The sequence below is a fragment of the Patiria miniata genome, unplaced genomic scaffold, assembly GCF_015706575.1.
Source record: "Patiria miniata isolate m_02_andy unplaced genomic scaffold, ASM1570657v1 HiC_scaffold_11, whole genome shotgun sequence".
Classification (NCBI taxonomy): Eukaryota; Metazoa; Echinodermata; class Asteroidea; order Valvatida; family Asterinidae; genus Patiria; species Patiria miniata.
Window position 1 is genome coordinate 624,261 of NW_024037049.1, and position 123,622 is coordinate 747,882.

Sequence of the window (123,622 nt, forward strand, 5' to 3'; positions counted from 1 at the left end):
ATCAACAACATAAACATCAAAGATCAATATCAAAAATTAACATCAACATTCAACAACATCATCATCATCAACAATTAACATCAACATCAACAATCAGCATCAACTAATCATCAATAAACATCAACATCAACAATCAACAATCAAAATCAACAATTAACAATTAACATCAACAACGATCAACAATCAACATCAATAACCAACATAAACAATCATCATCAGAAACATCATCCTCAATCGACATCAATAATCAACATCAACAATCAACGTCAACAATCAACAATCAACAATCAACATCAACAATCAACAATCAACAATCAACATCAACAATCAACAACAACAATCAACAATGCGAAAAAGCCCTATGTTCTGTTGATTGAACAGACATAAACCTCTAGTTTTTTTTTTTTTTTCTTTTTCCGCTTTCCCCATAGGTTTTGTACACGTTTTTATTCTACAAGCCACTTTGGCAATTATTTTAAATCCGATCAACTTTAAACTCAGCATAGTTATTAATCATCATCTGAGGATGTGTGCCGAAACTTTTCGTCATGCTGACGTCATCACGTGATTAATTATGGAATTTTGAATATTTAATTTTTCCCATAGACTTTGTACACAGAATTTTTTTTTTAAATGTCAATTTTCAGAGGGCATTTTCGACTCTTTGCCAGTATTTCTTTTACACCAATCTTTGTCCAAGCAAAGACCCTAATTCAAACAACGTTGTGTAATGATGACATCATGATGACGTCATCCGGTGTTTATTTATAGGCAATTGAATAGTAACACTTTTAATATTTAAAAATGCATAAGAAATCAACCGTACGCGTCCGCAGCATTCTGTTGCCGGCAAGTGGTAGAGTAGGTTCAGGTCTTTATTTCATTCAGTGTGCGTGAAATCACGTGACCCTTGCTTCCGGTCGAAAAAGGCCAAAACCGGAAGTGGCTTATTATTTAAAAGTGGTAATAGATATGAACTTGCTTTCAACGGTGTTAGTCTCTTGGCTGATAGTATTCTTCAAATCATTTACTGATGACGTCATGCAATCTTCGAGCGCCCTCTAGCGACAGGTTGAAAATTTTTTAAAATGTATTTTGAATAGATGTCTGTGGCGAAGTTTGTCGGAATCGCCTAAATATTGGTGTATATGATGACCTTGACCCACTTAAGACTTGTGCGAAGTTTAAGGTGTATGACGTCATCAGACCGGAAGTTATAATGAAAAGACCCTTTTTCCTTAGAAAATTCCTGAAAAATCAACCATGGCAGTTTTAATATTAGTTTTACTTTAATTGTCTATTGAAGGGTAGGTCTAAAACATTTGAAAGCTCCGAGGCAATAAGCAAACTCGGACATGCCCTGCGCACGCTTAAAACTTCGGGTTGACAATACCTCTGCTTTGAAACATGCACAGGACGTCCACAATGTACAGTACATGTACATGTACATGCACGTACGTTTTACATATCGTATGTCAGTCAGCCCGCGCACAGCGCACGTGTTGCTTAGGTCAACTCCTGTCCACAGTGACCGTTTTAGCCGATTTCCGGCTAACTGTGACAGATTTTATGTTCATGCATAGTCAGGGACGTATTATTGATAAAAACAAATCATAATGCGGAAAAGCCCTATCTTCTGTTGCAAACAGACATAGATTTCTACTTTTTGTCTATGGCTCCAACAGATAATCAATATTGGGAACAGCTCTGTGGTTGTTCACAACCACAATTTCTAGTTTTTTTTTTTTTAGCTGTTTCGGTGTACACGCCGAAACAGCTCTTGTTTGTGTTATTTTTTTTAGCTGTTTCGGTGTACACACCGAAACAGCTCTTGTTTCTGTTATTTTTTTTTTTCTCTTTTGTTTTTCAGACTTTTTTCTCATAGGATAACACGTGTTTTCGTTCTACAAGTCACTTTTGGCTTTTTTTCAAATCTGATCGACTTCAAACCTGGCACACACATAGACCACCATCTGAAGATGTGCGCCGAAACTTTTCGTCATGCTGACGTCATCACGTGATTTATTATAGATTTTTGAATATTTAATTTTTCCCATAGACTTTGTACACAGAAATTTTTTTAAAAATGTCAATTTTCAGAGGGCATTTTCGACACTTTGCCAGTAATTCATTTACACCAATCTTTGTCCAAGCAATGACCCTAATTCAAACAACATTGTGTAATGATGACGTCATGATGACGTCATCTGGTGTTTATTTATGGGCAATTTAATTGTGACACTTTTAATATTTAAAAATGCATAAGAAATCAACCGTACGCGTCCGCAGCATTCTGTTGCCGGCAAGTGGTAGAGTAGGTTGAGGTCTTTATTTCATTCAGTGTGCGTAAAATCACGTGACCCTTGCTTCCGGTCGAAAGAGGCCCAAACCGGAAGTGGCTTATTATTTAAAAGTGGTAATAGATATGAACTTGCTTTTAACGGTGTTAGTCCCTTGGCTGATAGTATTCTTCAAATCATCTACCGATGACGTCATGCAATCTTCGAGCGCCCTCTAGCGACAGGTTGAATATTTTCAAAAATGTATTTTGAACAGATGTCTGTGGCGAAGTTTGTCGGAATCGCCTAAAAATTGGTGTACATGATGACCTTGACCCACTTAAGACGTGTGCAAAGTTTAAGGTGTATGACGTCATCGGACCGGAAGTTAAAATGAAAAGACCCTTTTTCCTTAAAAAATTCCTGAAAAATCAACCATGGCAGTTTTTATATTAGTTTTTACTTTAATTGTCTATTTAAGGGTAGGTCTAAAATATTTCAAAGCTTCAAGGCAATAAGCAAACTCGGACATGCCCTGCGCACGCTTAAAACTTCACGTTGACAATTACTCTGCTTTAAAACATGCACAGTCCACAATATACATGTACATGCACCTACGTTGTACATATCGTATGTCAGTCAGCCCGCGCGCAGCGCACGTGTAGCTGAGGTCAATCCTGTCCACAGTGACCGTTTTAGCCGATTTCCGGCTAACTTTGACAGATTTCATGTTCATGCATAGTCAGGGACGTAGGATAGACACTTTTTGTATAGAATACGCATGTACATGTTCATTCGACCTGGATGAAACTCCTTTACGGCAGTCATTAATAAAACGGTCGAAACAGCTCAGTGTTTGTCCACAAACACATTTCTAGTTTTTCCCTTTTTTTTTTTTTCCACTTTTTTTCTCATAGGATAACACGTGTTTTCGTTCTACAAGTCACTTTTTGCCTTTTTCCAAATCTGATCGACTTCAAACCTGGCACACAGTTAGACTATCATCTGAAGATGTGTGCCGAAACTTTTCGTCATCATGACGTCATCACGTGTCACGTGACGTCATCCTAAAAGAGCATACTTCAAGGCGCTATATCTACAGAACCGGAAGTCCGATTTGGTTCAAACTTGGTATGCAAGTATTCCGGGACGTGTTATAGACGAAAATTGCAGTGACGTCATGATGACGTCATCGTGTGATTTTATTTAAATTATTCAATTTTTGGACCTTTTACTCATATCTCATAAACGGAATGCGGTAAATTCGAAATTCTTTTTGTAACAGGTTTGTTAGGTCATAGATAGATGCACAAAATTTCGTAAGATGTGTGACGTCATCGTGACGTCATCAAAAACGTGATTTTTTGATTCACATATAAGGGTATGTCCGATCTTTATGAAACTTGGTGGGTAGGTGGGTATAGATAACAGCATTCGAAATCTGAAGTGACGTCATCATGACGTCATCATCTGATTTTTTATGAATTTTTCAAATTTTAATACTTTCATCAAATTTTGCAAAAATTATATAAAATACGTTCCGATCAACTTCAAACCTGGCACACACTTAAGGAACCATCTGAAGATGTATGCCAAATCATGACGTCATCATGACGTCATCACGTGTCACGTGACGTCATCCTAAAGGTGCATACTTTAAGGCCCTATATCTACAGAACCGGAGGTCCAATTGGGTTCAAACTTGGTATGCAAGTATTCCGGGACGTGTTATAGACAAAAATTGCAGTGACGTCACGATGACGTCATCATGTGATTTTATATAAATTATGCAATTTTTGGATTTTTTACTCAAATCTCATCAATGGAACATGGTAAATTCAAAATTCTTTTTGTAACATGTTTGTTAGGTGAAAGATAGATTCACAAAATTTCATAAAATGTGTGTCGTCATCATGACGTCATCAAAAACGTGTTTTGTGATTCACATATAAGGGTATGTCCGATCGTTATGAAACTTGGTGGGTAGGTAGGTATAGATAAAAGCATTTAAAATCTGAAGTGACGTCATCATGACGTCATCGTCTGATTTTTTATGAATTTTTCAAATTTTAATACTTTCTTCATTAACAAAACGGTCGAAACAGCTCAGTGTTTGTCCACAAACACATTTCTAGTTTCTTTTTCCGCTTTCCCCCATAGGTTTTGTACACGTTTTTATTCTACAAGCCACTTTGGCAATTATTTTAAATCTGATCAACTTTAAACTCAGCATAGTTATTAACCATCATATGAGGATGTGTGCCGAAACTTTTCGTCATGCTGACGTCATCACGTGATTTATTATAGAATTTTGAATATTTAATTTTTCCCATAGACTTTGTACACCGAAATTATAAAAAAAAATGTCAAATTTCAGAGGGCATTTTCTATTCTTTGCCAGTAATTCATTTACACCAATCTTTGTCTAAGCAAAGACCCTTATTCAAACAACATTGTGTAATGATGACGTCATGATGACGTCATCCGGTGCTTATTTATAGGCAATTAAATTGTGACACTTTTAATATTTAAAAATGCATAAGAAATCAACCGTACGCGTACGCAGCATTCTGTTGCCGGCAAGTGGTAGAGTAGGTTGAGGTCTTTATTTCATTCAGTGTGCGTGAAATCACATGACCCTTGCTTCCGGTCGAAAAAGGCCAAAACCGGAAGTGGCTTATTATTTGAAAGTGGTAAAAGATATGAACTTGCTTTTAACGGTGTTAGTCTCTTGGCTGATAGTATTCTTCAAATCATCTACCGATGACGTCATGCAATCTTCGATCGCCCTCTAGCGACAGGTTGAAAATTTGCAAAAATGTATTTTGAATAGATGTCTGTGGCGAAGTTTGTCGGAATTGCCTAAATATTGGTGTATATGATGACCTTGACCCACTTAAGAGGTGTGCGAAGTTTTAGGTGTATGACGTCATCAGACCGGAAGTTATAATGAAAAGACCCTTTTTCCTTAGAAAATTCCTGAAAAATCAACCATGGCAGTTTTTATATTAGTTTTTACTTTAATTGTCCATTGAAGGGTAGGTCTAAAACAGTTCAAAGCTTCGAGGCAATAAGCAAACTCGGACATGCCCTGCGCACGCTTAAAACTGCAGGTTGACAATACCTCTGCTTGAAAACATGCATAGGACATCCACAATGTACATGTACATGTACATGCACGTACGTTGTTCATATCGTATGTCAGTCAGCCCGCGCGCAGCGCACGTGTTGCTGAGGTCAAATCCTGTCCACAGTGACCGTTTTAGCCGATTTCCGGCTAGCTTTGACAGATTTTATGTTCATGCATAGTCAGGGACGTATTATTGATAAAAACAAATCATAATGCGGAAAAGCCCTATCTTCAATTGCAAACAGACATAGATCTCTACTTACATGTCTATATCTCGTACAAACAGACCTGTTCCCAAAAAATATATTTTCAATTTTATGTTTTCAGAACCCAACCAGCTTCTCTTCGGAAAATGTGTCCCGAACAAGACCATCACCGATTCATATTATAATTTCAATTTAATAGTAAAATTTGTTTAGAACAAATCATTGAATCATTTTGTACTGTGCAATAGACAATCAAAAACATGTTGGGAACAGCACTGTGGTTGTTCACTCACAACCACATAGTTCTAGTTTCTTTCTTCTTTCTGTCGCCTAAACCCCATAGACTTTGTGCACGTTTTTTCTACATGCCACTTTTGGCATTAATCTTTGTCATACATCATTCAAAGTTTGCATAAGCATAGTCCCTATAGCAAAGATGTGTCCCGAAGATTGACGTCATGGTGATGTCATCGACTAATTTATTATAGATTTTTGAATATTTAATTTTTCCCATAGACTTTGTACACAGAAATTATAAAAAAAATGTCGCTTTTCAAAGGGCATTTTCGACTCTTTGCCAGTAATTCATTTACACCACTCTTTGTCCAGGCAAAGACCCTTATTCAAACAACATTGTGGAATGATGACGTCATGATGACATCATCCTGTATTTATTGATAGGCAATTAAATTGTGACACTTTTAATATTTAAAAATGCATAAGAAATCAACCGTACGCGTCCGCAGCATTCTGTTGCCGGCAAGTGGTAGAGTAGCTTAAGGTCTTTATTTCATTCAGTGTGCGTGAAATCACGTGACCCTTGCTTCCGGTCGAAAAAGGCCAAAACCGGAAGTGGCTTCTTATTTGAAAGTGGTAATAGATATGAACTTGCTTTCAACGGTGTTAGTCTCTTGGTTGATAGTATTCTTCAAATCATCTACCGATGACGTCATGCAATCTTCGAGCGCCCTCTAGCGACAGGTTGAAAATTTTCAAAAATGTATTTTGAATAGATGTCTGTGGCGAAGTTTGTTGGAATCGCCTAAATATTGGCGTATATGATGACCTTGACCCCTTTAACACGTGTGCGAAGTTGTAGGCATATGACGTCATCAAACCGGAAGTAATAATAAAAAGACCCTTTTTCCTTTGAAAATTCCTGAAAAATCAACCATAGCAGTTTTTAAATTAGTTTTTACTTTAATTGTCGATTTAAGGGTAGGTCTAAAACATTTGAAAGCTTCGAGGCAATAAGCAAACTCTGACATGCCCTGCGCGCGCTTAAAACTTCAGGTTGACAATATTTCTGCTTTAAAACATATGTTTTTTTTTGGGGTTTTTTTGGCTTCTTCTTTTTGTCGCCTAAACCCCATAGACTTTGTGCACGTTTTTTCTCAACGCCACTTTTGGCATTAATCTTTGTCATACATCGTTCAAAGTTAGCATAAGCATAGTCCCTATAGCAAAGATGTGTCCCAAAGATTGACGTCATGGTGACGTCATCGACTAATATATTATAGATTTTTGAATATTTAATTTTTCCCATAGACTTTGTACACAGAAATTTAAAAAAAATTGTCGATTTGCAAAGGGCATTTTTGACTCTTTGCCAGTAATTCGTTTACACCAATCTTTGTCCAAGCAAAGACCCTAATTTAAACAACATTGTGTAATGATGACGTCATGATGACGTCATCAGGTGTGTATTGATAGGCAATTAAATTGTGACACTTTTAATATTCAAAAATGCATAAGAAATCAACCGTACGCGTCCGCAGCATTTTGTTGCCGGCAAGTGGTAGAATAGGTTGAGGTCTTTATTTCATTCAGTGTGCGTGAAATCACGTGACCCTTGCTTCCGGTCGAAAAAGGCCAAAACCGGAAGTGGCTTATCATTTGAAAGTGGTAATAGATATAAACTTGCTTTTAACGGTATTAGTCTCTTGGCCAATAGTATTCGTTAAATCATCTACCGATGACGTCATGCAATCTTCGAGCGCCCTCTAGCGACAGGTTGAAAATTAGCAAAAATGTATTTTGAATAGATGTCTGTGGCGAAGTTTGTCGTAATCGCCTAAATATTGGTGTATATAATGACCTTGACCCACTTAAGACGTGTGCGAAGTTTTAGGCAAATGACGTCATCAGACCGGAAGTTATAATAAAAAGACCCTTTTTCATTTGAATATTCCTGAAAAATCAACCATGGCAGTTTTTATATTTGTTTTTACTTTAATTGTCGATTGAAGAGTAGGTCTAAAACATTTCAAAGTTTGGAGGCGATAAGCAAACTCGAACATGCCCTGCGCACGCTTAAAACTTCACGTTGACAATACCTCTGCTTCAAAACATGCACAGGACAGGACGTCCACAATGTACATGTACATGTACATGCACGTACGTTGTACATAGGCACATACATCGTATGTCAGTCAGCCTGCAGCGCACGTGTTGCTAAGGTCAAATCCTGTCCACAGTGACCGTTTTAGCCGATTTTCGGCTAACTTTGACAGATTTTATGTTCATGCATGCGCATAGACAGGGACGTATTATAGCACTCTTGGCATTAATCTTTTTCAGATATCATTGAAAGTTGGCATAAGCATAGTCCCTATAGCCAAGATGTGTCTCGAAGAGTGACGTCATGGTGACGCCATCAAGTTATTTATTATGGATTTATGAATAATTAATTTTTCTCATAGACTTTGTACACAGCTTTCTAAACAAGTCTTTCCCTATACAACACTGATATATCTTACTGAGTAGTTCTGAACTTCGGCCGAGAATTACTATGAGAAGGAAAATGAAATCATATTTTTTTACGTTTGCCATTTGATTGAAAATATTCCTAAGAGTCAGAATATCAAGTAATATTTTATAAAAATGTTTCAGTTTAAAGGCAAATCACGTATTTAAAGGTGCAGTTTTTCTGCTGTGGGATTTTTAACCCATTGACTTTGTACACGTTTTCAAGACACCATTTTTATAACTTGGCGATCTGGAATCGTCATCAAAGTTACAGCCAAGGAAGACCCTCATACAAGAATTATGCCAAGACTATGACGTCACGATGACGTCATCACCTAATTTTTTTATTGATTTTTGAAAATGAACGTACATATTGTGAAGTCTTATATCTACAGAAATGTAAGTCCGATTGGGTTGAAACTTGGTATGTGGCTATACCAGGATGTGTTATAGATGAAAAATGAGGTGACGTCATGATGACGTCATCCTGAGATTTTATATGAATATTTATTTGTTTGGACCTTTTAGCCATATCTCCCGAACGCAACATGCAAAATGCAAAATTCTTTTTTTGCATTTGGTCTGTTATGTAGTAGCTATTCGCACAAAACTTGAAAAATGTGTGACGTCATCATGACGTCATCAAAATGCGATTTTGCAAAACTCATATAAGGAAAGGTCCAATTGTCATGAAACTTGGTGGGTAGGTAGTAAATCAGTATGCAAAGTTCGAAGTGACGTCACGATGACGTCATCAACAAATTTAAAAATATTTGTCGATTTTCAAAGTGCGTTTTCGACTCTTTGCCAGTAATTTATATAGATCACTCTTTGTCCAAGCAAAGACCTTGTGCACACGCACATACATCGTATTGCCGAGGCCAAATCCTGTCCACAGTGACCGTTTTAGCCGATTTTCGGCTAACTTTGACAGATTTTAAGTTCATGCATATTCAGGGCATATTATTGATTAAAAAAAATCATAATGCGGAAAAGCCCTATGTTCTGTTGCAAACAGACATAGACCTCTAGTTTTCCTTCTTTTTGTCGCCTAAACCTCATAGACTTTGTGCATGTTTTTTCTGGCCTCCACTTTTGGCATTAATCTTTGTCATACATCGTTCAAAGTTTGCATAAGCATAGTCCCTATAGCAAAGATGTGTCCCGAAGATTGACGTCATGGTGACGTCATCGACTAATTTATTATAGATTTTTGAATATTTAATTTTTCCCATAGACTTTGTACACAGAAATTAAAAGAAAAATTGTCGATTTTCAAAGGGCATTTTTGACTCTTTGCCAGTAATTCATTTACACCAATCTTTGTCCAAGCAAAGATCCTTATTCAAACAACATTGTGTAATGATGACGTCATGATGACGTCATCTTTTAATATTTAAAAATGCATAAGAAATCAACCGTACGCGTCCGCAGCATTCTGTTGCCGGCAAGTGGTAGAGTAGGTTGAGGTCTTTATTTCATTCAGTGTGCGTGAAATCACGTGACCCTTGCTTCCGGTCGAAAAAGGCCAAAACCGGAAGTGGATAATTATTTGAAAATGGTAATAGATATGAACTTGCTTTCAAAGGTGTTAGTCTTTTGGCTAAAAGTATTTATTAAATCATATACCAATGACGTCATGCAATCTTCGAGCGCCCTCTAGCGACAGGTTGAAAATTTGCAAAAATGTATTTGGAATAGATGTCTGTGGCGAAGTTTGTCGGAATCGCCTAAATATTGGTGTATATCATGACCTTGACCCACTTAAGACGTGTGCAAAGTTTTAGGCGAATGACGTCATCAGACCGGAAGTTATAATAAAAAGACCCTTTTCATTTGAAAATTCCTGAAAAATCAACCATGGCAGTTTTTATGTTAATTTTTACTTTAATTGTCGATTTAATGGTAGGTCGAAAACATTTCAAAGCTTCGAGGCAATAAGCAAACTTGGACATGCCCTGCGCACACTTAAAACTTCAGGTTGACAATACCTCTGCTTTAAAACATGCACAGAACGTCTATATGTACATACACGTACGTTACGCACATACATCGTATGTCAGTCAGCCTGCAGAGCACGTGTTGCCGAGGTCAAATCCTGTCCACATCACAGTGACCGTTTTAGCCGATTTTCGGCTAACTTTGACAGATTTTATGTTCATGCGTGCGCATAGTCAGGGATGTATAATAAAAAATCATAATGCCGAAAAGCCCTATGTTACGTATTTAAAGGTGCAGTTTTTCTGCAGTGGGATTTTCCACAAGTCTTTTCCTATACACAGTGGCGTAGCCACCGGGGGGGGCGTGGGGGGGGGCGACCGCCCCCCCCATGAAACCTTGTCGCCCCCCAGTCGCCCCCCCCCCCCCCCCCCACTGAGATTTTGAGTTTTTAAAAAAATTATCATTGATCTACATGACGCCATGGCCCTATTATGTACTACAATGTATCTTTTGCTTAGAAAATATTGGTTAAAGTGGTCAGAAATTGCCTCAGATAGCACCACAGAGCATTTAGAATCCAAAAAATTTCGGGGCTCTTAAACGGGCCCCGAACCCCACGCCTATAGCTCAGAATTCTGGTAGCTGATTCAATGACTCCAACCTCGAAAACAATGTTCACAAAATTTTCTTATGCCTTTAGCTGAGAAAACCACGAAACCATGTTTAAATTATTATCTTTTGTGCTAAGATAATTATTGGTTAAAGTGGTAAGAAATTGCCTCAGATCACACCACAGAGCATCGAAAATCCAATTTTTTTCGGGGCCCTTAAGCGGGCCCCGAACCCCACGCCAATAGCTCAGAATACCAATAGCTGATTCAATGTCTCCAACCTCGAAAACGATGTTCAAATAATTATCTTTTGCCAAGAAAATATTAGTTAAAGCAAGGAGGAAAGTCGTAAGAAATTGCTTCAAATCACACCACAGAACATCTAGAATCCAATTTTTTTCGGGGCCCTTAAGCGGGCCCCGAACCCCACGCCGAACCCCTTCGCGCTTCGCGCTCGCATCAGTTATGATCAAGGTATGTCCCCCCCCCACTTTTGAGAAGCGATTGACGCCCCTGCTTGACGCCCCCCCATGAAATGTTCAAGCACCCCCCCCCACTGAAAAATTCCTGGCTACGCCACTGCCTATACAACACTGATATCTTACTGAGTAGTTCTGAACTTCAGCCGAGAATTACTATGAGAAGGAAAGAGAAATCGTATTTTTATCGCGCTGTCATTCGATTGAACATATTCCTAAGGGTCAGAATATCAAGTAATATTTCATAAAAATGTTTCAGTTCAAAAGGCAAATTACAAATTTAAAGGTGCAATTTTTTGCAGTGGGATTTTCTTTAGCCCCTTAACTTTGTACACGTGTTAGCCCATTGACTTTGTACACGTTTTCAAGCCACCATTTCTATAACTTGGCGATCTGGAATCGTCATCAATGTTACAACCAAGGAAGACCCTCATACAAAAATTATGCCAAGACTATGACGTCATGATGACGTCATCACCTAATTTTTTTAATTTATTTTTGAAAATTTACTTGCATATTATAAAGTCCTATATCTACAGAACTGTAAGTCTGATTGGGTTGAAACTTGGTATGTGGCTAGACTGGGATGTGTTATAGGTAAAAAAAAAATTAGGTGACACCATGATGACGTCATCCGGAGATTTTATATGAATATTCGAAGTTTTTGACCTTTTAGCCATATCTCATGAACGTAACATGCAAAATTCAAAATTCTTTGTGTATTTGGTCTGTTAGGTAAAAGGTATTTGCACAAAATTTAGAAAAAAAATATCTGACATCATTATGACGTCATAAAAATGCGATTTTTAAAAATACATATAGGGAAAGGTCTGGCTGTCATGAAACTTAGTGGGTAGGTAAATAATGGTACTAGTATACAAAGTTTAAAGTGACGTCACGATGACGTCATCGTTTGGTTTTTATAATTTTTAGATATTTATAATTTTATTCTGCTTCCACAAATTGCACACTTTCTTTCATCGGATTGATATTAACTTGGTTCAAACCAAAATAACAATGACAAAATGTGCATTGAGAAGGGTCTTAAGGATGACGTCATTGCAGGGCAAGTGACATCATTTGATAAAATTATACTTAAGGAATTATTCTAAGCGTTTTGAACAACTTTTAAATGCATGAAGCACTCTGAAAAGTGACTGCAGAAGGACAAACGAAACTAGAGGTCTATGTCTGTTTGCAACAGAACATAGGGCTTTTCCGCATTATGATTTTTTTTAATCAATAATATTCCCTGAATATGCATGAACATAAAATCTGTCAACGTTAGCCGAAACATCGGCTAAAACGGTCAATGTGGACAGGATTCGACCTCGGCAATACGATGTATGTGCGTGTGTACAAGGTCTTTGCTTGGACAAAGAGTGATCTAAATAAATTACTGGCAAAGAGTCGAAACGCACTTTGAAAATCGACAATTTTTTTTTAAATTTTTGATGACGTCATCGTGACGTCACTTCGAACTTTGCATACTAGTATGATTAACTACCTACCCACCAAGTTTTATGACAATTGGACCTTTCCTTATATGAGTTTTGAAAAATTGCATTTTGATGACGTCATGATGACGTCACACAGTTTTCAAGTTTTGTGCGAATAGCTATTACATAACAGACCAAATGCAAAAAAGAATTTTGCATTTTGCATGTTGCGTTCGGGAGATATGGCTAAAATATACAAAAAAATAAATATTCATATAAAATCTCAGGATGACGTCATCATGACGTTACCTCATTTTTAATCTATAACACATCCTGGTATAGCCACATACCAAGTTTCAACCCAATCGGACTTACATTTCTGTAGATATAAGACTTCACAATATGTACGTAAATTTTCAAAAATCAATACAAAAAATAGGTGATGACGTCATCGTGACGTCATGGTCTTGGCATAATTTTTGTATGAGGGTCTTCCTTGGCTGTTACTTTGATGACGATTCCAGAACGCCAAGTGATGGCTTGAAAACGTATACAAAGTCAATGGGTTAAAATCCCACAGCAGAGAAACTGCACCTTTAAATACGTAATTTGCCTTTAAACTGAAACCTTTTTATAAAATATTACTTGATATTCTGACTCTTGGGAATATTTTCAATCAAATGGCAAACGTTAAAAAATACGATTTCTTTTTCATTCTCATAGTAATTCTCGGCCGAAGTTCAGAACTACTTAATAAGATATATCAGTGTTGTATAGGGAAAGACTCGTGGAGAAAGCTGTGTACAAAGTCTATGAGAAAAATTAATTATTCATAAATCCATAATAAATCACTTGATGACATCACCATGACGACACTCCTTGGGACACATCTTGGCTATAGGGACTATGCTTATGCCAACTTTCAATGATATCTGACAAAGATTAATGCCAAGGTGCTATAATACGTCTCTGTCTATGCGCATGCATGAACATAAAATCTGTCAAAGTTAGCCGAAAATCGGCTAAAACGGTCAATGTGGACAGGATTTGACCTCGGCAACACGTGCGCTGCAGGCTGACTGACATACAATGTATGTGCCTATGTACAACGTACGTGCATGTACATGTACATTGTGGACGTCCTGCCTTAGCATGTTTTGAAGCAGAGGTATTGTCAACGAGAAGTTTTAAGCGTGCGCAGGGTATGTTCGAGTTCGCTTATCGCCTCGAAACTTTGAATTTTTTTAGACCTACCCTTAAATCGACAATTAAAGTAAAAACTAACATAAAAACTGCCACGGTTGATTTTTCAGGAATTTTCAAAATGAAAAAGGCTCTTTTTATTATAACTTCCGGTCTGATGACGTCATTCGCCTAAAACTTAGCACATGTTGTAAGTGGGTCAAGGTCATTATATACACCATTATTTAGGCGTTTCCGACAACCTTCGCCACAGACATCTATTCAAAATACATTTTTGCAAATTTTCAACCTGTCGCTAGAGGGCGCTCGAATATTGCATGACGTCATTGGTAGATGATTTGAAGAATACTTTTAGCCAAGACACTAACACCGTTAAAAACAAGTTCATATCTATTACCATTTTCAAATAATAAGCCACTTCCGGTTTTGGCCTTTTTCGACCGGAAGCAAGGGTCACGTGATTTCACGCACACTGAATGAAATAAAGACCTCAACCTACTCTACCATTTGCCGGCAACAGAATGCTGCGGACGCGTACGGTTGATTTCTTATGCATTTTTAAATATTAAAAGTGTCACAATTTAACTGCCTATAAATACACACCGGATGACGTCATCATGACGTCATCATTACACAAAGTTGTTTGAATAAGGGTCTTTGCTTGGACAAAGATTGGTGTAAATAAATTACTGGCAAAGTCAAAAATGCCCTTTGAAAATCGATAATTTTTTTTTAATTTCTGTGTACAAAGTCTATGGGAAAAATTAAATATTCAAAAATCTATAATAAATTAGTCAATGACGTCACCATGACGTCAATCTTCGGGACACATCTTTGCTATAGGGACTATGCTTATGCAAACTTTGAATGATGTCTGACAAAGATTAATGCCAAAAGTGGCACTGAGAAAAAACGTGCACAAAGTCTATGGGGTTTTGGCGACAAAAAGAAGAAGGAAAAAAAAAAAAAATGAGAACAAAAACAAAGGCTTTTCCGCACTATGCGGAAAAGCCAACAAATATTTGTAAAATGCGAAAAAGCCCTGTGCTCTGTTTGCAAACAGACATACAGCTCTAGTTTTTCTTTTTAGCTGTTTCGGTGAAAAACAGCTCTTGTTTTCGTTAAGATTTTTGGCTTTTTTGCAATTTTGCGAAAAAGCCTTTCTTTCTGTTCTCATTTTTTTTTTTTCATCTTCATCTTCTCTCTTCTTTCTTCTTTTTGTCGCCTAAACCCCATAGACTTTGTGCACGTTTTTTCTGGCCTCCACTTTTGGCATTAATCTTTGTCATACATCATTCTAAGTTTGCATAAGCATAGTCCCTATAGCAAAGATGTGTCCCGAAGATTGACGTCATGGTGACGTCATCGACTAATTTATTATAGATTTTTGAATATTTAATTTTTCCCATAGACTTTGTACACAGAAATTTAGAAAAAATTGTCGATATTCAAAGGGCATTTTTGACTCTTTGCCAGTAATTCATTGCACCAATCTTTGTCCAAGCAAAGACCCTAATTCAAACAACATTGTGTAATGATGACGTCATGATGACGTCATCAGGTGTGTATTGATAGGCAAATAAATTGTGACACTCTTAATATTTAAAAATGCATAAGAAATCAACCGTACGCATCCGCAGCATTAACGGTGATAGTCACTTGGCTGATAGTATTCTTCGAATCATCTACCGATGACGTCATGCAATCTTCGAGCGCCCTCTAGTGACAGGTTGAAAATTTTCAAAAATGTATTTTGAATAGATGTCTGTGGCGAAGTTTGTCGGAATCGCCTAAATATTGGTGAATATGATGACCTTGTCCCCCTTAAGACGTGCGCGAAGTTTTGGGCGTATGACGTCATCAGACCGGAAGTTATAATGAAAAGAACCTTTTTCCTTTGAAAATCCCTGAAAAATCAACCATGGCAGTTTTTATATTAGTTTTTACTCAATATGTCAGTCAGCCCGCAGCGCACGTGTTGCTGAGGTCAAATCCTGTCCTCAGTGACCGTTAAACCGATTTTCGGCTAACTTTGACAGATTTTATGTTCATGCATAGTCAGGGACGTGTTATTGATAAAAAAAAAAATCATAATGCGGAAAAGCCCTATGTTCTGTTGCAAACAGACATAGATCTCTAGTTTTTTTCTTCTTCGTCTTCTTTTTGTCGCCTAAATGCCATAGACTTTGTACACATTTTTTTCTCAGTGCCACTTTTGGCATTAATCTTTGTCATACATCATTCAAAGTTACCACAGGCATAGCCCCTATAGCAAAGTTGTGTCCCAAAAAGTGATGTCATGGTGACGTCATCATGGGTCACGTGACGTCATTTTAAATGTGCATATTGTAAAGTGCTATATCTACAGAACTGTAAGTCTGATTGGGTTGAAACTTGGTATGTAGGTAGACCGGGATGTATTATAGATGAAAATTGAAGTGACGTCATGATGATGTCATCATGTGATTTTAAATTTATTTTTTGATTTTTGGACCTTTAGGCCATATCTCACAAACGCAACATGCAAAATTCAAAATTCTTTTCGTATTAGGTAACAGGTATATGCACAAACTTTTGAAAAATGTGTGACGCCATCCTGCCGTCATGAAAAATGTGATGTTTTAAAACACATGTAAGGGAAAGTTTGATCACCATGAAACTTGGTGGATAGCTAGATAATGGTACTAGTATGCAAATTCCAAAAAGACGTCAACATGACATCATCGGTTGATTTTTTAATGATTTTTTTTATATTTCCAATTTAAAGTGCATATTGAAAAGTCTAGAGAACTGTAAGTCCGATTGGGTTGAAACTTGTATGTATAGACTGGGATGAGTTAAAGGTGAAATTGAAGTGACGTCAACATGACGTTATCGTGTGATTTTATATGATTTTTTAAATTTTTGGACCTTTAAGGCATATCTCACGAACGCAGCATGCTAAATTTTTCTCGTATTATGTTTGTTAGGTAATAGGTATATGCACAAAATTTTGAAAAATGTGTGACGTCATCATAATGTCATCATGTCATGACGTCATCAAAAAAAAAAAACATGCAATTTTAAAAACACATATAAGGGAATGTTTGATCGCCATGAAACTTGGTGGATAGCTAGATAATGGTACTAGTATGCAAAATCCGAAAAGACGTCACCATGACGTCATTGGTTGATTTTTTTATGATTTTTTTTTCATATTTATAATTGCATTCTGCTTCCAAAATTTAACACTTTTTTTATTGGATTGACTTCAACCTCAGTACAAACCAAGACCACAATGCAAAAAATGAGCATTGACAAGTGTAATCAAGATGATGCCATCGTAGGGCATGTGGTGCTATCATAAAGATGCATTTTTTAAAGTCTCATATTGAGAAAACTATCAGTCCGAATGGGTCAAAATTGCGTACCAAGGTAGTCCTACACGTCAGATTAATATGGATTTATTTCTTTTGGAAGGATATATCTCACAGACGCTACATGCTAAATTTAAAAATTATTGTACCGTATTCTTGGAAACGTTGTACATGCATAGTCTGGGATGTGTTTTTGATAAAAAAAAAAATAGTGCGGAAAAGCCCTATGTTCTGTTGCAAACAGACATAGATCTCTAGTTGTGTTTGTTTTAATGTTGCTGGATATCGCAGACTTCCGGTCTGACCCGGCAATTGTTTTGAGGTGTTCTTTCAATCTGGTACCCTGTTTCTTCGATGCAGTCCGCGTCTAATGTAAATGTTGGGTCATTCCGTGTCAAATCACCCCAAAATAATTAAAATTTAAACTCCACCCCCTTCAAATCAATTCATATTTAATTTATAGGGTAATTAAGGCTGAAAAATCTGAAATTTTAAGTTATAGCGCCATCGGACAGACGCTTTTCGCGCTACTGCCCGCCATTTTTTGGCAATTTCGGTCAAAATGGGCATGGCCACCAAGTTCCAAATGACCATATTTCCATAACCTGTGGGCCAATATGTTCATCTTTGTTTCTTTTGAAAGCTTACATCATAAGAAATCCAAGTTTACCATTATTTTTCATATTGGAGTAATTCATATTGGAGTAATATTGAAGTATGAACCTTTTGACCTTTACTTTGACCTTGAATTTGACCTTGTGGATCACCCGACCTTGAGACGAACTTGGATGAAAATTATACCCCACCAAGTTTTCTACAAAATATCCAAAAATAGGGATATCACATTTTGCAACACACATGCCAACTTTGACATGGGCTAGAAACCAAACTAAAATTATTATACCCCCAATTTTTTGATATTTTGTAGAAAACATGGTGGGGTATATTTTCATCGAAGTTCGTCTCAAGGTCACGTGATGCACAAGGTCAAAGTAAAGGTCAAAGTAAAGGTCAAAAGGTCATCATACTTCAAATTACTCCGACAAGAAAAGTAAGGGTAAATTTGAATTCCTTATGATGTTACCTTTCCTAAGCAACTTAGCCTTGGTCAAGGCGCTAGTTGTTATTCATCCAGCTGAAGCCGCGGTAAACGATATCTTTGCTAGCGCTATGCATGCAGTCATATGTCTATGCATGCAGTGCATTAAAAATACAGCGCGAACAGCGACCTCACGCGGCCACTATTTTTATGCAAATCAGTTGGACCCAATCTAGTGCCTTGGTTCAATCATCCATGTGAGGTTTTGGGGGTGGTGCTCATTATGTTAATAGCCTTAGCTGACCTTAAATGTCGTTTTCTTATTGGTCGATCGTTGTGTGGAAACTTGCATAGTGAAACGTGGCACCGTACATAATCCATACACGTACACGTTGTGTGTCTCTGCCCACGGCACCAATGCACAAAAACTGTGGTTCCTGTCACGTCCGCAAAAGGCGAATTTCTGCAAATAATTTGATGACGTCCGGATTTACCAAGGTGTGATTGGACACTCCACATATTTGCACCGCCTACACTTATCTGTATTCGCATACGAGGTCGTGCGCTAGAAATCCAGCGCAAAATAAAGAAAAACATAAGCTTTTGCCGACGATTGAACCAAGGCGCTAGATTTGGTCCAACTAATTTGCATAGAAATGGTGGCCACGTGAGGTCGCTGTTCACGCTGTATTTTTAATGCACCGCATGCATAGCGCTAGCGCTAGCGAGGATATCGTTTACCGCGCTACGGCGCGGCCGGGATGAATAACCATTAGCCCCTTGACCAAGGCTATAAGCAACTAAGAACAACAAATTTGGCTCACATGTTATGGAGATGTGGTCATTTGAAAATTGGTGGCCACGCCCATATTGACCAAAATTGCCAAAAAATGGAGGGCGGTAGCACGAAAACCGTTTGTCTGATGGCGCTAAAACTTAAAATTTCAGCTTTTTCAGCCTAAATTAACCCCTCAGACTAAATATAAGCAAATTTAATGGGGGTGGGGTTTAACTCATTGGGTGATTTGACACGGAATGACCCTGTTGTAGATAACACTGCACTTGTTGGCATCAATTCGGTCTTTGGGATGTACATTTTGTACATCATTTTGGATGTTGCCGAATGGTGCGATGGGGTTTGAAAGCATGTCTGAACCTTATATTGCACACACGAAGAACTGCAATAATTGGAATTAGATCTACATGACTGCAATAAACCTGTTTTGCGTAGAATATACTTTGATAAGGAAATTAATTGATAAAAAAGTATGCTCATTTTTATGTTTTACTCAAAGGAAATATTTTTTTAAAAAAGTAAAAGGGAGTTAATTTCAGGATACACATACTGTACGTCTACTGCAACAATCATGAATTTTACTAATACAGATGATATAACTTCTGATGTCCAAGACCCTTCAACAATAGCTGATTTTGAACATGAAGATGATGAAGAGCCACCCGTTAATCCTCTACGATGGTTCGGAATCTTGGTTCCCTCAACACTGAGACAATGCCAATCAGATTTCATAAACGGTAAAACAGTTTTGATTATCTGTTTGATGTAAGCAAATGTGAGACAAATCCTCAATGGAGCATTAAAGTATGTGTCCCCGAGTGTCCCATATTTGGGTATATTTTTGGGTTTTCTCATTTGTTAAAAAGTATATTTTGGCAATTCTACTTACATGTATCCTTACTTTAATAACTTTTTCTAAAGCACATAAAGTTGCAGGCCAGTAAATCGGTCCGAAATTGCCTGCGCCGGCCAAATCACGATTTGCATGCCCTCAAAATCTTCAGTATTTGAGCATGCTGTGGGCCATGAACTTGAGGGTTTGTAAAAAATGTGGATGGAAGCCATGCACAGGACTGTGAACTTGTAGTTCCGTTCAATTTGGATGAAATTGGGTCCCTTAAAGCGCTCTATTTTGCAATGGAGTGTAGGCATCGTTTTTCAACATGGCGATGGGCTTCAGGACTATTTTCAGGGGTGATCATCTTCAAATGGAAATTTCTCCTAAAAGTCATCAGTTAACCCCCCCAAAATTGAAAAGAAAATGAAAGATGATGCAACAAGCTTTAATTTGATGTGTGTCTCGAACGCCTTGGAGAGTTGTGAGCATTTTCCCCGAATTTCTGAAGTGTGAGCATTTACCATTGGGGTCTATGGAAGTTTATTTACTGGTCTGCAACCATAAGTGACTGAATAATTTGAGGACAAAGTAACGATCCAAAATAGAGTTGTTGGCTATTCGTAACAGTTACCGACTTCCAACAGTTGGGTGAAACATTACGTAATCCTCCTTTTAATGATGGCATTCAAATGGCGCGTGATTTCTATTGTGACATTGAAGTGGTGATCATTACGGCGGATCGGCCTTTTAAACAGCAACCCCAGCAATCCTGTGGGTCACTCGGCTTGGAAAACCTTGTCAAAAAAGGGAGTATGGTTAGTTGGAGGATTAAAGTTCTTCAATCCTTTAATTATTTTCATAAGCGGTCATGCCTGTATGAGGCATTCAGCCTTCTTTTTTTCACCACTAAATTTCCGATGTGAACTGATAGCAATACACTATGTTTTAATTTAAAAAAATATAAATGTGAGTAAAATGATACCTTGTTTTCTGTTTTTGAAGTGTGAAAAGTGATCAATAAACAGCCCAGAATGATTTTTTTATATGGGTTTTGATACAAAATATGTAGGCCTACACAATATAGCACGGAAACGCACTCCAGTCAAAGTAAAAATAGATCAGTGTGTTCAAGTAAATCATTGAAAACAATCTCTTCCTTGTCTCGGTTCATAAAATGTTCCGAACAGAGCACTGGGTGAAATCTGATACAGCCCATGATGTAACAGTGGCACGCTTACCTCAAACATGACAATAGCAAATCACACAGAGCCGATACTGGGCCATATAAATGGGAGCAAAACGAGTTGTACCATGTAGTATTTGTGACTAATTGCTAATCATTGAGCTCAAAGCAAATATATATGGATGACGCGGCTATACTGGCCTTGCTTTACAAGACAGCAGACGTATCAAATTATCTCTCTCGCGCGTGTGAAGATAATTTTGGGGACATTTACAGTGCTCTGTTCATTTTATGAACTGAAACAAGGAAGAGATGTTTTTAATGATTAACTTTGAACACCTGCGTCTATTGTTTACTTTGACTGGAGTTACCCGTGCAGATTTTCTCACAATATTTGATGATTCAAGGGAAGTTATAATCATATTCAATTTAATAATCTCAATTTAAAACGGCGCCACCACCAGCAGCAGTGACACCGTGCAATGGAAGTTCTGTTCAACGTGCAATAGAACTTCCATGCATTGTGCGCTGCGCGCCACACACGCTCCATTTGTGGGACCAATAATTCAATGACGTGATCAACCATCCACCAATCAGATGACAGGGATTTATTCAGGTGTTGTATAAAAGAATCTATCTGCCAAGTTTGGTGGTTTGGTCACAATTCCGACCATATGCCACCTGACAATTAACTTCTGATTTCTAAGTTCATTTACATGTACCTTGAAAATTTGATGATAGAAATAAGATTTCTTTAATGTTCTTTTACATGTCAGGAACTGAAGATACAAATGTGAAATGTGGGATTAAAGCACCAAATTTTGTACAATGAAAACACTAAAAAATGGTACAATGTATGTGCCTCTCGCAAGTAGTTGTACCACCGTATCAATCGACACCGGGCCGAGCTCATAACCAGCACTGAGCCCTGGTTTCCACACAGCACCAGAGAGGCCATCAAGGTAGCAGACCAGTAAATAAACTTCCATAGACCCCAATGGTAAATGCTCCCACTTCAAAAATTCGGGAAAAATACTCACAACTCTCCAAGGTGTTCGAGACACACATCAAATTAAAGCTTATTTCATCATCTTTCATTTTCTTTTCAATTTTCGGGGGGTCAACTGATGACTTTGAGGAGAAATTTCCATCTGAAGATGATCACCCCTGAAAATAGTCCTGAAGCCCATCGCCATTTTGAAAAACGATGCCTACACTCCATTGCAAAGTAGAGCGCTTTTAGGGTCCAAGTTACATCAAAATTACACAGAACTGCAAGCTCCCAGTCCTGTGCACGGTTTCCACCCATATTTTTTACAAACCCTCAAGTTCATGGCCCAAAGCATGCTCAAATACCGAAGATTTTGAGGGCATGCAAATCGTGATTTGGCCGGCGCAGGCAATTTCGGACCGATTTACTGGTCTGCACCCTATAAAGAAGCGAGGTTTTGAAAAATTTCTCCAAACCACTTGTACGGCACGAGGAAGGATGGATGACTCGTATTTCATCAAAAAATTGCGAGAAAAAAATCTCTGACTGCGATTTCTGGCCTGAAAACAAGCCCTCTGTTTGCGGCTACCTTACTGTAGGGCGCCCCCAATGGGCGTTAATTGAGTTTTTGCTCCTTCCGACCCCAAATTACCCCCCCCCCCCCTTGTTCGCTCGAATTGCTGTGATCGGAGGACGGTCCATCGGCCCTATGCAGATTTTGGGCGCATTTGTTGCGGAACCGCCATTGGTGACCCCTTTTGAAACGCTGCTCCCCCCCCCCCAGGTTCCGCCCCCCTGAAAAAAAAACACTCCGCAAACATTTGACAACAAACGATGGAAGGCGCCATTTTGAAACTATAGGTAGCAGACCAGTAAATAAACTTCCATAGACCCCAATGGTAAATGCTCCCACTTCAAAAATTCGGGAAAAATACTCACAACTCTCCAAGGTGTTCGAGACACACATCAAATTAAAGCTTATTTCATCATCTTTCATTTTCTTTTCAATTTTCGGGGGGTCAACTGATGACTTTGAGGAGAAATTTCCATCTGAAGATGATCACCCCTGAAAATAGTCCTGAAGCCCATCGCCATTTTGAAAAACGATGCCTACACTCCATTGCAAAGTAGAGCGCTTTTAGGGTCCAAGTTACATCAAAATTACACAGAACTGCAAGCTCCCAGTCCTGTGCACGGTTTCCACCAATATTTTTTACAAACCCTCAAGTTCATGGCCCACAGCATGCTCAAATACCGAAGATTTTGAGGGCATGCAAATCGTGATTTGGCCGGCGCAGGCAATTTCGGACCGATTTACTGGTCTGCACCCTATCAAACTCTTCAAACAAGACATGGTACCCCAGGTTTTCAGTTCTTCCATTAGCGAAATCTTGCACCCCATCCTCTCTAGGCAGTCCAATTAGTCTCCTATACCCAATGACAACTTGGTTCCCCCATCCTAATCAGCCTGTGGGTCTCCTATACCCTTGGCAACCTCCCTCCTCACTCCTTTCCACCTCTGATCATTTCACATCCCCTGCCCCAGCCTGGTTTCCACAATTGCATCCCTCACACCTTCACGTTTCACCGCTTCTAGTTCTATTGCATAACCACCCTTCACTGTTGGAATCCCTCAGTCTCCTGATGATGGGCAGAGCATACCATCCGAAATGTTCAGTTTCCCCGGTTCTTGTCAGTGCCTCACAAACTCACAAAAGAGATTTGTTAAATGGTGCAACCATAAACTTTATATGTAAAACTGTAAGTAGCCAGTATTTTCAGTCCCTGACATGTTAAAGCTGGAGTCCATCATTTGCAGCTATCCAAAAAGTGACTGGCGTAATTATTGTTGAAAAACATACTTGGTTGAAAGATAGTAAGAAGACTAAACTCCCTGTGAAATTTTTCTCTCTGGCAAGCTGTCATTTTGAAGAAATCAACGAAAGAAGGCCTTTCCAACGGTGCGTCTCAAGAAGCACCATTGGAAATTTCCATTAGTAGTTCGTTTTTTTTATTCGGCGAAGCGCGCGCAAGCGTTGACACAACGCACACGCAGTTGCTATAATTCGTTGGATCAGTGCGCGACATTGCGTAGCTGCAATCGGCTCAGTGAGAACGTGTCTCGGACACTGAATTCAGGCCCAATTCAAAACATGATTCAGCAACTTTTGATTTGAAATCGAGATTCTAGAATGTTGTTGTTCTCAAAATGAACAGCTGAAGCTGAGCTGAAACTTCATCAGGCTAATTGTTCATGACCCTTGTTTAGATTTAGAGCACTTTTGTTGCTTCAAACGAACAAAATGCACAAATTACAAATGATGGACTATATCTTTAAAGAATGTGCCACTGTGGGTCAGGCAGTCAAAAAATGACCAATTAGACTACGACTGTTGGTCAGGTGACTTTACAACTGGCCTGATCTGTTATAGCAGTCCTACTTGATGACATGCCATGTGAAAATGTATACAAATCAGTGGTTCCCAAGGATCAGGGTATGGTTTTGTCACTGTAAAAGTGGCTGCATATACACTTTTCTGTAAAATAATTTCTGCTTTGCAGATCAGACACCAAGTACCTTGACCTGCTAATATTTTCCCCCTATATCCAAAACCAAAATCAAACTTGAAAATGCATGTTGGCCTACATATCCTCATTCAGAAAGTCAACAAAACCAACAGGGACAAGTGGTGTGTTCTGAAGTAGGAATTGCATGTTAGTTTGATCTGACAAAAGTAAGATTACCCTAGCTAATAAACACTCTCAGCGGCATTGTACTTATACTATACAGGGTGGTTAAAAAAAAAAACACCCACTTTTGACAGCGATTTCCACCTACTTAATGAACTTATTTTAATTATTTGTTCACATAGTAGTAAAGTATAGGCTTTTAATCATGCAGGGTGAAAAAAGCTTAGTAAAAGTCGCAAAAATACTGATATTATGCTAATTTGAATACAAGTCACCAAAATCAGTCTTGTCCACGGGTTATTTTATGTAAATTTAACGTTTTCGTAGTTCATAAAACTTAAAAAACCTTCTTACCAAAAAATATTTTGCCCTGGTAACTTTTATTGAAGCTGTCCAATTATTCATGTCAGTGTTAAGATCATCTCCTCAATGAGCTGTCGACTTAAGTTCATTGTTGCATAACATTACACATAACAATCAAATGTCATGCCCTTTCAAATGAAGCTCCAATGGCTGAGCTCAGTCAAGCGAAGGCAATGTATACCTCCATGGACAAACAGGTTTCGCACATGAAATGTTCAAATTAGCATAGCTCATCGACAAAATAAGCAAATGCAATGATTTTTTCATCACAATTGCTTAAAAGCCAGTACTTTAATAGCTACTAATCAACAGTTAAAAATGATTTTTAGAAATAGGTGAAAATTGCTGTCAAGAGTAGGTGGCCTTTTTTTCTTAACCACCCTGTATGTGGCATGCATGTCTGTCCGTACATGTTTATGTCCGTGTTTACTTAGATTTATCAAAACTTCCAATGACCGATTCAAAAACTTTTGTCAGTTACCATTGACAAACTTTATCCAAGAAAAGTTATCCTTGGGTTAGAGTATAATTAGTATTAAAGTTTGTAAATATTGATATTTCCCAACAGCCATTCAAGAATGTGCACATCTTGCAAGTCTGGAGAAGCAACTTCCTGTTATTAGAGACCAGTACATCAGTTTACAGAAGAAAATGAAACAAGAGGTTTTATCTTGTGACATTAATGAAATGGTGAGCAACTAGGTTTTTCGGTTGCTTGGATTTGTCAAGCTGCTTTTTTTCCCCCACAAGGGCATATTTGAAGAGATTCTTGGCACTGATCCGTTCTATTATTTACATAAACCGAAGATAAGGCCCAATGAAAAAGCAAGAGGACAAAATTAGATGAGACGATTATGAACAAGTTTACCAAAAGGACAGTCTTCTTTATTTCTTTCTTTTTTTTACTTCAAGCGAATTTGAATCCTTGATCCTGATTGGTCAATCTGTGGCAACAACATTGTCGCACATTGTATTGTGCTATTCCTACTGCATGCACACTTGAATAGGATAATTGATGCAAGTTATGTCCAGTGTACAGGTTCCATTTTAACTATGCATTCAAGTTTGCTTGAAGATAAAATTGTTACCCCACTTGCACTCGTGTTCCACGGAAACTGTTGTGTGTCTGTGTTCCTTAGGCCTTGGGCCTTGCGGCACATTGGACACAGACACACTACATTCCTCTGTGTTCCACTCATGCGTGTGGGATAACTAATAGTGTAGGTTTTCAAAGGCAGACCAATGACACAATTTTAATGTTAAGAGTCCAAATCTAAATCTCTTACATTTGCTCTTTGATCCCCCCCCCCACCATTTGGCAGACTTCATTCAAGTGTAGATCCAAAATCACAAGGTTGGAGCACCAACCTTTGGATTGAACTATATCCCAGGATAAAGATTTTGCGAGAATTATGTTATCAACATGGGTTCACTTTTTTGTAACGACCATTGAAATGGGTTTTTCTTTTTTGTTATTGCCTTTTTTGCTTTGGGAATGCCTTTTAAATGATGGTCTTTGTTTTTTTATGGTAAAACAATCAAAAACAGAAAAGTAACATCAGGTCAAGAGAATTTACTTTAGTCATAGTTCTATCTTAAACGTAATCCTATGCCCACATATATTTTTTGTCTCAATAGTCTTTATACACATCTTGAGTTTTGGGATAAAATAGTTGGGATAAAAAGGCAATTGTGGCATAAACAAAAATACATGCTAGAGTAATGGTCAGACCTGGGCTGGACTCTCAGCTAGTAGTCTGGGAGCCCAGCAAGGTTAATAATGATAACTTTGAAGACAAAACAAATTCATATCTTAATTAAATTAAGTGAAGTGAAAAGGATTACGTGCTGAAATAGGTTATTCCACATAAGAGCAATATACTTTGTATACAATTTACAATATTTGATCAAACTCCAATCTAGAAGTCTGCAATTAAGTGCAAATGCTAAATTTAGAAGGTCACCAAGGATTTTTAACACCAATAATTAGAATGTCAAGTACAACCTTAGTTGAGCTATTTGTGGATTAAACAGTTTCCAGACCAATGCCTGATGTTAAATACTAGGTAGATCAAAAAAAAAATGAATGGGGAATTTGTTTTAATGCACAATAAAGAAAGTTTACAAGTTACAATATGTGTTACTTATCATTATTTCTTATCAAAATTTATTGGAAAGGAAAATTACCAATAATTTTTTTTCTTCAAAATTAACAGGACACATATTTGTCCTATCATGTAATCTCCAAGATGTAGTAGTCCACCAACCAGTTATGTAGTGCTTGATTCTCAGCCTTGGCCCGAAGGCTTGATTTTAGGGCCTTGAGGGCAAAAGCCTTGGCCTTGTGGATAAATGTCTTGCCATTTTTTAGTCAAGGCTAAAAAAACTACAATAATAAATTGGAAAGAAATTTTACCAAACCCCAATGCAAATTGTATCTTTGATGAAATACGAGTTTATATGACTTGTGGAAAAATAATATAGCACGGTGACATTAATAATAATAATAATAATAACGGAAATTTATACCGCGCCATTATCCGCCATAAATGACGCTCATGGCGCAAACAAAAATTATATCAAATCAGAAATAACAAAACAATTAAATTTAACTAAACAAGAATATTCTGAGTGGTCTGAAACAAATAGGTCTTTAGGGCAACTTTAAATTCAGAAAGCGATGAGATATTGCGAATGGCGAGGGGTAGTTTGTTCCAAAGATGAGGACCTGCATGAGAAAATGATCGATCACCCCAAGATTTGTGAGTGTGAGGGACAACCAGCAAAGAAGCATCAGAAGATCTCAATCGCCTGGATGGGTTGTTTGGAGTTAATAGGTCTATGTTGTATTCAGGAGCTGAATCATGAAGGCAATGAAAAACAAGCAGTAACAGTTTGTACTTAATCCGGTCAGCAACAGGGAGCCAATGCAGAGACTGCAAAATCGGGGTGATATGGGTTCTAGAGGGTGTCAGGGTCACAATTCGAGCGGCAGAATTTTGGAGTCTTTGTAGGCGAGCAAGTTGGTTACGGGGTAGCTGATACAACAGGGAATTACAAAAATCCAACCTAGATGAAATGAGGGCGTGAACAAGTTTCTCTGTTGCTGAGCGGGTTAGATACTTCCGAATTAAACCCAAGTTACGAAGTTGAAATCTGACAGATTTACATGTGTTAGAAACATGATGAGACATTGACATAAGTGAGTCAAAGGTGACTCCCAGATTTCGACAGGTCGCCGACAACTTAACAGGTGAATTTTGGATGTTGATACCATGGACATTGATCTTAGCAAGTTGTGACTTTGACCCAAACATAATAAGTTCAGATTTATCAGTGTTGAGTTTGAGAGAGTTAGAACTCATCCATACACTGACATCATTGATGCATGATTCAAGTTTCTGGAGAGTCAGCAAGGCGTCATCTTGATTTGGTGCAAATGACACAAAGAGTTGAACATCATCAGCATAGCAGTGGTAACTGATATTATGAGATTCCAAGACATGTTTCAGACCACTGAGATAGATGGTAAACAACAATGGCCCGCCGACAGATCCCTGGGGAACTCCATGTTTCAGTTCAACTATATCGGATCTGGCGTTACCAATACATACCAGCTGATGACGATCACCCAAGTATGACTTGAACCAAGCAAGAGCACGATCACAAATACCAAAAGATGACATAATGTTTGCAAGTATGTCGTGGTTGACCGTATCAAACGCTGCGGACAAGTCCAGTAGAACGACTGCTGTAAGTCTGCCGACATCCATTTCTGACAAAATGTGGTTAGATAAATTAACTAACAGGGTCTCGACGCTATGATTGGCACGGTATGCAGATTGACGATTATCATACAAATTGATAGATTGTAAATAATCAGTCAGTCTAGAGAAGACAACCCGCTCTAGGACCTTAGACAAGTACGGTAAGTTTGACACGGGGCGGTAGTTCTGAAGCGACTCTGGATCAAGTCCTGGCCTCTTCAGCAATGGACGAACATGGGCGATCTTTAATGCTGCTGGAATATCCCCATCCTTGAGACTCAAGTTGACAATCTTTGCGATCATTGATGAGAAAGCTGGTGCGCAGTCTTTGAGTAGTTTTGTAGGAACAGGATCAAGTTCACATGATTTGACGGGACTTTTACGGATGAGTGTTTCGATTTCTTTAGGTGTTGTAGGCTCAATTGAATTCATGACTGCAGATGTCTGAACTGGTAGTGGAGTAGATGAATCCGGGGTGAAACCAGCGCATATGATATGGTGTCGATCTTGCTAATGAAGAATTGACTGAAAAACTGTGCCAGTGTTTTATCACAGCCATGGGAGGGAAGAGCGGTTGTCTGCTTTCGATTCAGGAGTTTATTGGTGACACTGAAGAGTCGTTGATTTCCAAAAAATCATTCAACTTTGATGACCCACCCCCATCCCCCTAAAAACCTTGCCTTCAAGTTGTAAACACGAGCAAATTTGATTCAGATTCAGATTTAGTCAGACTTATTCAGATTCATGAAACAGACAATCTACTAATATATGACACTGAGGATTCCTTTTGCAAAAAAAACCAATGTTATGCCTCAAGCTTCGCTGTAACTGGTACAATAATATGGAAAATTTGCATGTACAGTTCAAAACCGTGACTTCTCTAACCTCATTTAAATCTGAACTATGTAAAACGTTCAGTCAGTAATATTTCTGCAAATAATTAGATTATTGTGTGAGTATTTTTTCGCTGTCTTTTCTGATTATAAAAATCCAAGTATGTAGCTTATCTATGGATTTAACAAACTTGGTTGCCAAAATAATAAGAAGCCGGATGGGAATTTCCCCGTGTTTTCTCTCAAAAGTTTTTTTTTGCTAGTTTTTCGCCCCTCCTGTAATCAGTGAATATAATTATAGCAATATATAAAGTTCTTGCTGCTACAAGATAGATCCAAATTCTTTGTGTACACCGCACTCACACATGGTGTTTGTTGGTTTGGAAAAGCCTCACTTCTTCATGGTGCTTTTGGTGCAAGCCCCTCCAGAGCGGAGGCGATTTAAGCACCTTCAGGTCTTCCATCCTGCAATGGATCCTGTAGGTAAGGCTTCTGCAGGCTTGATGGGCTTCTCAGGTGTTGGTGAGACGACACAAGCCTTTCCTGCCATTGTTGCATCCTCGATGGTTCGATTGGCTGGTCCAGAGTTGAATGCAAGAAGCTATTTCTTGATTTAAGTTGGCAAAGTGCTGGTTGGTGATCATACAGCATGTAGCTTGGATTCCAGACCTGTCAGAAGCGCCCTGCTCTAATGGCCTCCATCCCGATATCGGGGGGGGGGGGGGATGCTGGCCAGCAAGTAGAGTGAGTTGATGTAAGTGAGCTTGAGGCAGCCGGTGGTGATGTGGCAGCTTTCAACGAGGGCAGGATCAAGGCCGCTTTGTGTGTGTTGATATCGTCCCCAGACAGGACAGGCATACTCGGCAGCTGAGTTGGAAAGGGCCAAGGCAGTCCATATCAGCACTTGTGGTGATGCTGCCCACTGTGATGATGTCTATTTTCGGAGGATTTTGGTGTGGGTTGACCCTTTGGCTTTGGCCTTTAGGGCTCCTTGAAAGTCAGACTGTGGTCGAGTGTCACACCAGGGTAGACGGGCTACTGGCAGTATTTGAGACTCTAGCTGACCCAGGAGGCACTGGGTCTTAATAGCAGGGTTTGCCTTCAGGTGGTTCATAGTGTAGCACTGCTGTAACATGGTCAATGTCTTCTCTATTGCGGTAAAGCATGTGTGTTGATATGCTATACACAGGTCGTCCGCATGAAGCGCTTTGCTGTTGGTAGTTTGTATAGATGCTGTACAGGAGAGGTGCAAGCACACTCCCTTGGGGGAGACCGTTCCATTAAAGACGTACTCTACTCTTCTTGCCATTGAATTCTACAAAGAAACAAGGGTTCTTCAGTAGAACACCAATAAACTGGGTAAGGGTTACGTCTGCCATCATATCCAGGATCTTCTGAAGGAGTCGGCAATGGTTAACAGTGTCATAAGCAGCTGTAAGATCAACAAAGACAGTGCTGGTGATCTTTTTTTTCTGGTGGAAGCTGTCCTCAGTGTACTGAGTGAGGTTTAGAAGATGTCCAGTTGAAGATTTTTTGGGACGGAAGCCTGCCTGCATGCTCCTCTATCAGTTGTTCCTCAATGAAGGGGGCAAGACGGTTGAGGAGGAGACGTTCCAGCAACTAAAATGAGTGGCTTAGAAGGGATTTGGGACGATAACTTTTGGCCTGCAGTGTGTCTTTCCCCGGTTTTAGGGGGCGATGACCTTCAACTTTTGTAAAAGTAATTTTTGGGGTCATGTCAGGAGCGTCCGTATTCTTCTTTATACACGCGGCCCTGGATAGGCTATATTAGCTGAACCAATCCTGACACCAACACAAGCATCTATTAACATCGTAGCAACCATGCCAAGGAGACGTGACACTAGATGTTGCTACCAACGCAGGACCTTTCTAGAGCCAGCGTTGACAGTGGTATCAGCAAACGTCAAGGGCTTTTCAACTGCTAAACAACATGATCTAGCAGAGCTGTGTAGCAATCTTCAATGTGATGTCCTCTGCTTGCAAGAGACTCACAGAGGAAGCGATAACCCACACCCAGTCATACCAGGCATGGTCCTTGCCATCAAACGACCACATCGGCAATATGGCAGTGCTATCTTCACTCAAGCAGGCTCTATAGTAAAAGCTACTACCAAATCAGATGCCAATGACATCGAAGTATTGTCAGTCGAGTTGAGTAGTGTTGTAGTGACATCGGTCTACAAACCTCCATCAGTAGACTTCAACTTCCCTCAACCAGTTCCCTTTGCACACAAACCACAGATTATCATTGGTGATTTCAATAGTCACAGCACCCAGTAGGGCTACAAGGATACCAACAGAGATGCCCGCTGGAGACAGGGGTATAATCCTGATTTAGCAGTTGTGAGTGACACCATTAGTGATCTTTGCAAGAAAATTGTGCTGAACCCAGTTTCACAAAGCCAGCATCGTCCCATTGGTATCCAAGTTAAGGCGGCCATTACACCAAACAAAGTGCCTTTTAAGAGACGATTTAACTACAAGAAGGCAGACTGGAAGGGTTTCACAGATGAGCTGGAACGGAAGGTGAAGACAATACCACCTGAAGCAACAAACTACAACAGCTTTGCAGAGTTGGTTAAGAAGAGTGCCCGCTGACACATTCCACGAGGCTGCAGAGTAGAATACATTCCAGGCCTGTCAGATGAAATTGCTGAAGAGTACCAAGAGTATGCAGCCATGTTTGAAGCTGACCATTTTTCCGAGTAAACATCAACCAAAGGAAAAAGTGTAATGGAACATATCGCTCAGGAGCGCCGCAAGACCTGGCATGCCCTCATTGAATCAACTGATATGTCAAAGAACAGTAAGAAAGCATGGTCAACCATTGGCAAGCTACGAGGAGATCCAAAGGCAGCGCCTTTCCAGCCCAAAGTTACTGCAAACCAGGTTGCCCACCAATTGCTTTTGAATGGCAGAAGTGACAGGAAAACCCCAAAGAGAACCAAACTCAATCGCAAGAAGTACAGCGAAGACCCAGGATTCACAAGACCTTTTACCCTGGAGGAGCTGGAAGAAGGTATCTCAAAGCTGAAGCCAGGCAAAGCAATAGGCTTAGACAACATCGCAACAGAGCAGATTAAGCACTTTGGCCCCGAAGCTAAGAAATGGCTTCTTGGACTCTACAACAACTGCATGACAACTCACAAACTTCCCAACATCTGGAAAAAGGCCCAGGTCCAAGCACTCTTGAAGCCAGGGAAAGACCCATCGGTTTCCAAGAACTACCAACCCATTTCACTTCTGAGCCATACTTACAAGCTCTTTGAACGCCTCATCCTCAACAGACTTGGTCCTGCAATAGATGAACACCTCATCCCAGAACAAGCTGGATTCCGCCCAGGGAAGTCAACAACCAGCCAAGTACTCAACCTCACTCAGCACATCGAGAATGGTTTTGAGGAAGGTTTGGTAACTGGCGTCGTGTTCGTCGACCTCTCCGCAGCTTATGACACAGTCAACCACAGGTGCCTCCTCCATAAGATCTTGGATATCACCAAGGACATCCGCCTGACTGAGCTGATTGAAAGCATGCTGGAGAATAGGTTCTTCTTTGTGGAACTAGGTGATTAGAGGAGCAGATGGCGAAGATTAAGGAATGGCCTCCCACAGGGGAGTGTTCTTGCTCCGCTTCTTTTTAACATCTATACTAGTGACCAACCAAGTACTGATGGTACTCGTCGCTTCATCTATGCAGATGATTTGGGCATAAGTGCACAACATGCTGACTTTGAGGTTGTGGAAGAACAACTTTCGAAAGCCTTGGAAGAGTTAACACCCTACTACCAAGCAAATCACCTTCGTGCCAATCCATCGAAGACACAGGTGTGCGCCTTCCATTTACGCAACCGAGAAGCAAAGAGGCAACTACAGGTGGTCAGGCACATCCCTTGAGAACTGTGATCATCCAGTGTACCTTGGAGTCACCTTGGATCGCACCCTCTCCTTCAAAAACCACGTGGAGAAGACAAAGAGCAAGGTGTGCTCAAGAAACAACATCCTGAGCAAACTCATTGGCACTACCTGGGGAACCAGACCACAGACAATAAGATCAACTGCCCTAGCACTCTGCTACTCTGCTGCAGAATATGCATGCCCTGTGTGGGAAAGGTCAACACATGCAAAGAAGATTGATACTGCTCTAAACGCCTGTTGCCGCCAGATTACTCGATGTCTCCGAGCAACACCTACAGACAGCCTACACATACTGGCAGGCATAGCTCCCCCTGATATCAGACGTCAGGTAGCAAGCATGAAGCAGCGTAGTCGCCAAACTGAAGATGTACGTCATCCTGTCTTCAACCAGACTCCAGCAGCTAACCGCCTGAAGTCAAGGAAGAGCTTCCTGAGAAGCGTCGATCCTCTTGTAACATCTCCAGCTAGCACAAGAGTTGCCTTGTGGGAGGAAAGAATACCAAACCGCCCAGCAACAACATCCTTGGCACTGAAGCCTCAGGAAGAGCTCCCACCTGGAGCTGACACCAAGTGGACTGAGTGGAAGTGCCTCAACCGCCTCAGTGAATATGAATTCCTCTTTCAAATGATGTGTGATCCAGAAATATTTGTCATTGTGTACTCGATATGCTTTCAATTTAACGTTTGAAAACGGTCCTTTTGCTGCGTATTTACCACACGTTTAATTGTAACAAACCAAATGAGCGCTATGTTCCGTTATGAAATGGATTGGATTTTTTTTCCAAAATGTTCCGCGGTAGCTCCAACAGCGCCCTCTATTTCCGCACCTCCTCAATTTTTTTTACCAAAGAGCACCAAGGAATGGGAAATTGCACCAAGGCAAATGATTGAAAGCACCAAGGCAAATTATGGAGGAAACCAATGTACATGAGGACACCAAAAAAGCAAAATAGTACCCCACCTTGTCTGTACAATCCAAGCTTGAAGAAAAAAGAAAACAAAGCAAAAAAAAAAAAAAAAGCCGCGTGGCCGCGTCAATTCCGGAACTTTGGTCTGACCAGAGACCAAATATTTTTTTTGTTGGCCTTAGAGTCACAACTACCGTCACAAATCTGCTGCCTTATTTCTTATAAATTCTCAAAAGCACTCCTGCCGGATCCTGTTTGGAAAAAAAAAAATGACCAGGAGATGGCTCCTTGGCTTACAATCTGTTAAGAGATGTCAGCAGCATCATTCCAGTGCTAAGACCCTGAAATGGTCATTGATTTGTATGATGTACTTGATTTCACTTTAAATTTTGGAGTGAAAACATTAGGTTTAATCCACAGAAAGAATGCTCCATTTTCCATTTTGCCTTTTATAATGGCGACCTTCATATACATGTAGAAGGATTGACTGATGTCAGTCGGGGATGAATTAGTCATGAAAATCAACATAATAATTCGCAAAGAAACAATGATTGATATGGCATGCCCACAAAAGTATTAGATAGTCAATAACTGCATTTTCTCTTCACAAAATTATGTCACCTAGGGGAGAATATGTGATTGGAAAATGACCAGTAACTGGCAAGTAGGCCTATGTAGACCTAGGAGACTATGAGAAAATACCGTAGTTGATGGTCCCCATATATGACATAATGAGTCTGACTGAGTTTTCTGTGGGCGTGTGCATATCAGCCTGCCTCCCTGCCGTCACCTGACCAGGGATCCAGATCCTTACCCCCGTTGCTGTATACACATCAACAACCTAGGAACTACTCACGTAGTGACCATCACATTATTTATTTGGCCAACAAATGAAACAAGTACAAGACAAAGCAAATATTTATCATAAAGTAAACAAAAACTGAAATTTGAAAAGGAACCAATAATGTGAAAAGGAAAGTATGACCAGACAAGACTGGCGTGACTGAAGGATGTGAGAAGGAAGGGAGTTGGACAGTTTTTTCTGTGTAGCCACGATAATAAAATCATTATGCTCCTGCAGGTCTTTGGTATGTGTATGCGTGAACTACATACACCCCGAGGACCGACAGACAAAGGCAGAACAACAGATTCTTTGTTGACCTCGATCGTTCACCTTTTGTTGAAAATGGTCCTCGATCGTACGTTGATGTGCTTTGTCTATGGGAGAGACAAAGGAAAAGACAGTTGTTTGTCTTTGGGCGTTATAAATATAAAACACGAGTGTGTAGTCTGTGTCTGTGTCAAGTTTCATTAGAACACAAGTTTCGGAAAACTACCAAAGTGACGTTTAAATATAACATGTACAAAGTCTATGGAAAAAAAACATAAAAAACAAACAAAAACCTAAACTTATGTCTGTTTATGCATGGTCTAATGTTTGAACTTTTAATAGTATTCATACCGTTTTTACAGCACCCACAAAAATGACGAAAGGAAAAGATACCAGTACAAAGCGTACAGGTATCTGTATGACCTACCAAAGCTATTACAAAACTTTACAATGTAGTGTTTGCAACATATAACATCAAGGTTAAAAATTTCAAAAATCTTTAAAAACCTCCAAATGACTTCATCATGACAATACTTAATTTTTTGTTTGTTTTACATATAACAAGTCATTGCCAATCAACAAAGTTTCAACCATGATGCACCTCTAGTTTGTAGATATACAGGGTGTTTCAAAAAAAAGGAAACCGAGCTATTTTGTTGATTTCTCGGGTATGATTAATTATTTAGGAAAATGGTAACCACCACGTGTTACATAACAATGTTTTCTTTTTCTTGACACCACGAACTCCATTTTACGGTCACGGATGACTGAGCACCAAGTGATGTAACTGACATGCCAGAAATGGCCTTGTACCACATGCACCATAAGACCAATTGACAGTTTTCAGCATGTTGAAAATAACAAAATCCAGGACATACATTATCAAAGTCATTTTTCAATTGCTAAAACATATCAAGGTTAATCACTGTCAACGTTAACCCAACTGTCCTCCAACATGCCCCCCATTCCTTTCAACACAAATCTCTGCCCTGGTTCTCATTGCTGTGAATGCATTCCTGATAACTCTCTCTCTGATAACTGTCAATTGGTCTTATGGTGCATGTGAATCCCGGGACATACCGTTATTTCGTTTTACCGTTTTGCATTTCCTCAAAACAAAAACAGTAAACAAACCATTGACCGTTTTGTCGTTTTACAGTTTTGTAAAACGGTCAAACGGTATCAAGATAAATACGGTTTCTCTGTTTTATAAGTTTAATAAAATTCATTACAGCATAACGATCAATGATTTTTGTTTTACAGTTTTACACAAATAACTTTGAAAAACAGCAAAACGGTCAGTATTGAATACAGACTGTTTTTTTTTATTTCAGTGTCATAGTGAACAGTCCGTGGTGCATTTTGTGGTGCTGGGCAAGGGGGATGGAGGGGGACCATGCTTTACATGAAAAAGTGTTACCTCGGCATAATGCGTGGTGTGATGATTCCTGGCGTGACCCTGACCCCCTTCTCACGCGATTCAGTTGGTGGGGCTTAAGAGTTGCAAGCAAAAATGGCGCTCAGTGGAAAACTTCAAGGGAGGACATTACTTTTTACAATGGATACAGGATGGTAATACGTTTGAAGAAGTTGCAGATATTTGAAGGAAATTGGAGTTCGGCGCGGCTCTTCAATAGCCAGTTCGAAAACTATGTCGTGAGAACGAAATGTGAGGAGGGTAATTTGGGTCCCATCAGGCAATGACTCGATCCCATGAGGACGCATTAACATTCCTAGGTGCATTGCTTAATTGCCGAACCTAAATCAAAAAATGGTCGACATGACTATTGACCGTTTTTCATTGTCATGTTCTTTTAAAACAACACTCTGAAATGAAGCAACTAACCGTTTATCGCTTTCAACAATTAAGAAAAACAACAAAAAGGTCATTGTTTTTTGTGACCTAATACCGTTTGACCGTTTTACAAAACTGTAAAACGAAAAAACGGTCAACGGTGCGTTTACTGTTTTTGTTTTTGAGGAAATGCAAAACGGTAAAACGAAATAACGGTATGTCCCGGGATTCATGTGGTACAAGGCCATTTTTGACATGTCAGTTACATCACTTGGTGCTCAGTCATCCGTGACTGTAAAATAGAGTTTGTGGTGTCAAGAAAAAGAAGACATGGTTATGCAACAGATGGTGGTTACCTAAATAATTAGTCATACCCGAGGAATCAACAAAATGAGCTCTTTCCTTTTTTATGAAACACCCTGTATAGGACAACGAAAAAAATGCACATTTGGGATGTCATGCAACACATGACTTCATTATGCACACTTTCATCATTCTTTGCCTGTGCCAAGTTTGATCATGTCATTGTTCTGAATCTTGAAATTGCCTATCAGAAAAATGCTTTCAATATCTAAGAAAAACAATACATTTCTTAACAAAAACAGTATTTTTTCCGCAACTATACCAAAGACAATCCTGAAATAAAATATGAAATTTTCCACAAACTTTACGCATAGGCCAATTAGAACCCCCAAAAGTTAAATAGAACAGCAAACAAACAAGTTTGGGACTTGGATGGGGCTTTCTTCTCAAACCATTTAGACACTGTAATTTGCAGTGTTTCCAAAAATATCAAAGGCATCTACATCTACACACTTTGTGCACAGAAGATCAGATTTTTTTTGCAGCATTCACACAGAGCAATCAGTTCAAAGAAATGCACGATCAAATTCCAGTTCTCACAATTGTTTGAATACTGTTTCTCCTGAATAGAACAAATAAACTTGTAGTCAGCAGGGTAACTGCAAAAATGGCAGTTAGGCGCCTACCAATCCTTGGCATATCTTCTGAATCAAGGATCAAATCTGCAGGCAGTACCGTCTCGGAGTTGGTTGCCTGAAAGAAACAATGCATTGCAAACATTAAGTTAATATGAACTTACTCTTATTGCTCTTTTCACCATGCAAACCTTCAAATCTTATTACACATTAACCAAATGGCCATTGATATTTGGAAAAGGGGGAGGGGGTGCTAATAACAACCCTAAACCTAAAGTGAAAATTCCCGTTAAAAATCCAGGAACTTTTTTATACCAGAAGCTGTGGGTGACACTGGGATATGGCTCTCCACTCCTCTACAAGTGTCAGCTGTCTGATATTTTTGGGCTGGTTTAATGTTCAATGGGTGACCGTTGACATGTCTGGGTAAATGGAGCCCTCTGTACCAATTGCTCATTCGGATGCACCTACACAATCCTGGCAACATGTGTCCTATCAATGTCCCACTACATTAGAGTGAACTCTGCATGTTGTCTGATGAAGGTCTGATGAAGCTCTGCAGCACTTCTTAGATTTGCGTCCCAACAATTATCCACACACACGTACCCTTCTCCACCTATATAGCCAAACTTCTGCTCAGGCTTAACGACAAACACTGTCTTCAGATGAAGGGGGTTGTTATGGGGAACCTGCATTGGACTATCCTATGCCTGCCTTTTTGTAGCAGAAGAGTGAATGATGACTGACTGCCAAGGTCATAAATCCCTACTGTACATGCTGTACTTTAGGAGGAGATGACTAATTTCATTGATTTTGCCATAATACCACCCGTTCTTTTTTTGTTCGCTGTCTCTGAGTGGTGCCAATGTAGAATTCACCATGTACCATCGGGCTAATACCGCAGTTGCAACCCATCCCTGAAGGGCAGACGGTCCTAAAATTTGGCTGCTATGTTATTGAGCACTGTTATCTTAATTATCTTATGCAGTTTACAGGCATGTAACTTGGAAAAACAAAAAACGAGGAAACTCCAATCTTTATGAGGAGAAATGTATTATAACATGAGGAATGCACTCTAAGGCAGGGAGTGCCATAAGTGCAAAATATAATGGGTGTAGTATTTTGGTGTAAGACACATAGCTTGCCAGTAACTTTTGCGATGTAAGATTCAGTGTTTTATTGTCCAAAGTTGTTGTTGAGTTAGACACTCTCAGATCTGCTGCTACTGAGTCCTCACCTTGATCGTATTGCAGCGGCTTGTGTATCTCAAGGATTCCAAAGGCTATGCTGACTGGAGGCTTGCCTCCTGAAAGGTACAACCATGTCAGACAGGTTTTGGAAGAGATCAGAGGAAAATGAGACTCCTGGTCCTCCAGGTTGGGGGGTGTGTGCAGGGCCAACTCCCCTGCCACGTAAAAAACAAGTTGTTACAGAAACATCAACGAAAGCTGCTATGGAGGCTCCTTGACCATTATGGATGGCATACCACAGAAGTTCACCAACCTCATCAAAAACACCTACGAGGGAATGTCATGCAGAGTTATACACGACAGTCAGCTTACCTAGGGTTTCAAAGTGAAGACGGGAGTTCGCCAAGGCAAGCGAGGAACCATGATGCCTGGTAATCAAAGCCATGAGGAAGTTACTAGTCCAACAGCCCTACTCAGTTCCAAGACAACCAGAACTTTAGGTACATGGAACGTAAGGACTATGTACGAAGCAGGAAAGACCACACAGGTAGCAGCAGAAATGAGGAGGTACAACATCGCCATCCTAGGACTAAGCGAAACCAGGTGGATTGAAGCAGGTACCAAGAGACTTACATATGGAGAAACTCTACTCTATTCGTGACATGAAAGGGACAATGCACCACACACAGAAGGAGTAGGGATCATGCTTACAGAAGAAGCAAACAGGGCCCTCCTGCGATGGGAAGCACATGGACCAAGGATCATCACAGCATCCTTCCGAACAAAGAAGAAGGGTATAGTACTGCAGGTCATTCAGTGCTATGCGCCAACCAATGACAAGGATGAGGAGACCAAGGAGAGGTTCTACCGACAACTCCAGGCCATCATAGACAAGACAAATTGCAAAGACATCACAATACTAATGGGTGACTTTAACGCTTAAGTTGGAGCAGTAAACAGGGGATACGAAGAAGTAATGGGGATACACGGACTGGGCCGGATGAATGACAGTGGAGAGATGTTTGCCAACCTATGTGCAATGAACAACCTGGTAATTGGTGGCACAGTATTCCCACATAAGAGGATACCCAAGGCCACCTGGATGTCACCCGACCATAAGACAGAGAACCAGATTGATCATATCTGCATCTGAAGGTCACTCTTGGATGTGAGAGTGAAGAGAGGAGCAAACGCAGCCTCAGACCACCACCTTGTCACAGCAAGAGTGAAGCTAAAGTTAAAAGTAGGATGGGACACAACCCGGAAGAAAGTTCAAAAGAGACGAAAAAGAAAACAGGCACTGAACAACAGCCGCACAAGAGCAACAAAAGCAGAAGCCCAGAAGCGATACACAGAGGAAAACAAGGAAGTGAAGAAAAGTGTCAGAGCAGACAAGATAGCCTACATCGACACCTTGGCGAGAGAGGCAGAAGAAGTAGCTGCAATAAAGGACATGAGGAAGCTGTAACACCACCAAGAATCTGACTGGGAAATATCAGCAGACCGACTGACCTATCAAGAACAAGGATGGCCAGGTACTGACAGACACAGGGGAGCAGATAAAGAGGTGGGCTGAGCACTTTGAAGAACTCTTGAATCGGCCAGCCCCACAGACCTCAATCGAGATACCACCAGCTGAAACAGCCCTCCAAGTCAACTTGTCACGCCCAAGCAAAAGGGAGATCAAGAAAAAGGGAGATCAAGAAGGCCATCAGCTGCCTGAACAGCGGGAAGGCAGCGGGACCGGATGAAATTCTGGCCGAGGCTATCAAGGCAAACATGGACACATCAACAGAAATGATGCATAGGCTACCGGGCAATATCTGGGAGACTGAGGTACTGAAGTACCCAAGGAATGGAAGGAAGGATACTTGGTGAAGTTACCACAGAAAGGAGACCTACGTGAGTGTAAGAACTACCAAGGGATTATGCTCCTCTCAGTGCCAGGAAAGATACTGAACCGGATCATCTTGGAGAGGCACAAGGAAGCAGTGGACAAACAACTCAGAGACCAACAGGCAGACTTCTGAAGAGATCGTTCATGTACTGACCAGATCCCTACTCTTTGCATCATCGTGGAACAGTCCATAGAATGGAACTCTTCTTTGTTTATCAACTTTATCGACTACGAGAAAGCCTTTGACAGTGTTGACCTAGATGTGCTACGGAGGCTCCTTGACCATTATGGATGGCATACCACAGAAGTTCACCAACCTCATCAAAAACACCTACGAGGGAATGTCATGCAGAGTTATACACGACAGTCAGCTTACCGAGGGTTTCAATGTGAAGACGGGAGTTCGCCAAGGCTGCCTTCTTTCCCATTTCTATTTCTAATCGTGATCGACTGGATCATGACACGTACCAAGGAAGGAAGAAGAAATGGGATACAATGGACACCCTGGGTACAGCTAGACAACCTCAACTTTGCAGACAACCTCGCCCTCCTTTCTCACACACAAAGACAGATGCAGGATAAGTCCAACACCCTAAAAGAAGAATCAGCACCAATTGGGATGGGGATTCACGGCGGCAAGACCAAACTACTGACAGTGAATGCTGCTGGGAACACAGGAATGTACTCTTGGCGGTAAAGCTTTGGAGGAAGTGGACTGCTTCGTCTACCTGGGCAGCATCATCGACAAGCAGGGTGGCACAGATAATGATGTCACTGCAAGAATCGGTAAGGCGCGAACAACATTCCTAATGCTGTCTAAGGTTTGGAGCTCGACAAAGTACTCTACCCCCACCAAGATCCGAATCTTCAACTCAAACGTCAAGTCAGTCTTACCCTATGGCTCAGAGACATGGCAAACCACAAAAAAAGATAATGAAGAAGATCCAAACATTTGCAAACAAATGTCTGCGAAGAATCCTCCACATATACTAGCAGCAACATGTCTCAAACCAGGAACTGTGGAGGAGAGCTCAACAAACCCCAATTGAGGAGGAAATCCTGAAGCGCAAATGGAGGTGGATCGGCCACACTTTAAGGAAGCCGATTTCAAGCATCACCAGACAAGCCTTGACTTGGAATCCACACTGGAAAAGAAATAGAGGAAGACCAAAGAACACCTGGCAGCGAGACACAATGGCTGATGTGCCATTAGGCATCATCAAGGAATTAAGTAAGTAAGAAGATATTTTTTTGGGGGGGGGGGGGTAAGCAATATCTTTTGATGGTTGTTTTGCAATATCTCGTAATGAGCAGTTGGTTCTTCAGAGGGTCGATTTCCAATGAGTCTTGATTTCTGGGATGCCTTGGTTGAATTCCAGTTTCTTTTCTCATCAGTGCATCCTGAGAGGTATATATTGGTGGTTTACGACATACCTGGATCCTGCCTGTATTGGTTGTGTACTACATACCTGGATCCAGGTATGATTCTTGCAAGAATCATACCTGGATCCAGGTATGTAGTACACAACCAATACAGGAATTCCTTTACACGTTGAGGGTATACTTACCATTCCAACCGACTTGGATCAACTGGTCTAAGACACAGTGATGCAAAGTCCCATGGGAGATCATCAGAAATAATGTGACACATGTCGAGACACCACCTTTGTGTTTCTGTTCACAAAATACCATGTCAGAGCTAGTAAAGTCCGATACGATTGCAGAAGATTTTCTCTTGATATATGAAATGACCAATGTTGACTCAGGATTTGTTTCTACAGGGGCAATTTTACTACCACAAGACTGTTAGTAGATCTGGTGCAAGAAACAAACATTTACTTGGTGCAGTATCAACTTCCTGCTTTAACCAGAGCCCAATTTCATTGCTCTGCTAACCACAGAATTCCGCGCTTACGATCACCATTCTGTGCTAACAAGAACAATTCTGTGCTAATCCGGCAACACAATGACGAAGCGCATATTAGCATATTCATTAGCGTCTCTCAGCATGACTTGGAGTGGGTCTCGGTATTGACCCATGGAATCTGGCAAAAAGGGAGATATTTATCAATAAAATCCCCAAAGGGCTGTTTGGGGGTCAAGTATCAAATACCACAGAATACTACCGTAATTTCCTGCGGATAAGGCGCGCGGCGGATAAGGCGCAGGTCCCTAAAATCACCCCAAAAAAATTCAAACGCCAACAGATAAGGCGCACTGCCGCATAAGACGCATGTTTGACCGCACACAGAAGAACACCAGGCGTCACCCGGTGTCGGTACATCGCCACAAAGGGGCCATTGTGTTGCCTTAGAACGATCACACTATTCGGAGGATGAATTATTAAACCGTAACCACATTGGCTGGTCACATGTAGAGCCATGAAGAAAAGACCAATGTAAATTGATACCGACCTTCATCCATTCAGCCAACGCGCGCTGTGCATGCTTGCTTGCGGTTTCCGATCCTTGCCTTCCTTGGCCTTTTGTTAATGCAGTGCGGCCCAATCAGCGGCCAGAAACGATGGTCCACGCGCTGTCTGAAGATATTGCAACACGCACGCTGGATCAGATTCGTAGACTTGCCCAGTCCCTCCGAGCCAGATGTTGCGCCCTCTACCGGTGACTAACGGCCACAAAGAAAAACGTTTGTATGACGGCATTGTTGGAACGAAAGCACGATCACTATTAAAAGGGGGATCAACGCATTGCGGCATTGTTCGAATGAAAGCACGATCATGGGGGATCAACACATCGCGGCATTGTTGGAATGAAAATACGGTCACAATGTCTGGAGAGTTGAGCCTTGGTTGACCGCATTATTGATTGCGGCATTGAAAGAATTCTTCACACAAAGACCGTCACTTTGAACTCAAGCGACACCAGATAAGGCGCACCTGTAGATAAGGCGCAGCGATGTTTTTGTGGTCTAGAAAGTCAGATAAGACGCGTCTTATCCGCAGGAAATTACGGTACATGTGCTGTGCACACTTGTATGGAAAGAAATTCATACTACAGGTTACTCCTCAGTAGTATTTTGTAGGATTGGGGGAGGTTAGGGTTCTTAATAACTCCTGAAGGAGGCTTTTATGCAATTTTTTCCTGCACACCATTATGGATAGGAACCTTATTAATAATCGTGAGGCTTGAAAAGATTGACAGATATTGCAAACACCAGTGTTATAACTTTAAAAAAAGCACGTAGACAGGCCTATTTTTCCAATTTCAACGAAACGTCATGAACATATCATAATGCTTTTTAACACATACTTGGATCATTAAAAGGGAAATAAACCATGAAAGTTGCAAGAAGATACAATCTTCCAAACGGCAGAAATTAATTTTCAAAGATTTCACCCGCCAACATGAACTTGTCTGTGTGCATTTACTTTCATTCCAAATAAAGTGTTACATAACCTATAGAAATTGCCCTTCGCAACCACACAGCTGTAATGGGCCCTTTGAACTATCGAACCTTCGGACAATCGGGCTATCACCAAATAAACATAGGGTTGTGTAGTGTTAAAAATAACAAAGGGAGAATTTTTTAAGTAATTTTATTTTTGGTGTTCAGGCCAATTATCTTTGTTACAATGATTTAAAGGGGCACTAGGTCCTGAAATCCCCGAAAATGTTATGTTTTGGATTGTTTACTTAGCCTATTTCAAACATCTGGTTGAAAGGAAACCAACCTAATGTCTTACTGTTCCCGAGAAAAGACGAAAAAAACCCGCTTGTTTACATCGGACATGACGGAGTACGAATACGTTTTTTTACGTTATATACACGTTATGTGTCTCGGGAACAGCGCTTGGTGACCAATCACCAATGCAAAAAAATTGTGGTTTCTTCAAGGTCGAATTATGGGGTCGCAAAAGTGGACCCCAAAATTCGTTCTCGCACGCATAATACAGGAATAACACAAAAACGCCTAGTTTTGAAAGGATAGTTGTGTGGATGTTTATATCCTACTTTTAAAAGTTATTTCCGATTATCATCATCTCGTTCAAAGCACGTTTTGTAGCCCAATTGGGCTGTTCCAGGACCTAGTGTCCCTTTAAGTGAACCATGCGGTTTGAACAAACGTCCTGCTGTGTAGTGCAGTGCCCATGAAAGTTTTGATTTATTTTTGCCTTGAAACAATAAAGAGAAACCAATTTTTTGTGACCCCAACATTTGTCCAAACTGCCCTTACTAATAATGGCTATTTGCCATGGCAACTGAATATATTATAGATTGAAAATAGTTATTTTGGTTAATTACTTGCCTAGTCCTTCCATCTCACAAATTGATATTTTGACTGTGGAGACTAATGTCAAGTATTTACATGTACCGGTATGTGAAATGTCTCTGTAATGAATTACATACCAAATCAAACTCAAATTTGATTCACACTGATTCATCCAATCATTATTCCCAACAACATACATTAATGTTCTATGCAAAAATCAGATTTAACATCCACAGGAAATTATGGGTGGACTCTAGTTCCTGCAATTCCTTTGACCTGAAATGGGTAGCATTCCAGAACGATTTCCTCATTCTTGCAATTACGCCAAACAACATTTAGAACTTTTTTTAACAATAGTTCTATTTGGGCTGGTAATTAGTCTGCTTCCTTACATGTTTGTGCTAATTAAAAAAAGCGTTTACAGGTTTCAGGTTCCAGATACACATTTGGCTTCCAGACGCACAATTACAAAATCACAACAATGTCTGCAACTGATGCATGACTAAATTTAGTGACAAATATATGGGAGCCCAGAGAGGCCACATAAAGCTTATACTCGACTGGAACCCCATCTAAAAACACATTAAAATTGTGCAGCAGCAGGATTCCAGTCAAACCAGTGAGTTTGGCGGTTTTGAGACATCATCTTATATTGAAAAAAAAAACTTTTTATTTTTGCCGATGCGCATAGCTACAGTGACGCGCCCAGACCAGAAACCAGAGACTTTTTTTGGTTTAAGGGCAAGAAAAACAAAACCACCACTAACCCTTCCCCCCCCCCCCAAAAAAAAACCAACCAAACAAAACAACTAAATGTTCAACTTGCCTGGTTCAGCTGGCCTTTAAGTTTCCGAAATTCCTCAAAAAGCCTGATGGTCTTATTGAGTCCTTCGTCCGTCTCCGTCATTAATCTCTGTAGATTGACTGGGTCATCTTGTTCATCAAACAATGTTTTGTGGGCCTTCCAGTTATTACCCACATACGTAATACTGCTTCCAATGTAAGCCACGTGCTTGGTTATATTTTTAATCAGAGCCATGGATTCTGAATGGCTGTGAACAAAAATAATAAAAAACTTGCTTTAATTATGAGATGTAGTTTGTCCATTGCCTTTTCCTGAATGGTTAATTTCAAATTTTGTGAAATCATTTTAATTAACTCCAATTCCCAAACAAACAAAAATTAGAGATACATGAATCTAAAAAAAAAAAATTCACTTGTTGGTATCCTGTTCCTAAAGGAGAAAATCGAGCTCACTTTTGCTTCTGCTGTTTCCCTTTTTCAGATTGTTTTACGTAGTCACATGGTTGGGAGAAAGTAATGCTTCAAATGACGCAGATATTTTAAGTCAATGCTCTCCTAGCTTAGGAGTTTTCAATGGCGTTTCCAGGTTTCCAGCATGCAACTTAGTAGTTGAAACAGAAGAGGAAATTGCCAAGCACACAAAACTTTGTACAATATTTTTCAGTATTCTATGACACTATATTTAAAAATTGATAATAATAACAAAATGGTGATTCAGACTTTGTTTGCTACAATGCATGTCCGAAAGTGTTGCAGATCATGATGGCGGCCATGTTTATTGTGTAAAAAAAAGTGTCAGCACTGCACTAGTCTTCAATACAAGCCTGGTTTCTCCGCTGAGTGAGCGCCACTGATGTACTGAACCGTGTTGTACTGCCGTAATGCACTGCGCGCGTTGTACCAATGTTTACGCTATAAACGCAACCTCGTCCCCATATGCCTGATCTCTCCAATTATCTACTGCTGGAACGAGGTGGACTATCGAGACGCGGATGTCAGGTATCGACCTTTATGAAAAATATTCCACGGGGATCCCAGTCCCATAGGACCCATGGGGGTAATCAAGAACACCATGTAAGTTACAATGAACCCCATGGGAACACCATGGGGATTTATGAACACCATGGGAACACCATGGGGATTTTGTGGACACCATGGGAACACCATGGGGATTTTGTGGACACTACGGGAACACAATGGGGATGTTATGGTCACCATGGGAACACCATGAGGATTTTATTGCCACCATGGGGAACACCATGAGGATTTTATTGCCACCATGGGGACACCATGGGGATTTGACTGACGGCATGGGAACACAATGGGGCTATTCTGGACAACATGTATACGCCAGGGGAACCATAATAGACCAACTTGCAGTCCCAAGTCGCGCAAATCTTCATGCGAGTAGGGGCGTGGAGCTGAAACTATTGCACCAGCTGATGCCTTGGCCGTCTGTTGGCGAAAGGGCTTGAATGGTTTTCTAAGGGCAGGGTGAAATGAGGGAGCACCTCTCCTTGCCTTCTTCCCAGAGAACTTGGGCTTGTTAGTAGCTGAAGGCTTCTTCAAGCTCAGTTTGTCCGCTGTTTTGGCTTGAACTTCCAGAATTTCCTGGAATTTGCCACCGAAAAGGTCTTTGCCCATAAGAGGAAGGTCTTGTAACTTCTTCTTAGCGCCTTCGTGTGGTATGTAAAGTGCCTCTATCACGTTAGTCCTACGTGATTTGGCGGACAAGATAGAGATTTTCGTAAGCTGATCTAGAGAAAAACGAAGTATTTCGTCCAGACATCGGAAGGCTGCTGCTAACATATCGGCTGGAATTTGTGAATCCTCCTCACAGGCGCAGACGATATATTCAGATAATAAAAGTAAAAAGGCGCTTGTTTTGAGCCAAATCTAGCCGCCTCATCGACTTTCTTCATTGTATCCTCCATCTTTGCTCTAGTCTTATCGACAAATATTGACTTGGTCGGGGCTTTGCCGCTATCTCCAGTCAATTTGTCTTTGGCCATATCCGGAATAGCAAGAACCTATTTCTCGGTCCTTTTCTGGAAACAGGAAATAGGCTGCCGACCTTTTGTTGAAAGCAGTCCATTTCTTTGAATGGGCGATCCGTTGGATGCAATCAGCGCATAAACGATCCACTGGCATAGCTGGGAAAGCTGGATCTCGAGGTTCCTCCACGCCAGTCCAGCATTTGAAAGAACGACGGGTGGTCTCTGGTTTACTGCTCTCTGGTAGTTGCAGTACCCGAACCATATCTATTTGAACCAGCCTCAGCTGAGTCTCAAATGGCGAAAATTGCCAGGGTCAGTGGCCTCTTCATCCCCAGAACACCCATCTTGCGAGTGAGTGGAAGGGGGGTGAGTACTATCGACATCTATGTCAGGAACATCTTGAACAGAAGTGCCCAAATTCATAGATGGGTGTAAAGTAGCCCCATAAATGTGGCCAATTTACTGGACTACCTTCGTAAACATAGGCGACACAATCCACCATTTACAAAAACATGTCAAACTTTGTTAAATTTTGATTTTCACATTTAGGCTTAATTTGTAGATTGTTTTGCTTAAGAAGCATACTGACCCTCTTTATAGGCCAATTAGAAAGTGATGCCTCTTTCAGATGTCTATTTTTTGTGAAATTTCCAGATTCGTTTGCCCACTTTTGCGTATCAAAATTTCAACGTGAAATTTCATGAAAATTAGACATCCGGAAAAGGCAGCACTTTATGATTAGCCTATGAAGAGGGTGAGTATGCTTCTCAAGAAAAAATCCTACAAATTAAGCCTAAATGTGAAAATCAAAATTTGACAAAGTTCGACATGTTTTTGTACATGGTGGATGTGTGGCCTATGTTTACGGAGGTAGTCCAGTAAATTGGCCACATTTATGGGGCTAGGTGTAAAGAAATTCCACCCTGTGATCTCGGGGGCGCCCAATCACGGACGGAGTAGGTGGATTATCGGAGCTGACACTAATGGCAACCCCAGGATCTGGGGGCCCAGTGTGTTCCCTTCTTATCCCGCCCGAATTCGGCAGGATTACGCCCGGATCCGGCTGAATTAAGCCAGATCCGGCCGGACCACGCCCGGATCCGGCCGGATTAGACCCTGATCTGGGTCCGGAAATGTGGCCGCCGGGAGTGACCTCCCAGTCACCGCTGGGGCCGATCTCCATTGTTGTTGTTTAGTGAGGGCTGCTAGTGAAAGATTGATGTCCTGGAAAGCTTTTAGAAAGATTTCCGTGGATACACCTTTGTTTTTCTTTTGCCGATGCGTTGACTTATGGGTGGAATCCCCTGAAGAAGACGGCGCTGCCTTTGTTTCCTTTTCTTACTTGGGTGACTTGATTCACTTGACTGTGAAAACTCCGATAATATGCTGGGAATTCCAGAGCATTGATCAAAGAATGACGTTGACTGCGAGTCCGTGGTCCAAATTGGGGGAGGAGGCAAGTCAGTCACGGCGAGTCCTGCCCGTTCGAGCAACTAGTGGTCCCTTTTTGGGTCTTACCGTTGAGACCACTGGTGGCCTTTGATGCGGTCTTTTTAACCGCGGGATCCTTACGGCTGGTCGCCTGGGGGCCGCGGTTGTACGGGGAGTTTTATCCCCGGTGCCCTCATGGTGTTCCATACCGTAGGATGTATGTCTGATGCTGGCCAAAACGTGTAACACGGGATGACCGTTACAGACTACAGCGATGTCCCTGCGTGGGGACTCACTGCTATCTCGTCTTTTCGTACTATTGTACTACTGAGATATATGCAGTTGAGAACAGCCAAGGGGAAGGGAACGACCGCTGGTTGATGTACCCCCACTGTACGCGTCTTGCTAGGCGCTAGCTCACTGCGAGCTTAGGGGAAACGAACGGAGAACAGGGAACGGCCGAAACCGCTGTATTCCTCAAAACATTTCGCTAGTCCCCTGAATGGCTGAAAGTCTGACTTCCGGAACAGGGGCCCCACGTGTGGGGCGACTAGCCGACCTTGTGGAGAATAACCGCACTTCTCTCCGCGGATACAATGCACTGTCTCCCCTAAGGCCTTTATGGATTCGTCCATGTATGTAGTCATAAATTAAATGTACTGCTTTTTTTTCTTTTTTTCTTTTTTGAAATTAATAATTATGAAATTATTATTTTTGACAAAGAAATATTATTATTAGATAACTGTAAAACAGAAATAATACTAACTTAGGAAAGCCGACTCGGCTATAAAGGGATTGCACTTGATCCCAAAGGGAGAACCCACGATGCCTACCCGGCACTGGGTTAGCCCCGCAGTGCCGACCTGGCCCGCCACACATGGTGTCTGACAAAGGCTGAAAAACCTGCTACGCCACGAATGAAAGCAAAAAGACTCCAAATGAGAACTACTTACTCAAACCAAACTCTACAGATTCTACACAACTCACTTGGTTGATAAATTCTATAAAACAGAAACTCTTCAAGCGAAAATTGTACAAAAACTCGTCAAAAGGCGAGAGCAAAATTTTTTGCTTCTGCACGATGCCGCGCTAGAAATAAAGAGAAAGTATAATGGCAGATTCATGACGTAACATAATGGGTAGGCCCCGAGAGGGCGCTCGTTGGTTGATTAAATCTTTTAGCGTTTGAGCCTGTCGGCTGAATAAATATGCATATGTAGTAGCTATTTGGGTAAGTGAATGAAGTAGACTAACTCTGTTACTGATTCAATTAAAAAAAGAAACTCAAATTTTGAAATATACTTTCCTCGTGGGCTGTTATAGCTCATACTTATCGACCAAGTCACACTTGTTGCCAGAAAACTAAGCTTTGTTGTGGTCACATGACACAAACTTTCACGAGGAAAAAGCAATGTAATTTATTGTTTATATCTTGAAACACAGTCTATCTAATGCTAGCAAAAGTTTGAATTTCTTTTTGGGGTTGATCAAGTGACCCTTCAGATTCTGAAAAAAGCCAAAATGAACGTTACCCTAAAAAATAATTTGTGTGATGGTGCATTTATGTTTCTTTGAAATTATAACAACTGTAACAACAGTTGCTACTGACAGGCTTCAAACCAATCAGAATTGTTCAACGTCTGAGGAATTAGTGAATGCAAATTTAAAGGCAAATTTGTTTTATTCAAGGACATACATGATCCTTAAAGTGAACTGAACTGATTCCTTTAATGAGTTCAAAGTTGACAACTGGTCTTGTACATTACTCATGTACATGTAGAAATAGGCTTATCTGAAAATTTATGCTGACGTCATACTATAAGGAACACAGTGAGGCTAGGTTTCCTTGATTTTCAAGATGTCGATCCAAGCACAGCACGGTCCCATAGCCATCCGTACAGCACAGGGGTGTTTTCATTTATCTTCATTTAAAAACTTATATTGAGAGAACAAAAAGTTACACTTTCTGTACTACCGGTATGTGTGCATGCCCAACATACGGGACTGTTCAGTCAGCTAAGTTGATACACAAGCAACTTATTGCAGCATAAGTGGAGAGCGCATAAAATACGGAAATACATTATTCACAATGGAAAGCAGTGGCAGTGTGGTGTGGTTGGGTTATATTCTGGGTCCTGCAAAGGGCACTTTTAAACTGCTTGCTGAACCAGAATTGAATCATTGTTTATATTTTAACCTTGCTGAACCAAACTTAAATTTGAGGGTTGACTAAATTTGACATAAATTATTAAACGGTGTCTTTATGTTATATTATTATAAAACATATGTTGATGGAATGTTGAAATATTTAACAACTAGAGAGCAACTGTTATTTGTCAAATATTGAGACATTTTTAAACAAGCTTATCCCAAAACTCAAAGAGCATAATACCTATACTAAATGCACATTAAACATGTTAAACTAAAACAGCACAGATGCACATAAAGAAAAAAAACTGCAAATCATACATTAAATTAAGTTTTTCCCCAAAGGTTGGAGATTATGTTATGCATTACCGACCTGAGAATCCTTTTGCCAGTGGCCTGCACACTTCCTGGTTCCCATTTTCTTTTGTGAATTTCCTGTACAGCATCCATTATCTTTTGTCGCCATCCGTACTTGTTTATGCCTATCTGTTGGTCAAACAACCCCCCAAGAAACAAACAAAAATTACATTATATGCAGGACAACAAACTTGACTTGAAAGGTGACTTTTAACTGCAGCTTACATTATTCCATTAAATTGGAAGGGTTAGTGCACACTGCATAGATTCTTTGCATTCCAGCAATCCTTAAGGCGCTTGCTTCTGTTCCACTGGGATATGCAGCCAAACCGCCCAACTGAACTAAAATTCGCTGAACGTAACACTCTGAACCAAACCAGACCGAACCAAACTGAATTGTTCAGTTTGACTGTCCGGAAACAAGATATTAGCGCCGTGTTTTTTAAAAAGTGCAATCAAAATAATCAAAATTTGCACCTAAAATTATCAAATTTTACTTCTAATTAAAATAAAAATATATTTTAGGCTGACAGTACGACATAAAATGGAAGGAAATTCACGTAGGCCTAATGTACTTGCAATCATTAAAGTGCACGTACAAAGTACAACTGCAACAACCATGGACTGAGCTAGGGTGGATCATGGACTGAGCAACGACATATGGAGATGTGTACACGCCACTGGCACTGCTCAAATGTTACAAATCAAAATTCAATGCTTGGAATAAATACACGTACATGTTAACAGAAACAAGTCAGGTGTGTTTACAAACACAAATGCCCCGCAACTGTGACTGTTCCCATGACTTACCACCACTCTTTTAACATCAACTCATGTACATGTACTTGGGTCACATGGAACGTTTATTGACAGCATCAGTGTTTTCTGTAGGTTTTATATGATTCAATCCCTATGATCTCAGAATAAATACAAGATTTCTATTATTTTAGCCACTGTGACTTTGACCCTTGATATTTCTGTCCAAAATGCAATAGGCTTCTTAGGATTACCAAGAACAATCCACATACCAAATTTGAAGTTCACATGTAAAGTATTTCTCAAGTTATCGCGCTGACAAAATGTCTTTTGTTTTAGCCACTGTGACCTTGACCCTGGACCTTTCAACCCCCAATGCAATAGGCTTCTAATGATTGCCAAAAACAATCCACAAACCAAATTTGAAGTTCACATGTAAAGTATTTCTCAAGTTATCATGCTGACAAAATTTCTTTTGTTGTAGCCACTGTGACCTTGACCCTAAACCTTTCGACCCCCAATGCAATAGGCTTCTTAGGATTGCCACTGTGACCTTGACCCTGGACCTTTCAACCCCCAATACAATAGGCTTCTAAGGATTGCCAAAAACAATCCACAAACCAAATTTGAAGTTCACATGTAAAGTATTTCTCAAGTTATCACGCTGACAAAATTTCTTTTATTTTAGCCACTGTGACCTTGACCCTTGACCTTTCGGCCCCCAATGCAATAGGCTTCTTAGGATTGCCAAGAACAATCCACAAACCAAATTTGAAATTCACATGTAAAGTATTTCTCAAGTTATCGCGCTGACAAGATTTATCCGGACACACACACCCACCCACCCATCCCACCCGCTTACATAGGCATAGAAGTGGGGTACTTCCTTTGTTCTCGTGAACTAAAATTTTGCAACGTCGCACACTTATGTCAAAATGCTCTTATTTTAACCATAGTTAATTTCCTGGACTGAAATTCGGACTCGATATCTCTTTTCTAAAACTCTTCCACTTGCGACACATCAACCCACCTTGGAAATTCCTAGTTTTTGAGTAAAATCCATATCTATTTCGTGAAAAACTTGTGGGGTACCAAAACGGTACCCCGCAAGTCGGTGGGCATTCCTTGTGGGGTACCTCCCATTGTTCCGGTACCCCACAAGGCGAAACTCGTGTAAACTCTAAAAATAACAGCGTTGCTGTTGAAACCCCTCAGCCAGAGTCAGGTTATCATCCGGGAACCATTAACATTTAACTCACCACGGTGACCTTGACCTTTGACCTTTTGACCCCAAAACCAATCCCAACTTGCCTACTCCCAAGGGCAACACCCTACCAAAGTTAGACATAAAAATCTTATTTCTAACTCAAGTTATCATCCGGAAACCATTTACCTTGAATTCACCATGCTGACCTTGACCTTTGACCTTGTGACCCCAAAACCAATCCCAACTTGCCTACTCCCAAGAGTAACCCTCTACAAAAGTTAGACCCCAAAATCTCATTTCTAACTCAATTATCATCCTGTAACCATTTATCTTTAACTCACCATGGTGACCTTGACCTTTGACCTTTTGACCCCAAAACCAATCCCAACTTGCCTAACACCAAGGGCAACCCTCTACCAAAGTTAGACACCAAAATCTCATTTCTAACTCAAGTTATCATCAGGAAACCATTTACCTTTAACTCACCACGGTGACCTTGACCTTTGACCTTTTGACCTCAAAACCAATCCCAACTTGCCTACTCCCAAGGGTAACCCTCTACCAAAGTTAGACACCAAAATCTCATTTCTAACTCAAGTTATCATCCGGAAACCATTTACCTTTAACTCACCATGGTGACCTTGACCTTTGACCTTTTGACCCCAAAACCAATCCCAACTTGCCTACTCCCAAGGGCAACCCTCTACCAAAGTTAGACACCAAAATCTCATTTCTAACTCAAGTTATCATCCGGAAACCATGTACCTTTAACTCACCACGGTGACCTTGACCTTTGACCTTTTGACCTCAAAACCAATCCCAACTTGCCTACTCCCAAGGGCAACCCCCTACCGAAGTTACAACCCCAAACGACATTTTAAACTCAAGTTATCATCCGGAAACCAAGCTACCCGGACGGACGGACGGACGGACGGACGGACATACATCCGGACGGACGGACGCCCTAGGCGATGACAATACCCCTCGAGCCTCTCGGCTGAGGGGTAAAAAGCATGCTAAAACCGAAATGAATATCCCACTTGTTTTTGTTCTACCCTATACCCACAAATAAAACACCCAGCTCTCAAGCAGGCCCTTCTAAAAGCACTGGGATCTGATCAGCGATAATGACTTTCTCCATGCACTCTTTGTGACCAAACCCATCCTGGCATACAAACGACAAAAAAAACACATGAAAGATGGCCTGGTCTGATCAAGGATTAACCCATCTCCACCATCCAACCAAGAAAAAAACTTGAATGATGAGAACGTAACAAACAATGTTTTCAAAAAGATTCATCAGCTCGCAGAGCCTCTCGTCCTCCAATTTGATTCACATCCCATAAAATGTAAAGAATGAGGAACGGCCCTGTTAATGCTGATAGCAAATCCCATCTTCCTCCCCTTTATAAACCCTAATTCACGGCGGAAACCTTCTTGGAATGACTTTGGAATTTTCGAACAAGATATTAGTATCAACAGATTGTTCCCTGAATTTTGCTCGCACAAAACCGGTTCTTCCTTGGTATTTTCTTTACGTGTCCTCAATTAATCGATGATGTTGCAAGTGTGTGTCCTAGATTTACACCATAAAACTACTCACACAGACGTGAATTTCTACACTCTCGAGGAACAATGCTTTGTGTTTCCTTAATATTACACTTTCTTATAGACTAAGCACATAACCGTATGATCGAGGACCATTTTCAACAAAAGACCTAATGCTAGAGGACTGAAAGAATCTTTTGTTCTCCCTTTGGGTGTCTATCCTTGATCATTAAGCCACACAAGAGCACAGTACAAGGCGGAAACAGTATGCCCCTTGATTTCGTCGCGGGGCGTAAAAACTAGAACAGCAGTACCTTTTCCAGATCTTCCTCTGACATCTGTAGGAGGACAGAGAACTTGATTGCTTGCTGATGAAAACAATGGCTGAGGTGACCAAGGTCTAAACCACAGAGAAACAGGTCCAGGTCATCACATCCTTCTCCATAAGCACTGCTGATCTGGTTTGTAGATAAAGAGTTTTCTGGTTGCATTTGAATGGGCCTGCATGATTGGAAGCAAACATTTTGTCAAGGTTAGTGGAAATAAGCTTTTGGTTGAGGCAAAAGAACATTTATGGCAATTAATTCAGTGTATTGTGCTCATTGTTGCTTTCAAACGAATAATTTCAGTACTGTTTTAATATCTGATCCTCAATAGCAAAAGACAAATTTGCTGGCCCCATTACATGCAGAAGTGAACTTTGAATGTATGTATACATTTGGTCTTCACAAAAACAAATTTCATCTGGTTGGATTAAATTTGTACCCTTTTTTTCTCCACATTTTGTGAATGTTTCTGGCAAGCTCTCGGGCAACGCTGCGTACACAGTGTTTATAAAATATGTCGGTGAAGGGCAGGGCCAAATGTTGGATTTGCATCACCCTGATGTAAATTCTAAACCTACTTAATAACATTTTCACATTTTTTAAGTCCCGTGTGTGCAGTAATAGTACACAAAACACTGACTGCTTTGAGTGGTGTAGTAAAACTAGCCTCCCGAGGTGATCCATGAAGCATTCCATTTGTCCCGAGGCCAAGCCGAGGAAAAATAGAATGCTCCATGGCTCACCAAGGGATGCTTGTTTTACTACACCACGAGATCAAGCAGTCAATATTTGTTTTATAACACCTTTCCCACACATTCTGCTTGACTCTAAGCAAAAACTGATTAATTTAATCTAAATATAGGTTTTCCAGGACAATTTTGGAAAATGTGCATTTGAATTTGTAAAACATAAATTCATCCTGGTTTAATTTTTGCAATAACTAGCATTCAATTTCATTTTGCTTCATTCAAATAAATGAATGTGCATAACGTTTCATTTAAAGGATTGCAAGGATTAGGCATTCGGTTTGACGGATGCGTTACCGATTATTACGAATGTGCAATCCAATTCGCAGAAAATGTTTGTTTTATTGCGACATGGGCTAAATTGAACATTCGTTTTCATTTGTTACAATTTAAATTCACATATTCTTTATTCAATTTAATTAAAAATATACAGGCCTATGCAAATCATGATACAACTTTGATTGATTCATTAATTTATCAATGTATTGTAGGCCTAATTGAGCATTAATGCGTTTGTTCTTATAAATATATATACAAAGGCCTATTTCAAATAGGCAAATGAAATGTTAAAAAGATATAAATCTTACCAAAATAAAATCAATCAAAATAATCTTGTAGGCATATTAGGTATTGGGACGGTAAAGGAAACATCATGTGTCATATTACAGGGGATATCTGGGAACTTTTTATTGTTGGTTCCTTGTCTTAATTGTATTTTAATGTCTTTCTGTATTTCTTAAAGTTCTCTCTCATTTATCAGTTCGATTTGCTTGGTGAAATGATGCGATCATGGCACATGCTGAGCGAACAAAGAACGATTGTCTTCAGCTTAGATTTGTATATAGGATTTATTACAATAGTTGGTATGTTTCAAAAGGCTACACCAATTGGTTTAGTTCAATCATCATGAATATTCAAACATTCTATCTTTCAATCAAAAGTTCCTCAAATGTTACTTTTGTGAACACATAAATGAATTCCAATGCTTGACCAGTTAAGTAACACTGCACGGGAAGTCGGCTGCTAAAATGAAATGTCAATATACTAAATTCAGTGCACATTCGGGAAATCATACGCTGATTATTTAAGACTGAATGCCCCTTCATGGAAATAGAATTATCATTTGTTAAACAAAAACAGGGATTTGGAACATTCATTCTATTTCCCACGAAAAAGAATGCTAGTTTTACAAATTCATCTACACATTTTCCAAAATTGTCTGGAAAAACCTATACAATTTAAGTCTATTTCAATTTAAAAGGAAATAAGTTGAAAATTTACTTGCACTTTTCAAGCCACCCCTTAACAAAATGTTTGAACCCAGCTCTGTAGCACTAGCACTTGGGAACAGTATGTGTAATGTGCACACCCATGTATGCATTTGTACACAATACCGGTTCTTATATATAGTACTCTGGTTGCTACGGGTACACATTGGCGGATCCAGGGGGGTGCTACGGGGGCGTGCGCCCCCCCCCCCCCCCCCCGGCAGTGACCAAAATTTTGTAAAATAAGGCCATTTTCCAGGGGCGCCCCCCCCGGCATGAACCTCTCTGAATCCGCCACTGGTACAGTACTTTTGGCTGTGCACAGCGAAATAGCAAAAATAGCAAATGCCATGTGATTTGCTCTTGGCCAATCAAGATACAGAATCTGTGGGTGAACTTTTATAATGGGCCTTAAAGAGGTTGTGGAATTCTAAATGTCAAATTATTGTAGAGTAGACCCATGGTACATCATATAACTATACCTCATACATATTCATGACCGAGAGCCAAACTTTCACTGGTCAATTCACCATCACGTGCCAGATGTTATTCTTGCAGTTTACCAAACGCGCGCGTGAGGATTCACACACAGGCTAAATACGCATGCGTAGTAGGCTGTCGCATGGGTTATCCGTGCGACAGTCTACTACGCATGCGCTTTACAAAGCAATCGAGGAACTGTCGCATGAGAGATGCTTGATTGCACGGTTCGCGTAAATTCATGAAATTATATAGTTGCCGGACTACGGTTTCTCCAAGATTGGCCATAGACAAGTGGTCCAAAAACAGTCTTCCCTACAAGTCACTATTATCATATCTCAGTTATTTCTTGTACGGTATTAAAAATTCTAGCGGCATTGTACTAAGAGTTACCTGAACTTTGAAGTTTTACAAAACATACATGTAGCTCTCCTACATACATTTGAAATATGGTGTGTCACAGTGTGGTCCCATCCGCACCCCGATGGGGCCAAGCTGGGGCAGCCGGGGCCGGCCAGAGAATATGGCTCATCACATGGTAGTCTTAGACTGTTGCGATCGGGTGTCAGTACGGCACCACTATTGTTTTCCTGTACAGTCTTGTAGCAATTCCAAATTCTCTCTTTGAGCAAAGAAGACTGTACGAAAAGTCTTGCCGTACAAAATGTACAGTGCATGAATCAGCCGCTCCGTTTGGTTGAAATCTGCAGACAAACTGGCGCCCAGATGGGAAAATTAGAAATTTATTGCAAAAAAATGTTGTGTGATTACAGCCGGCCACCGACACAACTAACGAGAATGATAGGCTTGCCTTGGCCAAGCCTTGCCTGATGTGTTCACTATCATACGTACGTATCCACAACAAATTTTTTTGAATTTCCAAAACTTTTACCAGCGTCAAAATCTTGTCCCCGCGATGGCGCATTAGTGCGCCCGTGAAATTCCAGTTTTATGTACCGGTAAATTGTCATGTTCAGGATGCTAAAAAAAATAGCGTGCATGAACGATATTATTATAAGATGGAATTTTGCGTCGGGGTGATATAAATCAAATTAGGTTTTGCCCTTCACCGACGTTTAAACACTGTATACTCAGAGGGCTCCGGAAAACGCAACGATTGCCCGCCAATTAGGCAAACTCGAGCTCAATCTCGGGCTCTACAGGTATTGCTGAATCCACAAGACGGCATGCAACAGCACCGCACAAGCGCGGGTCCTTTCAGCTCCAGCCCGGCTATCGGTGAAACGGAACAGCGCCCTCAAGCGGCCGCCATTCCGGCCACTAACGACACAACACGATCGATCAACTCGAGGGTCGCTGGCGCGGCCGACGCAGCACTTTTCGGCAATGTCCCCAATGTCTCCCCCAACCTGGTACGGGACAGAACTCCTCAGCACCCAAGGGACGATCAGGCCAACCCACTTGCATACCAGGAACTTCGTCTAACTTGGAAACAATCTCGCAAGCTTTCCAGCCCAACAACTTCCAGCCCCAGTACAGCCATGACAGCAGTCGCGGAACGGGGTCTGGAACTGCACAAGCGCCCAGCAGTCGATGTTTGGCAACCAGTACAGCCTCTGGTGCCGCCACCGCATGACCGGCAGCTCTGGTCCCTCCACCAGCCCGAACCCATCAGCCAGCCTCCCTCACTTCTGGTGCTCATGGAACCACCTTTTCCGGGCTCTCGACATATGCCAGGTGGCTATTGTGCATTAAACGCTCGGCGTGGAAGGACCGAAGCATACCCAAAAATCTTTGTCTGGTTTTTCTCAACCTCTCTAGGGCCAATGATTTCATGAATTATTTTGAGAATATAATCACCTGCATTTCTACTGAAAACAAACATAGTATTCTTGCTGGAGACCTAAATATTAAACCTTCTAAATTATGAAGATAATACTTCAGTTCAAAATTTCATTGACATTATGTTTTCACACTCTTTTATTCCACTCACGGATAAAGCCACAAGAGTAACCCGAACTTCAGCTACTCTAATTGACAATATTATTCACCAACGTTTTACCCATATTAACAAGCTCTATTATTTTAACTTCGGATATTAGTGACCATTTTCCAATCATCACCTCACTACCAATGGCAAGAATCTCTAATATTACAGTTAAAGGGAATATACAACACTTGCAAACATCGAAAAACAAAACTACCAATTTTTTTACGAAATACCTTACTAGGATGTTGGTAAATGAAAGTCTAAAGCACCCTGTAAAATTATGTCACCAGGTGTGAAGTCATTTTCAAGAAACTGGTATTTTGTATCAATTTCCAACGGTGGTCGGCCGACCACTGTTGGAAAAACCTAACTATTTTTCAGCTATTGCTCCAAATTTACCATTTTTTCCGGCATCTATAAATTGATCCATTTCATCTTTAGTGGAGTCAGGGAACCAGACTACTTAAACATTTTTGTTTTTTTTTGTTTTTTTCCAGCATTTTCGAACACAAAACTTCAAACATGTCAGTGTAACAATATTTGATCTGTTATACTAACCCCTCAAAATAGTTCATTTCTGAAAATTACAGCAAAAGCCAATGATGTACATTCCCTTTAACAAAAATCCAACTGATGATCCTCAAATTATGGCTGACAAATTCAATAATTTTTTTGTAAACATAGGACCAAATCTGGCAAGAAATATTGCCCAATGCAAAAATGCATTCACTGATTACCTCCTTAACCCAAACCCACATTCTTGCTATTTTCATCCAACTACAACAGAAGTTACTAATATTATAAACAAATTACCAAAGCTCTATGCCCCTAAGTATATTCTCTTATCTCTGTACAACACTCTGATTTTGTCTTACATCAATTATGGAATTTTAGCGTGGGGGAACACTTCTCAAATAAACCGATTATTGTTACTACAAAAAAAAGCTCTACGAATTATTAATCATACTAGCTACCTTGCCCATACCGACCCGCTTTTTCTACAAGATAGGATAATGAAAATAAATGATTTATATTATTATCAACTTGGTATTTTTATGTTTCAGGTAACAAAAAATAGTCTTCCAGAATCCATTTCATCGATGTTTTACAGTAACAGAACTTTACAAACCCATTTAACTAGACAGGCCAATGACTTCCATTTGCCTTCAGTAAGGACATCCATTGCAAAGAAAAGTGTTGAATTTGAAGGCCTTATATTTTGGAATTCCCTTGCCAAATCTATTAAGAAATCGCCATCCATTTCTACATTGAAAGTTAAGATCAAACAATTTATTTTCAACAAATATTCATGCTCGTGAGCCGTATTATTATCCCTTGCTGGTAGAAGTTCTTTCTTTTGATTTATTTATTTGTTACTCTGTGATTCTAGTAATGCTTTAAGCCATATTATTAATTTATTTGTTTCTATTTTTCTCGCATTGCACCATGGTCTATTTTGAGCCCTGTACAAAAAATGTGGCTTATCATTATTTTAATTTTCTTTGATATTCTGTTAAATTATCCTCTTGCCATGCAGTTTATTTATTTATGCTTCTACTATTGCTTTAAGCATGCCATTTTTCTTTATTGCCATTTTCTTTAATGCTGTTTACTGTAATAGCATCACTGTCTATTATGAGCCCCGTACACAAAATGTAGTTAATACTCACCTTTCAGTTCACTGTTAAATTCATCGTCTTTGTCATTCAGTTTATTGGCTGTTTCGGCAACCGGCCGAAACAGCCTTTATTTATTTATTTATTTTTTTTGTTCTAACCCTAATCCCATAGACTTTGTACATGTTTTATTGACCACGGCACTTTGGACCTAAAACAAACTTGTATTCTAATGACACTTAACATATGTAAAGACCCCATAGTGAGTTTGTGTCCCGAAGAGTGACATCAAGATTACGTCATCATGGGTCACGTGACGTCATCTTAAATGTGAAAACTTTAAGACCTTATATCTGAAGAACTAAAGTCGGATTGGGTTGAAACTCGGTATGTAGGTGGACCGGGATGTGTTATAGGTAAAAATTGAAGTGGCGTCATCATGACGTCATCGTGTGATTTTATATCAATTTTTGAAGTTTTGGACCTTTAAGCCATATCTCACGAACGCAATATGCTAAATTCAAAATTCTTTTTGTATTATGTTTGTTAGATGACAGGTATATTCACAAAATTGTGAAAATTGTGTGACGTCATCAAAAATGTGATTTTTTAAAACATATATAAGGGAATGTCCAATCGTCATGAAACTTGGTGGGTGGGTAGATAATAGTACTACTACACAAAATCTGAAATGATGTCATGATGACATCATCGGTAGATTTTTTACGATTTTTTTAATATTGCCAATTTTATTCTGCTTACAAAATTTAACACCTTTATTAATCCAACTGTTTTCAAACATGGTACAGACTAAAACCACAATAAAATAATGAGCACTGCCAAGTATTGTTACCATGACATCATCATTAGACATGTGACGTCATCATTAACTTGTATATTTTAAGCCCCTATATCTCATGAACAGTAAATCAGATTGGGTTGAAACTTGGTATGGGGGTAGGCCAGGATGTGTTACAAATAAATATTGAGGTGATGTCATAATGACATCATCTTGTGATTATTTATATATTTTTTTCAAATTTTTAATATTTTGCCGTATTTCACAAACGCAATATGCCAAAATACAATTTCTTTTTCAATTAGGTTTATAACACAAAAGGTAAATGCACACAGTTTTGCACAAAACAGAAAAACATTACCTCAATTAAAAAAAACAATGCGGAAAAACCCTATGTTCTGTTAGAAACAGAAACAGAGCTCTAGTTTTATTTTTATTTTTCAGTCAATTTGCCCAGAGCATTTGTACTTGTTTTTTTTGTCCAAGGCACTTTGGCCACTAAAATCAATCCGATTGCCTTTATACTTGGCACACACTTAGACCAGCATCTGAAGATGTGTGCTGAACATTGACGTAATTGTGACGTCATCATGAGTCACGTGACGTCACATTATATGCAATTTTTCTGTTATGACCATTTTCTAGCAGAATTCGGCTAGATCTGACAGATTGGGCTTTATTTCCAGAACTACAGGTCCGATTGGTTTGAAAGTTGGTATGTACCTAGACCGGGATGTCTTATAGATGAAAATTAACTTGACGTCATAATGATGTCATCACGTGACATATGACATCATATAAAATAAAACATATTTTGAAGGCCAATATCTACAGAACTACAGGTCTGATTGGGTTGAAAGTTGGTATGTACCTAGACTGGGATGTGTTACAGATGAGGTTCATGTGACATCACGTTAAAGATTAATAGATTTAGTCTTTGAAAATCAATATAAAATCAACCGTGAGAAACCTGAACTTGATGTTTGCTGGAATTGATAGAATAATCGAGGGTCTTCATTTTTGATATTAGGTGCACAATCACGTAACTCTTCCTTCCGGTTGAAACCGGAAGTGCCTTTTAATTTAAAACTTGCTTTCAATGATACAGAAAATTAACGGTGATGTCGTAAAATTTTAGAGCACACTCTAGCAGCAGGTTGTTATAGATGATAATAGATGAAATTTTATATGACGTCATCACAACGTCATCACGTGATATGTGACGTCATAATTCAAAGTCCTATTAGAATGTAATCACATATTTATATGCCACCATATAACTACACATGCTTTCTGGATGGAACTTATACTTGAAACTTTACATGTCACAAATGCCACCAAAAAGTTACCGAAACAGCCCTGTGTTTGTCCACAAACATAAATCTAGTTTTTTTAATGCTTCTTTCCAATAATTCACACTCATTGTCCCTGTCATTTACATTCTCGTATTGTCTATGTTTATACGGAGTCTTTTTTGTTGTTATTATGTACCTTGTTAATTGTGTTATTGTTTTTGCTTTTCAGGGGACTCGCACTCGACAAGCTTGCTTTTTGTGGGTCCCCTGCATCTCTTGGTATTAATACTAGTACATTATTTCTTATCTTATTTGTTTTAACATTATAAGATGGTCGTTGAACATTATAAGATGGTCGAAAAATGTCGGCTAAGGGCAAAACCTAATTTGATTGTTTTAACATACCTAATTTATTTTGAAGAATTATATTTATATTTTTGCATTGTACCATGAGGTGGAATAAAGTAAAGTAAAGTAAAGTAAATCATGGCGTTGCGCGGAGTGATTTGCAAACAGTTTCAGTGGAACTACGCTGCATCGGGAGCCCTGTTTATTATGTCACAATTTTACTATGATTTGTTTGCTGCCCCCAACGATGACTTTTACACAAATTGCACGTTCGGGCCTAAACAGGACCTGAAAAACAGCTCTCAAAAGTACCTTTTGTATTCATTCGTGATAGAAACAATAGTTTTTTTTATTCAATCACGATAAGGCTACATTTACCCAGAAAATTATGAAAATGTCTTCAAGCATTCCACAACCTCATCTCCATCAAATCACTTTTGAACATCACATATTTCCACAATGTGCAAGTCATGAATTTTCAGTATCTTGAGGCTGGAGTGGGTTACCGTGTGGCAATGAAGTCTAAGAGTGAGTTTGGTTTGCCAACTGGCATTTATGACTCAATTTGCCGAACATATTTTGTTGAATTATTGATGAATGATAATGTGAGTAAATAACTCAGACCCATATGGGATTTTTTTCACATACAAGTAAATATATGCTGGAAAAGAATGTGGTGTCTAGACGCCACTTCTGTAATTGTTATGTGTACAAAGTCTATTATTTTCAAAGTATTTTCTAACAAAATTTGAAATGTTTCGCAGTCCCAGATTCACGTCTTTTTTAACAGTTTTGCAATGAGTGACCTTCATATATGAAGAAAAAAAAGGGGCAGCATACATTTACATGATTCTTTCCATATGCTGTTTGTTTCACAAGGTCATAGAAACCTTTGAGATATTAATGTGGGGAAACGGCCTTTGACAATACGCCGACTGGTAGCAAGTCTAGGGAGAGCGTTTCACTTTGCCTCCAAAATGTATTACATTTCAGACTCTTCACAGCTCGAACAAATGTAAACATTGGGTTCTTGGGCAGTAAGATTAGTGCTTCGAATTTATTCTTTCAAAGTAATAACTTCGTAGACGATCATGTAAATATCTGCTCAAATAGACTAATATTTCGACTAATATTTAGATTAATACAAATATTCTACAAATTTGTTTTGGGTGTGCTTATAAACTGGGTTATCTTGTGTTGGCATAGGAATAGCGAGACAGACACATAGGCTGTGGAAGAATGCCAAGACGCGCGGTTCTCGCTGGTCTGCAGCCACATGGAAAATATGTGCAGCTGACTGAGCTGAGCATGTCACTGCTGCTGGGCCAATCCCTAGAAAAAAGGGAGAAATTCCTCTGGAGCTCGTGGTGAGTGCCTCTAAAAGTTAGCTAATTTGTTGTAGAACATACAGGGTTGCTTTCGATGACTAAATTAGTTAGATTTTTTGGTGCAAAGATGTCAAATTTGTACGACACTGTCATCGAAGTACTCACTGCAAATAATGCTGTTCATTGAGCATTGTAGCCATTTTTTACATTGAATGTACAGCCATGTGTCTATACTCACTATTTCTTGCCTTGTTTTGTTATTTTGCAGACAACAATAAAAGTACACACCCAGGGATTTTCAGAGGGATTTTTGCAGGGATTATTCAGGGATTAACTTCACTTCACTTCAGGGATATTATTAAGACAGGGACACATCATCAAGGAATAAAAGTAGCCTACAATCACTGCAAATCAGAATCTTCAGTTTGTTTTCTTCAGTTTATTTTCCAAGTTCACCCACGCCGTCCCAAATAACATTGGTGCCGACCCCCCTCTCTGGTTGCGGTGACACGGCATTTCACTACATTGATTTTGCAGCGCTATCAATAGAAAACAGTTGACAATAGTAATGAAGGTACACTGAAAAACTGGCATTTTCCATCAAATGGTCACCACATAAAAACCACTGTTTTCTCTTCGTTCCATTAAAAAAAATTTTATGTACAATCAACATTTCATTTGGCAGTGTAACAATCGTATCGGAATATATCGAAATTCATCACGTGCTTTCTTTTTTGATGCTTCACGTTATCATGATTGGGAACTCTGGTATATTAAATTACCACTACATTCGCATTTGATTGCCAAGTACCGGTATCAACCACTTCATGCCAGTCATAAAAAGAGGGCGGGTCTGGTACGCATACTCATACGGATCCTGGAAACTTTCGATGTCGACGCGACTCTCCCACTCATGGATTATTTGAAGTAGCTTCGGAAGTTGGAACATTGACAATTAATCCCTACGAAATTTACAGGCACATTTTGAATATTTTCATTTAATTTTCGTGATCTTTTGCTAATCCACCAATCTAAATATTTTTACAAGATAATGTCAGTCACTAAAGACTTCATGGATTGCGATCGCACGAATAAAAATCAAACCACACCCCTTGTCATGCTTTTCAACATGATGTGTGCATGCACAAAGATAAAGAGAAACAATTTTTCAGTATTCCTTTTATTTATGACAGTACGATCCTTCAGTCAGCACGTGCTCATCTACAAGGGAATTCCCAAAGATGAGAAACAGCTTGCCTGTCAAACCACATTACGGCTCCACAGTATATGTGCATGCACGATTTGCCCCCGCTTACGCTCGTCTGGTGTTTTGTTCACAACTGTTTTAGGTATGAAATGCTTTTATAGCAATGATTTCTCACCTTGTATGCATGTGGAGCTTTGCATTTAATATTTCCAATATTTAATCCTGGGATTTTTTTTTTTTTTAAATAGCCGACGATTCATTGCCACTTGCCAGTTGTTTTAGAACAAAGTAGGTGCAGGACTGCATTGCTTTTTTTTTTACAAGGACAAAATGATCTGAGACAAACTTTTGAAAGGTGGTTCTGAAAGTTTTCTCTCCACTTTATTTAATGAATTTTCTGAAAACCTGTTCACATTTTTGGGAGCTGCACACTGTTCCTTATCACCATGAAAATTGCTACAATGATAGGAAACCTGATTAGCATAGAAAAATCAAATGTTACATCAAAGAAAGATTGCCATTTTCGTGAGAAAATTACATAGCGGCAGGCCACGTGGACAATAATGCGCGGTGCTGGCTGCTTTTCTATTCCACAAATATTTTGCTCACTTTGTGATATTTAATGCGGTGTGGAGCAGTTAAAGGTTCTCAACAGAGGACCGCTATCAGCTAATATAGTTGTGCTCTCAGTTTGTCTTTGATGCTCTGCATGCTGTTCAAACTGTTGGGGGCCCATTTCGTTAAAGAATGGGGCGTCCTTTGAAGGAGTTTTGGGGAACTGGAATTGGCTACATCAGAGCATCGATTCCTCAAAAAAGTGGAGTCGCGATTCCAGCTCCGATTTTGGATTCTATTCTCATTGATTCTGGTATGGAATCTCTCAAGCCTATTGTAGCTGTACTGCCTCGGACAACTGCACCACCTGCGTCTAAGGGATGACTGGCCGCTTGTCTCGGTGTTTCCCCTGTCGGTGCACTGACGGTCCACGCCTGGATCAGCTCACCTAGGTAGGGTTTCAGTCGGTCGCAGTGGACGACCTTCATCTTGCCCTTCTGTTTCCTTTGGATCCTGTAGATAACGTCTGATAATTTATCCAGGATGAGGTAGGGTCCCTCCCATCTACACTGAAGTTTAGGTGATAGCCCCTTCTTTTTGGCAGGGTTGTGTAACCACACAAAGTTACCGGGCTCCAGTTTGGGTCGTGTTGCTCGTCGATCATAAGTTTTCTTTTGCCTCCTGGCGCTCTGCTTTAAGCAAACTCGGGCCCTGTCATGAGCAGCTCTCATTCGTTTCCGCAGCTCGTTCGCGTAGTCCGTTCCTACTACGTCCTCCGGTTCCCTCTCGCTCGCTGCTACTTCAGAAGACAGATCAATGGGCAGGCGCACCTATCGCCCCAACATAAGCATGTTTGGTGACTCGCCTGTCGACTCCTGCAGCGTCGCTCGATATGCAAATGTTGCGTCCTTTGAAGGAGTTTTGGGGAACTGGAATTGGCTACATCAGAGCATCGATTCCTCAAAAAAGTGGAGTCGCGATTCCAGCTCCGATTTTGGATTCTATTCTCATTGATTCTGGTATGGAATCTCTCAAGCCTATTGTAGCTGTACTGCCTCGGACAACTGCACCACCTGCGTCTAAGGGATGACTGGCCGCTTGTCTCGGTGTTTCCCCTGTCGGTGCACTGACGGTCCACGCCTGGATCAGCTCACCTAGGTAGGGTTTCAGTCGGTCGCAGTGGACGACCTTCATCTTGCCCTTCTGTTTCCTTTGGATCCTGTAGATAACGTCTGATAATTTATCCAGGATGAGGTAGGGTCCCTCCCATCTACACTGAAGTTTAGGTGATAGCCCCTTCTTTTTGGCAGGGTTGTGTAACCACACAAAGTTACCGGTCTCCAGTTTGGGTCGTGTTGCTCGTCGATCATAAGTTTTCTTTTGCCTCCTGGCGCTCTGCTTTAAGCAAACTCGGGCCCTGTCATGAGCAGCTCTCATTCGTTTCCGCAGCTCGTTCGCGTAGTCCGTTCCTACTACGTCCTCCGGTTCCCTCTCGCTCGCTGCTACTTCAGAAGACAGATCAATGGGCAGGCGCACCTATCGCCCCAACATAAGCATGTTTGGTGACTCGCCTGTCGACTCCTGCAGCGTCGCTCGATATGCAAATGTTGCCAGCGGAAGTTTGTCATCCCAATCACGCTGTCGCCTATCAGGTTCTATCATCATGGCGACCATGTTAATCAACGTACGATTGAATCTCTCAATCATTCCGTCGGACTTCGGGTTGTAAGGGCAAGTCCGTGTCTTGTCGATGCCAAGGATGTGACACATTTCTGCAAACACTTCTGATTCGAAGTTACGGCCCTGGTCCGAATGAAGGACTTCTGGCACTCCAAATCGGCATACAAACTCCTTCACAAACTTCTCTGCCACTGTTTCCGCTGTCTGGTCAGGTATAGGGTAAGCTTCCATCCATTTACTAAGGTAGTCACCTATGACTAGGATGTATTTGTTGCCCTTCGCACTTTCTGGTAGGGGGCCCAAAATATCTAGCGCGACACGCTCCATAGGTGCGCCCACTACATGCTGCTGTAGTGGCGCCTTCCTAGCCCTGGCCAGGGATTTTTGCTTCGCGCACACATCGCATCGTCGAATTGTAGACCTAATCTCAGCTGCCATACTGACCCAGATGGTAGGTGAAACGGTCACACTCCTCACTCCTGCTACAGGAACTGTTGTCCCTGGCTTCTCATGTTCTTCTTCACCTACAGGTGTCGTCAGCTTTGGCACTTCTGTCTGTTCATCCAGTCCACACTGATTACATGGGATACGCGACAAACCGTCTGCGTTGCCGTGTGAGCGTCCTGCCCGATGGATAATCGTGAAGTTGTATTCACTAATAACCTGCAGCCAATGCGCCATCTGACCCTGTGGCTCTCGAAAGTTGAGAAGCCAACGTAGAGCTCCGTGATCTGTCCTTACAGTGACCTTATTGCCGTACAGGTACTGTCGGAACTGCTTCAGAAATACGACGACTGCCAGCAACTCACGGCGCATCACACAATAGTTGTGTTCCGCCTTACTAAGCGTTCTACTAGCATAGGCGACCACCATTTCCTTCCCGTCCGTCACCTGTGATAGGACCGCGCCTATGCCCACGCCACTCACGTCGGTGTCTAGTATGTACTCAGCCTCTGGGTCAGGAAACTTCAAAACAGGTGCCTCCTGAAGACTGTTCTTCAAGTCTTGAAATGATTCTTCACATTCACGCGTCCACTCGAACACTCTTCCCTTTTCCGTCAGGTGGTGTAACGGACGAGCCCTATCAGCAAAGCTTCTGATGAATCTGTGGTAATAGGACGCTAGTCCTAAGAAACTCTGCACTTCTCTCATTGTTGTAGGTGTTGGCCAATCCCGTACAGCCTTCACCTTCTCCGGATCTGTCGCAATCCCATCCCCAGACACTACGTGTCCAAGGTACAGAACACGCTGCTCGAACAAGTGACATTTCTTTGGTTTAAGTTTTAGACCTGCCTTCCTGTCTCAAGGCGACTCAACTCCTCTTCAACCGTCTTTGCGTACACAATAACGTCGTCGAGGTAGACGAGTAGCGTCTCCCAATGCAGTCCGGCAAACACCCTCTCTTGATGCCCAAGGGCTGTCCGAAGGTTCAATGGTGCCATTCCGCACCATGTCTTGCACCTGCCGCTGGATTTCTGCCTGTTCAACGGGAGGATATCTCCTTGGTCTCTCCTTTATGGGCCGGGCATCACCTGTAGTAATGCGGTGGCGAACCAAGTCTGTGTGTCCTTTGTCTCCCTCTCCCTTTGAGAAAATGTCCTCATATTGGCACAACAGCTGAGCTATTCTGTTGTGGTGTCTTGGCTCCACGCCTTTCTTGCTTCGCTCGAACAAGTCCTCAAGGTGTTCAGGAACATCGAAGGAGTCTCCCGGCGAAGAAGTTCCCGATTGTACTTCTTGTACGTCGCCTTCACCTACAGGCGTAAACGTCCCTGCCGTCGTCCCTCTCCGCACGACACATTCTCTCTTGCCGGGGTTGTATACTCGAATGGGAAGTGCATCCTCACCCGCCATCACCAGCACCCTTGCCACTATCATGCCTTTATCTGCTATTTCACTCCTCCCTGTAGGCTCAATCACTCCGACTACACCATTCGACTTGTTACCGTACACATATCCTGGAACTAGCGCCTCATGACCAGCTGGCACTCTGGTAGTTTCACCTATGACCACTCTAGCACAGAGTCCACCCCCTCGGTCGTCTGTGCACTTGATGGTTTCCCCATTTAACTTCAGCTCTAACGTCCGAAAGTCTAGATTACCCTGGGTTGGAATCAGGAAATCCATCCCTAATATGTCTTGCATCTGCCCTGTGTTGCCAAAGACTACGTTGATGGAGTTAATGGTTCTGCCGACCTGAATGTCTATGTAGGCGCTACCGAGTGTCTCCATCTTACTCCAATCAGCATTCCGTACTCCTGCGCCTATGGTTGTAAGTCTGGGTCTTGGTCCCTGGAAATGTTGAAATAAAGTTGAGACAACAACACAGTGTGTGTTGCCCCTGTGTCAACAAGAAGTTTTACTTTGACCCCTCTCACAATAGCCTGCACGAATAGACCATTGCCCGCTACATTACTTGTCCTTGTTCAGGTTTCTTTGTCGCCTTCGATTTTCTCGCCTAAATTCTCTCCAGCGCCTTCTGGCCCTGCTGTTCCGCCAGCTTTCCCACGGGCCGCTGGGGCAGCTGCTGGTCATTTCCCGACCTCATTTTCTTCACTGCGCTGGGTTGTTTGCAACTCCTTGCAAAATGTCCTTTTCGTTTGCAACTGAAGCAAACGTCTTCTGGGCTTGGTTTTCGCCTCTGGTTGGCGGCACTCGAACGATCGCTCCTCTCCTGAGGCCGGAGGGTGTCAAGTCGCTGGGTCATCTTCTCCAGCCACTCCCTCACCTCGCGCTGATTTTTCTCAGCCGACTCTTTCATCTCCCGCTTGATTTCTTCCAAGGGGTACTGGGGCATCGCCCTCTACTACTCGGGCGTACTTGGGCCGCTTGCCAGCCCGCTGTTCCTCTATCTTAAGGAACCCTTCAGTGTTTAGTGCAGCTCTGATAGCCTCGTCCAGTGATGATGGTCTTGCTCGAAAGATCTCTTCTCGGATAGCCTGTTCCTCCACCGCATCAGAGAAGTGCCCCCTGGCTAGGTGATCACCCCCCTCCTCTGACAATTCCAGGTAGGCGAGTGAAGCCAACTCCCTTATGCCTGTCCCAATTCCTGCAGCGTCTCTTTAGGCTTTTGTCGCCTATGCCGCAGCTCCGCTAGGTGGTTTTCTGCAAGCTCTCCTGGGCCAAACCGCTTCTCCAACAGCCCAACCAACTCGGAATAAGTTACGTGGCGCCCGCTTGCTGTTAGATTCCCTAATGCCTTGACCGCATCGCCCTGCAGGCTTGCCGCCAAAAACACTCTCGCCTGGCGATCACTCCAATTGTTTGCCAACTTGCAGGGCTCAAAATGCTGCTTGTAATTTTGCCACGGGATCTTCGCGCTGAATCTGTCGGGGATGATGTTCGGAACGTCTGGTAGGAACACCCACTTCACTCTTCACCCCAACTTCTCCTTTGTTTTCGACCTCCATTCCTTGAAGGTCCGGGGAGTTTTCGCCCTCCCTCTGGCTTGCGTCTTTCACAAACTGCAACGGAACTCCACCTTGGGTCCCCGGCTGCCGGCATGCGGTCGAATGACCAGTAGGCGTCAACTCCGTTCGACTGCCCTACTCGCCGCAGCTTGTCAACTCGTCTACCGTCTGCGACGGGACGTCTATCGTAGACACTGGCGTAGGCGCTGGTGCAACGGGATTATAGAATCGCGTTCTGGGTTTGGGGGTAGGCCTTGGTGATGGTACTGGTGTAGGGGTGGCTGTGAATGTGAAAAGTTCACGGCTGCCTGTCCTCTGGCGTCTATCTGTCCTCTGCTGTGCTGCCTCTGACTTGGCCTCACTTTGGCGAAGCTGCAATCTTAAAGCTATAGTCCATCATTTGTAATTAGTGCATTTTGTTCGTTTGAAGCAACAAAAGGGTTCAAAATCTAATGAAGGATACTGAACAACTAACCTGATGAAGTTTCAGCTAAGCTTCAGCTGTACATATCGATAAAAACAGCATTCTAAGATCTCAATTTCAAATCAAAAGTTACTGAATCATGTTTTGAATTGTTTTGAATTGCAGCCATACGCGACGTAGCGCACTGATCCGACGAATTATAACAACCGCGCGCGCGTGTGCGTTGTTCCAATACTTGTGCGCGCTGCGCTGAATAACAAAACGAACTACTAATTTAAATTTTCCTACGGTGCTTCTTAAGAATCACCGTTGGAAATGCCTTCTTTCGTTTAGTTCCCTTACTATCTTTCAACCAAGTTTGTTTTTCAACAATAATTACGCCAGTTACTTTTCGGATGGCTGCAAATGATGGACTATAGCTTTAACAGGCGATTCTGCGCCAGCAGCAACTCCTTGATCTCTGTCAGATCGCGGTTCCCGGCAAAGGATTGTTGTAACTCGTCCTCCACGGATATCTCGTTGGCGGCCATGTCGGTTAATAGTGGTAGTTGTAGATTGTTGGGGTGATGACTCCTAGCTAGGTGATGTCACAGGCGCAGGTGATTTTTAGCAGTGAAGCAACGGCGCCTATCCCACTTCTGACACCAATTTGTAGCGGTACTGCCTCCGACGACTGCCCCGGCGAGTAGCGGCGAACGGCCTAGCCTCTACGGTCGGGTACGCAGATCCGTTTCGGCGGAGATTTACTGCAAGGCCCGCAGCAGACTACCAAAGGATCACCCTTACACGCACTCTCGCTCACACAACCCAAGCGGACTAACCAGGGGGACTGGGGAAGGATGGGGACCTGACACTAGATCTGTGTTTCGGAAGATTATTTATTCGCCTACCCAGGTGCCTCGCCTATCCCTCACCTATACAGGCTACTTAGCTATATTCCAGCTCGTACGATAACAATGACTGAACTATTGATTCGAGAATTATAAGGGTGAATTGACTAATTAACTTGACCCACACAAAGTGTGAGGCTCCCCCACAGTGACTAGATAATGATTGGCATGATTTTGTAGATCAGGGACTCGGCTTGACCCACTTGACCCACACAAAGTGTGAGGCTCCCCCACAGTGACTAGATAATGATTGGCATGATTTTGTAGATCAGGGACTCAGCGGGTCAACGAATACCCACCACACACGCTGGTATAAAGGCTTCTTCTATATACAACCGTCGAAAGAGCACGACGCTTAGCGTACGGCGGCTTTTATAGGGCGGGCACGTAAGCTTGTGCCCCCGTACCCTGTGCGAGAGCACGCGCACATCGCTAGCTACCAGCAAAAACTGAATTGCACCCTCCTTAACGCGATATCCTCATCATTTTAAAAATGCATTGCGCTACACTATCAAACCATTAAAAATGGCTACTGGTTTCTGAGGAAATTGAAAATATTATAAGAATAATCTGCCCAATTTTTAATCTGCTTGTTGTTAAAATTGTCCAAGCAAGATCCCGCTAAGCGTAAATTCATCTTTTACTGGAATGTGTAATTGTGCATTGCTGTTAAGGCCAAAAAAAATAACTAAATTGGTCTCTGGTCAGACCAGAGTTCCGGAATTGATGCGGCGACACGTTTTTTTGTTTTTTTTGGAAGCTTGGATTGTACAGACAAGGTGGGTACTATTTTGCTTTTGTTGTGTCCTTATATACATTGGGGACTTCCATATTTTGCCTTGGTGCCCTCCATCATTTGCCTTGGTGCAATTTCCCCATTCCTTGGTAAAAAAATTTGAGGAGGTGCGGCAATAGAGGGCGCTGCTGTAGCTACCGCGGACAATTTGAAGAAAAAAAAAGGTTGACACACATGATTAAAATCAACGCGCGCACTGACCAGAGACCGACTTATTTTTGGGGGGGGCCTAATCCTGTTCAAATTTATCCTGGTGAAAATAACATCACTTACACACACAACAAAAACCAAAACAACACCCAAACAGTATTGCCAATACAAATACACTGAACCAAATTCTACTTGAAGTACTCACTACATGGAATATTTATAACCTTACCTAGAAGGTTGTGAAAACTGAAGACCTTCCAAAGCATGTCTCACTGGATCTTTCTCGCCAGCTGATATACTGACTGACTTATCTATCAGTTCTGTAAGCTGGAAAAAAAAAATCATCAGAGGAAGGAGATTGATTACATGTTTATGGTGTTGACTTATTTTAGTACATGTATGTGTACATTAACAGTTAATTTTCATCACTTATTGAGGCCAGAAAGTAAAAAAAAAAAAACTTTTACTGACATGTACACAATTTGACATTGTCTGCAATGAGATTGACTCCAAACTGGACGCAAAGTCCACCTAGTAAAGGTGTGCATCGACATGTGATGTAATGATGACATCATCTTGACGTCATCATGTGCCACATAACTTTCTTAATTTTAAAGTGCATTATTTAACGTCCCTCTATCTAAAGAACTACAAGTCCAATTGGGTTGAAAATTTATACATAAACTAGTAAGAGACATGTTATACATGAAAATTGAGGTAACATCACAATGAAATCATCGTGTGATTATTTATGGATTTTTGAATATTTTCATCACATCATCATAGCTCACGAAAAAAATGCTTGATGAAAAATTATTTTTATAATAGGTATGGTATGGTATGTCATACATATGCATAGAGTTAACAAAAACATGAAATGTTATCATGACATGACCAAAAATTAACGATAAATGTATGTACGCGAGGCACACGTGGTGATTTATGCACAAAATTGTCAATCGCTTTGTTATTTCAATTTGTAAAGTTTGCAAGCCACATTGTTCAGTGTTTCCATGAGAACTGTAGCAAAAATGTGTGGATATATTTGAACTTAACGCATGTGACTTGCATTGAACTGTAAAAAAATTCACCCCGTGAAATCAGTAATGGTGTACAAATGCTGAATCCTCCTGGAAAATAGAGGATTTGGTGCTTCCTCACTATCTACCATACAACCCTGTATAATGATATTATGTCAGGCCAAGTATGTAGACGGAATGACCTGCCACCGTGCCTATCTGCAACCATATGCAGGGAAGCAGACTCGCTGGGCCCCCAAACTCGCATCTTTTAACTTGTGATTTTGACATGCATGGCTTCCGTCCTGAAGTTTTTTGAGTGTTACAGGCAAAAGTACATATAAGGGAAGGTTTGATGGTCATGAAACTTAGGTAGGTACATGCTAGATTATCTTACTAATATGCAAAACTAGAATTGACATCACTGTCACATGTTGATTTTAAAGTCTTGTGAATATTTAATTTCCAGACTTATACTGTATAGCGACCCCTACCTGAATGTACATATTGTGTAACTTTTTGTGAAAGGGGAGAGACCCAACCTAAAGTTTTAGTTGTATTACACCGCAACTCCACTTGAATTGGGAAAAGGGAGATCAAGAACTGGCATTTGGTGTGATCGTTATCTTATCGCAACGAAACCGTAAGTCATGTTCCCACTTATGCTTGATCCATCTTTTTGAACGGAAATGTCGAGTCCGAAAGGTCACTTAGTTCGGTATTACGCATGCGCTAGCTTGCTGAGCGCGTGCTCTGAGGAAGTGTTCCATGCTGGGAACACTGGCTAGGACGGGTCAAATTGCAAACATCACTATCAGAATTCACCGACATAAATTATGCAAATAGGTTAAATGGTGAAATCGAACAGCGCCACTCATTATGTGACGTCACATTCCCATGGCAGAAACCAATGCATCGATAAGGGGTTCTCCCGGTTCTGAAGCTTCTCATTGATTAACCCTAACGTACCTGAATCCATCAAAATCCACCCCCCCCCCCCCTGTTTCGGGGGATTTCGGCGGATTCAGGATGCCTCCATATTGCACAAACTGGGGGATTTTGATGGATTCAGGATTGGAAGCCTAGCGGAACTGGCGGATTTTGATTGATTCAGGATACCTCTATTTTGAGCTGTTGTGGGACTTTGATGGATTCAGGATCTCAACAGTTTAACTCTTTTGCAATGTTTGTGGTCAAGTAAATACTGCTGGCACTAGCTCTGCCAAGTCTGTCACATACTGTACAAACGTGCACACATGTACTGGGTGGATGGGCGCTTTTGACTGGGGCTATAAATAGGCCTCAGCATATAAACAATGGATTGTGTTAATAACCCATCCAGACAATGAGTACCGAAGTGTGACGTCATTTAGAACCAGACAGGGTAGTGCAAACAAATGGGGTACGTGCTCGTGTGGGTTTACGGCATAGATATAGAACAAACGACTAGATCGGCAGCACGTCCACGTGCACGGATTTGCATGGAGGGTCACGTGCTGGAGGAAAGATACAAATAAAAACGTGACGAACGCAACGCCGTTTTACGCGCAAAGAGCACCATGTGCATCGCTAATAATTTTGTGTGCGCATCGCGTAAATACTCGGTGTGCATTTCTTGCTTCGCGCACGTTGAGCTAGGTCACGTGCTGGAGGAAAGCTCCATTACTTTACGTTAATTTGTTGCATGTCTACGAGAGACAACCAAAATGGCGGAGATTTATCGCACAGTGAATGGGCGCATGTAGACGCACTGCCGATTTACAGGCTGAAACATGCGCTAATGTCTTTCACACAAATTTTGTGCGCGAGACGTATTCACTTCGGTACTCCATGCTGGGGTCGCCATGCATTGGTGTACCAGTATTTTGATGGATCCTATGCAACAACACACATCACAATTTTCATGCGAGCGTGGTGTCCTGAATCCGTCAAAATCCACCAGAAATTTAGGTGATGGATTTTGAAGACTCTATGGAAAATCATGCTGTAATTTTTTTTTATGCCAACATGGTATCCTGAATCCACCAGAATCCATCAAGACTTTTGCTGGTGGATTCTGGCGGATTCAGGATACCTCCAGTATCTACACTTGGGGATTCTGATGGATTCAGGATACCAGCATTTTTTGCATGACAAAATTGGTGGATTTTGGCGGATTCAGGATACTTTCTAGTAAAAGAGCCCCAGGAGTTAGGGTTTTTAAAAATGGTCACGATGTACTATGACATCATTTTCCAATTTTCTATTGTCAATACTACAGATTTACCATTGAAATGGTCACCTCTAGCTCTATTGAAATCGGTCACCTGTATACCGCGTTATCGGCACTATTCTCATCGCATACTCGTAAGCTTTTCTATGATTCTGTGCCAAAGTGTCGTGTTTTGGTGAGTGCAAGCTTTACACTAACAGAGTTATTTATGGATGGAAAAATAAATAAAATTACACAAATGAAATAGGTTTAGAAATGGACGAATATGCAACTAAAATTGTCAAAGGCCCAGTGTATTAGATATACCATGTGCGCTGCATGCATGCATTGTGCATGCGTGGTGACATATTTTGCAAGCCTGTAGTTCAGCGGTTGTTTATTGCGCATGTTGTGCACATTGGAAACTTTCACACGAGCTACACGCCTAAAAACATATTTCTTCGTTCATGAGCCCGCAAAATGTTAGCGCCTCTCGTGCACTGGGCGGCAGGGGCGGCGGAACCGGGGGGGCTGGGGGGGCAGTTGCCCCCCCAGATTTCCCTAGCTGACAAAAGTGCCCCTCTCACGGTGATTAATGTGCCCCTCCTGATGAAAACAAAAGTGCCCCTCTTGCGGTCATAAATGTGCCCCTCGAGATAAAAACAAAAATGCACCTCAAACGCACACATATGAAAGCATATGATCGCACTGCAAATAAAATTGTCTCCTCCCTTGTCATGCAAAACTGCCTCACAAAAAAACACAAGTACCCCATGTGCATTAACAGGATTGTGAACCTTCTCGAAATGGAAAACTATCCCTCGAAAACACAAATATCCCTCTCGCAATAATAAAATTGTGCCCCTCTCGAGATGGGAAATTGGCCATCAAAAATGATAGTGGTCCTCTAGCGATAACTTCTTGAGATGGAAAACTGCCCCTCGAAAGCACAATTAGCGCCTCGTTGTCAACATTAAAATGTGCCCCCTCTCAAGATAAAAAACTGTTCCCTAAAAAAATAATAGTGCTCTTCACGCGAATAAAATGATCACTGAACTGGCCATCAAAAGCAAAATTGCCCCTCTTGCGAAAAAAAAGGTCTCTTTACATAACTAGTCAAATTCATGTTCCGCACCCAGGAAGATAACCGCCGAGGGGCCGCCGGAGGCCGAAGGATTCTCCACTAGAAAAAATTCTGGATCCTGGTAATGGAAATAAGAAATCCAATTGTTAATTGAATGTAGCGATACGCGGACTTGCTCATGTAGATGCATGCTAATACCTGTTTTATTATATTGTTACACAAAATGCATACATTCACTACGCTACAGCTTTGTGCGTACACATACGCCCATGCATTGACTGACCACCTGCGTTCTATCAATTCTGTAGTAACGCATGGAGTCACAGGGACCCCCCCCCCCCCCCCCCCCCCCCCCCCCCCCCCCCGTCACAACTTTACCCAGTACAGTTGCACGCACACGGTATAGGTGGTCAATTGAGGCTATTGCAATAGTAGGCCTAAACTGTAATGTTTGGAGTAGGGGAATTAAAATTTTATTACTTTTTTTCACGCCAACATTTTAAAAAGTTTACACCAGTGTTGTTAGGTTTGTTCTGGGTAACATGTATCATTGCAATAAGAACGAAAATAGTTTCACAAAACTGTCAAAAAAAATTAGGGTAAAATCTGTTGCCACGCCCCCGTCCCCATCCTACATGTACCTTATCTTCCCTAGAATATGTATATATATTATTTTTCCCCAGTACTTGTGTATTTCAACATGCCTAGAGCAGAGTGCCGCAAGCGGAAACATGATGAGGCATTTAAAGATGCTGCCCGTCAAAATGCCAAGATGACAACATTCTTTCAGACATTATCAAAGCCGTCCACATTCGAATAACCAGACGGTCAGTATGGGTGAATCATCCGAAGGAACAAACATTTTTGATCAAACCTTCAGAATCAGAGGAGAACCAGGGACTCCACCAAGAGCGCAGTCTTCTGCCTCAGCACGACTCGTTGATGACAAGCGTCTCTAATGAAGAAGTAGCTAAACAGCGAGAAATGCCACTTAGTATGATGACGAAGTCCGCAGAAAAGTCAGAAGATGAGTCTAAAGAAGTAGAGAAGATACATGAAGAAAAGCCTGGTTTGGGTGTGCAAGAGGCAGTTGATATAAAGCTGACAGACGAGGTGATCGACGAAGAGATGCTACAAGAGAAAGGCTCGGTGGTTTCACCTGATGTTACAATGCCAACTGCCAATGAAGGCACTCATGGCAACTTCTCGAGAGATGAAGAGCCATTGGATAGTCAAGAGAAGACTTCCCGAGCATGTAACGCCACTTGCTGTAATCAGGGCAGGCCCTATCATCCAACACCGGAAGAGATCAAACTTACTTCTTCAAAGCAAGTCATGAACAAGTATTCAAGAACTTGTCCAACATGCATATTTGTCAAGTATCCGTGGGTCACTTACAGTGTCTCGAGAGGCACAATATTGTGCTACTTCTGTGAACGTGCAAAGACCATGGAACTTCTCAACACCAGCAAGAGTGGTGAAACAGCCTTCTGTTCAGGAGAGTTTTCTAACTGGAAAAAGTGTTATACAAAACTCGAAAAACATTCCAAGTCGCACTTCCATGCCGAATCTGTGGAAGTGGTTCACAGTTTTTGACAACCCAGATGTCGACATCGCGGCTACATTGGATGCAAAGTTTCAAAAATCGCAAGAAAATCGAAAAGTGATGTTGTTGAAACAGCTGAGTAGTTCAAGATTCCTGGCTCGACAAGGACTAGGTATCCAAGGCCACACGGAATTGGAAGGTAATCTTCGACAGGTTCTATTAATGCGAGCAGAGGACGTACCTGAACTACGATAGTGGGTGTCAGATGGGCAATTTCTCTCCCATGATATCATCGATGAACAACTTGAATTAATGGCAAACAAGGTGTTGCGGTCACTTATCGATGACATCAGTAGTTCAAAACTATTCGGTATCATATCTGACGAATCTCGCAATGTGAGTAATAAGGAGCAACTGACTGTCGTCATCAAATGGGTGGACACAGAAACCTTGACCTCCCACGAAAGTTTCGTTGGAATGTATGCCTTGGAGAAGGCAGATGCCGAGGGTGTTACAGCGGCATTGAAGGATGTTCTTCTTCGCTGTAACTTGGACGTTCAGTGTGTGAGATGGCAAGGATATGATGGGGCTGCTACAATGGCTGGCTGTAAAAGCGGTGTGGCTGCCCGACTTCAAGCATTGTGCCCATCTGCACTGTATTTGCATTGTGCGAATCATAGCCTCGACCTAGCCTTACAGTCATGTGCTAAAGATAGCCAATTGATCAGAAACACTTTGAAGTGGGTCCAAGAATTGGCTGTCTTCATACGAAGTTCCCCGAAGAGAATGGGACAATATCAAAATATTGCCCATGACTAGGAATGCAACAAAAACTTACACAAACTCTGTCCTACTCGTTGGACCGTGAGGGCAAAAGCAGTCTCCGCTGTCTTGGGCAACAGGAAGCTTCTTTCCAAGACGCTGCACATGATTGCGAAAGAAGAGAAAAAGGGGGAAGTGCGTGACACTGCCCTTGGACTGGCAGCCACACTGGAGACATACAACTTTTCATTCGGTCTTCACTTGACCAAGAAAATGTTTGGCATCTGTGAGAGAGTTGCTACAGTATTGCAACAACCATTTATTACCGCACAAACCACCATGACTTGCATTAGAGCCCTGCTATCAAGTCTACAGGATATGAGGAATGAATTCTCACAGACCTTTGAACGTGCTAAGGATGGCCTAGATGATGAACCCAGTCTCCCTCGAAAGAAGAAGGTTCCCAGGAGGCTTCAAGATGGGGATGCACCCGAGCATGTGTGCCTCACAGTAGAAGAGCACTACCGGATCCAGTATTTTGATGCAGTGGATCTATGCATGAACTCAGTTCGACATCGCTTTGAACAGAAAGCGTACACGACATAGAGGATACCATCATCAAGGCAGCGAGTGGGACTTTTAACGAGAATAGGGTTAGCGACCACATTAGGGGGCTCTACGGAAGAGACCTTAACATCGATGACTTAGAGGCTGAGTTAAGGCTGCTCCAGGGGCTCATGCATGAGACGACGTCAAGTATTGCCACCGAAGTAGAAAGGTCAGCAATTACGGTAGAGACAGTGACATCTGCTTTCGCTAATCATGGTATAATGGGTACTGCAGCTCCAAACATGAAGAAACTGCTACATATCTACCTCGTGGCGCCGATGACCACGGCGTCCGGCGAACGATCGTTTTCAGTACAGAGGCAGCACAAAACGCACATGCAAAGTAGTTTAGCACAAAAGAAGTACAACAATCTACTGATCTTGCATTGCCACAAAGAGCAAACAGACAAACTGGACATGAAAGCCGTCGCTTCCGACTTCATCACCCGAAATAGGAAGTGGCTTGCCTTCTTTGGCAAATGTTAATAGCCATGCTGATACATTGGTATATTGGGTAAGTTGACAGTGTTCCTAGTGATCATCTAACCGAAAGTACATTGCAATTGTTAGGTAAAGAGTGAAAATGTGTTAAGCATTACGATGTAGTATTCAACCTCATATTTCACTCAGTATCATAATTATTTTTCAGAATGCAAATATATTTGTTCTGAGACTGCTCGCTTCCTGCACTCTGTCGCTGCCTTTTTTTTCTCTTGTGCTCCCTCGCATTATAAAGTAATTTAAAAGCATGCATGTGTGGATGTAAATGTGTTAACGTTGGTGGTAGGGACGTCCCCCAAACACTGACACACACGCACGAAAGGTGCCCCTTTTTCTGAGCAAGTGCCTCTTTTTGGTGTTGCCCCCCCCCCCCCCCCCCCCAGTTTGAAAAGCGTGCCGCCGCCGCTGCTGGGCGGATATTGACGGGTGAAATCAGATCCACCTTTTGCGTTCCCATTTGATCGTGATCCGCCAATTGCAGGATCTGATCCACCAATTGAGGGATCTGTATCCTGCTCCAGAGGTGGATCAAGAAAGGTGGATGTGATCCTGATCCACCTTATAACGGTTAGCATTCCCACTACACACAATTGCCGGATCTGATCCACCAATCGGGGGATCTGTTCTGGCAATTTGGCAAAAGGTGGTTTAGATCCCCCAATTAGTTGATCTAGTGGGAACGGGGTCTTAGAAGTCCACAGTTGGAATTGGTTAATCTTATCATGACTTGACCCCAGTTGAACACCTTGGCATTACAATGTATAAGCTGTTCAGACAGAAAGACAGACAGACAGTGTAGGATCTTCTAATACAAGATTTTCAAGTTTTTTTTCCATCTTTGTATTAAAGTCAAATGTTTCAACGGAGAACCCATGATCGGGTCCTAGCTCTATTATCCAATAAGTATCTAACAATGGTGGGATTTAACTGAGCAGTCCTTGCCAGTCAGTGGATTAATTTAACAGTTTTGAAATACTTTTTAGACCATCAGTCTCGGGTATAACATCCAGAGTAGGGCGTTGCGCATGAACCCACATTGGGGAGTTGTAGGTTCATGGTGAACTGAGTTTGCAATTAGTTTGCACCGTTGGAAATGAGTCCCACAGAGTCGGTAGGGTGCGACCGTCCTCGTCTCCGCATCAACATCAATAAAATGTAGACAAGGTTATTCGCCATAACCTGTAATTATTATTGTTTAGCAGTTTTCAATTTAAAATTTAAAACTGAAAATTTATATTTGTGCTGTTGTAAAACATTTTAAATGTGCCTTGGCAATAACGCATTGTTTGGGTTTTGTGTATAAAATGTACCGCCTTGCATTTTATGCTATGTTAAATGAACTTGAGCAGCTATGGATGGTGCAAGTAATAATCTCGTGTAGGAGATGCATTACTGGTGACAATTTGTACTTAATTTTAAACCAGGGTTTTGGGGTGTAACATTTGGTGTGGCAAACTCTGCAGTGAGACAGACTTCCTTGAGGGGCCATCGACCAGTAGGATTGTCAGCCAGGTCACACATGGGCAGAGGACGCTACGGGTCCAGACAGTACTACCAGGGTAGGCACCGGTGCACCACAACCACACCCACAATATGAGCACTTTGCATGGACTCAAGCAAGGAATTGTTGATTTGGGTCCAACTTCGTTGATTGTTTTGTAATGTATTAATAATGATGTATTTATTTAGTTACTTCGTAGGGTGAAATTTAAGTGCATGTTAATATTGGTGATATTGTGAATAATAAAATTAATCTTGGATTTGCACACAGATCTGTCCTTCTTTCAATTTGTCTGAGTTAAGTCTTTGCCATACAGTCTGATCAAAAGTACCATTCCGGGGTCCTTCTGTTTGAGGGGGATCCTGTGACAATCATGGCGATGTCTTCAACTGACTTTTATTTTAATTTTAAAAAGCTAAATTGCATATTTTTCTACTTTCAAAATTGAAATTATCTTTAATCAGATTGACTTAAAACTAGGCACAGATAATGTGTGCATTATTAGGTAAGGTTCTCAAGATATCACGTGCCACGTGACGTCATATTATAAAAGGGGCGTACATGAAATATGGCATTAAGTACATGTAAGCCCTTGACCCTTTGCTGATTAATACAGCACCCCTCAAATCTAGAAGTGGGGAAGTGATTACTGACAGAACCAAAACATTGAATGTACATCACCACGTCGCAAAATTCCACTTTAGGCATACATGTAGTTTGGTTGTGGTACCCACTGCTATATGGCGCTGTATTTTTGTTTTAACATATACCAAATGTGCCAACCAAGAGGGTCAAAAATGAAAATCAGTCAACACACATCAAACATGTAGTTTTAGCATCGAAACTACTGTATTTACATTCATGAGAAATGTAAAAGTCTGAGCTTAAATCTACAATATAACTCTAAATTTGTAAAACATCCATGAACATAACAACAAATCTATTTTTTACTATAACCTGTTAGGCCTACATATCTCAAAATGGTGATATTCAACTCATGCTTTACCAACTACGTCAGGTATGAATGTTAATGTTTAGAGCATGGTTCAGAGATTATTTATGCCAATTATGAATGTTAATGTTTAGAGCATGGTTCAGAGATTATTTATGCCAATTTTTGAGATTCTATCAAAAAAAATATGCATTTTTACATTGCTTCAAAGTAAAAAATAGCTGAAAATACTGGGTTTCACCATGTAAAGTTTGTGTTAGGTATTGTAGATTGCAAACTTATTGCATGTAAACATTTCTTTGTGGAGTTGCCCTTCTTACGCGTAATTGTGTATTTACTTTTACATCAAAGAATTTACATGTGATTGGTACAAATAACAGTAGTTTGTAAGTTGTATTCATTGAGGAAATGTTCTCTGTTTACTTTAGCAAACTTTTTACTTGTTTCGAAGGTTACATTACATATGTTAACAAACTGAATAGGTCCATCAAAACATGGACATCAAAACATACAAAGTACCGGTATACTGCAAATTCCCGTGAATCTGCAAATTCTCCTACCACCAGTCATTCATCACTGTTCATGGAAAAAAATCCAATTCCAAGTCCAATCTCAAGTTTTCTGACCACATGGCCTGAGTTTGGCATCATGCTGGCACACACGATTACAAGCATGCATATATCTTGTCGTGTCTTGATGAATACTGCACCAACACCCTTTCTTGGGGGTCACACAGGTGATATCAATGCAATGGTTGATATAGCAATGTTAATTGTGTATTTGCACATGACTGGCATGATGTGCGGGCAAATTGATGCAATGTACCAGTACCAGAACGTGCAAATGCAAAATCTCGGTTCTATGTGGTTTCAAACACTGATTTTGAACATCAACTTTTTCCGTCAGAATTATGTCTCTTTTTTGTTCCACGAAAGCTATAAAAAATAACCCCCAAAATGTAAATAAAAATGATATACTCAAAGCAGTCAAGACTTTTATTTGTATACTCTATCCCTTTATACTGTATATGTAGCCCTACATGTATAAACACACAAAGAGAAAGCATTCCTAATTTACATTGCAAAACCCTTCTTTAAAATTAACCAAACAAATTTCTTTTTTGAATAAATTAAAATATTTATATAACTCGGATGAACATGTCCAAATAAGGTTGTTATCGCCACTGATAAGATTTCTTTGCTCTTAGTTGATTACACAATCATTGGAATTTTCTTGGGTCTTGCGTTGAATATTTTCTATAGTTAATTAGATTAAGCCCGCTACGGCGGGTCACGTGATAATTTGGTAGTCATTCACACATGTATATAAACGCAGCGAAGATTTGGGAAAGCGAGTCGCTGCCACACCCTCGCCGAATACGGACCGTCGTCCTTCTCAGTAGCCATTTCTGTGAGTAATAGATTATTTGTTTCTTTATTAAACATCCTTGGGCATTTATAGCTGTATTAAGTTATATTCTGAGTGATTTTGGGCGTAAATTTTGGTGCTAGTTTCTCTGTATTTACTTGTGTATTTGGCCTGAATTTGACGACCGATATACACCATGTACACACGGCCGCCATGTTTAATGCACATGTGTACATCGTACATTGTAGACTTGCATTAGTCCTCTCGCTACAATTACGACTGGGGCATATTGATATTGGAATTCGGGCTTCGCCAATTATTGTGAATATTTATTGTAGTTATTAATTGTGTAATTCCAGGAGATGCCGTAACCCCAGGATACCCCTGCGACTCCCACCGTGTGTACACCCGTAGGCATTTGTTCCTGCATACGGCTTGTGAGTCAACTTATCAACTTATAATTAAACACTTTAAATATTTGTGATTTGTCTTTAATTAATACCCGTGTGTGTAATATTGTTTATTCTGGGTGTAATTAATAGTGATTCATGTACAATGTACTTATTTCATAATTTACTAAATGTCATTTACACAAATGTACATGTAATTTAATTTCAGTTTTCACCAGCTCTTCAAGGAGATATGTGCAATAAAAAAGGGGACATACATGTAGACAGCAACAACTGGTCTCGTGTAGAGCTTATTTTGGTGTACGCGGTGACAAAGGTTACAATGGAGGGCAAGATGATCCATGTACATGTAACATGTGTAAAAGCATATGGCATGTGCATACTGTATTAATTCAAGTCAGTGTCAGCTATTCTTTGATGCAGACAAAGTTATGGTGGTTGTACATTTTAATTTGATTCATTTCAAGACACAAGACTCATCCAAAAAACAATTGCAAGTTTATTACTTTGTAAAAGGTGCAGACTCCTTGTACAGTGGAACGCCGCTATAACAAACATCGCGGAATCCACAGAAAATGTTCTTAATAGCGATCGTTTTGGTATTTAGCGATTTTAAGCTGATAGTGCCCTACTTGAAGTGCGCCCTCTTTTTACTAGATTTAAGTGTTTATTCATTTCCCCCTTTCTTGCCGTTTCGATGTTCAAAACTGTTTCTTAAAATGTACTTTTAGAGATAAGATTAGATAAGATTAGATTGAACTTTTTTCCCCTCACGAGGGAAATTAAATTGGCCTTGACAAAGAAGGGGTTATAAAACATACAATCATTAATTAAAAAGATGTAAAAGTGCAAAAGTAACCACAAACTTATAAATCTAGTTATTACATGTAAAAAACAAACTGCTACACATACATGTATACACATAATAACATTACGTTAATGAGGGATCAGAGTAATAAGCCACACGACAGCTCATCGTTACAGTTGCTCATTGTACTATTTGATAGCTGCTGGAATGAATGAACTGCCATATCGCAGTGTCCTGATCCTTTGTTGTAAAAAGCGGTTACTTCTGGAGTTGGTGTGGAAGTCGGCATGTAATGGGTGATGTGAGTCAGGGAGAACTGTCTTAATTTTATTGCACATAAGAGTTGTAAACCAATAGCTTTACTGGCTTGCTTAACTATTCTGTCTAACTTAATTAAAAAATTTATTTTAAGTAACATTTTTATTAAGAAATTGCTATAAAGTTTATATAAAAAGTTGTTCATTTATAAGGCTTTATTTTTGAAGATTGTGGTTGTAAAGTTGTATTAATTAAAATTGTGAATGAAGAACTTAATAAAATCGGCACAATAAACAAAACCAATACAGAGAAAATGAGAGGAGTTGGAAAAAGGGAGCAGAGTGGCTGGGATGAAGGTATGTTTTCTATTTTTTATTTTTAGTTTCACTTTCATAAAAACCTTTAGTTTTCAAAATCTAAGCTTTGAGGGAAAAAACCCACTACAGCAGTTTTCACCAGAGGATCTCATATCAGCGGCGCCCACTTTTGACCAATAGTGAACTGGTATTTCTCACATCCAGCGGCCACATGCAGAGTCGTTACAAAACTTCAGCAACGGGCAGCTTTCCCTTCTATTCTTTGGGGAAATACAAGCCACCTATCACTCTTTAACATTCAAACATGATGTATATTGGTCGTCTGACGTTCAGAATAAAAAAAAAAATGGCCCAAACAGGGTTTAACCCATTCAACTCCGCCCTGTGTAAAATCGATTGCCGGCGATCGAAAATTTCTGAGTATTGTATTTTGTGTTTGCCGCCCTCTTTTGACTCATGTTTGATACCATTTTTTTAGCTTTATACACTGGCTACCCAATGGCGTCTTTTCTTTTTGCATCTGAACGTTACGCTTTCACAGGTGAGGTGAAACAAATGCCAGACTTCTGTTGTTTACCGCGCGTGGTTTGTTATAACTGTTCACGTTCCTCATGTACATACAGTGAATTCAAGTACGCTCTTTGTCACTTCTTTTGCCCTAATTTCTGCCTAAATCTGCCTGGGGAAACTCCTAAAAAAAACTGCAGATAACAAACAACCCAAGAGGAACTTGGTTGACAAAAATGTTTTAAATCTTCTTGATTCGGGCAATGAAAATAAAGAGAAAGGAGACCTTGACAGCAGTAGACATTCTGAACGACATGCGATGTAGTAGGCCTACAAGTACAGTGATGGACGTAATATCTTTCCAATATTTTTTGTTGGCATAAAAGCCATGATAATCATGATATTTGAACAATATTCTAAATGCCATGTCACTATTTATGCAAGGAAACATTTTCCAAAAACTCAGTGGAAAGCATTTATTTGTGTTTTTATACAAAAATTTGTGATTTTTGGTCTCATGGAATAGTGAATAAATGATTGTGCAAAATACTTCAAAATTCATACATTTTGCACCAAAACCGCACTATTTGTGTCCTTTTGGGTCGGTTACTATGACAACCATAAATGCACACAATTGCTCTCTCGAGTGTTTTCTCATGAAGTGAGAGTCGTATTTTGTAGTGATGCATTCGAAAATCTCCTAGCAGATTGTTTTCATAATTTTTTGGCCAAAAATCCACAAAAATGGATTAAAACATCCCAAAATTCAAGTTTAAAAATGGCCGCCATTGAGAGGGGGTTCACATTTTTTAAAACCTTTTTTCCCGAAATTGTCGATTGCCTAGCTCACATTCTTTCATTTGGTAAATAACTTAACCCACACAAAATAAAAAATACTGATGAAAAAGGTGCAAGAATTCAACTAAGTCAAAAAAACTCAAAATTAAGGCTGAGTTTAAAGGGTTAATATATATTTTGTAACGCGTAGTTTTTTTATAAGTCTGTTGAATTTTTCAACAACAATGTTTGGTATGTTTTATACACAAATCTGGGAGCCAAGGATGATGTTTGGTATAGCCGAATGTTCGGTATAGCGGTGTTCCACTGTACTAGGTGAATTTTCTGGTACCACTCTAGTAAAATTCTTGAGGATTTCAATCCAGCCAGAAAAAACACTGAATTAGACACCAGCCATAACACATTGTGGTTTCCTCTAGTAACTTTCAAATTGGCCAAACAAATACACGGTCCCAAAAAAACGGTCCTCTGTTGTAAGTTTGTGCCCTAAGTCTATGGTAGAGTGTTATATTACAGGGACAAAGGGAAACACAAAGCATTGTCCTCGGGAGTACAGTAAAACAAAAGTGGGTGCGTGTATTGAGGAACATGAGACACATGGCACAGACCAGACTTTTTGGACTGTGTTGCAACGACAATTACGTGACGAAGGACCCAAGTGGTCCAGATATGGTGCAACATGCACACTAATGTTAGACCATGAGGTTTTCTTTCAGATAACAACAGAAAGAAAAAAATAACTGGCTGATAAAAGCCTGTCGGCTGATAAAAAATTGCCTGTCGGCGATTTTTACCAATTTTGATCGGAAGTAGGTATGGTAATATTTTTTGTCAAATTTTCGTGAAATTTCATGTTGAAATTTTGATACGCAAAATGTGTAAAAACGAATCTGGAAATTTCATGAAAAATAGACATCTGAAAAAGGCAGCACTTTCTGATTAGCCTATGAAGAGGGTGAATATGCTTCTAAAGCAAAAATAAACTACAAACTAAGCCTAAATGTGAAAATCAAAATTTGACAAAGTTCGACATGGTTTTGTACATGGTGGAAGTGTGGCCTTTATTTACGGAGGTAGTCCAGTAAATTGGCCACATTTATGGGGCTAGCCACTATCAAACAAAGAGAATGATGTGTCATGCTGCTCATGCACAAATCAAGTCACTGAAAATGGCCACAGTATGAAGATCAAATCTTCTATGTCAGACAAACATGCACAGGAAGGGTACATGTAAGCTTGCAATCCTACCTCAATATAACCTCGATTACAGGCAATATCACGTGCTGTTCCCTCCGAACATCTTTTGTGAATATCAGCTTCAGCATTTAGAAGACATTCAGCAATACTGGTGAATCCTTGATTGGCAGCATAACAAAGTGCCTGAACAAAGTCATGAAAATATCAGGTAAATACATTTTTCACCACTTAACGCTGGAGGATGTGTAAACATGATCTGGCAATGTATATTCACAGGCGCAGGTGACAGGTTAAATTGTCACGTAAAGAGTCTCCGGCAGTTGATGTGTATAGACGTCAGTGGTTTTGTACAGAGTGTTGCAAAATATGAAGTTACGGTAAGAAGTATCGTACAAGTATTGTACAAATAACTCTCAAGGGTCAGTATTTGTGGTGGTTGACTTATTTCTAAAATTCGGCCGATACCCGGTATATGTCAAGATTGTCTTTTTCATAAATGGTGTTTTTCAGCCACAAAAAAAAAAAAACAGGGGCCAAGCCATTAAGTTTAAAAATGAACTTTATAAAAATTTACTCTCAACGTTTTATAATTACTTCTTGTAACTGTGGAGATGGTAAGATGATTCAAGAAAAAGAATGGGTTTGAGGCTCACAGACACAATTGAAAATTGTGGTCCATCAGTCACCCATGAAACCTTGTCACCCCCCCCCCAGTTGCCCCCCCCCCCCCACTGAGATTTTGAGTTTCTAAAAAAATTATCATTGATCTACATGACGCCCCCCATGGAATGTTCCAGGCCCCCCCCCCCCCCCCCCCAGCGCACCCCCACTGAAAAATTCCTGGCTAAGCCACTGTTTATTGACTCTAAATCGAGTATTCGTGAATGGGTATTGGCAGCGCTGGCAGTATTGCTGGTGCACATTTGTTACTGTTCAATTCCTACTGAATACTACAAGAATACCAGCGAAATAAATCGCAACCTTCTTTCCATGGGCTGCATACGCGTTGATCACACGAGGCATTTTCTAACTAACAAGGCGCAGAAAGATCATATCCATGGGGAAGAGGTTGTGAACATCACTCTTTGTTGGAAACGCGTTACATTCTCTGGCGCATGGCGGCGAGTTCGATCCAGACGTAGACATGTCTTCTTCGTCAGAAATTATATCTTGGGGTTAAGAGATCACAAGAAATATTTCGCTAACGGACAGAAGCAGCACAGCGCAGTATGCAAGTCATGTGGGCTGCAAATCAAGAATTCCAAGCAAAACAACACTTTTTAATATGTGTACGTGCTACTGTATATGTGTACTGTGTGCGATATTTTTGTACTTGTACTCGGCACATACTCGGACTCTGGAAAAACTCGAACTCGGATTTTTGGCCCAGGACTCGACTAAAAAGTACTTGGACTCGGCCCGTACTTGGCACTGTGTACTCGGAAAACTTGGTACTCGAGTTTTGGTACTCAACTACAACACTGTTCATACATGTGTACATGAGCTGACTTACATGTAACACATCAGTCCTTCATGTAGCTCCATGAAACAACAATGTTATCATGATTATTGGCAATTATATTGGGAGTGCTACATTTTCATTCCATCTCTCGTGTTCATGTATATGTTTGTAGTTACTCCTGAATCTTTTTCAATAGAAAGTTTGAGGACTTCTGAGGGCAACGTAGTTAGTTTTTCAACCTGTATTACTTGTAATGGAATAAGATAACAATATCTACACCATAAACATTACAAAAAAGACATCCCCAAAGAAGTACAAACAAATCTGTGGACCCGTAGGAATAGTTTCCCCTATTTAAACACAATTGTAGGCCAACTTACAGTACATGTACATGTACACACACTCTTGTGGAGACATTTCTTGTGGAAGCAATTTGGTATTCTTATTCATCGAAGGAGCCCAGAATGTGTGCATACTACCTGAGCGCGACTTGCGTGAGCGTGGTGTCACCGCAGAAAATGGCTGCCCAGATTTGTCTATAAAAACATTGAAAGTTTCTCACCGTCCATCCTCGGTTGTCTTGTCTGTCTGTCTGAGCTCCAAATTCAAGTAATTTCTGCACTGCACTCAGGTTTCCATTTTTTGACACAAACATCAGAGGTGTCATATGACTTCTGGAGCATAAAACACAAAGAGTATATTTTCAAGGAGATGACAGTATAATTCTGGCCTCGCGTGCCACATCACCTACAGGTTGCCAAGTGATTGACTCGATTTTGGATGAAACTGTACTTCATAATAACTCATGACAAATTGTAAGTAATTTCTAAGAAATATGTATGGTCCTTTGAATTGCACAGCTCTCCCTTTTTTTTCAAAGTTCTTGGTTGTGTAAGTGAGCCAGATTAGGGAACACTCAGCCAATTTCGTGTCCAATTTCCAGATGCCAATGTTTCCGAATTTCAGACTAAATTTCATGACAATGAAATTGTTCACAAAGGTTCAACAACAAGAATTATTAAGGTTAAAGTACCAGTATTTAACTGAATGAAGTTTGTCAACAAAGAGGTTCCCCCAACAGAAGTGTGGATGGGGTCTACGAACGAATACTTACCTGTAGAGCAATCTACTTAGATGCATATTTCCCTGGACTGGTAGGTATTTGAGAGTTTACAAAGTAGCGCCCTTTTGTGTCCCACTCATAGTGCCCCACAGCATGTATGCCTGGTGAGCGTCCTCTTTTCTCGAGTGCCAGGTTGGAGTCTACGTCACTCTACTTACCTGTAGAGCAATCTACTTGTGCATTGCACCGCGGTGAAGGCGGTGGGTCATTCGAGATGCTATTGTATAATTACAGGGGCACATGTTATATGAGGCGTAACCCTTGGCGGGCCCCACTGTTCCACATGTGGGTGAACAAGCGAGCCCAGATGCCCTGTATGCTAAGGATATTAACCGCACTCAGTCTGGCAATAAGAGCACCGTTCATACAACGTCCTGCTTATAACAAGGAATAATTTAGGTCCCAAGACCTTGTTTTTTCTTTGTCTCATACTGATAATACAAGATACCTGTTATAACAAGGTAATTGTAAAGTCCCAAGGTCCTTGTTTTAAAGATGATTTGACTGTAGCAGCCTGAACATGCTAACTGAGACGCGTACCTCGTGATGTACCACTTCACAGCCCTGACTTGGCACCCAAATTTGTCGTCTGGAACGGACGAGAAAGATTTGATGTCCCGGACAAAGATGTCCGGAGGCGAAAAGGACTCTGACTGATTCTTAGACAAAAAAACATTTTAGGGGTCAGACGGACACCCCCCCCCCCCCCCCGGTTCCCAACGGATGCGGCTCGTCTCTGTTGTAAAGGAATGCAGTTTGCTACGTCGTGTGGCCGAAACACTGCTAAAAAGAAGAAGGCAACTTTAATGGACAATTGTAACAAAGTTGAACTGCCCATTGGTTCAAATGGAGATCTTGATCAAACGTTAAAGAGGTCCCATGTAGGCACCAGCCTTTGTGTCAGGGGGCCTGAAACAAACATCCCCCTGACTAGTTGGCTGAGAGCTAGACTCTTTGACACCGAAGTTCCATTCAGGAAGCCTTCATGAATAGCCGCTATTGCCATATGTTAATTTTTTAATTGCGGCTATAGCAAGGTTACTTTCTAACAAGTTCACCAGAAAATATGCAACCTCCCCAACAGAAGTATTGGGGGGACACAGAGCTCGGCTTCTACCCCCAATTTTCTTTTTTAAATGGTGATCTACTGTCGCAAATTTTTCTGGTCGATGCTCTTCGACTGCAAGCTACAATAGCCGCAGCTCATTGAGAAAGGCCTGCCGTGCGGAGGGATTGCGTGAAAGCACCCAGCATGTCAAGTGCAGTTCCTGCGGAGCCAGATAAAGAAAACCAAGCCGGGCTGGAACAGAATGTCCGCTCTCCACGGAAGTACCACTGGCTGGTGAACCAAGAGTCTGGTAAGTCTTGAGAACCATGGTTGGAGGGGCTAGAAGGAAGTTGTGATGAGGACCTTGCAGTTCTCCTGCTCCAGTTTGGTTAGTACCTGAGGGATGAGGGAGAATAGGGGAAGGTGTAGGCAAGCAGCCTGTCCCACTGAATCGCCAGTGCATCTGTCTGCCATGCACAGGGGTTGGGTCTCGCGCAGTAGACCGGTAATTGGTGTGTGTTCCGAGAAGCAAACAGATCAATGTGTGATCAGTCGATCAGCAGAAAAAGCGACGTTCCCCTCGCCCAGAGGTGCACTTCTGAAAGCGTGACATTGTGACGCATACACCAATATAGGAGATACCATGTGAGTGCACACAGCTGGGCAGACCTTGTGCCCCCTGGCGACTGATGTAAGCCACAACTGTGGCATTGTCGTATCGAATCTGGACTAATAACCCGAAAATGTTGAAGAGCATTGGAGACTGCCAACATCTCAAGTACGTTTATGTGGCTTGAGCGGTGTTTAGGGTCCCATCAACCTGCTTGTGTGCCTCGTCTTTAAGAACGCGGGGGTGGAGGGCGGCCCCCCAGACAGAAAATGACGCGTCTGTCATGATGGTCAGTGACAGCCGGGGCCTGCGAAAGGCACCGTGGTCGGCACCAGATGATTTATGTGGTGACGACTGGGCCGGTAAAAAGACAGTAGGTGCAGTTGGATTGGGTGCATTCTCAACCTGCAAAAATCTATGACGTCCACCATGGTGGCCATGAGGCCTAGCAACCAGAGCCAGGCTTGAACCGGGGCCACCGTTGCCGGAAGGAACAGGGACATGCACTGTTGAAGGTTCAAGACACGTTACTCTGAAGGACAGGCCAGACCCCTTCTGGAGGACAAGTTGCGCTCCCAGAAATATTGGGAGCTGGGAAGGAAGCAGGTGGGATTTCGCGGTGTTGATGATAAATCCGAGGTCCGACGTGAGACGCCATGTAAGCAGTGGCGTAGCCAGGAATTTTTCAGTGGGGGGGGGGGGGGGGGGTGGGGAGGGGGGGGGCGCTGGAACATTTCATGGGGGGGGGGCGTCATATAGATCAATGATAATTTTTTTAGAAACTCAAAATCTCAGTGGGGGGCGACTGGGGGGCGACAAGGTTTCATGGGGGGCTGTCGCCCCCCACGGCTACGCCACTGCATGTAAGGCCGAGCATCACAGCCATGTACTCCCTGTGGACCCATGATGATCCAGTCATCCAGCTACATGAATATCACTCTGCATCTTTGCAACGCGGTCCCAATTGTCTTCACTATCTTGGTAAAGACCAGGGGAGAAGTGGAAAGGCCGAATAGGAGCGCTGTCGTCATGTTGTGATTTTATATAGGTTTTTGAAATTTCGAAGATTATCCCCATATCTTTCGAACCCAACATGCTCAAAATTCTGTTTGTGTTAGGTTTGTTAGGTAAAAGGTATCTGCACACAATTTTAAAAATATGTGACGTCACAATGACATCATAAAAAAATATGATTTTTCAAAACACATACATGTACCGGTCATGTATAAGGGCAAGTCTGATTGTCATGAAACTTACTTGAAGAACTGATGACAACTCTACAGAATTATTTTCTAGGAAAACTAATACATTGTAATTGGATAGAGTAAAAAACATGTCTATCTCGCCTGCTTTGGTAACAGAAAAGAGGCAGATTATGTATGGCAGCGACGCCGTGTGGCATCATGGGTGGGCGCCAAGAGGAGTATTATTGACCTATCGCCGTTTGCAAGTTAGCCACGCCCCTTAGACAACCCTATGGAATTTTTGTACACTAAGTTTTGTTTGTCTCAGATTTTGTGCGTTCCGCGTTCATTTGAATATCATGAAATTGGACAATATTTCACAAGCTACGTTGATGCCATTCTACCGTGATAGGTCAAGTTAGCGAATTGGACTGCCAGCAAAAGGAAATATGCAAATGTAGTTGGGTAAGATGAACGAAGTAGGATGCTGATTTTTAAAACTTTTCCTTTATACACATTTTTCGTGCATGATACAGATATTCTTTTTAAGAATATCTGAAAATAAATGGACGTGACTACCCATACCTGATGATGACTCAGAGCTATTAAAATATGAGTTGAAGAAGTCATCAACTCATTCAAAAAATAAAAAGCACACTTAAAAAATATTTGAAAGCTCATTCTGCCGATTTAGACAATTTTTCTTTTCCTTCCTTCCTTCCTTCCTTTCAAGTGCTACCTTCATGTGGTTGAAGATAAACGCACTGCCAGAAACACAGGGGCAAACCCCTTCTCTGAGTGTTAAGTCTTACTGGATTCTTTTAACGTGCATACTCACGGGACCTACAGCTTAACACAATAATGGTTAAGTGTCTTGCTAAAGGCCCTGTCACACTGTAACATCCATGCATGGCGTTCATATTGCTTTGTTGAAATTCTTAAACATGCAACAAAACGTAATGAAGACGCAGGATTCATGGCGCCAGTGGCTTGCAATGCATCTCTGTGAAGCCCACCACAAGTCTAAGACGTCCCTGTGGCATTCCATAGTGTCCTTGCGGAGTTCTCCATGAGTTCCATTGAAGACCAATTAGAGGTCTGCGCAGCATCCTCTGCGTCCTCGCTGCGTCCTCATGGTGTCCAATAAGTTCGTACGACGTTCCTGGAGTCCTTATCGCGCACTCGATGCGACCTTAAAACGTATGTGTGACGTCGGCAGCCAGGAGCATGGCATATATATAAATACTCGTGCCAAAACGGGCGATAGTCATTGAGTATACACATTTTGAACGGCATAGACACAGGAGACGCAGAGGAGACGTGCAGTCCTGATGCATGCACATCCGTGGAGTTCTCACAACGTCGCTCCCGTCTGCCTGCGCATTGTCATTACGTCACGGCCGTTCGCGAGGAGCTCGCGCAGAGTCCTTACCGCCTTCTTTTCAAAACGCCAAGGTGTGGCGTTTGTTTTGTGCATGTTCAAAACGAACGTGGCAGTTTGTAAAAAATGGGAATTCCAGATGAAACCGAAAAGTTTCATGCCTTTGTATATAATAAAAAGCTCAAATTAAGAAGTTATGAAACTAGGGCTTCGGTCAGAAAATGGAGTTTTAAGTTTTATGACATGAATTTATACCTTTCATGCACATTCGGACTAGCATCTCTCTCAAGCAGGATGGTTAAACATGAAGTCACATAATGCTCCTCCTGTACACTAGATGCAGCAGCAATTAGGGGAGTGTACATATCTGTGGGATAACAAAAAAAATTAAGTTTGACTTGTTTGATTTCATAAAATGGAACATGGTGAAACTTTATAATTTGGTACTTTTGCTCTAAATACAATTCAAGGAACGTTTGTCACTCAACGCCTTGCGCTCTCATACAGACATTGCCATCAAGCAAGCAGATAATGACTCAGCTGTGGTCATCAAGGATAATCAGCAGTCAATCAACAAGGCCCATCGCCAGTTGGATAATCATCTGCCTTGAGTCTGATCTCAAAGGTACATTCTGTCAGGAGATACAACAGGTGCTGGACGATAAACAATCACATGACCAGCTGCCATAAATTTGTTTCCAACGGACTGTTGTAGGACTGCCAAATTTAATATTTTTTTCCAACCTTCACAATGCCAGTAACCTCAGTAGGTAATGGTTATGGTTCACCCTAGGAAGGCATCTTCCTATTTATTGACAGTTTTCTCAAACACCTTGTCCCACAGATTTTATCGTATATTCAAGACACCCTAGACTTCCTACGCAAGCTATAAGGAATCAAGGACCAGATTCTCAGCACAGCCATCATTGGGACGTGCTGGCCAGCACAGCACCGTGCTGGCCACAGAATTATCTGTTTGTAAATTTGTATTATGAATCATCTGTTTGTAAATTATGTTTACAAATATAAAAATGTAAAAATCCATAATAAATCACCTGATTACTTTATCATGAGGTCACTTCAACTTAAATACTAACAGCCTAATATTTACGAGCAAACAAAGTTTTAACCCAGTCGGACTTGTTCTCTAGATATAAGACATTGAAAAATGCACTTTTAATGCAACGTCACATAAGACGTGATGACGTCATCAATACGTCACTTTACCATACAAACCTTTACTTGATGGTCTTTGTCTGTACAAAGTTTGGGGTCGATCTGATTACAGATAAGGTCAAATTTTGTATGAAGGAAAAAGTTTTAAAAAAAAAAAGAAAAAAAGAAAAAGAAATTGATGACATCATCGTGACGTCATTTCACGTTTTGCATAAGAGTATCATTGTCTACCTACCCACCAAGTTTCATGACGATCAAAATATCCCTGATATATGTGTTTTGAAAAATCATATTTTTGATGACGTCATCATGACTCACACATTTGTGTGCAACTTTGTATGAACTAACAAACCTATTACAATTTTCTTTTTGAATTTAGCATGTTCTCTTGATGAGATAAGGCTTTAAGGTTCAAAAACAAACAAAAATCATAAAATATTACATGATGCCATCATGACTTCACCTCCATTTTGAGCTATAACACATCCCAGTCTAGATACATACCAACTTTTAACCCAATCGGAGCCAGGGCTCGATTTACAAAAACAAAGTGGCATGCACTGGTGCATGTAGACCAAAAACCCTACATGCACCAAGAAAAACCCACATGCACCATAATTGACTTACACCGTCTGCTTCTCTGAAGGCATTCTTTCTCTTTGAAATTTATCGAACTTTCGACAGACAGTACAGTACATAGCCTTTTTTACTCTATCATGCTCAAGCCTATATAGACCCATGAACGTGGCAAAGCCACACTGTTGTGGCATTTCGAACATGGCGAAATCGATCCGCCATACATAATTTCGTACATATGTTCAGTACTCGCCTAGAAATCTAAATTTGCCTTCCCGCGTGTTCAGGATGTGTCATTTCGACGAAATTTGACATCGATGAAGACCCATACGAACGTGTAGAAATTAGATTTTAACCTGACAAGAGACCCTGACAAATGACCCTGGACATTTGCGTGCAAAATATGTGGCGCCATATGATAGGCGGCGTCAGATTGGCCAATAACGAGACCACGTGATAAACGCAGCTAATAATTTGGAATCGCACTTACGATCCGGACATAAGGAATGCCCGGAGCATCAGTGCGATACCAAATTATCTGCAGCATGTATCACGTGGTAAATCACATGCATGATCGGAGGAGGTTGCAGGACGTACATCGAGATCTTGAATTTTACCTCGTACTCTGAATCTGCTGCGACTGTGCGAGCATGGTGCGAGGAATAATTTATGGATTTATAAAAGAAATAACACGTTTGTACACTATCTGGTCAAGTATTCAACAAACTTTATTCTTAATCTCACTCACTGGTAAATATATGCATGAAATGAGTATTTTGTTGGCTAAAAAAGTTATATGCACGTCGTGCATGCTCAGTAAAAAAGCTACGTGCACAAGCAAAAATCTACATGCACTGGTGCATGCGTGCACCGGGTAAATCGAGCCTTGAATGGAGCTGTAGTTCTGTAGATAAAGGCCTTCAAAATATGCACATTTAATGTGCCGTCACGTGACTCGTGATGATGACATCAATGTTCGGCACTTATCTCCGGGTGCTGGTCTAAGTGCGTCGATTGATCTTAGTTCCCAAAGTGCCACGCACGGAGAAAACGTGTACATATGTTATGGGAATGGCTGAAATAGGGGAAAAAATATAAAATAAAAATCTTAACGAAAACCAAGGCTGTTTTGGCAAGTTGCTGAAACAGCCAAAACTAAATAAATAAAATGAGGAAACACCCTATGTTCTGCTCATCGGACACTAGTCTTTAAGTTTTTCCTCAATTGTGATTTGTTACAGATGATCCTGGCTAACCCGGGATTTAACACCTCCTTTAACACCCTCCTTCCCCATTCAAATTAACCCCACATTTACTACTACTTCCCTCCTGCATCATCACTTCCTTCTACCCCCTATTGATCCTTTCCCACCAGGGTGCAACCCTGCATTAAAATTCCCATAGACACTAGTGCTAAATGCCCATACTTCAAAATTCTTTTTAAAAATACTCAGAACTCTCACAGGTATTTTTAAAAGCTGCACAGAAAAATGATGATCAACATGTCATCTTTCATTTTCTTTTCATTTTTTGGTGGGTTGACCATTGACTTTTCAAGAAATTCTCGCCCAAAGAAGACGACCCCTATTTTCCCCAAAGCGGAACGGTAGCCATCTTGAAAAACGATCCCTCCACAACATGGCAAAATAACGCCACTTTTGAGCTCAAATTGCAATTGAGCTGGAAGCCCCAAGTCCGGGCATCTCTTTAATTCCCCAATGTTATGGCTCTCAGAACTCTCTAATATAACATATTTTGAGGGTAGAACTTTTATACATGAGCTCGGCGGATAGATTTAGGCTTATTTACCGGTGTACACCCTTTAATAGGCCTGAAGGTTTGAAATGCCAGTTATTTATATTCCAACAAAAAAATTGGAAAAGAAAAAATTATTCCAGATCGATATTAGGCCTGAAAGTAGGCTTTATGCGCCTGCTAGCTGTAGAGCACCCTCAACGACAGTAAATCAATTTTCAGCTACTTTGAAGCTCAGAATGCCCCCTTTTTAAAATCACTATTGTTTTTAATCTTATTAATGGCAAAAAAGTTGAGTCATTGAGATATCATTTTAATCATTTAAAGCAACTGATTCAACTTAAAACCCTGCGAGTGGCGAAGCGTAAAAACTTACGCGCGGCCATGAGGTGCTCACGCGTGAGGCAGTTTTGATTTCGCGTATAAAATACTATTTTGTGGACACAATCCTTTCTCTAATGGTTTAAATATTATGAATGCAGGTTGTCCCGAACCCACACAAGATTGAATCCCCTCCAGTAGGTCACTCACAGACATTGTGGCTGCACAGTCATGTACATATACACTGCATGCACTGTGACCATTACAGGTTGGATCCCCCAACATGTAATGGCCAGCAGTAGAGGATGATTGATGGCATTGTTGTGACGGCGCTCAACTAGGCAGTAAAACACAAAGAACTTTTTTTGTGCACAAGTGAATGGGCTTTGGCTGGAGGCCCAACTTTCCCAGGGGTGGCTGACCCCAAGTGAACTCCTACAAGAAAAGCGACCATACCATCTCAAACCACAAGGTTCACTTTAAGATTACATGTAGTTTCAAGGGAATTGGGCGATAGCTTCATACAAAAAAAGGTAAAGGGAATATACATCATTTGCTTTTGCTGTAATTTTCAGAAATGGATGGAATTGGGGGTTGGAAATATATAGCAAATATAGTTTCACTGACTTTTTTGATGTTTTGGGTTCAAAAATGCTATAAAAACCAAGAAAAACAATCATTTTCCTGTAGTCTGGTTCCCTGACTCCATTTAAGAAGAAACAGAGCAGTTTACATACATTGGGGAATTGTAAGGTCAGGGAACGAGTCTAGCTGGCTTGTACCCGTTCATAGGTGTGTAATCGATTGCAAACAAATGCGATGGTCCATTGGGGCCAGTATTTGACAAAAAAAACAGTTTTTTCCAACGCTGGTCGGCCGATCAGCGTCGGAAATTGATACAAAAATACCACTTTTCTTGAAAATGACAGTATACCAGGTGCCATGATTTTACAGGATGCTTTACACTGTCATTCACTAACAGTCCAGCAAGGTATTTCAAAATGATTTGGTAGTTTTATTTTTGATGTTTGCAAATGTTGTATTTTCCCTTTAAGAAACAAAAAAAAGGGGCTCGCGTGCGAGCCTCTTCGCTGCTCTCAGGGTTACAAACTGTAAAACATATTTAACACATTCAAACACCCCTATATGTACACCTACATCAACATCAACTCAACTTGTAGGTTTTGAAAAATTAGCCAAATCATTGTTTTAATTAAAGTTAACTTGCAAGCATGAAAGGGTCATGATTGGGCTTGGAATTTGACAATCATTGGCATGATGGATGGCCACTTTTGACTGGCATACTCCACCGCAGTATCCTTCTCATCATCTGTGACAGACTTGCCTCCTTGGGTGGGATGAATTAGGTTTGTCACGAGATAAGCTGGTGTTATGGGCTGGTTGTGCCTGGATTTGAACTTTTTTGTGACCACCCAGTTACCCATAGGCAGTAGCTTTCCCTCTAATTCTTTCCAGATCTCAACAGCCTCTGCCAACATCAGTGTATCACTTTGTATTTTGTCCAATGCAACTACTAATGGAGATGTCTTGCATGTAGATCCTAAGCACTGCTCTCTGCAAGCCCAGGTTTTCCACCTTAGCTTTTACAGTGCTGTCTACAGCAGTTTAGGCCAGTTCTTGATGTATGAATCCAAACAGTCAGATATGGTGTTCCACCTAACATCTTGGGGCATCACAAGCAAATTGCCCCCCACTTGACGATATTTTGCAGAAGCGGTGGTTATTTCTGAAGTACTTTACGGCATACACTACCTGCTCCTTTACATTTGGTGCTTCCAAGTCATGTGCAAGCAGATTTAGGATGTGTGCGGAACACCCAGAAGTCACCAGGTCTGTTTCCCTATTCTCTTCTAACTGCCTTCTCATTGCAGCTACATTGGCTACATTGTCAGTGACAATACTAACAACTATGCAGCCAACATTATTGTGAGCCTTTCCCATGGAAGCTGTGGCAACCTCTACAAGGTATTCTGCAATGTGTGGCTCTCCAGAGGTGTCAACAGTATCCACCAAATAAACTTGGCCACTATCAGTGGTAACAGTAGCATAGATGATGGGTTCATTGTGGACATTCGACCAGCCATCTAGTCCAAGGTACACAGTCTTACCTTTCAACATATCCACAGACTTGTTGAATTCTTTTTCATGCACCTGAGGCAAACTAATCGGCAACATCCTTTCTTCAGGGAGGTGTGTAGCCTGGTCGCAACATTCCAGTCATCTTCCCCAATTCAGGATGGTCTACTGTGTGAAATGCAGAATTGGTAGCAAATACCATTCTCGCAACCTGCAAATCAAGCTCTGCCTTTTGCATGGTAGAGGTTTTGAAGACAAAACTATCCAATACAGCTTTTTTGGGAGTTTGAATTACTGATGAGGGTCATTTGCTAGGACAGAATGTGGATGCACTTGCTGCAACAGAAGATGTGGATGCAGTACTTGCAGAGGCAGAGGCTCCTGAAGGACCTGGCTTGTCAGTAGTAGAGGCTTGCCCCGATTCTAAAATATATAATGAGACAAAAATAATTGAGTAACTAATACATGGACTTTCAAACACCGTGAAGCATTCATTCATCAAAGCATTCATTCGTCTATTATTTTTTGTATAACTTCTTGAGTGGTCGGGCACAACCCAACCACTCTTTGGAGCTGTTACGATTAATCTTTCTTTCTTTCTTTCTTTCTTTCTTCTTCCGGACAATACTTCTCGGCGGGTTATATGGTATGAACTTATATCGACCCTCAACCAAAGTGGTGCATATTACTCTGACGTCATGATTACATCAACAGGTGTCAAATTACAAGTGGTTTTAGCTGAAAAAGTGACAGATTACTTTCACCTATAACTCTTGAATTAAATCATCAAATTTTTTTAAATTCTGTTATCGGATAGACCATTAATTGCTAAACATTTTTGTCGTGTATGTAAACTCGCTTGTAACAGAAGGTCAAAGTTAGGTGAATTCAAAACGAAGACATTAGGCCAAAAAAAAAAGTCTCCGGTTTCTGGTATGCGCGCACGTCGCCGTAGCCATGCGCGTCGGCAAAATGAAAAAGTTTTTTTTTCAATGAAAGATGATGTCTCAAACCGCCAAACTCACTGGTTTGACTGGAATCCTGCTGCTGCACAATTTTAACGTGTGTTTTAGATTGGGTTATGGTCGAGAATAAGCTTTATGTGGCCTCTCTGGACTCCCATATATTTGCACTAAGTTTAGTCGGGCACCATTTGCAGTCATCAGCCGACATTTGAAGCAAAAAATCAGGTAAAAAAAAAAACCACGTCGCCGCACCACTTTTTGGGCAAGCTCCATACAGAAACCGGAGACTTTTTTTTTTTGGCCTTAGCCTGAAATCAAAACAGAGCATAATTTCTTCCGAACGGTTCACGGGATGATCATAAAACCTAGTGTGAACTTGAACCATGCTACGAAGATGTTATAAATTTTGTTACGTCATCATGACATCATCGGGTATCAAATTACAAGCGATTTGAGAGCACAATTTGACAAAAAAGTTTGAGCCATATAGAGTATCGTGTTCATTTTTTCGTGAGATTGAAGAAGGTGCCTTGAGCAACATTTTTTATTCTCTGGCATAAAACCGCTTGACCTTCACTTCTGTTGTTACCGGAAGTGCAATAGAAATTGAATCTAACCCTAAAATGGGAGCATTTTACTACAGACAAATATATTGGAAGTGGTAAGTGAGGAATGCTAAATACAAAAACATAACTTTGACGTCACCCTCCCAAGGCGCCCTCTAGCGGCACATCAAAAAGAGTTTAATCTTTTCAAATTTAAAAACCCTCAAGCAAAAGTTTGCCACATTTTTTCTTCATATTCCGTTAAGCCAAAAAAAAAGGCTCCAGTTATTGGTATGGAGCTTGCCCCAAAATTGGTGTGGCGACACGTCTTTTTTTTCTTTCTTTTTTTTCCCCTTCAAATGTCGGCTGATGACTGCAAATGTTGGCCAACTAAATTTAGTGCAAAATGTATGGGAGCCCAGAGTGGCCACATAAATGGTTTTGAGACATCATCTTACATTGAAATTGTTTTTTTTTAATTTTGCCGACGCGCATGGCTACGGCGACGGGCGACTGTTTTGGTTTTTTTGCCTTATAGCAACCACAAATGAACATTTTGCTTATTAACATCCATTATTTGACCCCTGTCTCATGAGTTTGTTCCTAGTCCAATTTATGACATCTGTTACACTTAATGTTGACCTGTTGCTTCCAAATACTATGACATCATCTAACAGGAAGTTGGGTGTTATTATTACAAATACTTAAAACGTCCATATTTATATGGGTTTTTTTTTACTTATAATGATAAACTGGTATCCTCCTTGAACTAAATCAGTATTCCCTTCTCTTTTTTGTCTGATGACGTCATCAAAATCTATCCACGTACCTAAAATGTATACTGAAATTTATCTTCCCCTAATAGATGCATTTTTTGTACAAAATAATTGGTTGCTCTGGAAAGGTTAAAGTTCGAGAATCTTTGTTCTGACATAAACATATCATAACTTAACTAGACAATGTATAATGAAATATGTTGTCTACCGACCACTCTGCGTTTGTAACAACAAACGCGAACCTCTAGTTATATTTCTTTCTCCCTCACCGTCGTGATCACTCATGTCTGATAAATGATTCTACATTGAATTTATTATTAATTCAGCTAAAATGTTTTCTTTTTACCTTCACATTCAACTTGTGGTAGTTATAACTATGTTAGCCAGGCCTACACGGTAATAACGCACAAAGAGCACAAAGAACAATTCAATGGATTGATTAAACATTATTTGTCAACTTACCATCTCTATTTGGCTGTGGCTCAAATATGTTAGAAGTAGCACCATCTTCATTAGCAGAGCATTTATCATAGTGCGTTACATCCGCTTCACCAATCCCTGCAACTCATACCCACAGGTTGTACATCTTGCTCGACATCCCGTCACTGTATTTGATTTGATTTTCTCAAAATGGTACCAAATGGGAGCACCTTTTCTGCCTGACATTCATGAAATGTTGTCTTTGAAGGTACTCACTTAAATGTTATTGACTAGATTCAGTGCTGACTTGTGATTCCTCAAATGATGTATTTTGATGCATTGGGATTATTTTTTTCCTAAGTGCTGTAAAGTCCACCGCTCCCTTAAAAAAATGTCACTGCCGCTTCCGTAACAAGGTTATCGATGACGATGACCCAGAATTTGTTTGGTGTTGGCGGGGTAAAATAAAAATAAATCTTTGGATCTTAGGGCGGGGGCTGAGGGGCAGTGACATATTATTACTGGATCTATTATAGGAAGGAAATTGCAGTTTTCTAACTTGCTATCTTAATTGATTTTGTAAAGTATTTAATTCCCACAGCCAAACTGCGACCATAATTGTTAAATTGTTCTGTGGGGGAAAGTGCAACCCTCCCCCTTGAAAAATTGTGATACGTACAAAACTCTACCTCTTTAGTAACATTATTGAAAGTTGCCATCATTGGCTGAAAAACCTTCCTGGATAGAAAAATTACATCGAAAAATAATATTGTTGGATATATGTAAACAATTCAATTTGGTTGCCTGATGAGTGACGACCAAAGGATGCATGTAGGACGTAAAATACAGAACCCATGGATAAGGACACCTTTTTTAAAAATCCTTGTCAGTTAACATCTTCCCCACCGGCAATTAATGGTAACGCAGTCATCATAACAAGGCCCCGGTCAAGTTGGTTTAGTATAAAATCTGGACTACCAATTCTGGGCCAAAAAAGGTGGGCATTTTGTTCTTCAGTCCAGTTTTAAAACAAGACGTACATTCAACAAATTATTTGGAATATCAACCCCAATATTCATGTACATGTACACAATACAGACCTTTACAGGGGTGAAATTTCATGTTTATTTCAGTTTTCCTCATTTTTCGTATAAACTTTCCCCGGTCTTTGAAAAAAAACACCGAAATAAAATGCAGCTCCGAAAAAGCCTTTCTAGAGAGTGATTGACAGAGTTTTTTCTCTGCATGTTCAAATTGATACAATGCCACTCTTGTTCGTTACAAAGTATATACATTTGGGTTCAGCAGTAGGCCACCAAATTTTAAGGCCTTTGATGACTTGCCCCCAGTAATTGGAAGATTCTTTGATGATAAACAGTGATGATAGTATCTCAGCCAATGAAATGAGCCGGTTCCCGGTAAATAAATACGCCATTGGTTGCTTTCATCACGGACCGTCTGCTTTCATGAATAATAACGTTCCTTCCACACACAACTGGAGTGATTGCCAATAATGTTGGAATTCCTAACTATCTGAGCCACAGGTGCATGGCTGCATGCCCGTTTTAGTCCAGGAGCCCAGCGAGGTTTAATCATAATTTCGAGTGCAATGATAAAACAAGTGTCAATGTGTTCCTTACACCTTGATGGAGCGAAATCCGCCACTTAAGAAATTCAAGTGGTGCCATCCCTACTTAATAAAGGGTCAATAAACACCAATAATTATAACGTTGAGTGCATCTTACATTCATGACTTTTTTTTGTGGAGATCAACAGTATATCATAGACCGATCACTGATCACGTGCTTAAGAACAGGATATGTACATGTAGTGCAAAGTCCAATTAAGAAGGTCTTTAATTAGCGCTTATTACACGTTAAATCATAATTACCAGTGCAAGGATAAAACAAGTGTCACTGTGTACCTTACAAAGTTTCAAGTGGTGCCATCCCTACTTAAGAAAGGGTCAAAGGTCAACAAGCATCAATAAGAACAATATAAGTGCAACTTGCATTCATGTGCAGATCAACCGTTTATCATGGACCAATCACTGATTACATGATTAAGACCAAGATAATTATGTAGTGCAACATCTGATCAAATGTTCATTGTTATAAAACCAGGAGCATCGCGAAGAAAAAATGTTCATGTTGGCTTCAATAGAACGACAGTGTTCAAAATTGGAATAGTTCAACGTGGCACGAGTTTCTGGAATAGTCTAAGTATCCGTCTTAAAACGTCTTTAACTCTATCTACATTTACCAAAAAATTAATAACACAACTTCTTACATTTTATTCGTAGTCTGTTGATACTTTGTAAACATACAACAATAGCTTAATGATACTCCTGTTTGTTTGTTTGCCTGTCATTGTCCTTAGTTCGTACTTAATTGTCCGTCAGTCTGTAAGTGTCCAACGGGTCAGGGAACAAAAGCGATCGCTTCACCCTATCCCCGTGTTGTTATGTGGATTATGCATATATTTTCATTATGTTAATAACGGTGTTGTGTAAAATTACTTCGTATTATATTTTGTATGCTTAAATATTAACATAACGATTTAATATTACTAGTGACATAACAACGTTGAAATAAATGTTCAGCAATAATAAAAAGAACTGTAAGTAATTAATGTTTAATAAATAATTAGAATGATAATTAGGAGTGAAATGGGAAAACGACAATCAGTGTGTTCTTTACCCCACGCAGGAACAAAACCACCACCTACGAAATGTTTCAATATCACAAACAATCATGAAAGTGAGTGCAACTAATTACCTCTATATACCTTGATCCTCAATCACGAATGGATGTAATATGTAGGCCTACGTAATATGGGGAATATGAGATCACCGAAGTTTATTATAATAGCATCTTCACCTAATGAGTGATGTGTGCCCAGCAGAAGGGCATATGCGCGTATGCCCTTATGCAGTAGCAGGTACGGTAATCACCAAAATGTTCCCTGCAAAAGGGCATATATGCAGAAAACGACCTCTATTTTAAAGAAATTTAAACATTTTCGTCAGAAATTAATACAGGTTGTTCCAAAAATCATGATTGATACGTGTGACAAATTCCAAAATCTTAGACTTATAATACGCATGTGAGAATATTGGATTCATAATACGCGCTGGTGAACAATACAACCTTTCAGTGCAATTTTCTTAAACGTTTAAACGCTATACAATTTTGCTAAATGTTTATCAAATTAAACGTAGATTCACATTTTTTTTAAAAGGGCATGTGAATGGAAAAGGGCAGTCTTTACAAAATATTGGGGGGGTGTAAATACTAAGGATGTGACTTTTACATGTTTAAACACAAACAATTCAAATCTGTCCATGAAAATCAAAAATGTTCACAAACGTTTAAACGGCACTAAAATTTTAAAATGGACCTTGTATTTTGCGCAAATTGGCCTTCAGTTTTATTTACCAAGAATGTACAATGTTGAAAGTCTATTTAGCCAGGCATCCTATTAAATTTTATTGGTGCACCACGGTCTTCACTGCGCCGCAGAGAGCCGCACAACGCCCCATAACGGCCTCCCTGGGCTCACTGACATGCGGCGTAGTGCAGTGCTGGAGGAAAACAAGCATAACAATAGGTGTCACGGCTGAACGCAACGCACTTCATACATCACAGCCCACTGTGGCGCGCCGGCGATGATTTCTCTGAGTTCAAAATTCCTGGGCATGATCTTCAGTTTGTAACAAGATTTGAATGCTACCAGGTATTGCTACCTGTTGACTGACACTCTAAGAACTTTCTCAGACTACAAGGGAACACATTCTCTTGAGCAACATGCATATGAGCACGAGGTGATCAGAATATGTTTTCACTTCGCCTTCATTTGGCACTTAATGTGTTGATCGATTCTGATCAATTTATTATTTTTTTTTAATAAGTGTTCTCATTCACCAAAGAAATTCTCACTGGCTAGCAGCTCAGCATGAACGTCCTTGCAGTAACTGGGTCTGCTTTCCAGACAAGAATATATTTTTTATAAGACACTTTTCTATTTCCCGGCTGGAATAGGGGCACATTTGATACAGCACTTGCGTTTAATGCTTAAATATCAAAACATATTCCGAAATATATTCTACATTAGGGGGGGGGGGCCCCCTACATTTAATAAGTTACCGGTATTTGGACTTGGAATATCACCCCCCCCCCCCCTCCTCTCTCTCTCTCTCCCCCCCCCCCCAATCGTTTATCTATGTGCATGTACACATAACGGGGGTGAAATTTAATGTTCAATTCAGTTTCCCACATTTTTTTCGCATAAAGTTTTCCCCTGTCTCTGAAAAAAATAATGCCCAAATAAAATATCAGCTCCAAAAAGCCTTTCCAGAGAATGATTGATAGCGGCATTGTTCGAATTGATGCAATGCATCTCTGAGGTCATTACAAAGTATCGATTTGGGTTCAGCTGTAGGCCACCGAACTTTGGGGATGTGCTGCCAGTATCCCTGGGATAGGGCCATTTAATTGCAAAATTTTATGATTAGTCTTAATATTATTTTCTGTTGAAGGGTTCCTTGGGACATCCAAAAATGCCGCTCTTAAGTTGCACAGCTGGTATTTTTGCCTTCCAGCTCCAAAAAACTGATATTGTGGTAGCCTTGGTCAATGCTCTCGTCGTTATTCGTCCCGTACGCGGTCAATCGTCGGCATATATCCTCACGCGCTATGCACATGCATGTAAAAATACAGCGCGAACAGCGACCTCACGTGGCCACTATTTTTATGCAAATCAGTTGGAGACGATGTCGAGCCTTGGTTCAATCGTCGGCCAAAGCTTATGTTTTTCTTTACTTTGCGCTAGATTTCCAGCGCACGAGCTCGTATGCGAATACAGATAATGTAGGCGGGGCTAATATGTGGAGTGTCCAATCACACCTTGGTAAATCCGGACGTCATCAATTATTTGCAGCTATTCCGGCTTTTGCGGACGTGACAGGAACCACAGTTTTTGTGCATTGGTGCCGTGTGCAGAGACACAATGTGTACGTGTATGGATTATGTACGGTGCAACGTTTCACTATGCAAGTTTCCACGCAACGATCGACCAATAAGAAAACGACATTTAAGGTCAGCTAAGGCTATTAACATAATGAGCACCACCCCCAAAACCTCACATGGACGATTGAACCAAGGCTCGACATCGTCTCCAACTGATTTGCATAAAAATAGTGGCCGCGTGAGGTCGCTGTTCGAGCTGTATTTTTACATGCATGTGCATAGCGCGTGAGAATATATGCCGACGATTGACCGCGTACGGGACGAATAACGACGAGAGCATTGACCAAGGCTAATATTGTGGTAGCTTGTTTTTTGAGAATTGGCTAAAATCATATTTGGGCCTGTGCTCTCTCAAAAATGGTCCCGTCGTGACCTGTTTGCACGTTTTACCATCCTGATAGGATGGGTAAACAAGAAAGAATATGGTTGGTCCCAAGTTTATCCGTATTCGTGTTCCTAGGGCATATATTGCTTTGCGGACACCTCCCAAATCCTTTGACTTTGCCCTGTTTGGGGACAGAAATGAAATTGAAACTTACACTTATTTTAAAGATACACACTTTTTTTATAATTTAAAAACTGCCTCAGACCACAAGCTTTAATTTAAGTGGTAGAGAAGCTTTCTGTCTTGAGAATTGGGCTCGCCATGGCCATTTTTGCTTCCCCTACCCCTAAATTACTCAAATCAAAACAACTGTATAGTGGGTGGCATAGCAAACCTATTGTGCATATTATAACAGTGCCAAATGTGGTACAAAAATAGACCAATATCATATCAACAAATGTGGATATTGGATCATCGCAGATCTGGCCCTTGAGGGCTGTGGGAGCCATCATTTTAAAAATGCTGAGTCATGCTGAGTCAGCACTATTTTGTAATGCGTTTTCTCGTTCAATATGGAGGCTAACATATTTTTCTGCCTTTTTCTACACACTTGGATGTGAGACAGGCATAAACAATTTGTTTTTCTTTCAATGCCTCATTGAAAAAAATTAATAATGCCTGCCAGCTGATGTCAGGCCTGGCTACACCTACAAGAATTGTACTGCACTGTAATGTACAATACAGATGTATATGTAGACCTACACAAGTTAGTTGGGAATTCAAGTTCCAACTCGCCAAAATGATGTCCTGCCAATGTTAACCTTAGTATCGGTATACAGACATGCTTGTAAAGCGATGGTGATTTATGGGTGTCGAAGGACAGGGTGGTTAAAAGTTGGCGGGGGTGGGGGGGGGGGGGGGTTGGACTATCAACAATATCTATGCATATCAAATTCCTAGTACATCTTATTATTCATGCTTTATTTATTTCATTTAAAGGACACATGGCAGCCCGAAGGCTGAATTATGGTCATTTTACAATAGTTAAAAAATTAAAGTTAAAACAAAATCGACAATGAACAATGATTCTAAAAGCTAAAATCAGACTAGTAAATAAATAGATGCAAATAAAAACACTAGAAAATGTACTTTAAAATATATTAAGGAAGTGTGTGGGGGGAGGAGGTATGGAAAGCTGACCAGGGAATGGGTTTGGCTGGGTGAATGTTGAGAGGGATGGTACTAGGATATTGAAGTGAATAAGACATTTTGGAAAAAATATTAAGACACATACAGTAATATTTGGAATAAAATCAGATACATAATTACTTTAAAATTCTTGCTAGTGATGGGATTACTGAATTTCTATATCTTTCAGTACGACATTTTGGGATTACCAGAGCATGATGATTTCCGCTCGACCGCAAATTTATTTTATCTGGAGGCAGCATTTCTCAGAATTTTGTTGAAGACATGAGATTTTTGCCAAATTTATACAGAAGGCTTTGGCGCCTGATATCTAGCGTGGTGATATTTAACCTCTCGATAGCCTCATCATAATTAACATATTCATGACCCAGAATAATGCGGCAAGCCCGCTTCTGCACGTGTTTTATTTCTTGACTCTGTTTCATGGTTATTGAGGTATGCCAGACTTGACTTGCGTATTCGAGAATGGGTCTAATATAACATTTAAAAACCGCCAATATGTCAGGCTGAGGAATCTTGGCCTTTTTTGAGGATGCACAGGGTACATAACCTACGAGCAGCTCTAGAGACTATATCATTGACATGCATGGACCACTTGAGGTCATCTTGTACCGTGATACCCAGCAATTTCATATGGGGGACATTGTTTAAATTAACCGATTCCAGTGATAAAGTGGTATTTGAATTCCTCGTTTTAGAAAATTAATATACATATGCTGACACTTAGAAGGTTTAGGTAACACGTCATTTTGTTGACACCAAATAGACAGATTATCGAGGTGTGACTGCAGTTTGGATGTTTCCCCATATTTAACTTCTTCACCAAGAGTCAGATCATCAACATATTTCCACCGTCTACAGCAATCAACCGAGGCATCGTTTACCAGAACAAGGTACACCACAAGAAATGTGTTGGGTTGAGGAAATATGACCATTGAGTTTAGTATTTTGTGTACGCTCGGTGAGAAAACTGCAGATAGTGGGAACAATTGATTTCCGAACACCAAGGCTTTAATAACTATACTGTGGTTGACACAATCAAAGGCTTTGGTGAAGTCAATTGCACAGAGTTGAGCATAGTATCCTGGTTTATCAAGTCCCTCTAATAAGAAGTTTAACATGTCAATCAAGTAATGTGTGGTTGAGCATTTTTATTATGAACCAATCATAAAGTTCTGGTATAGTTCCTGATTCCATGAAAATTGCCAAAGTTATTCCTGTTTTCAAGAAAGGTGATTCTTGTTTAGTTAATAATTATAGACCCATTTCTATCTTAACTTCCTTTTCAAAAATTCTTGAACGTATAATTTATATTCGTACATCTCAGTTTTTGTTGAAACACAATGTTTTATCCGATTCTCAATATGGGTTTAGGGAGAACCACTCAACCACTCATGCTATCTTACAATTGTTAGATACAATTATCGCTGGTCAGGAACAGTCTTCACATACTTTGGGAATCTTTCTGGACCTCTCCAAGGCATTCGACACAATCAATCATGACATTCTTTTGGCAAAACTTTCTTTTTATGGAATTAGAGGAATTGCCTTGGAGTGGTTCAGGAATTACCTCACTAACCGTAAACAATTTGTTTATTGTAATGACAATTAGTCTTCTACTAAAGATCTACTATGTGGAGTTCCACAAGGATCTCTATGAGGACCCTTGCTTTTTTCTATTTACATTAATGACTTTGATAAATCCTCTCGGATCCTGTCATTTATTTTATTCGCAGAAGATTCCAACTTATTTTATACTCATAGTAATCTGACCACACTTGTTAACCCGGTTTATCTAGAGCTCATTTCTGTTTCTAAATGAATCAAAGCCAACAAATTATCTCTCAACATTGATAAGACTTGTTTTATGTTATTTAGTAACACAGTTAATTCAATTCCTACTGACATATTATTTGATAATTTAACAATCAAACAAACCAATTGTATCAAATTTCTTGGTCTATTTATTGATGACAAATTATATTGGAATTATCATGTAAATCATATATGTAAATTAATTTCCAGAAATGTAGGTGTTATTAGCAAATTGAAATATTTTTTTCCTTCCCAAATTCTTTATAATATCTACAACGCTTTAATGTTGCCGTATATCTCCTATAGTATTCTTGCTTGGGGCAACACAAGTAGTTGTCTTTTAAACAAAATTCTTGTTCTACATAAAAAAGCCTTGAGAATTATAGACCGTGTAGACTTCAGGGCTCATTCTGATCCTTTATTCTTTAATCATAATACCCTTAAAGTCACTGACATTTATTTTCTCCAGCTTGGAATGTTTATGCATCAGCTTGTTGCCCACGATTTATCTAATTCTTTTGAACGAATGTTTAAGACTAATACCGTTATTCATCGTCATCATACCAGACAGTCTAGGGATTTCCATATCCCACACATACCGGTACGTACTGCTAAAGCTAAAAAGTTCATTCATTATCAGGGCCCCAAATTCTGGAACTCATTAAATCAAAGACTTAGAATTGTCAGCAGTAGGCCTTTATTTAAGAAAAAGCTGAAGTCTCTGATTATGGAAAGTTACAATAATGCTTAATTTTAGTTTTACTTAGTATTTGCTGTGAACATGTTCTTCTTATGATTTCCCATGAAGGTTCTGATTTAACTTGATTTGTTTTGTCTTGTCCTGTTTGTGTTGGTCCCTTGTCTCTGTATGTGCAACTTAAAGTGTATTTCATTGTGTAGTTAAGTTAAAGGAACAAATGTAATTAATATATATTTTTTCTACACATAATGGACTTCTCCACTGGACAAGCCTGCTTTTTGGAGAAGCCCACCGTTTAATCTTATCCGTTTATCTAAATTATTGTCTAAACCTTTTCCCTTTAAAATGATAAAGTGGAAATAAATATGAATGAATGAAAAAAAAAAAAAAAAAGCATCCTCTAATATTCCCGTACGGTTTTTATATCAAGCTTAGCAGAGATATCTTCTACAATCCATTTTGCAATAAATGATTCGAAGATTCTACCAAATATTGGTGTAAGAGAGATAGGTCGCAGCTGATCATGTGATGTTACGTTGCTGACCTTAGTGATTGGAACAATTGTTGCAGTCTTCCATTCATGGGTGGCCAGACTTTGTTGTATTGAGGTTTCTTAAAGGCCAAAAAAAAAGTCTCCGGTTTCTGGTATGCGCGCGCGTCGCCGAAGCCATGCTCGTCGGCAAAATGAAAAAGTTTTTTTTTTCAATGAAAGATGTTGTCTCAGAACCGCCAAACTCACTCGTTTGACTGGAATCCTGCTGCTGCACAATTTTAACGTATTTTTAGATGGGGTTATGATTGAGAATAAGCACCATTTGCAGTCATCGGCCGACATTTGAAGCAAAAAAAAAAAAAGGTAAAAAAAAAAAAAAAGCCGCGTCGCCACACCACTTTTTGGGCAAGCTCCATACCAGAAACTGGAGACTTTTTTTTTGGGGGGGGGGCCTAAAAGCTTGAGTGTTTGACAGCGGTAAACTGTTGGTGGTGGTGACTCTGCTGGCAGATAAGTGGGGATATTGACAGTATTAAGGGTGGGGAGTTGATTGCAGATGGTAGCGAAGTGATTATTAATCAGTTCAGCAGTTGCTGAGTTGCGCATTTGTAGTCTTTTATGTGCAAATGGGTGGAAATATGTCATGAGAACACCATTTGGGGAAAACTTACATAGCACATTTAGGTACAATGTACATTTGCTAAAAGGAATAGGCCTATACGGTACTGGGATAATTTTTTTCAGGGGGGGGCACGAACCCGCCTCCCCCCCCCCCCCCCCCACAATCCTCCCTCCCCCGGGCCATGCCCCACATTCCCGATCGTGTCCAATCTGTCCATAGAAAGTGAATTTGTTTATACTTGTATTTCATTAATTACACGTTTTTAGTGCAGCCCAGGCATGTTGGTCATACGGGTCCAACTTAACAAAGTCTTATAGCTACAGAAACTTTTAGAAATTGCTTCCTCACAACAAAATAAGCAAATGAAATCAATGAATTAGAGATATGACATTTGGTTGGTTTGGGACAAATGGATGATAAAAGTAGCAAAGTGGGGTTGAGCCCCGCAAACTGACCTCCCCCAACGGCGGATTAAAGGGGAGGGGCGGGGGGGGGGGGGGGGGGGGGGGGGGGGGTTTAACAGGGCCATGCCCCTCTTTCTTTTTAGTTACGTTGCTAAAAAGGCAGCTATTGCATAGACCACCCACAAAACTCAACAAAAACAATAAATGTGCACCCCCTCCCCATGCTTTTCATATTAAATTTGGGGCAGAAATTTTTGAAAACATTTTTTTCTAAATTCCCCCCCACAAAAAAACCAAATTGTGTTTAATATGGAAAGCAAGGGGAGGGGGTACAGATTTATTGTTTTTGTTGAGTTTTGTGGGTGGTGTACGCAATAGCTGCCGTAACTAAAAACAAAGGGGGGGGGCATGGCCCAGTTCCCCCTCCTCCCCCCCCCCCCCCACCCCACCGTTGGGGGAGGTCAGTTTGCAGGGGCCCACTACTATGCCACATTTTGTCATCCTTTTTTCCCAAACCAACAGAAATGTCATAATTCATTGGTTTTATTCGTTTTTACTTATTTTTGTTGTGTGGAAGCAATTTCAAAATGTCTCTGTAGCTGTTAGACTTTGTTAAGTTGGACCTGTCACTGACCGACATGCCCGGGCTGCACTAAAAATGTGTAATTAATAACATACACTGTACATGTACAAACCAATCCATTTTTCTGTGGACAGATTGGACACGGTCGGTAAAGTGGGGCATGGCCCCGGGGGAGGGAGGATTGTGGGGGAAGGCAGGTTCATGTTCTGGCCCCGGGGGAGGGAGGATCGTGGGGAAGGTGGGTTCATGTTCTGCCCCCCCCCCCCCCTGAAAAATATTATCCCAGTGCATATAGGCCTTTTCTTTTAGCAAATGTGCTCCACAAGTTTTCCCTAAATGGTGTTCCCATGACATGTTTTCACTTATTTCCACATAATAGACAACAAATGCAACATATTAGGAATTTGCATAGATATTGTTCTTAGTCCAAACCCCCCCCCCCACGCCCACCCATCCAACTTTTAACCAGCTTGTCCCTCGACACCCCATAAATAACAAGAAATCACCATCACTGCATTTTACAAGCATGTCTGTATACCGATACTTTGAACTTGATGAAAGTGATCTAGATTTGGTTTTTTTTCACCAAAGCTTGAAACATTTTTTAAAATGCTGATTCAGCATTTTATGTTACTAAAATCAGTTGATTAAAATCAATTATTTGTGGGACAAGGTTTTTGCCAGACCCATTCCTGCCATGATAGTGGAAGGTCCTAAACATTGCCAGGACGTCATTTTGGCGAGTCAGAACTTGATTCTCAACTTAATTTGTGTAGGTCTGTATATACAACTGTATTCTACATTACAGTGCAGTACAATTCTTGTAGGTGTAGCCAGGCCTGACATCAGCTGGCAGGCATTACTAAGTTTTTTCAATGAGGTATTGAAAGAAAAACAAATTGTTTATGCCTGTCTCGCATCCAAGTGTGTAGAAAAAAGGCAGAAAAATATGTTAGCCTCCATATTGAACGAAAACGCATTACAAAATAGTGCTGACTCAGCATGACTCAGCATTTTTAAAATGATGGCTCCCACAGCCCTCAAGGGCCAGATCTGCGATGATCCAATATCCACATTTGTTGATATGATATTGGTCTATTTTTGTACCACATTTGGCACTGTTATAATATGCACAATAGGTTTGCTATGCCACCCACTATACAGTTGTTTTGATTTGAGTAATTTAGGGGTAGGGGAAGCAAAAATGGCCATGGCGAGCCCAATTTTCAAGACAGAAAGCTTCTCTACCACTTAAATTAAAGCTTGTGGTCTGAGGCAGTTTTTAAATTATAAAAAAAGTGTGTATCTTTAAAAAAAGTGTGAGTTTCAATTTCATTTCTGTCCCCAAACAGGGCAAAGTCAAAGGATTTGGGAGGTGTCCGCAAAGCAATATATGCCCTAGGAACACGAATACGGATAAGGCCAAAAAAAAAGTCTCCGGTTTCTGGTATGCGCGCGCGTCACCGCAGCCATGCGCGTCGGCAAAATGAAAAAGTTTTTTTTTCAATACAAGATGATGTCTCAAAACCGCCAAACTCACTGGTTTGACTGGAATCCTGCTGCTGCACAATTTTAACGTGTTTTTAGATGGGGTTATGATCGAGAATAAGCTTTATGTGGCCTCTCTGGACTCCCATATATTTGCACTAAGTTTAGTCGGGCACCATTTGCAGTCATCAGCCGACATTTGAAGCCAAAAAAAAAAAAAAAAACTGGTAAAAAAAAAAAAAAAAAAACTGCGTCGCCGCACCACTTTGGGGCAAGCTCCATACCAGAAACCGAGACTTTTTTTTTGGCCTAAACTTAGGACCAACCATATTCTTTCTTGTTTACCCATCCTATCAGGATGGTAAAACGTGCAAACAGGTCACGACGGGACCATTTTTGAGAGAGCACAGGCCCAAATATGATTTTAGCCAATTCTCAAAAAATAAGCTACCACAATATCAGTTTTTGGGAGCTGGAAGGCAAAAATACCAGCTGTGCAACTTAAGAGCGGCATTTTCGGATGTCCCAAGGTACCCGACAACAGAAAATAATATTAAGATTAATCATAAAATTTTGCGATTAAATGGCCCTATCCCAGGGACTATAAAATGGAGGGTTCTTTGCCGGTGAACAGTGATGATAATATCTCAGCCAATTAAATAAACGGGTTCCTGGCAAATAAATACACCATTGGTTGCTTTTCATGAATAGGACGTTCCTTACACCCGAAGCTCAACTGGAGTGATGGCCAATAATGTTGGAATTTGAGCCACAGGTGCATGCCCATTGTCACATTCCAACCTGGTTGCCTAGAAATACTGTTGCTAGGGAGGCTCCCTTGTGATGTTCGGGACTGCCAGTTGCGTTCGCTCGTATCCCCCGCCCTGCAAACAAGGCGCTGGGACACGCTGATGAGCTTCACAGAATCTTGTGAAGAAAGTGGGCATGGCATTCTGGGTAACTCATCATGACCCATGTATAAAGCATCTGGCTGCAGCTTTTCTTGCGTTTCACTAGACTTGGTGGATAAGAGCCCAATAGGATCCCGCTACAGTACCATACAGCCTGCAAGCATTGCGTGTGAAGGGTTTCTGGCTATGTCAATAGAGGGCGCTGTTTCTTAAGTTGTTTTCTCATGAAGAATTCTCGGCATTTTTATCCCAGACTTTCTCATTCCCAAGCAAACAAAATGTTTTTGATAGAGTACACCATACTCTGAATGTCTGAAAAGTTTTATAAAGTTTGCAAACCAGATCGCCCGTCTCGAAAACTGAAGTGGTTTTCAGCCTCTCGTCCCACAGACTAATTCCAAACATACTGAACTGATCAATTTAGTTCTGTTCAGTTTGGTTAGGAAGTGCTAATTATGATCAGCGAGATTGTGCTTCAGTCGGCGGTTTGGCTACATTTTACATAAAAAACATATTTTTAACAAATCAATAAACACCCACAGATATAATAAATTCAATCTCGGCTCCCTGATGTAGCGCCTTCAGCACAAAACTGGTGAAAAACGTGCATATATTATTATCATTATTACCACTGTAAAAAGTACCCTTTGGAAGACAACTTGGATGCATTAGGAAGACATTGTAGTGTCTCCCTAATGCCACAACTCCTATTTAGAGGCAGAATTTTAATGTGGCCAACAGGCTAGATCGAATGCTTGTAGTCCAAACCAAAATTATATCAAAATTTGTGGGGGGTAGGATCACGTAAATTTAGGATTGGTGTCATTAACGATGGAGAAAATTGTGAACAAGTCCATGGAAATGTCTCTCCGAGGGTATCAGTGTCAGTTACTGTATATTTGGGAGACACTTTAGCATCAGAAGTTATACCTTTGGGACATGTGGAATTATGGAGACATTTCAATATCTCCTTAATGCCTCAGTTCCTTTTTAGATGCAAATTTTTACCATCACAAACAGGCTAGATGGATTGCTCGTAGTCCAATTAGTAAGGTAAAATAGGAGTTAGGGGTCAGAAAAGTCAGAGTTTTGTTTTGCACAAGTCTAATGGAATGTCTCCCATTATGGTATATTTTTTGGTTATTAATATCATTATTATTATCATTATGCTTACATGATGCTTTATTAAAGTTAACATCAGCTCCTCTTTCCAAAAGAAACTCCAAGATTTGAATTCGTCCATAGAAAGCAGCGTACATTAGAGCTGTCCATCCTGCTCGCAATGTTGTGTCTACTGCAACTCCTAGGAGTAAACATATTTAAATAGGAATTGAAATTGAGAAAATATGTGTTTACTAAATGCGAAGGCTTGGTGTTACAACATTCAAACATTCATTTGGAGCATGAAGCAGATAAAATGGTAGCTGAGAAACCGGCTGTTAGTATTTCATGATGGTATTGGGGAGGCAAAAATTAAGGTACATGTAAATAGTACATAAAAATGTACATGGAATATCACATTTTTCCAGCAGGAACATGCATGTCAACTTTGAGATGAGCTAGAAAGCAAAAACAAAAAATATTATTTTCCCATGTTTGCATATTTTGTAGAAAACAAGTTAGGGTAAATTTTCATCCAAGTTTGTCTCAAGGTCACATGATCCACAAGGTCCAACTTCAGGTCAAAAGGTCCTCACACTTCAAAATGTTCCGACACAAAAAGTTGTAGTCATCTAAATTTGGATTCCTTATGACCTTTCTAATAATTATGATAATCATATAATATTCCCAGGTGCACAGAATATTGTCAGAGCCAGCTGGGGTTACAGGGTTATTTCTACACTATGCTGTAATATAATGTTGATAATAGTCGGATTGGAACAGCGCCCCCATTGAAAGTATGTACGAACACCCCCCCACCCCCCCCACCCCCCCCCCCCCCCCCCCCCCATTGATTTCACAGAGGCCAAGCTATCTAATAAGGATTGTAGAGTCTTCAATCCGTGTTTTTACATCAAATATAAGACAATAAATTCACAGGGATAACCAAACAAAAGATAGCTTGATAGGCAATCGCAGGACTACAGAAACATTTAATGCAGATTTCAGACGTGTTACATCTTTTTTTTTGTCTTTTCATTTTCACAAAAGTACAAGTTTTCTTCTTTTTATTTGTTTGACTGTAAGTCCCTTACTTAAAGTATTGGACCAAGTCCACCAAAATCCATCACTGACCCAGCTTCACATTTAAATTGCTTTAGGAACAAATCCGGTGAATTGTGATGGACTTGGTACTCATGGCTTTCCTACCATAATCCCCAAAAATGGGGGAATGGATTTTGATGGAGTTGGGAAGGTCAGGGTTAATTAATAATCAGGTATTATATTTTATTGATGCCCCTCTCACACCAATCCAAAACCAGTTCAAGGTCACTTCGGAAATGCAATTTTTTTTCAACAGTGTCCGTGGTCTCCGTTTTTGTCCGTTTTTTTATGCCAGCACATTTTATTTTGTGGTACCCATTTTACTTCATGAGTAATCCGTGGCCACCTCGGAAACACCACCGGACAAACCCGTGCTCATGTCCATTTCCTAGAATTCACAGACTGCACGCCTGCGTCATCTCGTTGGCCATCCCGATTGCATCCCGTGATGGCTTTGCGCCAGCTCGAGACTACTACGTGGTGTCAGTGGTAACTACGGTGCCAGCTCGAGAGTACTACGTGTAGTCCGTGAGCACTTTGTGGCCAACTCGTGATAACCCCGTAGTACCATCGAGTACCGCGTAATGAAAACGGCCGTAAAACAGGCCAACAATCAATCTGGGGCCATCCCGTAAAATCTGATGTTAACTTCAGCCTAACCTCGAAAACCTACAAGAGTACTTTGAATAAACCATATTGAACACGTTTTCAATTCGGCAATAAATTTCCGAAGTGCACACGTTTCAATTTTTCAACATATCCACAAATAACAGCATTGCTGTTGAAACCCCTCAGCCTAAGTTTGTCGATTAACTCAAATATCATGTTTACCTGAAATTATCATGCAGAAACCATTAACTCATCACAGTGACCTTACGAATTTACCACAATATTACATTCGCAATTTATGCCAAGTACCAGCCACTTTCATGCCATTCATGAACAAGCTGGTTCTCGAACCGCACGTCTCATCTGCTTTCGCGATTATCTTTAAAGATTGACCTTTGACCTTGGTCATTATTATTATTATTTGAAGGTTCCCGTGTTGCATCTATGACCCAAGTTTGGGTTCCAATTGGACTTCAACTTTTTCAATTAATCCAATTTGATATTTTCAGCCGTTGCACAACTTGACCTCAGATGCCCTTTGTCCTAGGTG

The 123,622-nt window shown here is 40.7% G+C and overlaps 1 protein-coding gene and 1 long non-coding RNA gene across 4 annotated transcripts; one reads left to right on the forward strand and one right to left on the reverse strand.

The window, feature by feature from the left end:
* The first annotated feature begins 19,797 nt into the window (after positions 1-19,797).
* LOC119741344 lies at positions 19,798-27,424 on the forward strand. Its single transcript, XR_005272735.1, has 2 exons — positions 19,798-19,964; positions 25,862-27,424. It is a non-coding gene; the product is annotated as an uncharacterized LOC119741344 (long non-coding RNA).
* Positions 27,425-37,925: 10,501 nt separating this feature from the next.
* Positions 37,926-121,563, reverse strand: LOC119741352 (ankyrin repeat, SAM and basic leucine zipper domain-containing protein 1-like; the record flags this gene model as incomplete). 3 transcript variants are annotated; one of them, XM_038217105.1, is given in 9 exon segments in its annotated part: positions 37,926-38,699; positions 46,725-46,950; positions 52,652-52,764; positions 56,461-56,647; positions 75,645-75,742; positions 91,294-91,425; positions 93,267-93,378; positions 98,306-98,417; positions 121,433-121,563. In XM_038217105.1, coding segments are annotated over 9 exon segments (1,282 nt in total), but the record flags the coding sequence as incomplete, so codon positions are not given.
* Between the last annotated feature and the right edge of the window lie 2,059 nt (positions 121,564-123,622).